At 35.7% G+C, this 129262-nt stretch overlaps 2 protein-coding genes across 14 annotated transcripts; one reads left to right on the top strand and one right to left on the bottom strand.

Moving 5' to 3' along the window:
• Positions 1 to 12862: 12862 nt before the first annotated feature.
• CDC40 (cell division cycle 40) lies at positions 12863 to 54720 on the bottom strand. 2 transcript variants are annotated; one of them, XM_019735041.2, is made up of 15 exons: positions 54482 to 54720; positions 46087 to 46173; positions 39558 to 39687; positions 33737 to 33820; positions 32727 to 32866; positions 31544 to 31640; positions 30091 to 30230; positions 29194 to 29268; positions 27152 to 27197; positions 24973 to 25074; positions 23859 to 23974; positions 23467 to 23600; positions 16254 to 16330; positions 14644 to 14788; positions 12863 to 13680 (listed from the first exon to the last, which is right to left on the bottom strand). In XM_019735041.2, exons 1-15 carry the CDS (start codon positions 54668 to 54670, stop codon positions 13503 to 13505), a joined length of 1740 nt encoding a protein of 579 aa, XP_019590600.1. In that variant the 5' UTR covers positions 54671 to 54720; the 3' UTR covers positions 12863 to 13502. The 2 variants fall into 2 exon arrangements, with proteins under 2 accessions (XP_019590600.1, XP_019590601.1); XM_019735042.2 differs by lacking the exon at positions 54482 to 54720 and adding an exon at positions 40236 to 40294.
• A 466-nt stretch (positions 54721 to 55186) lies between these two features.
• WASF1 (WASP family member 1) lies at positions 55187 to 104750 on the top strand. 12 transcript variants are annotated; one of them, XM_019735048.2, is made up of 11 exons: positions 55223 to 55670; positions 56385 to 56525; positions 57290 to 57371; positions 87032 to 87192; positions 91724 to 91858; positions 96141 to 96294; positions 97384 to 97501; positions 99065 to 99237; positions 100865 to 101044; positions 102400 to 103028; positions 103881 to 104750. In XM_019735048.2, exons 4-11 carry the CDS (start codon positions 87060 to 87062, stop codon positions 104036 to 104038), a joined length of 1680 nt encoding a protein of 559 aa, XP_019590607.1. In that variant the 5' UTR covers positions 55223 to 55670; positions 56385 to 56525; positions 57290 to 57371; positions 87032 to 87059; the 3' UTR covers positions 104039 to 104750. The 12 variants fall into 12 exon arrangements, with proteins under 12 accessions (XP_074189523.1, XP_019590603.1, XP_019590607.1 ...); XM_019735043.2 differs by having other exon boundaries at positions 97384 to 97528; XM_074333425.1 differs by lacking the exon at positions 55223 to 55670 and adding an exon at positions 55736 to 55948.
• The last annotated feature ends 24512 nt before the right edge of the window (positions 104751 to 129262 follow it).

Below are 129262 nucleotides of genomic sequence, written 5' to 3'. Positions count from 1 at the left end.
TGACTTCATCACACTATATATATCTGAAGCAAGAATGGGTGTACTGTTAAGAAAAAAGACAAGACAAGCTCAAAATAAACCACAAACACACCCACCCACATCCACCTACTAGGCAGCCTGTTCAATAGTTATTTGTACTTATTTTATGCTTATTTCTAAGACTGTCCTTCATTCCCTTCATGGAGAGTTTGAAATATATGATGCATTTTCTGACTGTTGCTATGGTTTCCTTGCCTCTAGAATTTATTAAGCTTATTGTATTGATCAGGGTTTCTTAAACTCAGCACTACTACCACTTCAGGCTGGATAATTCTTTGTTGGGGGAGGGAGGGCTGTTCTGTACATAGTAGGATGTTTAGCAGCATTCCTGGTCCTTCCTATCGGGAGCACCTTCCCTTCTCCCGCCTCAGTTGTGACAACCAGATTTGTCTCCAGAGAGTGTCAAATGTCCCCTCGTGGGCAGAATCATCCACTGTGGAGAACTCCTGGTGTAGGCCATGAGAAAGGGTCTAGGTTACCACAGCACTGGTGTCTGGGGAGATCCTGCTGGTGAAGCACCAGCAAAACAACCGCCATCACCAAAACTACTACAAAAGCAACACAAACAAAATGAAGAGCTACTATTTATTGTAGCTATTACTATATGCCCAGCAGTGTGCATACATCATTCCTAATTCTCCCAACAACTTACAAGGAACTGTAATTTTCCTGATGACATATACAGGTAAGGAAACTCTGAGAGGTTAGTTTATTCAGATCATCCAACTAGTAGATGGTGGGGCAGGAATCCACATGTACGTCTATCAGATTCCACAGCCCCTGTTGGTTCCTCCACAATGCTGCCTCAATAGCCTCTAACAAATATAAGATGCTACTTCCAAAGGATTTTTGCCTCCCTGTTAGTAAGTGGGGGGAAAAACTACAAATATACTAAGACCAGACCTGCAAATCTGTTAGAGTTGGGATCGTTGTTGTAGGACACAGGTTAAATTTAGAATTTACTTAATTAAACTCTGCCTGCCAAATGGAAGCTTACTGAAAAAATATGGGAACCAACAACTTCTCTATCAATATATTCAGGTTGCCAAAAAAGCTCTTGCAAGGCCTTGGAAGTAACTCTTGGCCCTGGCTCATCCCAATACTTGGCACTTTTCTCCTGCGTTTCAGAAAGGGCAAGGTCACTTGGAAGTGCGGTATGAGTTCTCTTTGCTTCAAACTAGTTTTTGACCCTTGATAAATGAGCTCAGATGCGAATATCTGTGACAAACATCTCTTAATTAACTGTTACCAAGCAATGCTCATAAATGAATCTGAAAATACAACTTTAATAGTGCTCTTATCAAATAATAATAAAAAAAAACCTGTTCTTTTTTTTTTAGGTGAAAATCATGAGGATATAAGAGATTCAGAGGTCACCTTTTAGCACAAACTTGGTGTCATAATTTGGGATGAAAGTCAAAGAAAAACAATTTTCCCTTTCCCTGTTTCTTAGAGTGATTTTATTTGATGCAATTCTAATAGGTTAGCATATAAATATTTGTAGCTATTTGACATGTTGAAATGAAGAGAGCCAGGGAGAACTAAACAAACTTCCGCTAGAATTGACTGAAAGTCCATTAATATTTACATCAGGGTAAAACAAATTCATGAATTTACAGTGTTCAGTCCAGATCAGCTATTCACGTAAGCATTTCTGCCTTGGCTGTAAGAGTTCAGTATATAGTAAATACAGTACTAGACTTGCATTTCCTAAGTATTACATGTTTGGATTTTGTGAAGCTTGAATTTATACCAGGAAGCCAGCCTCATCATCATATTTCACCAGATTAAAATGAAGGCCTTATTTAAAAAGATTATTATACTTGACAATACAACAGTACCTCCAAGCTCCATTAATATAATTGTTTTCTTCTGGAGATAAATTTATGTTTGCCTTTTAAGCAATAACATAATTCTTTTGTACTAGCCAATTGCTGATTCTTTGTGAATTCATAATACATTTAACCTTATGCTAAAATATCTTCCTTTTTCTTACATTGAAAGAGGTATTTGAACTTTACTTATCACATGAAATCATATTCCAAAAATTCAGTATATTCTTAAACTGCCTAAATTTAGAAATTATTGAAATTTAAAAAATAATGTTATTGTATTTCTGTCCTTAAGAAAAATAAATCAGGCAAGCTTAATATTGTCACACTTTATGTTTAGCACTGTATAGAAAAATGCTAGTTCTCAACACTCATTAAAACCAATGCTTTGTAAAACTAGCAATTTCGTTCTCATATAAAATATTTTGTTTTTCTTAGTGATTGGTTATGTGCAATAAGATTGTCTGAAACAATAAGGGATTTTGTTCCCTGTCAAATTTGAATTCTAATATAGATTATTTCAGTAGAGTAGCTCAGTATACATAGGACAGATGTGCAATCAATACGTACCAGTGAGCTATACAGTTGGTAAATGGCTGTGGTCCTGAGTCATTCTCCTCTACCGTAGTCCCTCCTACAGGACCCCCAGACCTCCCCAAGATCTAGCAATTAATAAACAGCACACCAGGCAGCTTCCAGGACCCTTCCCTAGCACAGTGGTTAGCTTCTATTCTAATTGCTGTGTGTCCTGTGTTACTGGTGATGGGATATTTTGATATCACCCCCGGGTGGGTATATACAGAGGGTACACACATTTAAGAAAGGAAAAAAAATGTATTAAAATTGTAGTACTCAATATATACAGATAACAAAAGATGAATACAAGTCATGTGTATACATGTTTTTGGCTAGCCTGGTCTAATGAGCAAAGGTCCAAGTGGGTTCTGTAACATTAATGAAACCATAATTACATCAATAAAAACAAGCTATTAATTATTTGTACAAGACAATATTATTCCTCAAGGATGGATGTCAGATCAAACATTGTTTCCTCAGAGAACCCTCCCCCCCCACACACCCACACCATTTTAGGCCCCCAGCTGTGTCCCTTTGATGCCCTCTGGTCTCCCTGTCTTCACACACCTTGTATTTTAATGTATCTGCTTGTCTAACAGCAGTCTTTCCCGGCAGACTGTAAGCTCCATGGAGGTTAAACCCTAGTGTCTGCTAGGTAAAAGGTGCTCAATAAATACTTGTTGAATATAAATAAAGGAAGCTATTTCACATAGGATTTTTCGGTGAAATTATTTCATCGGTGTTTGTTATCGAAGTTTTTTTCCTGGCATTAAAAATACCTTTGGAATTTAGATGTACTACTGTCTCTCATTTTGGTTAATTTAAATTTAGACACAATTTATCCTTTTTTCAAAAAAGTTTTTTATTAAAAATACAGCTAGCATACAATATTATATTAGTTTCAGGGGTTAGATAACCATAGTTATCCAACATTTATATATCTAAAGAAGTAATCACTATAAGTCCAGCAACCATCTGACACTGTACGGTGCTATCACAGTATTATTGACTATACTCCCCATGCTGTACATTACATTCCCATGACTAATTTGTTTTATACTTAAAAATTTGGACCTCTTATTCCCCTTCCCCTTTCCCCCTTTTCAAAATTTATCAATTACAATTGACATTCAATATTATTTTATATTAATTTCAGATATACAGCAGAGTAGTTAGACATTTATATAATTTAAGAAGTGATCCTCCTGACTAGTCTAGTACCCACCTAGCACTATGCGTAGTTATTACCATATCATTGACTATATTCCCTATGCTGTACTTTACATCCCCATGACTATTTTGTAACTACCAATTTGTATTTCTTAATCCCTTCCCTTTTTCACCCTGCCCCAACCCCCTCCCATCTATCACCCCAACAAATCTAGTACCCATCTGACACCATACATAGTTGTTACAATATTATTGACTATACTCCTTATGCTGTACCCTACGTCCCCATGACTACTGTGTAACAACCAATTTGTACTTTTTAATCCCTTCCCCCCTTTTAATCACTCCCAACTCCCTCCTATCTGGCAACCATCAGTGTGTTCTCTGTATGTGTGAATTTATTTCTGTTTTGTTTGTTTATTTTGTTATTTAGAATCCACATATAAGCGAAACCACATTGCATCTCTCTTTCTCTATCTGACACACCACTCAGCACAGTACCATCTAGGCCCATCCATGCCACCACAGGTGGAAAGAACCCATTCCAATCTTCCATACCCGAGCAATATTCCATTGTATATATGTACCACCTCCTCTTTATCCATGCTTCCATCGATGGACACCCAAGCTGCTTCCACATCTTGGCTGTTGTAAACAACGCTGCAATGAACATATGGGTGCACACATCCCCTCAAAGTAGCAATGGGTTTCTTCAGATGAATACCCTGGAGTGGGATTATTGGGTCCTTCTTTGTCTCGTTATAGCCTTTGTTTTAAAGTTTATTTTGTCTGATATAAGTATTGCTACCCCAGATTTTTTTGTTTTTTGTTTTTATTTGTTTCTATTTTCATGGAGTATCTTTTTTTATCCCTTTACTTTCTGTCTGTGTGTGTCTTTCAACCTGAAGTGATTCTCTTGGAGGCAGCATATGTAATGGTTTTGTTTTCTTACCCATTCAGCCCTCCTATATCTTTTGAGTGGAGCACTTAATCCATTTACATTGAAAGTAATTATTGATAGATATGTACCTATTGCCATTTTATTATTCATAATTTTATCTCTTTTTTACATCTTAAATAAGTCCCTCTAACATTCCTTGTAATACTTGTTTGGTGGTGATGAATTATTTTAGCTTTTTCTTTTTCTGTCCTTCTTTATCTGAGGCTCTTTATCTGTCCTTCAATTCTAAATGATAGCTTTGCTGGGTAGAGTAATCTCTGTTGCAGGTACTTGCTTTTCATCATGTTGAACATTTTGGGCCAATCCCTTCTGGCCTGCAAAGTTCCTGTTCAGAAATCAGGTGACAATCTTATGGGAGCTTTATTTCCTTACAAGTTACTAGTTGCTTTTCTCTTGCTGCTTTTAGGATTCCCTCTTTGTCTTTAACCTTTGCCATTCTAATTATAATGTGTTTTGGTGTGGGCCTGTTTGGGTTCATCTTATTTGGGACTCTGCATTCTGCTCTTCCTGGACTTGTATGTCTCTTTCCTTTGCCAGGCTAGTAAAGTTTTCAGTCATTATTTCTTCAAATAGTTTCTCAATTCCTTGCTTTCTCTCTTCGTCTGTAATCCCTATGATGTAAATGTTGTTATGCGTGATGTTGTCCCAGAGGTCTTTTAAACTATCCTCTTTTTTTTCTGTTCTTTTTCTTTTTGCTGTTCTAATTGGGTATTTTCCATTACCTTGTCTTCCAAATTGCTGAGTCAATCCTCTGATTCATCTAGTCTGCTGGTGATTCCTTCTAGTGCATTCTTCATTTCAGTTATTGTATTCTTCACTTCTGATGGTTTCTGTGTTCCTTTTTATGCTTTTATGCTCTTTGTTGAAGTTTTCACTAAGTTCCTTGAGCATCCTTATAACCATTATTTTGAACTGTCTCTGGTAGTTTGCTAGCATCCATTTCATTTAGTTCTTTTTCTAGCATTTTCTCCTGTTCTTTCATTTGGGACACATTTCTTTGTTTCTTCATTTTGGCTGCCTCTCTGTGTTTGTTTCTATGTATTAGATGTGCTAGGTCTCTCAGTCTAGGATGGGTGGCCTTATGTAGTAGGTGTCCTATGAGGCCCAGTGGCACAGTCTCCCTAGTAACCTGAGCTGGGTGCTCCAGGAGTGTCCCTGGTAGGTTTTGTGTATTCTCCTGTTATAGTTGAGCCTTGATTGTTATTGGCACATCAGTTGGTGAGATTGACCCTCAGGCTGATTGGCTGTGGGGTTTGGCTACATCACAGCTTATGGGCTACTTGTGGGAGGCTTACCCCACTGAATGGGATTTGCCCCAGCGGGCTCTGGTGCTTGTTAAGACCACTTTTTGTATGTGCCACCTGTGGGACTAATTGGGTGGTGATCTGCTGTGGTCTGAAGCCGATCTCCAAGTACGTTGGTTCTGGGGCCTCTTGGGAGGGGCTCTGATGAAGGCCCAGGTCAGCCACTGCCTGTTACTGGCCAGGGACTACCTGGTTGGAGCTACAAAGTAATCACCGTTGTTTGCTGCCTGTGCTAAACCTGGAATTATGTGGGAGAGGTCACACTGCGAACTGAGGACAGCTACTACCAGAACCAGGCCTGGGGTAACCCTGCAAAATGCCAGGACACCAGAGACCTGCTGCCACCTGCCAGCTCCTTTAAGGTTCAGCCACTGATAAAGCCTCGTGCACTATGAGAATTGAGTGAGGCAGGGCCTCAGGGAGTCACTAGAGTGGGAAGAGTTGTAGTTACCAGGTTAATGTGGCCTCTGGTTTGGTGCCAGTGCTGAGCCTGGAGAGACTCAGCAAGTCTCAGAGCACACTGAGGCCAGTTGCCGCTCACCTGGGGCCCATTGACTCTGATAGTTTTCCAAGAAAGTGTGCAGTGAGGGAGGGGATGGCTGCTCATGGAGAAAGTGCCTCTGGCAGTGCACGAATTGGGTGGTGCAGGTTCCCAGCTGAATCAGGAGAGTGGAGCAGTGGAACTCACCAGACCAATCAGATTCAGATTTGGCCTATGGGGGTGGGCTCAACACAGCAAAGATGGCGCCTGCCTGCCAGTTGCATGGAAGACCTCTCACCAGGAAAATGCTGACTGTCCTCCAGCCCTTCCCCCAAAGCCACATACCTCAGTCTGCCCCCCAGATTGTGTCTGAGGCCTCGCCCCCAGTCACCGTCCCTCCGCTGGAGCCCAAGGTGAGTGCCTGTGAGCGAGTGAGTGTATGCGCGTCAGTTTAAGTGGTCGTCTGCATTTCCTGCAGCCTTCCTTCCCCCACCTGAATGGTGGGAATCCCGTTTTTCACAGCCAGATGTTGTGGGGGCTCCTCTTCCTGGCATCAGTACCCTGGGCTGGGGAGTTTGGTGTAGGGGGGTCCATTCCTCCTATGAGTCTCAACATGGCTGCTTTATATTTTTAGTTATAGGATTTCTGTTCGGCTAGACTTTAGATGGTTCTCCAGGTTGATTTTTCTATAATTTAGTTGTAATTTTAATGTGTTCACAGAAGGACACAGGCACAGTGTTTATCTACTCTGCCATCTTGGATCTCTCTCTACCCTTTTCTTGACATGGTCGTTTATTGGCATGGTTGTTTTTGCTAAGCTGGAGATCTTTCTTGACCTTGGGGACTTGAGAACTATATAATAATTGAATTGAACAATAATAATTGAAGGCTCAACGTTTACTAGAAGATATCCTAGGATATTAAACATCAATCTTTGCTTCTCATCTCTCATTGTTCTTCCTTTGTACCATTTCCCAGAAAACAAACGTTTTAGTCATTGTGTAAAAACCATACTTCACAGAATATTTTTAAGAATATTTATGAGAGGAGGAAGATATGATGTGAAGCTATTTCTGCCGAAGATAGGGGTTGGTAGTTCTACAAAAATTATTAAAACAGTTGTTGTTCAAAAGTAAAAGCCAGAGAAAAGTTATTGTGTTCTCAAGACTATTTGGCTGAAGTATGACCAGGTAACACCCGTGTGAACAGTTATGAGGTGATGGGGCCCAACTCTAACAGAAGAGGCCATGAGAATGTCTTTAGCTATAGGTTGTTTTACTAAAGGATGAAATATACATGATCTAAATAGGTGTTTCTTTTAAATCACCTAACTCAGAGCAAGCTGGAAGCAACAAAGATTTCACCAACCTGACAGTTTAAAAATAGACAACTAAGTGGCATTATGTAGAGGAGGCAGGATAGTAGGATGAAAAGAGAAAGATTTTAATACTGCTGCTAACCAGCTGCACAATACCAAGCAAGTCATCACCTTTCTTGGCCTATTTCTTTACTTAGGTTGGAATATTAAATTTCTAAGGTTACTTTCTTCTAGATTGAAAATTTCATTGTTCTGAGATTTCATGATTAGAGAAGGCTTAGACAGTGGTAGTGCAATTTCTTGTTTTGTATGCTATTAAGGGAAGTCTTAGGATAAATTCAGAACCCAAATGATGTGCTTATTCGGAAAAAAAAAAGCTCAAAGATGAATCCATTATGATGGCTCTCTGTCATTAAGTGAAGTGCTCTCAGGAAAAATACCGTTTTGGATAACACATTTAAGCCCCCATGGTTCTAAAAACTGGAATGTTTCCAACTACACTAGTTGATACTTGTTTTCAGACTGTCCTAACAAAGTGACAATATCTGAATACACTAGATTAAGTAACTATATCTATGGTGATCCTTCTGTGTGTATTTGTGCATGAGAATATATATGTATGCAGACATATTTAGATACAAAGAGCTCAGAGAGAGCCTACAGGCAGAGGTAGAGCAGGAACCTCCATGCAGTAGTGCCAGGAATTCAGTGTGAGAGTGATGGCGAGAGGCCTGAATCCCTAGAGAGTAAAGGATTGGGACTGAGCCACCTGCAGCAGTGGGACCCTTGAAGGGCTACAATCTTAGTGGAAGAGGGTCCCTAAAAATCTACTCCCCCAGCAGAAGGTAGCCTATTCTTGATGTAGCTCTGGGAGAAAATAAGTTTTTCATGAGAATTTGAAACCTCTGGCCTGTTAAAGGACTTGAATTTACACTAATTGTGAGGAAAATCATATGCTGAGAAACTAAGATTAAAAAGCTGGTCCTAGTGGGTGATACCTCAGGGATACGTGGCAGAAGCAAATGTAAAACCATGGGGGTTAAACTCAGGCTACAAAGGATTTCCTCAAATAAAACAAGACCCACTTAAGATAAGTGGGTCCTAATAAAAAATTACAACTGAAAAGGAAATGGCCCACAATGAGGTAGAGGGAACAGATACGATAAACACTGGGATTTTCAGCCCAAGAATGTGAGATAACAGAATAGCGATCATAAAGAAAGTGTAATATAAATTATTTAAAATGCATGATAGAATATATACAAACCAGAAGAAAACAAGACATTTGAAGAACAGGTAGATATTAAAAACACAAATAAACCTTCCATAAAGGAAAATGTCATTGGAAGAAGTTTAATGAATTAAACAGATTAGACACAGATGAAGATAGTAAAGTGAACTGGAAGATAAACCTGAAGCAACTACCCAGAAAAATATAATCATTTATATTCTATACATGAGATATCTTACGAATTATTTGAACCTGAGCATACCTTTCAGAAGACAAAGCAGTAAAGTTGACTATCTGAGCTAATGTGTGTAAAAAGTCGTAGTAGAGCTTACATGCACTATGGCAGCTGTTAGTCACATATTGCTATTGAGCACTTAGAATGCGGTTAGAGTGACCGAGAGACTGAATTTTAAAATATATTTACTTTTAATTACTTTAAGTTTAAAAACTTCTATTTGATTCAATTATTAGAAAACTCTTAGGTATGTTGGGAACAACTCAGGCATGAAACTACATTCTTTGAAACAGATAAAAGTATTTGATGAAAATTTAGTGTCTGAATTGAAATGTGCTGTTAAGTGTAAAACATACACCAGATTTCAAACACTTAGTATGAGAAAAATAATAATTTTAAAAATAATTGAATGTTGAAATATTTTGGATGCATTATTATATAAAATATTAAGATCAATATCCCCTGGGTTTCTTAAAAATGTGGCCATTAGAAATTTAAAAATTACATATATGGCTCACATATTTCTATTAGACAGCACTATACTAGAACATATACTTAAACCCAAAATTTTTGAGACTTAAGTTAGTCCTTTAGATCTCAAATGCCAAAGGTTGGAGAGTTGGGAGGAGGAGCTAAATAATTCATTTGAAGACAGCTATTGCAATTATAGGAAGCTGAACATGCAAAGCAGTTATCTTTTTCTCTGTCACTAAAAATAAAACCATTCTAAGGACTCTGGCTGCAAGTCATGACTTCTTTTCCCTTAAGTTCCAGATAATGCATTTTGCAGTGTTCAGGTTGAGAAAGTTGTTCGTACAATTTATTAAAGTGACTATGAATATGCAAAGTATACATATACAGATGGTGCCAAAAAAATGTATCCACGTTTTAAGAAAGGAAAAAACTATATTAAAATTGTAATACTCAATATTTACTGATAACAAAAGATCAATCCAAGTCACAATTGACTTCTGCAATTACAAGAGGTGCTCAAAGTGGTTACCATCAGCCTTATTTTAATAGTTTTTTCCTTTCTTAAAACGTGGATACATTTTTTTGGCACCCTCTGTATATAAAATGTATATACATACATACATACATACATGCATACACACATACATGCATACACACACATGCATGCATGTGTATGTATTTTTAGTTAGCTAAATTTTGGAGTTTACATGTACTAAACAGTGTAGTTTCTGAAATACTCAAGATAAACTCAGACTCGACTAAACTGATTCTCATCCTTAGTGTGCCTATCATCTGAGGATATTGCTAGACCTGTTGAATTTAACCCAGTGAATGAATATGTTTTTAAAATTTCAGTCTTTTGTTAGTCCATTCATTTTATTTACCCATTGATCAAATAAAAATTGGTAACATGAATTTCGAGCCAACTGCTGTGACAGAACCTTCTTTCCATTGATTGGATCTTCTCTCCTCCTTCTTAGATCTTAGTACTTGCCTTGTTTGTACTATATTTAATCAATTATTTTATGATCTACTAAGAAGGAATGCTGTCACTTAAACTATGACGCAACACTGATTTGAAAATGTAGCTCCATTTAAAACGTACGGCAACTACGCATCTGTGATGCAATATCACAGTAACGTTCCGTAGGTCTTACTTTGAGACCCAAACTTTATACTACAGATGGTATCTTGACCCGGATGTCACTTCACACTTCTCTTCCCCATACCAGAATTCATTATGGGCCCCCCAAGTAACCTCTACTTTCTTCTGAATTCTCGATCTCAGGAAGCAACACCATCTCCAGGTGATTATGATGCAGGTGGTTCTCAGTCCACATGCTGAGAAACACTCTGCTCTTCAAAGAGAACCTCTGTGATTGCTGCTATTTCACTGCCAATGTTTTCTTTCAGGTAACTTACAAAATCTGTACATTTTTACAAACATCTGGGGACATCAACCAGCCTCACAATGCACCCTCAAGACTTACTCTATACTTTTCTACAGAAGTGTCTGTTTGATACTACTTCCTGTTCCTTATCTTAAAACTGTCTCCTTGTTTAAGACAAAATGTTCCCAGCTTGTGCTTCAGTATTTAAATATTCATTCAATTAAAATTTCACTAAAGCATCACTTTTAGTTTGACTTTTAGGAAGGAAATATGTCCTGGGTACGACAAAAAAGGTTGCAGTAAGGAAAAGGAGTCAGTTGGTAACCACTTAATTTCAGTAACATAATTGAGACTTGTTTATGCTGGAAAAGAACCCCACTCACTTGTGCACTCTAAAATGAGAGCAATCACGACACTGCCACCACTAAGTGAATAAATATGGAATGTGTTAAACTTAATCTGTATGCTCTGAGGGCTATATCCTATATTTTATTATTTAAGTAGAATAAGCCTATTAATATACCATAATTAATATACCACACCCACCTCTAAGGCCTCATTTCTCTCCATAAAATCTAAATGACCCATTTAAAATCTGTCAATGGTTTAATTTGGTGGCTCATCAGAATTAAGACTTAAAAGGAGACTAAGAATGAAAATTCTGATAACATTTTCTATAAAAAACACTTTATTTAAAAATATGATTTTTTTAAAAAAAGACTTTTATATACAGTTGCTTAGTTTAGAAACAGTCAAAAAACACAATAAAATAAACTCAGATTTAGAAATTATGATTTGTAGCATACAAAATACTGGTGCTGAACAAAACAGTTAAATATATGATTAATCCTTTCATTACTAACCAAATGTGATTAATTCACATTTGTTAAACCCAGTGGTTGGGACTAAAGGAAAGGTCTTATCTGAATTCTTTCCCCTTCAGGGAATGGCAGCCACCCTTTCTTGCAGGTACAGAAACAGCAGCAGCTAGGCAGTGTATTCTTATTTCTTTGAGTGCCTCTGTGTCCAAAAACATAGCTCTACCACTTATATTCTGTTTTTCTATTTTCTCCTTTGAAATTTATTTATATGTGGCTATAGCACCTGGTCATCTATGCCAGGCTTTTTTTTTTTTTTTTTTCAATTTTCTAAAATGGATGTTCTTAAGGACAAGAAGCATGAGCTGCTATTGATAGCATAGGACTCAGAGCTAATGCCCTTAGGATATGAACACTCAACATGATTTTTGGCTCCAAGTCAGCAGCTATGAGCCAATCTTTTGTAGCACGGTACTGACATATTTCACACCACATTCAAACATCTGATACAGATTTGCAATCAAACAGGAGAAATGGCTTGTCAAACTAAAGTGCTATTAGCTACTATGTTCAAGAGGCTATCTTGACTTCACAATCCAAAGTTTAAAAAAAGTTTTTTAAAAGTCACTGCTTCTCAAACTGGGGAACCCTAGTCATTTTCCTGGAATGTCAATTTTACTCAAAGATTTGGAAAGAAGTTTAAGTTTCTAGTAAATTCTGTCAAATACATTCACAAGCCAAATCAGAATTATAAAACATACAACTTCAAAGAAATTGCAAGTTAATATTTTGAACTATGCCCTCATACCCTATCTCCTATGAGGAGTATTTCAGTAGTAACATTTGTGAAGCAATGACCTAAGAGACCCTGATTTCTGAAAATGTAGTCAGGTCCTTACCGACAGTAAATACAAATAATACGCAAAGTCATGAGTTCTCTTGAGTTCCATCTTCAAAAATAACATAATTCTCTGATTACAAATAGTCCTGACTATACTGATCAGGAACAAAGTCAAGGAAAGAACTCTGGACTGATTTGTATTTTACATTGTTTAATAATTAGTGGAATGCTACAGTCAAAGATTGCTGGCTTACAACTAAAAATACACAACATGTGTCATAAAAAATAGTGGAACTCCTGAATCCAATAGATTAGAACTTGACCCACTGGAAATAATGAAAGCAGTAATTATGGGTGGTGTTACCCTTCTTTCAGAGTCACATTAAATTATATCATCCCTGTTCCTTACCTCTCTTTTTGTTGAAGAGGTCTAAGTACATGGTACCTTTCTGAGTTATTTGTCTTTAATTATATTACCTCCTTTAGAACCCCCAAATCCACTAGGGATTCTCTCGACTCCAGAGGGATCCTTTTAGTATGTCATGGGGGTAAGCCCAAACTGCCTGCCAATAGTAACTACTTGTCTAATAGGAAGTCGATGGTCATTCTCTGTATAAATAATATCTATAAAGAACAAAATAAAGTTGCCAATGAAATCATATGAGCCAAACTTACAGCTTTTTTTTTTTTTTTCAAAACAAGGTGTCAACTTTGTAAGGCCATGTAAGGAAATGATAATCTGTAAATCAAGTTGCCATCCAACACATTTAATAATTAAATAGTTAAATATGATAGTGGATCAAAACGATCCTAGTTTAAGGATTAATCTCATTAATCCCACAATTTAATGAGACCATCCCAACCACATGTTATGACTTTAGATGTTTCATGAGGATGCCACACGGCTCCTATACACACTTTTTCATGAGCTTTAAACCGACTGTAGAGTTTTGTGGTCTTCCAGTCCCAGATGTTTAATTTTCCATTTCCATCTCCTGAAATCACATAGCTAAAATGGGAAGAAAAATTCAAATTATTCATACACTTTACACTGAGGAAGCAGAGGAAGAACAGAGAAAAATCAGTGTGAATATATAACACTCAGAAGAACAAAGTAGAGCATGAAGCAGTCTGTAATTTAAACTTCTACCAAAAACTATCCCCATTGAGCACCAATCTAAGAGTGAAAAATTATTTTTAACTTGGAAGCCTGGGAGACCTAGGGGCCACATCACAATCGCTCTCTAGACAGTCAGAAACAGTGCAGGGGAACCAATTTCATACAGAGCCAGCAAACACATTTAGACCCTTTCTACTATATTAGACTCTACCACCTTCCTAATTACTTTTTGGCTCCAATATCTTTTGAATGCGTCTAAAACGACTCAGAAGAAGGAGTCTAGGGCCCAATTACCAGACCAAACATACAAGGTTACAGGGATTTCTGAATTACTTATACCTATATAGTTTAGCAAAGAATAGGGGGAATAGATGCAGAGTTTCGCTATTAGACTCTAGATTTCACAAATCTAGTGTGACCTAGAAATATTCAGAAGCTGGGTTTGAGATTTCAGCACAGAAAGGCTATAGTGAACTTGTTAACTTCAACAATGCAATACAGAATTAATTCTTCTGGGGCTCATTCAATTACAGCAATATAGTGGTTATACTCCTCTAAGCCTTGCTTAAAAAAGCAGAGAGAAAATAAGGCATTGCCTATGGAGACAGGGATTTGTATGTGGTGAAAGGGCACAGGACTAAGTAATATAAGGAGATGTACTAAAGAACTTAAAAAATGTCAAAGGTAGTTTTCATAACTTTTTATTGCCCTTTTATTTGGCATTTTGACAATCTGGGTAGTTCTCACGTAATTACATATGTGAAAGTGATATGTAAAGTGTTACTATTTGTACAATAGTAGTTTACATCATCATATTTAAATATGAGAGTACATGAGAAAATTTAAACTTACCTCATGTCTGGTGAAAAGTCCACCTGACAAGCATAGCCTGCAACCATATGGCCCTTAAAAATTTTTTTCTTATTTAATCTAAATCTGTTCTGTGCTCCAAAAATTAAGATTTGGTTGTCCATTGATTGGCATGCTAGCCATTTCCCTGTAAATTCAATAAAGGAGGTATTTTAGAAAAAGACAACATTTTAAAAAGACTTTTCATTTTAAATACATTCCATCATTAATATATTTTGTTCCCAACTACTTTGTAAGAGTAGGAAAGTAAATTTACCATACCACCTATAAAGTATTACAAATTTGTTGCTGGGAAAAGGTATTTATACATATGTAAAATTACATGAGCAAAATCTATTATTTTATCATTGAGCACTTTTCATATAAAAACATTTTGTTTAAATATAAGGATATACAGAAATTCTGAGTTTAATGTTAATAGAACTAAACTAAAATTTTATGAAATGAAATTAATATGTAGTATTATAGACAATAGAATAGGGAGAAAAGAGTTATCTATGTTAATTATGGAAAAAGGAAAGATCAACTTTAGGTTAAGAAAACCTAGGATTATTAACTAAAACTATACAAAAAAAATATGATTAAAAAAATTTCACTAACTGTTGTTGAAAGGCCACATTGGTTTTATCCACCCAGAATTCACCAAAATCCTTTGAGCCTAAACTAAACTGCAGTGTCTTCTTGTGTCCTATATACCTGTAGACATTAGCTAAGGGAATGATACTAACAAGTCTGAGTGGGTGAATGGCCTCGTTCAAGATGGGCACAATATTTGTAATGAATGGTTTAAAAATACAGTATACGAAATGTAGATGCTGTGACAAAGTATGCAACATGGTGATAATCAAAATAGACCCAGTTGGGTTGCTCCTCTCAAAAATCCTAGGGCATCTGACAAGATCACCGACTTGCCTATGGCAGATAGCCTGATGGAAGAGCAAACGACTTCTTCCCCTCCCTTCCTTGCCCTGCACTCCTAGTAGCATGTGTACTAACAGTGGCTTGGACGGCAGGGGTACCCAAACGTGAAATTCTCCACTTTAATTCTCTCATGCAGAGCTCCAATTATATTAGTGTGCTGTCAGTACCCCAGCAGTACAAATTACCTGTACTTGAAAGGCAATGCGTTACTGAACAGAAAACAGTATTAGACTTATCTTTCGTATGTTTGCCTGAGAAAATCTTTTATAGTGAATTGCTAAGGTGTTCTCATTATGGGGAAACAGACCAAAATTTTATGTACCCTGAAAGAAAAAGAGCTCACAATAAACCACTACATGAGGTGTTGAACAGGATTCTGTTGGAAGGAGAATTATTTTTAAAAACTTTCTCAGATGGAAATCCTTAGACGCTCAGTCAACATTAATTGCAAATTATTATTATTATTATTTTTTTTTTTTAAAAAACAAGAGACTGGGTGAGGATTCACCTATGAAAACCAATGATTATTTCTAATAGTGAAAAGATTTCCTTATACAAGTATGGCACTGTGACAGACTTCTCCTTGGAGGGAATGGCCAAGTTTCTTTTGAACAGAAATCACACCATGTCTTAGAAAGTAATTTAAAAACACATTCTGTCTACTAACTCACCATTTGGAGACAAAGTCACTGCAGGCATTGAGTGCATACTGGGTTCTGCTATATACTTGAAATCCACAGGGATATCCCTAAAAATTAAAAATAACATATCAGAATAAGTAACTTTAAAAAGTACCTTTAGAAGAATTGTCTCTGAAACAAAAGAGATACTCTTGAAATGATATAGTTAATAAACCTTTCATGAAACTTCCTGGGGGAAGGAAAATCACAAAATGACATTCTATTGCTTAATATAAATCTTTTAGTTCACAAATGATTTTGTGATAATTATAACAGTGTTAATGATTTACTTTTTTTAACTCTATTTGATTTAAACTTTGGTCTTTATGTTTAAAAAAATCTGTTACTAAATGTCCCTTAATAATGAGCTCATCTAAAAATGTACTATGGTAGGCAGAAGCAAGATGTCTGAAGAAAGCCTACAGGGAAACATTCTTATTCTACCTGCCAGTCAGCTTTAACTTTCCCTGCAAGCAGGTGAGGGTGCTAAGGCGCCTTCAGCAATGTTACTGAAGGGTAAGCAAAGCTCAATAGGGATCTGCAAGCAGGTCGAGCCCCTCCAGAAATGATGAGATTTCAGGAAAGGTAAGGGAGATTAAGTGCTTGGTATCTGGACAGCTTCTATTTTCAAAAGTTACAGGTAAAATACTCCAACAAATGTGTAGGTGCAAGAGAAAAAGCATTAAAAAAATTCTCTTATGATACACAGGATAAAACAAAAATCTAAAACCTAGTTGCCTAAATCTAGAATCATCAAAAGTTCAAAGTGCCTTTTCATTTTTAATGTTCTCTATGATAAAAAAGTCTTTAGTAATTTTGAAGGATTTGTCTTGTTGCTTTTCATGATACACCAAAAAATGTTTTTTACAGAGTGCGTGTAGGAAATGTAATCTGATGTTATCTCAGAATATAAAGCAGCAATTTCCATTTCAAACTATGGTTCAAGTTCCAAGACTTTGATTAAATGGAAAATATAATACCAACAATAATAACTTGCCTTTAAGTAAGGATTTTCTCTATTCATTTATCTATCCATCCAGAAGAAGAAAATGATTAGAAAAAAACTCTACCAGGGTCTTCGTAAGAGGAAAACATTTTAGGTTTAACCTGGGGAACAGTATCGTTGATCAAATCTCCAACCATTTACACATCTAAGGTAAAAAAACCTGACATTCGGAATGACCCAATTGTATTGAAAAGAGCCTCAATCTGAAAAAGGTTCAACTGTTTGTCCCTCCTCATACTTATTATTAGTGGCTAAGTGCATTTTCATAAGTGTGTTATTAAAAGTGCATTTTCTAAAGTAAATTACCCATAATCCAGTTTCATATCAATGAAAGTAAAAAAAATTTAAACAGATCCCTTATTTCAAGAACTCTTGGTACAATGAGCTCTAGAACAAGAGATGAATCTGAATACTTTGTGAACTTAATTATTATTAGTAAAAATGTCTACTAGACAGTTTTATTTAATAAACAACACTATTTTCTAATTATAACAGAAACTGTAATTCAGTATAATAAGCTGAATTTGTAACTTATATCTTACAAATAATCTTCAGTCTGGAAATGCAATCACTGAAAGTACTCTAATAAAAATCTGTGAAAATTTAAAGCTAAAAGATAAATAGTATCAACCTCTGTAAAATTTTCTTTTAAAAATACTTTAACAAAATAAATACTATTGGGAGAAAACATGTTAATGACATCTTATGAATTCAGTCAATTAGAATACTACAGGCTGCTCAATATCTAATTATAATCTCTTATTCGCCTTTAAAACTACTTAGTAATCCCGTGTTTTCCTGAAAGTAAGACCTAGCCGGACCATGAGATCTAATGCGTCTTTTGGAGCAAAAATTAATATAAGACCTGATGCTCTGGCTAGGTCTTATTTTCGGGGAAACACGGTCTTAGTTTGGATAGCATTCAGAAAACCAAGTTTCCTTTGGTTTGTTTTGTTGTATCATTGTGCTACTCTAAGCAGATCTAGTGTATAAAAGTTTGACAAATAACACTTGTCTGAAGGTCTCAGTGATAATTTTCCTACTGTTGGAGTCAGTTTTCACTTTGAGGTGGTCAGAGACTCCCCTTCTCTCCCAACCAAGGTGCCAGTATCACTAGTAATTGATCTCAGGGATGGCTGTATGTGGTGAAGACAGTTCCAGGGATCCTCAGGTAGTTTTGCTTCCTACTTGTCTTGATAGCAAGACTGATCCTCACATTTATTGCTTACTGACTAATTAATCAATCGAGATACAAGTTATCTTCTCTCCCCACCAGACCCTTCATTCATCTAATTAACCATCCACACGATTAAGAACTCAAGTTCTGGATGGTTAATGTAAGCGTCGTGGTGTCCACAAAGCAAAAACCTATAATAGAAACACAAAAGATAAAGAGACAGGAATCAAAGCATACAACTACAGAAAATCATCAAGTCACAAAAAGAGGAAGAAACAAAGGAACTATAAAACAACCAGAAAACAATTAACAAAATCTTAAGTCCATACCCATCAATAATTACTTTAAATGTAAATGGACTAAATTCTCCAAAAGACATAGAGTGGCTGAATGGATATAAAACAAGAACCAACTCTATGCTGCCTACGAGAGACTCACTTCAGTTTTAAGGACTCACATAGATTGAAAGTGAAGGGTCAAAGATACTTCATGTAAATGGAAACCAAAAGAAAGCAGGAATGACTATACTTATATCAAACAAGAGAAACTTTACCCAAAAACTGTAATAAGAGACAAAGAAGGTCATTATATAATGATAAATGGGTCAATTCATCAAAAGGATGTAACAGTTGTAAATATTTATGTACCCAACATCAAAGCATCTAAATATATAATGCAAATATTAATAGATCTGAAGGGAGAAATAAATAGCAATACAATAATAGTAAGGGACTTCAAGACCCCACTTTCAACAATGGATAGATCAGAAAATCAGTAAGAAAATCAATAAGGGAACATTGGACTTAAATGACATGTTAGACCAGATGGACCTAACTCTCATATATATACAACATTCCACCCAACAGCAGCACAAGACACATTACTCTCAAATATACAAGGGCATTCTCCAGGACAGGTCATATATTAGGTCACAAAATAAGAATAAGTAAATTTAAGAAGTTGAACTCATATCAAGCATCATTTCTGACCACAATGGTATGACACTAGAAACCAATTACGAGAAGAAAACAGGAAAATTCACAAATATGTGGAGGTTAAACAACATGCTACTGAACAAGAAATGGGTCAAAGAAGAAATCAAAAGGCAAATAAAAAAATTTTGAGACAAATGAAAACAGAAACACAACATACCAAAACTATGGGATGCAGCAAAAGCAATTCAAAGAGGGAAGCTTATAGTGATAAACACCTACATTAGAAGGGAAGATCTCAAATAAACAACCTAACTTTACACTTCAAGGAACTAGAAAAGGAAGACAAATAGCCTAAAGTTAGCAGAAGGAAGGAAGGAAAGATCAGAGAGCAAATAAATGAAACAGACTAAAAAGATAATAGAAAAGATCAATAAAACTAAGACCTTTTTAAAAAAAAGATAAACAAAATGGACAAAAATCTGGCTAGACTAACAAAAAAGGACAAACGACTTGAATAAATAAAATCAGAAATGAAAGAGACATTACAACTGATAATATAGAAACACTAAGGATCACAGGAATACTATGAACAATTTATATGCCAACACATTAAGTAACCTATAAGAAAAGGAAAATACGTAGAAATATACAACCTACCAAGACTGAATCATGAGAAACAGATTATCTGAGCAGATCAGTAATGACGAAGGAGACGGTCAAACTGATAAACTTTTCAACAAAAAAAAGTACAGGACTAGATGGCTTCACTAGTGAATTACACCAAACATTCATAAAATTAGTATCAATCCTTAAACTCTTCCAAAAAACAGAAGACGAAGGAATACTTCCAAAGTCATTTTTAAGAGGCCAGCATTACAAGCCAACATCCCTGATGACCACAGATGCAAAACATTCAACAAAATATTAGCTAACCAAATTCAACAGTACATTAATAGTATTATATACTCTGACCAAGTGGGATTTTCCTCTGGCATGCAAGGACACCTTTGAATATATGCAAATCAATATATGTGATACACCACAATAACAAAATGAAGGATAAAAATCATATGATCATGTGAATAAATGGAGAAAAAATAATGGACAAAATTCAACATCCTTTCATGATAAAAAGTCTCAACAAACTAGGTATAGAGGAAACATACCCATACGTGACAAGCCCACAGCTAACATCACACTCAGTAGTGAAAAGATGAAAGTTTTTCCTCTCAGATCGGGAAACAGACAATGTTATCCACTTTTACCACTTTTATTCAACATAGTATTGGAAGTCTTAGCCAGAACAGTAGGCAAGAAAAAAGAAATAAAAGGCATCTAAATCAAAAAGGATGAGATAAAATTGTCTCTGTTTGCAGATGACATGTTATATATAGAAAATCCTAAAGGGTCTGCCATAGAACTGTTAGAATTAATAAATAAATTCATTAAAGTTGCAGGATGCAAAATCAATATACAAAAATCATTTGCATTTCTATACACTAACAGTGAACCACTGGAAAGAAAAATTAAGAAAACAATCCCATTTACAAAAGCATAAAAACAATAAAATATCTAAGAATAAATTAAACCAAGGAGATGAAAAATCTGTACATTGAAAACTATAAGTTATCTGTTGATGGATGAATGGATAAAGTGTATTTATATATACAATGGAACATTATCCAGCCTTTAAAACAGGAAATCTTGCCATTTGTGACAACATGGATGAACCTGGAGAGCATTAGGCTAAGTGAAATAAGCTAGACAGAGAAAGATAAATAATGCTATTACTACAAAAAAAAAGACAAATTCATAGAAGCAGAAAATAGAATGGTGGCTGCCAGGGGCTGGGAGGATAGGGGAAAAACTAAGGCTAGTAAAAGGGTACAAACATTTAGTTGTAAGATAAATAAGGCCTGAGGATCTAATGTATAACATGGTGATTATGGTTGATTGGTTCATACTGTACTGTATGAAATTTTCTGAGAGTAGAACCTAAGTGCTCTCACCAAAAAAAAAAAAAAAAAAAAAAAAAAGGTAAATATGTGAGGTGAGGGATGTGTTAATGAACTTAGTGGGAATCCTTTCAAAATGTGTATATGTATATCAAATCATGTTATACATTTTAAACATATTATGCTTTTGTTTGTCAATTATACAGTAATAATCCTGAAAAAAAAAAGTACTCAAAGTCTGGAATCATTTTGATCTGATCCAAAATGCCTACTGTGCCTGGCACATAGTAAGGGCTCAATAAATGTAACATCATTAATAATTCTAATGATAATGATTTCCTTAGATATTGAGTGCCTACTATGTGCCAGGCGTGCTGGTGCTGGGGACAGATGAAGAGTAGACGCAGGTCTTTTTCTCATGGTTAAGACCTTGTCAGGGAAAAGGAACAAATAAGCAAGTGCTAAAAAGCAATGGGAAGCAAAGGGTTGTGTGGGACGAGAGAGAAGAGGCACCCATTGTCATGTGAGGATTGGTTAGGAAGATTCCAACACCAAGTGAGGACTCAACTGAAATGTAAAGAATGCCATCATTTATAAGGACACAGTGTTGACTCTTAGGAGTATTTCTTAGCTCTGAAAAGGAAAAATGACCCTGCTAACATCACCCCTTAATTTAATCAAAATACGCTGCTGGCCAATGCTCTAATTTAGAATACATACATGTGTTCTTAAAGCCCTGTAACTGGTATGTCACTGAAATATTTACCAATTTCTTGAATACCACTCCATATTTTAAAATGGAGCTAAAATACCATTTAAAGATAGCAACGTCTAAAAGTTCAAGTATAATCAAATTGCTAAAGTATATCAACTAAACAAGTATATGCATGTTTATTCTCCAGAGTATTGTGCAAATTGGTCTAAGGGGACTCAGATCTTAGTTATAAGGTAGGCTCAACTCATGGACCTTAAGGATGATGTGAAGACTACATATAATATATAGTCAACTCTTCCTTTATTGGGGGTAATTTGGAGGGGTGTTCTGGTGGTGAGTGTGGAGAAAAATGCAGTTAAATTAAATTTTCAATTACCCAAATTGCCCTGACAATGGTTAGGGACTTGCCCAGCTCCACAGAGGAATTCAGTTTCGGGAGGAAACTACTGGCTGTAGTTCAAGGCTTCCTACTTCTTGAAGCAGAACAAATTCTGGGGGTGGGAAGACATATTTTCTACTCCCTGCAAGGCTGTAATCACAACTGAACTGTGCTTCATAACTGACTATCAAGACAAGCTGGGTTCCATTCAAACATTCATTTTAACAAATTATGCATTTCTTTGGAAATAAATTATAAAACATCATCTATGACGCTAAGTGAAATTAGCTTTTAATATTTCTTGACTTTATAAAAGTAGTTTTCTTTTTCTTTAGGAAAGCAAAATTAACCAGTATATTCTGATTGTGTTCTACAAGTAAAAAAACATTTGTTTTCTCTCATATGCACTATAAGTGACAGGGCACAAGCGTGATGAAATGGGGTAATTTTCAATATTGAGGAGTCAAAATGTAGACACTGAAAAAATTAAGAGATTTTTCAGTATTTTCTTTGGGTTGGTTCTGAGGCCAGGATCTTATGCTCAAACTCTAGTGTAACCAATATAGTCATACATTCGTGGCCCCTACGTTGGTCATTTTGCAAAGATGAATAAGATACCTAATAAAGAATGTAAGATTGCACTATACAAACTTTTCCCCAGAAAAACGACTCAAAATACATACTGTGTTTCCCCGAAAATAAGACTGGGTCTTATATTAATTTTTGCTCCAAAAGACGCATTAAGGCTTATGTTCAGGTGATGGCATCCTGAAAAATCATGCTAGAGCTTATTTTCCGGTTAGGTCTTATTTTCGGGGAAACATGGTATCCTTTAGATAGATTATCCAAAGACTAAGAAAAATAGCATGTTTAAATTTTTATTTCCATATTCTGGATACTCCAATCGTTATTTGATGGGCAAAATCACAGTTGTGAAAATATTCAAATGGCTGCATGTTATTGGGCTTTGTCATTGGCCACAAACTTTTAAATTGCTTGCTTTATATAAATCAGATATTCTACTGATAGAAACTCACCATTCCCAAACTCTCAGGCTCTTGTCATCAGATGTGCTCACAAACCTCCTGTTCTCATCAACAAAAACAATGGTGTTGACAGCTCCCAAATGCCGATCATATTCTTGCACAATTTCTCCACTTCGAATATCCCACTGTATATCAAACAAGAGAAGAGGTAAAGACAGAAGTGGAGCAGATTTATGAAAACAAAGATTATAATTATGGAAAGTAGAGAGAGGAAAAGATTTCCAACATCATCTTTTTATGAATTTATTGTTTTCTACCGAGAATAGAACAGCAGCAGTCCCTAAAAGTAGCAAACATTACACAAGCTGATATTTCTTATTCCATTCCCTGATACAACACAAAGTTCATGAATCTTTAAAAATATTGTGAAAAGACTTACTTACTTGCACAATCTTTTTATCAGACATCCCAGCCACAAAGAGGTTTTGCTTATCTTCATCAGGATTAAATTTGACACAATAGGGTACTTTTCGGTTTGTAAATCTTGATATACACTGTCCTAAAACCAAAGACCCAAGTTAAACTAGGCAAAATAAATCTGACCACTTAAAGACAACTCAGGGATTAAGATCTAGAGATAATCAGCTTAATAAATTATGAGGAAAGGCAGCCTATTGCTTGCTCTTTATTGTAAACCACATTGTTCCTTTTCATGGGGATTTTATGATTAAAAATTTTTTCAAAAGTAAATCTGTAAAATCAATTGCAGAATAGATACAACTCTCCAGTTGATTATGACGTGCAGCCAGAGCTGAGGACCGACTGCTAAAGAATTTATGAGAAAGGGCTTTGGCATTAGAGACCTTGGTATGAACCACTGGGCCATTTACTAGCTGTGTAACCCTACAACACTTATCACTTTAAGCCTCAGTTTCCTCATCTATAACAATAACAGTACTTATCTCATAGGGATATTTTAAGGATTGAATAAGATACTGCATATAAGCACTTAGCATAATGCCTGGTAAACAGTAAGTGTTCAATAAATATTAGTTATAATCATTACTCTAAAAACTCAGCAAGATGAAAGATGGTTTTCTAATTACATAAAATTATACTAGCCAAAACATACTGATGCAATATATGTCTGTAAATATATAAAACCAACTGGACCTTGGAAGTTTAGACCTACATTTTAATCAGTTTGGGCAATTAAATTTAATTCTGTTCATCAGACATGTATTGTGCTTCTATTATGTGCAGTGCAATGTGCTAGGTGACTTAGGGGTACAAAAAGATCAATTAAACAGTCTAGAAGATTTCAAATTTCCTTATCTATCAATATGTCTGCTTTATCAATTGCATTTAGTGGAAACAAAGTTTCACAGTCAAAGAGCTATTCATATAGCTGAGTTTCAACTCTACAAACATTTTGTGATATAGGCTAATAGTCAAGCATACGAGAATTAGCAGTTAGAGAAGGTACCCTTTTGCACGTTTCATTTAAAAATGCAAATGTGTAAGATACATATGTATTAAGTATAAGTGAGCTCTTACCTGTCTCAGTGTCCCACAGCTTAAGATACCTGTCATAGGCTGCGCTGAGGAACTGCGTTCCTGCAGTATTAAAGCAGATGTCCCTAACAGCTTTACTGTGACCTAAAGGCAGAGACAATGGAAATGGAGTATCTTCTTGTAAAACACAAACACCATAAGGAAAACAGCATTAAACAAGTGTTTTTCAAGCCACACCGTGAGTCCAAATCACTGGAACCCAATCCCCTGAATTTACTGACTCAGAATAGGTTATGCGTGGGTGTGGGAATCTAGGTGGTTTCCACCCTGCTCCTCCTGCAAAAAGCTCCTCAGGTAATTCTGATGCATGACATTTAGGTAAGAACCAAGAGAAAAGATCTAACTTTTTTATTTTCAAGTCTGTTATGGCAATCTCTTAATATGTATAACTGATGACCAAAGAGCTAAGAATTTAAAGAAACAATAGGCCAATGAAAGAGAAACGACTGGTGACATTTTGGAGGTTCTCTCAGATTACTCACAAGCTTGAAGTAAAAACAGTGACCTACACCTAACATTCATGAAAACTGTTCATTAGTTGTGTTATTTGTGTGATCACATTACCAAATTACACAGAATCTCAGAGACAAAGCCTTTCTGAAAACAAATATTAACTTCTATTTTGTTTCAAGATGGCATTTTGACAAATTAACTTTAAGGTGCAAGTCTGAAATCAATCCTGCCAATCAACTCTTTTGAAAAGTACAGAGACAAATAAAACGTGGCTAAATAAAAGCAGAAACTTTCCTGTTTTTCACTCCACCATGACCAAGACTGCCAAAGTACAATTAATTGTGTGAAACATGCAGGGCACAAATGGTGAACCGTATACAGCCGCCCTGAGCCAGCACCACCCATCGACTCTAGGCAGGCACTATGTGCCGTGGCAATTAGGCCCTTATTCTATAGCAGGAGTCCTAGTCAGAGTTGCTATCATCTTCTTCAGGAGGAAATTTTCAGTTTTCCACTGAAAAACTGTCTGCCACTGCAGAGGAGACAAATGGGGACCAAATCCACTACATCTGCAGCAGACATGTTGTTTCCCTATGTGCTGCTGAGAGCCTTCCCATAAGTCTTTCCTTAGGCTGCTCCAGCATCTTGGGCAGTATTTATTTGTGCACTGAGGTCCTAAAATCATAAAACACTACAGAACAGACTCCCACTTTGATCTAAAAACAGAGGCACAAAGATTCACACAAATAGTGTTTCAACACAGTACAGTTAAATTTGGAAATGTAACTAGCTTTCACATGAAATCTGACGAAGACAATAAACTATTCTCTATGAAAAAGGCTAGATTAGCCCAAAGCAGTCCTTTCTGGTGCTCTTCTTTCCTTCAAGGAGTTCTATCAATCTCTTCCTTTCCTATGCTTTAGTTGCCAATTCCCAGCCTCTCTTTGAAGCTTAATATCTGGCTACCTAATTGCTTACTGGACATTTTCATCTCAATATCCGAAAGGCAGCTCAAATTCAACGAGTCTGAAACCTCACCATCCTCTTCTGTTCCCTCTCTTGGTGAATGACACCACCATTCATGCAGCCACCTGGAAGTCACCCTAGATTCCTCCTCACCCTTATCACTCTCATCCAGTTACCAAGACCCACTGATTTTAACTCTTGATTAATCCTTCCCCTCTATCTCTGTGGCCTTAGTTCAGGCTCTCACCATCTCTAACCCAGGCCAATGGAGTAACCTGGTAATTCATTCCTCTGCCTCCAGGCCTGCCCCATCAAACACCCACCACACTGTAGCTGTGATCTTTGTAAACTTCAAATCTGATCATGTTGCTTTTCTGCAAGAGCTGTTTAATGGTTACTTCCCAGCATCGTCAGGATAGAGTCTAAAGTCCTTTATTAATGGCACATAAGGGCCTCCATACTCTGATCCCCCTTCTATTGCTTTTCTTACTTTCACCTCTCACCATATCCCTCACACTGGCAGTTCTGGAATATATGTGGTTCCCGCAAAGCAGCATGCTTTCTCATACAACTTCTACCTTTGCTTCTGCTGCTCTCTCTTCCCCGTTCTCTTTTTTTATCTGTGACTAAAGCCAATGAGACTTTATTTCATATTAGTGTAGTAAAATTATGGTCAATGATGTTAAAAAGTTTAAAAAGTCTTTCCAAACAGATTTACAGTCAGGGAAAAAAGAAATATTACCAATAAATGTTCGCAGACAGCGCCTGTCTCCATAAACCTCCCATAGCTAGGGAAAAAACACATAGAAATATTAAATTTAATATAAGACTTTGATAAAATGACAACTTTCAATCAGTACCAACAGTCATAAGCTATGTGTATGCATACCTGTGTACAGGGGATTTAAGCAAAGGCATTACACGTCATTAAATATACTGCTTGGCACTGCTAGTCTGTGTTGCACTATTTGGGCTCATGGACGGATGGATACACACACGGACACACACACACACACACACACACACACACACACATACACACACACACACTTTAAAGCTAAACTTTGAAACCTGATACTGAAAGATACATCAAAATATCACTAGGACTTAGAGCTAATACAGGTGATTTTTATTTTCTTCTTGTTCTTTTCTGTATTTAACACATTTTCTATGATAAAAGTTTCTACTTAAAGAATACTGTGAACTACTTTTAAAAGAATTAAATACTATTAAAAATGCCATGGTTATAACATTTTGGTACTGCAAGTTTTTTGTGTTTTTTTTTTTAACTTTTCTAAAGTAACAAGTATTATAGAAGCTGTATTATGAAAATGAGGATCTAGACTACATGTAACAGGCTCATTATTCTCATCCTATCTAAAGTGAATTAAGACGACAGCTTTAAAACTACCTTTATTCTTGCCAGCCTCACATCTAATCCTCAACAGTGTTGCTAGTCCTCTAAAATAGAAAGCATTTCCTGGCCACCCCGCATCAACGAGATCATCTCAGTTCCCACAGCACACCAGGCACGGACTTCTGGGTGCTGGTCCTTTTCCTGTGATTGTAGTAGTTCTTTTGTGTCTCAGATGTTAGACTCCAGCCACCGTAAAACTTGTAGTTTCAGCACACACCATGCTAATTAATGTACTCACTCTTCTCAGACATACGCTACTCTCTAAGCCCCTTTACCCAGTTACCTTCCTAGTGAGGTATACTTCCTCTTTGAAACCAGAACACCTGCCTCCATAACCATCATTCACATCATAATGAAAATGCTAATTAAGGGACAGTGCCTTAATAATTTTTTTATTCTCAGCCCCTTGAACATAACAGATACCTGACAAATGTTTATAGAAGTGAACTAAACTGAATTCTATGCTTTTTTTAATTGGTCAAAGAGACCTTAATCTCAATTAACATAGTATGTATAAAGTAAAAGTTAAAGGAAATAAGGACTTTTACTCCAAACTGTTGGCCTGTCATCTTAAGCTAGTACTAAGTACAAATGCCTAAATGACTGTTCTCATAAAAAAAGAAAAAAGAGGTCTTTATATATTGTTAATATCCATGAATTAATTTACAAAGGATAAAATCTTAACGATTCAACTTTCCAAGCCCCAAGAACACTATAGGGTTGCTATTTATTGACCATCATAATGATCAAGAGATATGAAACACAAAACAGAAAAGAACTATTATTTCAGATTTAAGGTTTTTTAAAAGGCTTTCCCCGTATTTAAGTTGACGTGCATTGGCAACTGAAATTTTCCTACCACATACTCTACAGCTGAACATCACCTAGAGGTGAAGCTTCCTGAGATTATAAAACATGGGAGAAGAGTCTGGGAGCATTCCTGCCACTTGGTGTCTACTAGCATTTATAAGGAAAAGGATGAATTACATTATCTACCCTCTAAAAGTCGTACCTCTATGTGTCCTCTCTACCTCATAAGGTTCTGAGAAATGAATGAAATTTACATATACAAAAGCCTCAAAAATTCATTGTTAATGAGTAAACATTTACGTATCTAAAGCCAAAGTGATTGATTACATTCTAATCAGTTATCTAAGCTCACTAAAGAGCCTCGCCAACTGGACCATAGAGCCATATTTGAAACAACTGGTTTGGAAGCAGTTCCTAAATTGTTGCATTCACAGGGCCTAAGAGAAAACAATTAGCCTCTAATTACCTAACAAACCCAAATTTATTTATAATTAACCAAACAGACTTAACCAAAGCACTAGCTTTGTAGCACTCTGACTCTATTACTGCACACTCACCTTAATTTTACAGTCCATGGAACAAGACAGCAATAAATGGCCAGAGAGGGGAAACAATCTGACTGCACTGACGCCCTATAAAAAGGTATTACAGTTATCAATCAGAAGCACTCTAAAACCAGCTAAAATTAAACATAAGGAAAGGACAGTATATTTTTAAGCAACCTAATTTACTATTTTTCCTCATTCCAAAAATCATGCCTCAGAATGATCTTCATTAGTATTCCAAGAGCAGCCCTACTGACACTTAGCTTCTGAAGATTTTTTAACCTTTAATATTGACTTCCTCACCCAAGGGAATCCTTAGTCAATCAGGCTGCGAACGCCCCATTCCTCTCCCTTCTTTCACTCAGTCCCTTTGTTCTTTGCTAAGAGCTAGACACTGTCAGTTGGACTAGTGCAGATGACAATGATTATTAACATCAAACGTTCTCAATATCTTGTCTCTGCATTACTTTAAATACTATCATAGTTTATAAACCAGGGAATATCTAATCTTTGAAGAGTTATAACCTCAAGGGCTAAGGCAAAATTACTGAAGCTCTGGTGCCAGTACAAGCACATTACTCACTGACTTGGTGCCCACAAGGAAGCAGGTTGTGGCAGGAACTTAGAGGGAAAGGCCAGGGCTACCATAAGGGGATAGGACACCAAATCCTAAATTCTTATGACATTGCCAATCCAGGGGACCTTGAAGACCAGGTCATCACTTGTGACTAATAGGTGTGGGTACCTCCAAAGCCTATCTCAGGTTTATCTTCAGTTCACCTTCTCTGCTCTATCCTGACTTCCCTACACCTTTACCTGAAATAGTAAATGTTGCACATCAATAGCTGAAACTTTATGTTAGCTACATTATTCTACATCACAACAAACAAAAACCATGGGCTTGCTTACCTTTGTGTGTCCGGACCACACATGGATTTGCTTTTTGGGAAGATAACACTTCTCAGGTGGCACAGTTGACCTCAGGTTAACACCAACATCCTGAGGTATGTGAAGATAGGACCTGCCTTGATAGTCATACATTTCTTTAACTGAAACAAGAAGGCAAAGGAAAGCAATGAATACAAGCCATAGTCATGAAACCTATAGCGTTAAAATGACAACAAACATTTGTTCATAGAGGTATTATTCCACGTTAAGATTTAGGAAATAACACTCTGATGCTAAGATCAAGACTGGCTAAAATTTAGTTGCCTGAAATCATTGCTATTGTTACAATCAGAGGTAGTGTTTTTGAATTCCTAAATACCCAGAGAATATTAGACCTCTGGATAAGATCTATACTTCTTTTACCCAGTTACAGATTTTACTGATTATAAGACTTTACTGTAGTATAATTACAGTGAGGGAAGAAAAAGAAATACTTGGGCCTTGTAAGTCACAGGTAAAGAATCAGAAGCAAAACAGCATAAGAAGGAAGTTAAAATAAAACAAAAAACATCAGCTATTCTTTTTCCCTGCTTTCCTCTTTTATGCCCTTCTGGGCTCCTTTTCCATTCTCCTTCCCACTGATTTTACAATCAAGTCACTTGTGGGAACTAAATGACATAGTGTAAATAAAGCATTTAGTAGCATGCCTGGCACAGAGTACTAAATAAATGTTGGCTGTTTATTGTTATTATGGCTGCAAACACCACAGTACTAAATGGACTCCTTGGAGATAGAACTGGAGCTTGAGAAACCAAGTAGAGCTTCATCAAACCTAAATATTTGATATGTGATATAACATTAGAATAATCAATACTATCAGTACTGAATTATTCTTTGTAGTTTCAGATAATCACTACATAACTTCCTAAACATAACTAATTATTAATGAACCACGTGCATTCTAGAATATTTATAATTTATTTTGGTATATATGCATTTCCTTCCATAAATCAAAATAAACATGAGTCTTAATGTCCAATTTATTCACATGGAAAACAAAGTTTATTCTTTTAAAGTATAATCCAGTAACTGTAAGGAAAACTGGAGAATATTTGATTTGGGTTAAAAAAAAAGGTTAAAATGACTTGGGTAGTATTGACACACCAAAAAGGGTCAACTCTGTCTTAGGAAATAGCATGTCGAACATTCAGATTTCTTTTTTATCATTTTTAAAAACTCATCAACACCAAAAAAATTATCTGTGGCTATTACTAATCATGCTAATTTTTCTCCCTTATTAGAACATAGAAGAGTTTGTTGTAATTTCTTAGAGATGTAAATTGTCCAATACGATTCTTAATACAATTAATTGTAGCAGCTGATTAATAAGGGCAATCAATATTATATGAACAGAGAACAGAGTAAATATCTTTAAGTTTATCGTAAAAATGAAGAATCATAAAAAATATATTACCATGTAAGATTGTCTTTTCCTCCCCAGGTTTCTCTTCTTCCTGTTTGCCTTTTTTCTGCCTCTTTGCTGTGATTTCATCTAATTCTTTTTGTTCCTCCTAAGGAAAGTAAGGCGTGAACTTTGAAATGCATGCTCTAGAACCCCATCACAGCCAAGTTGGTTATAAACACTTTATAAATGAGGTCCACTTTTTGGTGAAGCAATAGCTTCAAGTACGTCTCCCAGGATAACGTTCTCAATGCTTCAACTGATTACAAAATAATAATAAACACATAATGGGTACTAGTTAATACTTTTAAACTCCTTTTATACAAAACCCATCCTTTGAAACATGGAGAAATATATTTAACATATTATGCTAATTACACAAGTGAAAGGACAAAGCAATTAGAAAATCTAGTACCAGAAGGAAACTGAGTTTCAGCACACAATGTTGTTCTTCAGTAAATAGCTTTTACACAGTCAGAAGGATATAAGCAATGACAATAGATTTGTGAACAACTTTTATAGGAGGAGCAGTGGAAGGGAGGTGGGATAGTAGCAAATCTTTGTAATAATGAATAAGTCAACAGATGATGTCTAAAATAAATAAATAGCATATATATTATTGAGATATATGGATGTAAGATACAGCTAGAATATAAGCTTCATGAGGATAGAATTCTCTTGATCTAGTCCATTACTGTATCCCGAAGATCTGGAACAGTGACTGGCTCATGAAACAGTGGGATTAGGAGGTGGGGAGGATCAGGGTAGGGGTCTGTAGTCTTACTTTATAAATTTCATAGGTTAATTAAAAAAACAACACACAATATAGATATATTACTTTAAAAATTTTAAATAAATTAATAAATAAATAAAACCTATATCATTTCTACAATCATAGTAAAGCTGATTCTTTAGGTACTAACTGAACATCTGATATCGGAAGAGCAGCTACCATGGCAGCCTTTTATGAAAAACTGTTCAATATTGAACTGTAATGAGAAAGTATGGAAGAAAATAAATACAAGTAAAAATATTCCAAAGGAAAACAAAGAAACTATTTTCTCAATTAATCAAGGCAGAGAAATTTTGATGAGTCATTTGGTTCTCTAAGGAAATCTAAAGTTTATTAATATAGATATCCTTCATAAAGATATAGCATATATCTGAACTGACAATGAAAGACATCAAAGCTTACTTCTGAAGGTTTGGCCACATCTTTTTCATCCACATATTTTGCCCAAGGTCCCAAGAAACCATCAATATTAGATGCATCATTTTCTTTGAACTTTTTCCTCTTTTCTATTTTCTTTTGACCAGTTTCAAACACAGTTAAACCTATATTTAAAAAAAAAAAGACATCTCAGACACGGATCTTTATCTAATGAAATAGCAGCATATCTATAATTTTACTTTATATGGTTAAAAAGGTGATTGCTCATGTGACTAAAGATTTACTTAAAAATACAAAATAAAATCTGTATGCCTATGCCAGATACAACTCATGTTATACAAAAAGGGATTCAACCTTCTAGACAAAGTGTTCCACCACTATTATATTTTGCAAATTCTAATACATGTAAAGAAAAGACCCAATAGGCCAATGAGCTTTGTGACAAGATAGCATTTAGATATAAGACTTTGCCTAATAATAATAAACACAAAATGAGTATGAACACAAACATGTATTTTGAAACATATTCAAAAACTCAGCCTTCCAAGCAAACCTTGGAAGACAATCTCCACAGACATGAATGACATTTTTCTGCTGTTAAAATGTAGCTTTACATTCGTGTTGAGAAATAAATTGCTAAAAATAGCTACACATTAATAATTTACTTAATGATTTCTACAGGGTTGGCACTGTGCCAAATACTTGTAACAATTCCCCCAAATAAGTACAATTGTCTTCCCTACAAGGTTGTAAACCTAATAAGTGGCAAAAGCAAGCTGTAAAACTAATAGTTCTAAACTATATTGTTCTAAACTGTATCACTATTGGGAGCATTTGAGATCTTGCTTCCTGGCCTGTTGTCAGTGTGGGCTCAAATAAACTTTTATAAAAACAAATAAATAAACAAAGAATCACTGTTGTCTCAACTTAAAAAAAAAAATCAAGGCTAAATAGAATATTAGTTTTTTCCTATTGTCTAAAGTCACTTTTCAAGATAGTAATTATAGGTATATATGCCATTTCAAATAAATTACCTTGATTTTTTTCAGCTTCTTCTACAGAACCTATATACTTAGTAGCCATTTGATGAGTATCTAATGAAGGGTCCAATGCATAACCTGAAAGGAAAGAAGCACAAATTACTGACTCCATTTTTTCCCATTTACAATTCATTTTAATTCTATACATACTCCTTTCATCCCAAGGTGTTGAAAATAGTCCCTAACTTAGGACAAATCCTTCTTTCCTGAGCTATATTTCTCTTTAGCACAATTAACGCAAATCTCAGGCTACACCATGAATGACTTAGCAGAATAAGAAGTATGCTAATGACTTTAGCATACTGACATTATAGTACTAAAAGCCTCTCTGGCCAAGCTATCACATGGCTGTCTTAAACTTTGTAAGAGCTTAAAAATATACGTATACCATACATTCAGAAGTTCAGAAACTCTTTCTTTTTAGTGACAAATAATACATGGCTTAGTTTATCAAATTATATAAACTCCTACTGTGTTTCCCCCAAAATAAGACTTAGCTGGACCGTCAGCTCTAATGAGTCTTTTGGAGCAAAAATTAATATAAGACCCGGTCTTATTTTAGTATATATATAATATAAAACCGGGTCTTATATTAATTTTTGCTCCAAAAAACTCATTATAGCTGATGGTCCAGCTAGGTCTTATTTTCGGGGAAACACGGTAATTAATTAAAAAATAAGAAGAATCACATAAAATCTAGCTGTTATTTTGAAAATCCCATTCCCAGTAAAGACAGTCTGCCCTTCCAGTTTTGAAATAATATATTTCTACTTTATAAATCATTATTTATATTGCCATGGTAATAAAAGTAAGTAGGGATATCTACTAGCATATAAATATACTCCTTCAACTAGCGTATGTAGTTACATGTAAACGTGGTCTCTAGTGGTCTATGGAAACTTAAGGAAAATCTGTATTAAATCAGTTTTTTCTCAAGTGGGGGTGCTAACACGATAAATGCTTGGTAAAATCAGTTTGAATAATAATCTAGCGTATTCACAAAAAGAACTAGACCGTTAATCAGTGTATGGTCTACAACTCACGTGAACAACCACGGAATACATAAAAGTATGGGCCTGTTTTCTGTTTTAAGGGCACATCTTAGTGGATGCTATTAACATTTTAATTTTCCAGCTAAAGATTAAAAGGAACTGCTTTGGGGAAACAGAAAACAGTTTGTCATCAAACATAATTTTGAAACAAGCTAAGGATGTAAGTGCCCAACTCACCCTCATGATATGCTTAGAACCAACAACCTGGCTACTAACTCATTTGCATATAGTATTTTTCAATATTTAAAACATGTTCTTAGCCAGAGAAGAGAGGCTGACAGCAGAACAACATCTTTGGAATAGAATCTCTGAAATCATAGGTTCAAACCCCATGAGTCATTTTATCTTTCATCTTTTTGATGTACAGAACAGTGTTCTGTAAATGATATTTTTAAAAAATGAGACTATATAAGGCTCATATAAAATTCAGACAACATACCATAATTAAAAATCCCCATCTCAACCATAATGTATCTAGAATATAATTCTATCTTGAAGGAGATTTATGTCTATATAAATGACACTACATCACATGTTTGGAGGGATGGAGTAGGAGGCAGAGAGGGAAGGGAGATCCCTGGCCCTTCCTGTTAACTGTATAAGCACCAATCCCCAAACTCTCTGGCCACAGTCTTGTTTCTGAGAGGAACTTTTTCTCATCTCCTTTCCACATCCTCTGTGGTAAAATCTTTACTGGTACTATCACCATTACCACCACTGCCTCCCATCCTAGGTAATTAGGGCATAATATTATTTCCTTTTATGAATAAGAGAAGTTAAAATATTTAGCTCTACGTCTTACTAGAAGTCCGCCAGTGACAGAATAAGATATGACTCTAACATTACAAAACTTCAGTCCAATCCGTTTTCTACTATCCTAAGTCTCAAATAAATGGATATACCTGTATTTCAGTTCTGAAATATTCTCATTCATCTTTCTGAACCTATTTTCCATTTTATCTTGTTAATGGAGTTAATGTTTACTTTCTTCATTTGTAGTCTTATTTGAAATGGCTATCAATTTTATTTTTTTTATCCTTAAGATTATTAATACTAATATCCAAATAGGTGAATCGGAAGAGATTATAAACAATTTGCAAAAGAATGGTCACAAATACAGGCATACCTTGAAGATAGTATAGGTTTGGTTCCGGACCACCGAAATAAAGTGAGTTGTAATCTTTTTGCTGATGGAGGGTCTTGCCTTTAATTTGTAAAAAATGCAACATTTATGAAGCGCAATAAAGTGAAGCGCAATAAATGAGGTATGCCTTTATATAGGTTGAAAAACCTTCAACCTCACTAGTAATCCAAAAGAATAAAATTTAAACAAAGATAAATAATATTTTGTTTATGAAATAAAGGAAAAACAAAGATAAATAATATTTTGTTTATGAAATAAAGGAAAAAACAATCATGGGTCTTAGGTAAGGAGAAATAAGACTTTCATACATAGTGGTGACAGTAGAAGTTGGGAGAATTCTTTTGGAAAGCAATTTCACAACACATAACAAAAGATTAAAAAATTTTATATTCTTAGACCTACTTCTGGGAATTCATCTTAAGAAAATAATGAAAAGCACTCAAAGTTTTATGCACAGATATTCAGCACATTACAAAAAGCATTTTACTGCAGTTTAATATATACATCATCACATTTTTAACAGTGAAAACTGGAACCAACTTGAAATCTAAATGATACAAGGAACTTTTACATAAATTATGATATCTTCATTCAGAGTACTAAAATCATTTAAAAAGGTTAATAAAGAGTTTCTAATATTGAAGTAACTTAGTTACTAGGAACTATAGTGAAACTAAAAGTATTTACTTTAAATTCTATTCCATAGACTGGTGTAGAGAAAATTCTGGGTGAAAGGAGAACAAAGAGAGGAAATCTCATTGAGAAGCCCCAAATAAGACCAGCAAGGGAGCAAGCAGGCCAGGAATCTCAGAGAAAAAGGGAGGAAAACAGGACAAAAGGATTCACACAAACCACTGAAAGACTGAGAAGTCAAGAGAAATACCATAAATGGGCGCTAAGAGCAAAACTGTGTAAGTAAAATGGGACGATACAACAAATGAGACTGAGACCATCTTCACCGATAAGGAGTCTACAGGTGGGTTCTGTGATACACTAAATGTAGTATACAATAGAAACTTCCAGAAATAATATACTTTGATTATAACATTGCTACAACTATTTAAAAATGGGGAGGGAGGGATAGTAGGATTAATATTTGTTCTATATCCCAGCAGAGTTATAGTGATAAATATGAGACTTAGGTAAACTGAATTCATGTGCCATCTCCTTTATGTCTCGTAGATAACACCAGTGTAAGACTGAAGGTTTGCTCCCTGGTACTTTGCAAATGAGGGAAGGTAACACAGAGTTCTCATAGCCTGACATTCCATGTACCTGAGTGAAAGAAAACTCTTTCTCATTATCTGAACGGAATCACTTTCTGAAGTTAGACAAGAACTTTCTATGAGAAAATTATAAAACTTTTAAATTAACAAGCTATACTTGCTTAATACTTGGGGGTGAAAAAAAGAGAGACTGCTAAAACTGAAGTTGATTAACTAGTTTATTAATTTAAGTTCAAACAAATTGCTCTCAGTTCTAAGATTATTATAAGGGAGACAGACCACAATTTTCTTAGTTTTGCAACTGGCCACTCCCTCTATTCCAGGTTGCCTAATATAGCATAGCCCGGCACTCATTTTTTTGTCTTTAATTCACAAAATACTTTCAACCTGTATTCTAACCCATCCACCCTCCTAATGGGAGAGGCAAAAAACACAAGTTATTAAAAAAACAAAAGAAGTCCATTTCTGAACCCAGGTCTAAAACCAACTGAATAATTTTAAATGCTTATTCTTTTCTGTAGGATAATTTAAGAAGGAAAGTAGGTACCAGCATAAGCTTAATCGGACTTTTTCCCCCTTTTGTTTTAAAGGAGATTTAAGCTATCTAAATTATTGCTTAAGGCCCTTCTAAAGTCTAAGAAAACAAGCAAAGTCTTTAAATCTGTTTTATTGTAAGCTAAAATATAATAAATTCATGATGCAATAAAGTTGACTGATTTTAATGTGCTCCATATATATTTACATGGGATCCCTTATACAATTAATGGGTTCAATGCACTTACAACCTTTTTATTTCAGTGAAGTCTTTTAGGTGATTTTAGAGGTGTAGTCTTAGTTGTGATGTTTTGCACACAATGATAACCTTGCAGAGGTGAAATAATTATCTAATAAATGACAATCGTTTTATAACTAGTTTCTAAGAATATATTGTGATAAATAATTAAACCTCTAAAGTAATTTTTACAGTAAGTCTGTTTGCATTGCTCACTAAACATTACAAGAGTAGCCTTCCAACATGAGAATAATATAAATTATGATACAACCAATCAATAGATATTACATAGCTTTCAAAACTGTTAAGCTTTGAGACTATACTGAAAAACGCTTATGATAAAATATTGAATAAAAAAGTGAGATGCAAAATTTTCAATTTAGAAAGATTAAGCTCTGTAATACAAACATGAATAGGAAAGAAGACTTGGAGGGATAAAGACCACAATGCTGAGAGTAGACATTTTAGTTTAGTGGGATTGTAGGTAAACTTTTTCTTCTCTTTCCTAAATGTTTAAAATTTGTTTATATTACTTTTTAATGAAAATAACTGTTACTAAAAAGCATCAGTGAAAACATAATATTGTCTTAACTTTTTTTGTCTAATGGTTAATGGTTAATGGAAGTTAATGGTTAATAGGACAGAAAAATTTGTTTAGAACTTTAAAAAAATTCTACCATAAGAAATAAAAGAAGGAGGTATTAGAATTCTAACTGCAAAAAAAATTTAAAAAGAGACAATATTGCTGATGTCTAAAATGATTATTAAATCTATTGTAAAAATAATTCAGTTTTCTTTTTCAATTATTCTTTTGGGAAAGAAACATCAGCACAAGTGATTAATTCATAAAGACGATGACTACTACCACAGGCATTAAAAACATTCTCATTTACTTTGCTCATCCACCCCTACCAAAAAAACTCTTTAAAGCAGATGATCAGTGTGTCTGTCAATTTATATAGATTATAGGAAAAGAAAAGATTATAGGAAAGGCACTACCAAACATGGACAAATCTGATAAAAGTGACAGGGACCTATGATCTGTGGAACTTTCAACAAGGGCATTACAAAGACCATATTCTTTTAGAGGGGATTCTCAGCCTTGCATATACATTTTCTTATGTCCTGCTATTGATAGGACGTAATTATTTTACACAATAAATTTGTGGCCATTCTATTTCCTGATGCCCTTCGGTGATTAATAGAATACTTTTCAGTGGTACGATCTAAGAAACAGAGTAAGGTCAACAAGTGTATACAATAAAAAAAAATGCAACCTCTTAATCTATCCTGTTATTTACTAACTTCAATGGAAATCTGTGTATAATGGATATTTAGTAATAAATGTTCATTATCAAGTACAACAGAGAGAATATTCTATTTTTAAGACCACAGAATATTTTTAGTACTCAGAAATCATAACAGATTTAGAATGACAGCTAAAAATTATTTACCTTCCCATTTATATATTTATAGATGTGTATAAGAAAACACACTACCCTTTTTAAAGGAACCCAGATTAACAAATTTAAAAAGTTAGATGATACAATAGATTATCTCACATACACACAAACACTTCTAACAAAGCCAAACCTGAAACTGTTAAGTCTAATCATCTTACCATATGTGGCAAAAGTTCTTCTTTGCTGTTCAAACATAAAATCATTGATATGAGCTGGTTCAGCATATCCAGAAAGCATATTTCTAGGGGCAGCCATTTGCTGTGTCCTAAAGGGATTTTCTGGTCCAAACTGCAGTGTTGTAAGAAAAAAAAGAGGGGGGGGGGGAGAAAAACTTAAAATTCTGAATGTGTAAGGCTAAAATTACTAGAATAATATACAACATACAATATATTTTCAACTCTAAATCATCAGGGTCTATTGACCTATTTGGGAACACACTCACTTCACTTAGCTCAGTACAATTGGATGATGGCTGATTAGGACTGCTTATCAGCCCCTAGGACAGAAGGAGGGGAATGTATAATAGCTCACCCCAGTCTACAGGTGGTTATTTAAATTTAAGTTTATCTAAATATTCAGTTCTTCAGTCACATTAACCACATTTCAAGAGCTCAATAACCACCTATGGTTATTGGCTACTATACTGCCATCATGGGAGGAAGCGCTACTTGACAGTGTTGCTCTAGATAATTGAGACTTACTATAGTTTGGTCTAAACAATGATTTGGGGAATTTTGGGTGACTTATACTGATAATGGTACCATGATGTAATTAAAAAATATATATTTTTCCTCTACTTTCTTCAAAGGTGGAGACCTAGAATCCTCAATACTTACCATAGTGCCTGGCATATAGAAAGCAGTAAGCAGTATTGAAGAAAAGATTAATCAGAATCCTATGGGGGGCAAAAGATAGTAAAATAGACAATAAAAGTAAAGTGCTTGAAAAAGTCCGTAGGAAAAGACATTATAAATGTAAATAAAATTTCTCCACTCTGAAATGTCACACTGTAAGTCCTACACAAAATAGCACCATTATTATCTATTGTTTACTATGCTTTGAGCTTCTAGAATGGCTTTCCAAATGTTATTGCATTTGTACAAAAATCCTGGAAAGTTAAAAAAGAGAGGTATTTATTTTCTTTCATGTGCTAGAAATGAAGAAAAAAGCCGAAGATGAGGTATTTTACCTGCTTTAGAGTCAATAGTTTTATTAACTTGTAGAATCAAGGCTAGAATAAATCCTAATCTAGCATTCTATTACGTAATATTCCTTAAATTATACAGTCATAGACTCTAACTTTTAAAAAAATTGGGTAAAAAAGCACCTAGAATATATTCTGTCAAGTGCTATTAACTTAATGCTTTTATTAAAAGTATTGGGAAAATCCAACTCCTTTCTTTTTTGTTTTAAAATAAAAAATAAAATGAACTTCTCACTTTGGAAATAGTGGAATTAGACTGAATATTTTTATTTGAACTCTGGAAGGTCTGCTGTCATGATGAAACATTTTGACATTAGAACATCTTATGTCACTACCATTAGAAACCACCTTTTCTATGATAGGTTTCCAGAGCCTAAATATAAATTATTGATCTTCTCTTAACCAGAATGTTGCCATCTCTAAATATCTACATTATATTATGCACTAAAATCTGAATTTAAATTATGTTAGATTTACCTTAAAGTTTTTTCTGCTTTAGAAGAAAATAAATTACAAAATTTCTTTTTTTTGAGAGCTTCCATTTCTATCTTTTAAATAAATTCAATCTTAAAAAATCTGATTTATATATAAGGCTTTTATTACTATTTATTCTAAATTATAATAAAGGATAGTACAAGACTTTGCAGCCCATATTAGTTCTTCCTTTGCTGATGGGTGGAAACAAAGGGGAAAAATCTAGTTTGCTGAATGCTGGAATTTACAGTTAACTTCATTCAGTCATCAAATTTATTACAAAACGAGAAACACCTATAAAATTAAAGATAATAAAATGATGTAAAAGTTTCCTAGATGCTCTGCCTGCTATAGTCAGCTACCATTGGCAAAGCAGCATGTGATTATTTCTGGGGAGAAAAAAAAATCCAAAATGATAAAAATCCCCATTGTTCTCATTGTTACTCCTATCATGTCTAATAAATTACCAATTGTGCTTTTAATTTCCAATTTAAAAAAGGAAAACACAATCTCCATCGTCTTGTCTTATTAAGATTTTACAAAAAGAGAACAATTCTCCAATAGGCCACACATATCAAACTGGCTCCATCTTTTAAAGAAAAATTCTCAGTGTTAAAGAACTTTGATTTCTATATAAATACAGATCCATATATTACAGTTAAGTATATGTCACATGTGTTGCTATTCTTAACTCAGTCTAAAAATTTAAATATGCTTATGTTGTATACATATTTAAGCTGAGACAACAGAAAAAAATCTCCTAATGATATAGGAAGCTGCCTGGGGGAGGATCCATCTGTATGTCTGGCTCACCTAACTGCCTGCTTACTGGCAGTTATCGAAGCTGACCTTAAAGACATTATGAAATGTCAACAGACAAAGGCAGAGAATGTGATTTAGTAGGACTCAGCTCTTCCCAATTGCCCAAAAAGTGTCTCCCAGATGTTTCTGGTCTCTGTGAATATGCACCTCTTTTAATTCTGGGTTAACCATTAAAAACAAAACAAAGCATATAAAAAACACACAAAACTAATTTCTAAATACTCTTTTCAACTTCTGGTAGTTAACTAAGTTCAAGCATAAATTTGTATTCAAATGATTAAAAAATATATATTCAAGTTAATTAGGTATGAGTATTTAACAGTTTTTAGCTAAGACAATATTAAAGTACAATTACAATTGTAATCTTTCATATAAAAATATACACATTTAAGTATTAATTCAAATCACTACACCCAAAAGAATACATGATTTTCCTGGGAGAGGTATCTTTAAATCTTTCACTTGAGTGAAGTAAAGATTTTATTAGAGTTGGAAGAAAAGTATTTTTAATTTGTGAAGGCACTGGTTGATAAATCTAAGAGATCTGCATATTATGAGGCAGTGATTCTCTAAATTCTTCAGTAGGTACAATATTTGAGGATCAATGTCTTAGCAGTATATCATAGCATTACAGGAATTAAGAAAATTTATACTAGTGAAAACTGATGAGTATATGAAATCATAATCGTAAGTTCTCATAGAAAAATAAAACCCAAGTTAATTGAACTAATAATCACACTTAAGATTGTTGTTAAATTTTTCATTAATTTTTATTGCAGTCATCAATGTTTAAAATATTCATAAACAAATTTTAAGGTGAGAAGAGTCTGTTGATTAACTGTTTTCTACAAATTTAGAAAAGATCACCACAATGCAATTTTACTGATTGAATACCTCAATCTTGTAAGACATAAGCACAATTTAAATATTATTAGTATAAGAATATTTTATTAGGGCTGGTTCTATAAGCTTGGGCTTTAGCTCCCTCATCTATAAAATAAAAGAGCTGAGCAATATGATTTTTAAAGTTCATTCTAACATTTACAGGCACCCACACAGCCAAATTTTTAACAGTAACTGTCATTTTTTTCCCTATTAAATAACTTTTACATTTTTTCTGTTCCTAAAAGTACTATTATTTTAAGTCTGAAAATTTCCCTGAAGCTTATGGGTTTAATATGAGTCTAGAGAAGCTAATAAATGCACTTTTCTCTAAGTAGATAAAAAAAAGGATTGAGTGAAATGAAGAAAATGATTAGACTAAAACAATGGCTACTGTCTTCAAGTTCTATCTATAAATTTGAGAAAGCTTATCTAGATAACTAGGTAGGTACTTTAGGAAAAGTCCATGTAAGGGAGAAGCGGTATTTTATAAAATAAAGCCAATTCAGTTAATTTACTGACCTAGCAGAATCAAAGGCATAGGGGTATACCCTGCAAACCCCACAATGGCCTTCAAACTGGTCTTCCAGTTACAGAGCAATTGTTAAGTGATCAGGACTCAAATCTGCAAATCTGCGTATGTCACTTGCTGGTTGTATAATCTGAGACTTGGTTTCCTTGCTATAAAACAGGGATTAGGTTCATAGGGTTGTAGTGAAGACTAAAGGAGGTAAGTTATATGAATATATAAATCCCTCAGCATGGTACCTGGTATAAAGTAATAAATGGTAGTTTTATCTCATTAGCTTCTATCCCTGTTCTTTTCCATCATGCAAACCCTTACCAAATGAACCCTTCCACAAGTTCAGCTTTAATTATGCCACTTCATTAAAAAATCTTAGAACTCTATTTATCATCTATTAAATTAAGACAAACTCTTACCTTGGCCCCCTGAGAGCGCTGTGCAGTATTACATAAACTATCATTCTAGTCTTATGTCCCTGTTCTCCCCTACTGATAACGATTAAAACACTCCTGTTCTTTAGATCTTTTATGATTTGGCTCATGCGGTTCTCTTCTGCCTGGAATCTTTCCTCATAAAAGCTTCCCTAGCCATCAATGCTAATAATAGTAATATAAATAACTATTTATTAAATGCTTACTCTGTGCCAGTTTCCTAAGCATATCATACATTATCTCATTTATCCATATAACTCAGTCAAGTAGAAACTATCTTCATTTTACCTGTGAGAAACTTAAGATAATCCAAAATCACACAAGACGTAAAAAGAGGTCTCTTTAATTCTAAATCTCAGGTTCTTAACCTGGATTGTATTGCTTACTTTAAATACCATTTCTTTCATGGAACTTTTTCTAATCTTTACAATCAGATGCAATCTCTCCTTAAATCTGAATAGTACTTTAGAAGCACTATTGGAAATAGTCTGCTTTCTTTTTAAAAAATATACGTAGCATATCATCTCTGATAAACACTAGCTTGAGGAGAGGGGTTATCTTGTTTCTAACAGTGGATTCTCAAATATTGGAAGTTGAATTTCATCTAGCAAAGTTCCTCATGACACCTTTCCAGACTTTGCCCAGTTATACAGACCCTAGTCATAAAATTCAAAGTTAACAATATGTTATGTCACAGACAATTCATTTGGCAACCAGGAAAAATTGTAATTTTTCACTTTTCAGTCTCATCATACTTTTCTTAAAATTGTTGATGAGCATTGAGGTGTTTCTAACATAAACTAATGTGTGTATTTAATGTGACACTTCCTAACATGAAAAAAGCCTAGAATATTAAAGGATTGATAATTCCACAAAGAGAACAGGCCTACTGCCTTGTCATATCACCACAAAAAAATCTTGACATTTTAAATTTTCTTGGATTTTTGAAAACTAATTACATAACAGTATTATTAGTTACACATAGGACCTAAAAATTTAAGAAAAACAAACTTTATAGAAAATACATACACTGACATAGGAATGTTACACACATTACTTCCAAATCTTCTCATTTTCTGAATTCAGTGGCCCTATTTCATTGAAGTACTTTTCATTTAAAAAAATCATAAAGCATATATGTAATACGTAACCTCTCTTCAATGTGCTGGCTAAAATGGTGCCAAAGAATACAGGGCTGCCTGTAGTTCAACAGAATAGAAGGATTTAAGAAATAATGAAATAAAATGTAAAATGTACCACATTTCGGAGCATAAGAATGAGATTTTTCTTACACCTAGAGAATGGCTAGGGCACTGTCTAAATACTAGCACTGACATCGTTGGCTGTGTTACACATTTCAATTGCCATATTTTAAGTGACTACAGAATTCTAAGTAGGCAAATTATGTGAAACAGCTTTATGACTCTGCTTTATCAAAAAAACCCAAAAAAACAAAAAACAAAACAAAACTCAATGACTATACACTAAGAAATAAAAAAGATTAAAAAGTACCTCTTTCTCCACCAAGATGCAGTAAGATTTGGTTCCTCACCTCTATCTTTAAAGTGCTTCTTAAAGATCCAGCTACTAAAGGCCTTTTTTTGTTTTATAGTTGACCATTTTCTGACATCTCTATTTTGTCAATCAAGCATTCTTTTTGCTTTTTAAAAGGCAAAATATCTAGAAATTTAATCTTTTCTACAAATGTTCTTAAATGGACTATTTTCACTGTTAATGTGTTTTTTTTATTTTTTCATTCCTCACCTTCTTTAATGCTTTCATTACCATTTATCATTACCATCATGTGGAAAAAAGAATCCATCAGATATCTTACTCAGAGCAGGCAGTAAACACTGTGACTACTTCCCAGCAGTGACTCAGTCTGGCAGCATTTGTAGCCAGATGTTTTGTAATATACTGTGCATTGATGATGTTAACACACCAAATTCTTTTTCCCTTATGGTTAATTTGTAATACTCTCATCAATACTGAGAGGAAGATGTTACCTAAGTTCACATCTCAGAATCAGATATTTTGAGATTTCCTTTTTCAAAAGACATAATTCTGTGCTATCAGGTTAAGTTGTATGTTGGTAGATAAAAATCAGTGGATTTTTAAAAGTATTCGCACAAAAGCATACACACTATTTAAACTTTTGGAGAACAGAAGGACATGTTTTCTTTTTCTTTCTCGATTGAGATACAGTTGATAGATACTAGTATATATTTTCTAAAAGTTTAAATAGTATACTTTCGTGAGAAAACTGAACAATTCACCGTTTACCTCCCTATGTGTAATTTAAAGACTTGAGCAAAAGGTAGCTTGTTAAATATAGTAAGTTTTCTCACCTCAGGAGCAAACATTGTCTCATAGGTAGGATTATACTGAACCTCTTTGACAGCAGGGTCAAGGTGAACGCCCGTCTCCAAATCTTCCTAAAAGAAAACCAAATGAACATTAAAGATCTGACAAGTAACTGTTTTATTTTAAAATTACATTAAGGTCACACTAGCCATGTTAACACCAATTTTATGGTTATTACATTAGTGCCATAATTAATAATTCTAATAATCAAAGACTAAGAAAAGTAATGTATATAGATAGAGAGATCAGAACGCATAACAATTTTTTCCTTTCAAAATACTGACTGTATCCCTTCTGAACAAATTTAAAATTTCTAAGTAAGTTAATATTACTCAAAGGCTTAAATTAAGGGAGTCCAGCCCCTCTTTTTTTCTTAACTCAAAAGACCTAATCTGGTTCCAAATTCAGGAGAAGCACGCTTTCTTTATTCAGCAAACCTTATTAGATGTATACCCCACGGCACTGCTTAGGGACTGCAGAGGAACAGGAAGTGGCAGGGCCCGTCGTCTACAGCCTCACTCCACACAGGAGCCAGTGTGACTCTTAAAATATTCGTCAGATTGTGTTACTCCTTTGCTCTACACCTTCCCGTAGCTTCTCCACTTAGCATAAAAGCCTAACAAAGGCTCACAAGACTCATTATAAGTTCTAAGGGAGTATGGTGTTCCCATTTTTTGTCTTTCTGTACAAAACATGTTTTCATACAGGTTTAATTTCCATATTTAACATGTTATAAATATCTTCAATTCAATGAAGACATTCAAGTTATAGTTTGAAATTTATAAGGAAGTTACACATGATCTCTGAATTATGTTTCAGTCAAACTGGAATCACAAAATCACTGTTATAAAATGAGGTATTCGAATCTAAGTGCTTGAGAATTTACCCTCCACGATGCCCGTCCTCCCATCCGCTCCACCCCGGCTTCTGTCTTCATCGAGCCATGTGTCTGTGCTCACTTCACTCCAGCCTCACTGGCTCATTGCATTTCACCAAAGGACATTCCTGCCTCAGGACTTGGGACTTACTGTTCCCTCTTCTTGGATTGTTCTTTTTTTCCTGAATAGCCACAGAATTGTTCTTTCAGGTCTCTGCTCATTTTTCCGACTCTCTCCTTACCTTCCTTTCATTACCTCCCTTATACGAGTATTTACCATCATCTGACATACATATTTATTGTCTACCTCCCTCCACTAAAATATAAGCTACACGAGTTGGATTTTGTATACACAGAGGTGTCCTCAATTGCTAGAACTATCCCTATCATATCACCATCTTTATTCTGTTGGCCTCTTGTTGATGGTAGGATACATCTGTCAACACAATGCAAAGTAATATTGCAAAATTTGCAAAGCAGGTGGGATATCATGATGTTGAAGAAACAATGCCATTGACAAATGATCTGGTAGAGTTAGACCAGCTAATGACCCAAGATTAGAAAACTGACAAGAAAAATAATACAACAGGCACACAGTTATTGTTCCAAAATTTTACGTCTTTTAAAACACCCTTCACAAAACAGGCAACTTCTCTATTTCTCAAAGATAAGAGTTCTTCAGGTATGACTCCCTTAAACTTCCTTCCTAACTAGTTTCAAAATTGTCCGTATCTTTACCTTATCTCATCGTGACTTCTATTTCCACCCCAAATTTTTATCTGCAGCCTTGACCACGCTCCGGGCCTCTGGATCCATACATCTAACTGCCCACTGAATTTTATTAATGGATGTTCCACCGTGTGACTCTTTGCTATGTCCACAGAAGGTATCATTCTCCATGACTCCACGACTTCACTCACTAACAAATCAGGCACCAAGTCTTACTGATTCTACCTCTGAACTATTTTCTCCAGTGACTCCACTCCCACCCTCCCTTCTCTCCATCCGGGTCACCACTATCCTAGTTCAGCGTGTCCTCGTATCCTGCCTGGTTGATTATAATACCTTCTTATCTGGTTTACTGTATCTCCACTTTTGCCATATTAGACTAATTGCTGATTTTTAAAACTATCAAGCACTTTCATGCCTTCTGTGCTGCTGGCAATGTTACTATCTTGTTCCTTATGCATTTCCTTTTATTATCTGATAATATGTCATCTTCTTACTTCCCCTGATATCTTCCCCCCTCCTGGCTCAGGCAAACTGTTTTTTTATCCATAGTCCTCAGAAATGTTTTACATAACTCCTTACAGCACTTGGGATATTATATTATTTGTTGCACATGACCTTTACTTACATTTTATATCTTTACTGCCTAGCAGACTGCAGGGCACTCAGCACATGTTCAACAAACATTTGTTAAATTAAATTGCAGAAAAATCAAATCCATAGAGAAATTAAATAGAATGCAGTCTGACCAAAATCACTGAATTTGGTAATTATGTCACAAAAAAGCCTTTGCCAGAACAATTTTGGTTGTGGGGTGGAGTATGGGAAGCCAGTTGCAAAGGACAGCGGTATAAACTAAGGATTTAGGAAAACAAGACAGTAATAATTTTTACTCTTTCTAGATATTTGGTGATAAAGAAAAGAAGAAGAGATGTGGTGCCAGACTGTAGGATTTTCAGGGTGAAATTCAGTTTGCTTTTTTTCCCATCTGGAAGAAAAGACGAGGTCCAAGATTTAGTCACTCATCATAGGCTAAAGGAAAGGAGCTAGTAGGGAGAAACACGTGAAAAGGACGGCATAATCAAAGGTATGGTTATCCTGGAAGAGAGGGGAGGGGAGAACCCTGCACACAGTTGGAAGATGAGCCTTTGAAAAGAGAAAGAGCTCTTCTCTGAGACGAAATAAAGATGACAAAGATAAGACCAGGTGATGGGTGACAGGCCTGTGGGAGATGTTGGGATCACACTTATAACCGATCATTTTCTTTTCTTTGTGTAGTTAGGGGCACAGTCATCTTCACAAAGCAAGTGTGGTAACTATAGATTCATTTGTTCAATCAGTAAATACTGATTGTGTGCCTACTATGTGCCAGGCACTGGTTCTAGGCCTACAGACATAGACAAAGGTCCCTGCCCTTGTGGAGCTTATATTCTAGTGGGGGAGACAGACAATAACTAATATAACAAATAAGTGAATTATACAGTTTGCTAGAAGAAGGCAAGTACTATAAAAAAAAGTACTTAACAGCATTAGTGCTGGGACCAAGGTAAACATGTTATTTCATCTAATCCTTACGATACTTCTGTGAGGTATTAGCAAGATTAAGTCACTTACCCAAGGTACTGATAGAATAAATGAGAAGGAAAAGAATTTAAAGTAACCACAATGAACTATGTTACAGAAACCCAATTAACAACAACCAAGAAAACAGCTGACAGAGAATCAGTCAGGGTTCTTAGTTGCAAGCAACTGAACCCCTCATGGGCTGATTAAACAGTATCCAATCCTTCTGAGTTTCTCCTACCATTGCCAAGAAGGGTGGAGGATCAGCTTAGGGAGATAGGCAGAAATAAAGGTTGAGTACCCAGGTGGCATCACAACTCTAAATCAATCATATCACAGAACAGTGCAGTGAGGACAACCGTTCACCATTCCTGAAAGCCACTGCTAAACTGCTAAGGCTGCTGCCACTGGATGCTGCTGTTGAAACGACCAGCATTAGGAACTAGATAATGTTGATCGCCACTGCCACTTAAAAACATTTCCTTGCTTCTTTGTGGATTAGCTTTAGATTAGAATTTAGGTGGATGCATTTGTCTGGATGAGCCCAAGCTACAGTCCTACGCCTTATCTCAAGGGAGCTCGGGGAATGAGAATCTGGGTTTTCAGCTTCTGAAGGTAGGAGTTAGGGAGGGATGTTCTTGACATTAAGACTCGTAAGAAAGAGGGTTCAAATGCTGGGCCACCTAAAAGATGACACATAGATATTACCCTAGTATGCATACTAGAATCTTCATTGATCAGAGATAGTATCTTGCCTAGGGCTCAGTAACAAAACCCAGTACTATAAAGTTAAAAGGTTATATACAAATTGCTTAAACTGCATAAAACTAAATCAAATGCTTTATCTCTTAATATTCAACTCCTAGTGATAAACTGCTTAAAATACCAAGAGGCTTAGACACATTCATATCCCCCAATGGATTGTACAGAATACAGTTGCTAGAACCACTTTATAACATGGTTTACCAGATCTTTCCAATAAGGGTATTCTAAATTTGAATTGTTTTGAACAGAGTACCATGAGATGCCAAGTTTTAAATTCAAAGTACAATTTAAAAAGAATTACTCTTTATATAAGCAACAGTGGCAACTAATAAAAAAATAGCTAGTCCCAGTCTCTGGCTACTGCTAACATAACAGAACCAGTTGAACAACCCTCCAGAAAATAAAGGGTTATTAATTTTACATTTAATTAGAAAAGCTTGGACAACACCACAATCTCGTTTTAATACCCATGAGGAGTTCAATAACAATTAGGCGCGCAATTGAAATTACCGCAAAATTACAAAGTTTTAATTATCCATATAAATTAAAGTGCAGTAAGTGACGGGCATGATATGGGTCAAATAAGTTTTAAAAGTTTATCTTCTGTTGATTCAAAGAAATTTGAGAACAAAACTAAGTATTTACTTTCTAGTCCTTTTCACATTTCTTACTGTGTACAAATAAGTAAACAGATGTGGAAGCACCTTATAAACTATAAAGCAGAACACAAATATTAATCATTATTATAAACTACTTATCAATTTATGGTACATTTTAAAGGGTGGTGGAAGGAAGGAAGGAAGGAAGGAAAGAAGGAAGGGAGGAAGGGAGGGACAGAAGAGGGAAAGAGGATGGAGGGAAGCAGGGAGAAAAAAAGATGTGACAGACTATATGTGGCCAGCACAGCTTAAAATATTTACTATCTGGTCTGTACTGGTTTGCCAATCCCTACCCAAGTATATGGTCAATTAAAAAAACACGTTTTATTAGTGCTTGAAAAAAATATTATGCATTGAGTATTATGTTTTTATACCCTTTAGTTTGCTAATTTTGTTGTTTAGATTTTCTGTGTCATTATTGGTATGTATTGCTTTTTTCTAAATCAATTATTGAGAGAGATACATTAAAATCTCCCACTGTAATTGTAGATTTGTCAACTTCTCTTTGTAGTTCTATCAATTTTTGCTTAAATATTTTGAACTTACTTTAGGTTCATACGAATTTAAAATTGCTATATACCTCTTTGTGAATTGAACCTTGTATTTGAGGAAATGATTAAAAACATTGCATGAGCTGCCAGAATCTTATTAGTCACAATACAATTAGTCAAATACAGATGAATGTATTTGCATGCTTCACACATCTCCCTTGGTCATTTTTCTATCGTTACATTTACTATGTGTAAGTTTTTTTTGCATATAAGGAGGAATTGGTTCACAAACTAGCAATGATCAATGTCCCTTACTCTATTATCATAGAGCCTAGATCACTGAGAGGGTCTAGCCCCAGCTCTGCTTCCAACGGACCTCTGGGACCTAATGTAACCTCTCCTAGATTTTCTTGAAGTGATTAAACTAAGTGAGTTCTAGAGACATCCCCCTCACCCCTACCCAATCAATATACATCAATTCTCACCGTACATGCTTTTCTTAAGATCATCTTTTTGACCTACTCTTTCACTCATTTTCTCACCAAATATATTTCCCTTAATCTTCTGTAATAGGCATTGGAGACATGAAAGAGAGCAGATGCAACAATCTCTGGTTCCCAGGGCCTCACAACAGTCCAGGGAAAAGAAAAAGGTTAACACATTACAGCAATGTGGTAAGTGCTATAATTGAGGTATGAAAAGGTGCTAAGGTGGACAGAGGAGGAAACGTGCATGAGACTGAAGAACAGCAGAGTTTGGTTGGGGAGGCGGAGAAGGAAGGCACGAAGCAAGCGATTTCCAGGCAGAGAGACAAGTTTGGGCAAAATCTTAAGAAAAACGAAAATAAGGCTTTTCAGCCTTTGCAGAGATTTCAGCGTGGGAGAATGGGCAGGCATCATATGTTACACAAGGAACTGAGAAATTACCCAAAAGGCAACATGGTGTCTTTGGGCAGGGAAGTGATATGATAACATTGGATTTTAGAAAGATCACTCTGAGTGCACTGTGAAGGAAAGAATGGGCTATGGAACTGGGAGACGAGAGCAGGTAGAAAGACTAGTTAGAAGGTTATCATCATTGTCCCGAAGAGAAATGATAAGAATCTGAGCTAAAAGGTGACAGCAGAAGAGCAAAGAGATTTGATTAACATCATGGCACCATGATGGGCAGGACCCACTACCCAAAAGTAGTGGTGTTGAGAGAAAGTCAAGAATGACTCCTGGGAGAAGTAAGGAAGGTATGAAGCCTGCGTCAGTGAAAATGAAGAGGAAGGAATTGATTTGAGAGAAATGAATGAAGCAGAAATGTTAGAACCAGCTGAATGACTAGCTTCAGGGGCTGAGGAAGAAGGAAGAGAAAAGGAAGACCCCTCTATTCTTGGCTTAGACTAATGGATGGGATCATTAATCAAAATGGGAAAAACGGGTGAAGTAGATTTTGAGAGAAAGAAAATGCATTAATTTTTCAGCACATTGGACTGGAGGTGCCTGAGAGCCATTCTGAGAGAAGTTTAATTGTTGTGGAGCTAGCAAGGAGTTTACAATTGGAAATAATGATAGTGATACTTTACATGATTTATGACGTCTTATGACTCCAAGAGTTTTCCCAAGAAAACTAGGTTGCTTTGGGTTAAGGAAAACATGTAGTGAAGCGGGAGAGCTCCAAAAAGCTGAGCAGTGAAAAGAATGAAGACTCCGGAGGTTGCGGAAGGGGTTTAAGTTTGGGGAGTTTGTTTTGTTATAAAGATAGGCGGATTCTAAGCATTCTTACCAGCTGTCCATTAGTAAAAACGTGAAATTTACAAGTAGCTCATTAAACAGGGGTAAAAGACTTAAGTTATTAACACTAGACTTGGGACCATCTTAACTACACAGGAATGTTTGCACACTGCCTCCACTCACTACATCTTGAGCTTCTGCTCACCCTCATTAGGTTCTATGGGGCCTATACTATCAGTTGGTGGGTGCTCTCCTTAGGCTCTAGACACTAATCTTCCCTCAGTTCTGCAAACACAGGAAACCCTGCTATCTGAAGGCTTGCTGTCTCCTTTGTCTGGAAACTCATGCCTTCGCTTGCACATGGCTGGCTTCTCGTTTTTCAAAGCTGCTTTTTCAGAGAGGACTTCCCTGATCAACTTCTCAAAGTCGTACTCCTACCTTATTCTCTATCACAGCGCTCTATGTGTTTCCTTCACAGTACTCAATCCAATTTGTAACCACTTTAATTGCTCACATTTCACTGGCTGCCTCTTCTTTCACTAGAATGTATGTATCATGATGGCAAAGATGTCTGGCTTGTTGGTTTCTATGTCTTCAGACCTTAGAACAGTTCCTGGTAAATAACATGTGTTCAAAGAAATATTTGTTAAATGAATTATATAACCCAATTTCTCCCTCTATCACCTTTCTTGGTTGGGATCATGCAGCACACTGGTTCTTAAATCCAAGGCCTTTTCTCACTGTGGACATATCAGGGGTGCCAAAAAATGTATACAAGTGGATATTTTGGTCAACGATGTTCAAGCAGTACCTAGTTAGTAATCAGAAGCATCTGGATGCTGATGGTAACCACTTTGAGCACCTGTTGTAATTGCAAAAGTCAAACGTGACTTGTATTCATCTTTTGTTATTGGTATGTATTATTACAATTTTAATAGATTTTTCCTTTCTTACAATGTGTATACATTTTTTTAGTACCCTTGATATACAATCAAAAGAGCTAACATGTATTGCACTTTTAGTAGATACCAGGCTCCATGCTATAAGCTTTATTTGCATTTCACTTCATTTTCACAATAATCCTCTTATATAGATAGGTGCTTTTAAAAAATCTCCATTGTACAGGTGAGGAAACAGGGGAGGTTGTATAACTTGGCCAAGTTCACATAAGTGGTGGAGCTGGGATCAAAATCTAGTTCTGACTTCAAAAAGCAAAGCCCGGCCACTACTCACTTCAAGTGAGGGCGCATACCCTAGTTTGAGAAATCCTGGGTTAGCTTTTCTTATGTTGTGAGAGTACACACACTCTATCCAGGCCACATCCTAATCCATAAATTCAAATTTCACTCCCTGTTCCCACTTGGTTTCTGATGGCGGGAGCGGGGAGCAGTGGAGGGCTGCCTTGAGCTTCCAGCTCCCGGCTTCTCCCAAGGAAGATGCATGTGGGAAGAAGAGATCCAAGAGTTAGTGCCTTATCTCTCAGCACGGAGGAAGAGGTAACCCGGGGCCTAAAAGCGACTGTCAGATTTTGGAGCAGAAGCCAATTCCCGAACCGCATCAGAGGCAAAAGCGCTTACCTTAACTGCCACCTCCGGAGCCGAGTCCACCGCCACTGCCAGAGACGGTTTGGCGGAAGGCGATTTAGTCAAGTGCATGAGGGAGTCGGCCGCTGGCAGCGGACACCGTCCACTCTCACTGTCCGAGTCCGATTCGGACCCTGAACCCGAACCATAGGAAGCTGCCAGAGCCGCAATCGCAGCCGACATGACGGCAACACAACTTCGGCGGAGACCAGGCCCCGGCGGAAGAAGAAGCGGCTCCCAGGTCCTGACAGATTGCCATGGCACACATTATTTACTTCCTTTGCTACGATCATTTATGACATTTTAAAAAAATTAATAATATTATAATAAGTACAACATAACTGAGAATTTGGAAACATTTCTCTAAGGACATAGAGAGAATTATAATAGCTTGTAACTTTCAGGACCTTCTGACTAAATTAAAGACTACGAGTTCCTATGTACCTTGCGGCCTCGAGGTCCTACACTCCTCGCGAGCAGCACGACGGGAAGTGGGAGAGGCACAATGGGAAATGTAGTTTGGAGCGAGGGGGCGGGGCGGGCAGGCATCTCTTTGACCCCGCCCCTGAATTGATGGTTCATTCAATTGGCTACCATCTTCCCTCATTCCCTGGTTTAGCACAGTTCTCTCTGTCCCCCTCCCCCAAACTGAGGATTGGGCCATACCATAAAAACCTCAGGAAAGGGGGAGAAGATTGATATTCATACCCGCAGATGAGTAAGTGGGCGGAGGCTGAGTTTTCCACCACCGCTGAACCTAGGCACTGGGGTCTGAAGAGGAAAGCGAGGATCTTAAGTGGGAAGACCCCGACTGGGGCGGTTATAGCTCCTGGTGGGAAGGATGGGAGGTTAGCTGGCGAGTCTAGCGGTCCCCCCTGCTTCAGGCGCGGGTCCCCGCGCCCAGTTGTGGAGGAGCGCAAGGGGAGGGGGCGGGTGGGGGGCGGCGGCGGCGGCTCGCGGTGTTGTTCGCTCGCGCGTCGAGCATACTGTGGGTCCGGCGACCGGCGGGCGCCGTAGGCGGCGTTCCCCGTGGCCCCATCCCCCGGCCACTGCTCGGAGAAGGTTCCACCCGGGAGCTTACTCTCTAGGAGGCTCTAGGTGGAGTCCCGGGAGCTGAGAGGGACCGGCGGCTGCCGCCGAAGCATGAAAAAGGGATAAGGCAGGAGCCCCCCAAGATTTCACGGTGAGCGCGAGTCTCTCAGGAATTGTTTTTTGGGGGGAGAGGGTGCTGGGGAGGAACTCTTTCTCACTGGCCAGAATGGAGAGTGGTGGTGTGGTGCTCTAGCCCGGCAAAGGTTACGGGGATGGGCGCGCCTCCCCCGCGATGGCCCCCACCCCCATTCGCGGGTTCCAGAGCTCCCGCCGCCCACCCGCCAGCCGGGCTGCGTGCCGAGGGCGACCGACAGCGGCCGGCGGGCGCGCAGGGGTCTCGGTTGCAGGGACCGCCTGAGGCTGCTCTAGGTGGGGAGACTGCAGGGCTCACCTGAGGTGCCACCGCCTGAGCGCCCGTGCCCTGCACCCATGGTGCACCCCCGTGCCTCCTCGCTGTCGGGGAGGCTGCAGCACGGGGTGGCGGAGAAGCCCCTTCTCGCGCTACGTGCCCGGGCTCTGTAAAGCAAGCTTATGCGTTTGCGTGTTTGCGCCGCGCTTCTGTGTCTAAACACATAACGGTAAAGCGAGTACGGGGAACCCTTTCTTCGCCTGAAGAGGAAGCGAAGCGGGGCGGTCGCCTCTGATGCCTGTTAATGGGGGGGCGGGGGGGTGCCTCGGGCAGAGTTAGGGAGCCGCTCCCTGGGCTCCAGTGTCGGTCGGACTCGCCCATTGTGCCACCCAGATAATTATTCAACTATGCAGCATCCATTGCACCTTTCCCATTTTTCTTTTCCCCTTGCTACAGCGTGCCCCCTAGCTTCGGTACTCTGACGCCTTCTCTTGCACTTGCGGATGAGGAACTGGAGTAGTGATGAAAAGAAAGCACCCTGACCTGAACATTCACAACCTGCTCTATAGCCGATTAGTTAATCCCCAGCTAGACTAGGTACATTAAAACGACTTGGTCTAATGCTGTCCTTTTTTGTATAAGGCGTGTCTTCGATTATATTTTAAGTTTTTTCTTTGGTGTTGGATTCACGTATTAGCTAAGTCTTATTTCTGTCCAGTAATTTGTGTAATTGATTTATTGGTTATTCAGCCCGTCTAATGTTCTTAAAATTAATTTGTATGGTAGGTAACTTTCATTTTTCTAACGTTGATAGCACTATATCATAATTACAAATGCAGTTTCAGTCTTTGAACTCTCAGGAACAGTTTTTCTCATGCTCTAAGTTTGTTAGGAAAAGTATTTTTATTTATGTCGACTATTTGAATAAAGTACATGATATAAAATTTTTCAAGCTTTGAATAAGAAAAGTTTTGTGTTTATTTTCAGTAACGATATTTGATTGCTAATCATAGCCTTCAGTTGAATGAAAGGAAGCATTTAATATTTAAGATGGGGTTTAACTACCATAATGTGCATTCCCTAATTTATCTAAATTTTATTTTTTATTCAGTTCTTTTCTTTGCAATATCATGTATTTAGTTATTTGTTACAGACTTTTTTAAAATCATTTTTCTAACTTCTACAGGATGGGTATTTTTACATGATCCACCTGAAAGATGAAATATTTTTTGAAAATGGAAGAAACAACTGTTGGTTACTTGCTCTTATGTTAAAAACTTTACATCTCATTATTTTAAAATAAATGATTCACTACCAAATATAAGTGTTTTCTTTTTGTTTTTGTAATTCTCCCTTTCCAGCTCTTCTTGCTTAAGCTGGTTGCCATAACCCTCTTGATAAAACGGAATTGCACATAGGCATTGCAGAGGCAGTTGTTTTAAGGTACGGTAACTGTTTCATGGCACTTGGAAGTGGCGCACATATAATATAATTTGATGGTGTAAGATCAGTTGCTTGGTTAGAAAATGACCTTGCAGTTTACAAAATGGACACCTTTGTGCCTTGGTTTCCTTATATGTAAAGAGATAAAAATACCCATTTATTCGATAAGTAGTATGCGTAAATTCAGTAAAGATGTTTGCATAATGCTTTTAAAGAAAATTGAAATGTTTTAGCTGATGAATGATGACAAATATTTCGGTGTAAAATAAAATGAAAAAATGGCATTGGGATTTTCCGTGACATGTTAGAATGGCTGATTTATCAACATTGGATTTTGCTTTGGAAAGGTATGGCCTTAAATTGAAGATTGTTTCCCATCCATTAAGGATTTTTAATAATTGCAAATTCAATAGGTTTTATAGTTAATATGTACTTATAAATGTAGGTATAGTTAACATTGATGAAAAAAGTTATGTGACGTGGTAATAAGCAAGTAGAATATTGAATTAAGTTTGCGAAAAATAAAATCTCCAGAAAATATTAAGGCCTTTTTCACCAAAAAACTTATAGCTGACACAACCCAAAATACATAGTTGTGCTCATTTGTAGGTATGACATGGAGCTACTTTATTTTTCAGGTTTGTAAATAACCATGTATTCAGAGACAATGTCTGACTATTGTGTGATACTATACTTACACATTTTGCTTTATTTTTATAATACTCAGGTCTATCATTTCCAAGTACTTGCTTTTCATTATCACAGCTTTTGATTTCTTTATTGAAGGATTAACTCAGTTAATTTTCATAGCAAAAACTTAAAATGTTAATATTAGAACTTTTACCAAAAACAGTGCTTTTGGTTACTTTGTGGGGACACTTCATATAGATAAACTATTCAAAATCTTTAAAATTACTATTGGATGGTTCCTTTTGAGAATTAATGTGGTTACATTTTAAATGTTTTCTTAAGTGACCAACCAAAATTCAACTGTCATTGTTAACTTGGGTAAATACAGTTAACTCAAGATTTTTCTAAGCTATTTAGGGACAGAGACTGACTTAATGTTTACTGTCATAAATCTAAAGATGTTAGCATAGTGTTTAGCAAATAGTAGAGGCTTGTTTTTTTGTTGTTGTTGGACAAATAAAATGAATGAGTAAAAAGTATCCATTCATTTAATGTACCGAGTAGAAATTTAAAAAAAGATTTAAAAAAAGAGCCTTTGAATTTTAATTCATGAAACATTTAGCTTTATCTCAAGAGAAAAGACAAAAATATATTTTGAGAGCCTTTGAATTTCATTTACCTGTTCAGATATAATTCCTTTACCCGTACTTTTTTTTGAACTAGCACTAGCTATTGCATTAGGTATGCATTGTTAAGCTTCCGTTTGTGAAATAGTAATTTTCTTCTTACCTGTTACAGTTCACTTCACTTCATGAAAATGTACGTTAAAGATAGTCTTTGTTTTTCCTAAATTAGATAGAAATATGTTTGATTCTTTTTGACTTTGGTTTTCCAGTGACATATTAATAAAAAGATGTATGTAAATTATATCCTGTGCTAAACGTGCCAAAATACCTAACTTTAAAAATGGCTCCTGAGGTGGAGCTTTTTATAAAATGAAGCTTTTTATGAAATGTGTTTTTAGTTAACACATTTAGCTTCTAATTTTGAGCTTTGTGTATTGTGACTTACTAACTAAAATGAGATTGATTATACTTTAAAACTTATAAAATGGTTTACAACTTGGAACTTACTTTCTCAGAAACAAGATGGTTAGTGGTTGGATTCACAGACAGCCCACCAAATTTAACATAATTTACTTGAATTAGAGGATTAGGCTAATAATACTAGAGAATTTTTAAATTATATTAATAATAATTGTTATAAACATATTGAAAGTATCTGTTATACAGTGTACAACAATATTTCTATGGGAAAGTCCATTTAAATCTGCCTTGAAAATCTAGAAATATGTTTCTCTTTGTGTTAGACATGACAACATTATTAGGAGCTTGTCCTCCGGAACCCACTAGACAGGGAGAAGAGGATCTTCCATGAGTGGTGCAGCCTGCCAGCATCGGGGGCAAAGGTCAGAATGAGAGAAACTGGAAGGAGCTAGGCTCTTCTTTGTGACGTTGGACAAGTCATTTTACCTCTCACACAAGGGCTTTGCTTTTCTCAATGGGAATGTAGATAACCTCTGTGGTTCCTTTCACTTACAAATGAAATTCAAAGGCACTTAGAAGCTCAGTGTGACTTTTTCTGAGAGTTCATTTTCCCTTTCTAGTATAACTGTTTATATACTTCCTGTAAGGATATTTCTCCTTTCTGGATCTACCTCTGAAAAGATTACAGTCTTAATCTTCTCACTTGCCTATTCTTAGAAGCTAGACTTTTTAGGTTTTTAAAGGAGTGTTTTTGTTGTGGTGGTGGTTTTTATCTCTCTCTTTTTTAATTCCCAGCACCACCAAGAAACGGAATTAAGACGGTTTCTTTTGTTTTCCTCTTTTGAATTACCAACAACCTATAAGTAAAGTCAAGGTAGATTTTATTTATACTTTAGAGAAAGTTCGTATCCACGGAATCTCCAGAGATTTTTTTATAAGGAAAATTATTGGACCTATAGTTGTGCAGTGGGTGTATGAAGGTAAAGAGATGGAATATGGCCTTGGGAGGATTGTCAGATAATACTAGGTTGGTGTAAAAGTAATTGTGGTTTTTGCAATTATTTTTAACCTTTTAAACCACAATTACTTTTGCATTGACCTAATATATGGGGTATCTTGTATTTTTATTTGCTAAATCAGGCAGCCTTACCTTGGGTGCTATAGAACTTTGGGCTTGGCAGGAGTATGGGTGCTGTGGGGTTGGAGGCAGAGTGAGAAAGTGAGTTTATGAATTCCTTGAGGACAGGGACAGTTTTGTTGTTTTGGTTGGTTGGTTGGTTTTGCTTTGCTTCATTTTTGTGTTTCCAGTATTTCTTTAAGTAAAATGGGTAGTTGAGTGGATACAATTGCTATGGAATAGTAGGTAAGTAATTTTTAGGAAGGTGGGAAGATCAGGATGCTGTGAGAAAAGGGGTGATGAAACAAACACAGCTATGTTTGTCATACACATCGGCATATTTTGTAGGTTTTCTTTCTTTTTTTTTAAAGAAGAGTACATGAATTTAGTGCATAGACTGTGCTTCTACTTTGCCTGGAATCTTAAGGTTATGGTGTAAATCTTAAGTGTTTCTGCACAATGCAGCACATTTGTGTTTGAATTTGTTGCATAACATAGGAACCAAAAGTATGGTTACCATCACATCATCTAAAGATTTTTATGCTACTTCTGGGGTTGAAAGGCAGGCTGAAAGATGAGGTGTAGATCACAAAATCTTGGAATTTTTGCAACCGAATGGTTTAAAAGAACAGTAATCAAAATTAGAATTGTTCTGGAAAATTTGGAAAGCAGATTGCTTTAAAATAACACTTTACCCAAGATGTGCTACACAGTCCCCTGGAGAAGCAGAAAGGCTTCCCACATGGCTGTACTGCTCCTGCCTTCATAGTGGCACCAGTAATAATCCTAATAAAGCACCATTTTTTGAGCTCCTGTTATGTGCTGGGCACTGTACTAGGCGTGTGAGGTTTAATCCTCACAACAGTGAGGCAGTATCATTCTCATATTTATGAGGTGGAAACTTAGCTTTAAGCACTGACTGCTGCAGAATCTTTCCCAGTGCCAGCGAGAATTGAATTGCCCAGTCTCGTGATCACTCCTGACTCAGGCTTCTTCTCGATATAGGGAAAAAATGGAATTATTTTGATTTACTTGTTAGGTAGCAAAACTGGAGGCACGTGTTGGGGACTGGTGCCAGAGTTCATGTGCAGATAAGAATAGTGTCCCAGATTACCATCCATGGAGTTGAGTGAAGGGGCTATATCATATCTTTTCACGGAGCATTCAGTTATTTTGCCAGCAATTTGCATACAATCAAAAGTTTACTGAATTGATTAGTAGAGAAACCATTACTTTGCTTTAATTTAAACATCTCAAATCCTGATTTGTTGTTCCTACTAGTTCAGAGAATGGATAAATTTTCTTTTGGGGGAGAATGGGGAGTCTTGGATGATGAATTTGATTTTGGATGTTTTGAATTTGGGTTAATGAGACCTTGTGTTTTGTTGTCTGGCAGTCTGGTAGTAGGGTTATTTGTGTAAGTAATTTAGAGGCGATAGTTCAAGATTCTGGAACTAGATGGATTTAAGAAGAGAAGAGAATAAGAAAGAACTGGGATATAACAAAGCTGTTGACTCCTGACAATACTTACAGAGTGAGAATTAAACAGAGAGCCAGATGAGCAGAAGGTGTGGTCAGAGAAGATGCAGTGCTGCCTTCTGCTGTGACTGTTTTGTTGGGACCAGGAGGTAAGGCCTCGTGGTCCGGGGCAGTTCTCCTTTGAAGAGGAAGGTGAAATGCTAGTGAAGCAGAAGGGAAACAAAGCCAAAAGTATGCTGAGAGTTTTGAAAATAGAGGAGAGTGAAAGGGTAACAGGAGTGTGGTAAGGACAAATACATTTTATAATGAGGAACTGGATTGGTAGGATAGAATATTAGGTCTGAAAGGGACATTTCAGAGATGGAGTTCTTAGAGGTGGAACTTTTTGAGTCTGTTCAGATACTTGATGTGCCCAGTAGTAGAAGTGAAGGTGCTATCAGGTATCATAAAACTCACAATTTTCATTGTCAGTCTAGTCTTGGAAATGAATGAAATAAAGCATGTCTCTTAATGGATGCGTATGTAAAGGACTTAGTTTCGTTCATTAGCATTAAAAAGAAAATGTAAATTTCTTTTTTGTAATGTTACACTAAGTACAGAAAGATGACATTAATGACCTGTCATCAGTTGAATATGAATTTTAAAATATATTTCTTGTAGTAGGGATGGATTTAGGAATTCTCCAACTACTTTTAAATTCATTAAATTTTCTCATTAAAAGTCTGTTATGTGAGAGGTCATAAAACTGCTGGTTAAAACAGTATTTTCTGTAATATCCTTATGGAGTCTTTTTTAGGTTAAAATGAGATAATTGCTATAAAGAGGCTTTTGAATCAAGTCTATACTAATGTAAGATATTACTGTTACAGTCCCATGGGATCAGGACCATAGTTAAGGCCCTGATTTACATTTTAATGAAACATTTAGTGTGGTATTTAAATATTTCTAATGTAATAAATGAATAGAATAAATATTAAGTATTTGTCTTGGTATTCATCAATTTAGCTTTATTATTTTTAATTTTTAAGTGACTCCCTATACCAGGAATATTGAACTTAAACTAAAGAAAGATGGTGATGGTCTATTGAAAATTTTCACGTATCTTTTTAACATTTTTGTTTCTGTTTGAATCTGTTTTTCATCTGCAGCTGCCTCCCCCAAATAAAGGTAGAATTATCTATAATTGACTTTATTTGAGAATGACAGTGAACCATACAAGTTCTTTAAGTTAGATAGATATAGGTGTATATCTTTAAGAAAATTAACATGAAATCACTAGTGAAGTGAATATGGATAAAAATAAGAAAAAAGGTCCAAGCACTAAGTCTTAGAGTACTCTAAAATGTAGATATATAGAGATGAAAAGGAGAAAGGAGGAAAGCCAGGAATTTGAGGTCTTCTGAAAGCCAAATTAAGAAAATGGTTTCAAGAAATGAACAACTATCAGATACTATTCAGAGGTTGAGAGAAGAGGCCTGAGAATTAACTACCAGATATAGCAGATAACTGACCTTGGTGAGATGGTTTGGTATAGTGCTGGAAATGAAAGCCTGAATGGGACAGACTTATGTGAGAATTCGAGGAGAGAAATCAGAGAACTCATTCAAGGAATTTTGCTATAAATGAGAACGGAGAAATCAGGGTGTATGTGTGTGGGGGGGAGGTGGTAGGTGGAGTGGCTGGAGGGAGAAGTGGGACCAACAGAGGTTTGTTTTTGTTGATGTTTTGTTTTTTAAGATGGATAAAATTATAGCATGTGTCTATGCTGATGGCAGTGATCCAGTAGGGGAAAACAGTGATGCAGAAGAAAGAAAGGATAATTAATCTCTACTGCTTAAATAGGGTTTGGGAACTGGTTTGGAACTTTGCCACCATGTAAAGTGCTTTCTGTGGAGAATTTTTTGACTCTGACATAGGCAAATTACAAATGCCTAGTAACCAGTTCATCTACAGTTTTATAGTTGTAGATTATTTTTTGGTGATGGGATGGGAATTGTTAAAGCCACACAGCAGTTTTCCATTGTAATAACTGCATTTATTTTCAAGTCAAGAATAGGACTGTAATATGTTGACAGAAGATAGCAAAGCTCACTGATCTACCTGAGTTTGTTGGCATTCATCCATTAGTCTAAGATTTTTTTGCTTACATATTTCTAGAAATGTTTCTGAAAAACCTACCCTCTTGCACATTGAAGTTTATGTCTAATATTAATATAAATTTAAATCATGTGTGTCTAATATTACTATCATAAATTTAAATCATGTATAGCTGGTAGAAAATAATAAGCATTTTATTGCATGATATGAGTATTGGAATAGTTAATGCTATTTGATTAGATGGATTTGTGACAGCTTTATTTGATTATAATTGGCAAACAGTAAATTGTACAACTGTGTAAGTTTTGACTTACAGATGTGTTCCTAAAACCATCATGACAATCAAGATAATGACCCCCTAATCCCGCCCCAAATTTCCTAGTCTTCTTTGTATTGCCTGTATCTTCCTACTCCTACCAACACCAACCCCTATTCTTGGCAACCACTAATCCTATTTTCTGTCACTATATGTTAGTTTGCATTTTCTAGAACTTTATAAGGAATCATACAGAATATACTATCTTTGTTTTGCTTCTTTCACTCAGCATAATTTTAATTCATCCATGTTGTCACATCCATCATTAGTTCATTTTATTGCCGAATACTCTTCCGTTGTATGAATACTATTCCAATGGATAGCAGTTTGTTATTCGTTCATCTGTTGGTGGACGGACATTTGGGTTGTTTGCCAGTTTTAGCTATTAACAAACACAGCTGCTATCAGCATTCCTTGTACAAGTCATTGTTTGGACATATGCTTTCATTTCTTCTAAGTATTTAGAAGTGGAATGGCTGGGTCATACAGTGGGTATATATTTAGGAGAAAGTGCCACAGTGTTTTTCAGAGTGCTTATTTTACATTTCTACTAGCAAGGTATGAGTTCAGTTGTTCAACATCCTCGCCATTCTGATTTCAGCCATTCTAAAAGGTGTATGGTGTATCTCATTGTGGCTTTAATTTGCATCTATCTAAAGACTAATGAATGGTGTTGATCATCTGTTCATAATGTCATTTGTATATTTTGTGAAGTACCTGTTCAGAACATTGGCCATTATCTATTGGGTTGTTTTCTAATTGAATTTTAAGGGTTCTTTATTCTGCATACATATGCTTTATCATATATGTGATTTGCAAATATTTTCTCTCAACCTGTGGATTCTTTTCATTCCCTTAAAGTGTCTTTCAAACAAACAGAAGTTCTTAATTTTGTTGAATTCCAATTTAACTATTTTTTCTTTTATGGATTGTGCTTTTGGTATTATATCTAAGAAATTTTTGCCTAACCCAAGGTCGCAAAGATTTTTCTGTTTTTTTTCCTGGAAGTTTTATAGTTTTACATTCTACATTTAGTTCTATGACCCATTTGTACATTGTGTTAGTTAGGTAAGGATCAAAGTTTTTGTATTTTTTTAAATATAGATATGCAGTTGTTATAGCACCATTAAAAATAGTGTCCTTTTTCTATTTAATTGCCTTTGCACCTGTGTCAAAAAGCAACTTGACCACATTTGTGTGGGATGACTTCCATTCTGTTCCATTGACTATTTGCACACCAATGCTACACTACCTTGAATAATGCAGCTTTATAATGAGTACCGAAGTCAGATAGTATAAATTCGCCAATATTGCTTTTCTTTTTCAGAGGGTTATGTATTTCTTCTTGAGTAGTTGAATCTTTCAAGTAATTTATTCATTTCATTCATATTTAATTTATTGGTATAAATTTTTTAAATAATATTTCTTAACCTTTTAATATCTTTGGAATCTATAGTGATATCACTCCTCTCATTCCCAAATATTGCCAATTTGTGTCTCCCCCACCCCGCATTAGCCTGGCTAATCAGTTGATCAGTTTTATTGATGTTCTCATAGAACTAGCTTTTGGTTTCATTGACTTTTTTTTCTCTATTATTTTTCTGTTTTCTATCCCATTGATTTCTGCTCTCATCTTTACTGTTTCCTCTCTTTTGCTTACTTCAAGTTAAATTTGCTCTATTTTTTCTAGTTTCTTGAGATGAAAGTAATTGAGACTATTCATTTGAGATCTTTCTTTTCTAATAGAGACATTTTATTGTCATGTTTCCCTCTGTGTACCTTTTGCTGCTTCCCTCAAATTTTGATTTTTTTGTAATTTCCATTTTTTCATTTTCATAAATTAACTTCTAATTTTTTTGTTTTTGTTCTTTGACTTGGGGCTATTTAGAAATATGTTTTCTGGTTTTCAGATACATGAAAATTGCCAGATATCGTTCTGTTATTTATTTCTAATTATATTGTGGTCAGAAAACATACATCTATAGGACTTGAATCGTTTCAAATTTATTCTAACTTGCTTTATGGCACAGAATAAGGTCTTTTTTGGTAAACAATACTTGTACACTTGAAAAGATGTGTATTCTGCTGTTTGGGGATAGGATTTTCTATGAAATTCAATTAGGTCAAGTTGGTTAATAGTGTTCTTCAAGACCTCTATATGCTTATTGATTTTCTGCCTACTTCTATCAATTATTGAAAGAGAGATGGTGAAATTTCTGACTATAGCTGTGGACTTTTCTGTTTTTCCTTGAAATTCTGTTAGTTGTGACTTTTTTTTTTGAAGCTCTATTTATAAGGTGCATAAACATTTTAGATTGTTATATCTTGATGAATTGACTCCTTTATTATGAATAATCCTCTTTATCTATAGTAATATTCTTTTATCTAAAATCTGCTTTGATTAATTAATATAGTCACTCAACTTTTTTTCCCTTAGCATGATATATCTTTTTCCATCCTTTTAACTAATCTATATTTTTATATTTAAAGCAGATTTCTTGTAGGCAGCATGTGGGTGGGTCTCGTTTTCTTTAATCCAGTCTCATAACCTCTGCCTTTTAATTGGCATGTTCAGATCATTTATAGTTAATGTGATTATTGATATTGTATTGATAATGTGATTATTGATTATTGATATGGTAGGGTTTATATCTACCATTTTGCTATTTGTTTTCTTTTTGGCTTAATATTCATCAATACCTTTTATCTCCTTTTTTGTCTTTTAGATTTAGTAGTTTTTTTAATGCTTCCATTTTGTCTCCTTTGTTAGCTTAATAGCTATAACTCCTTGTGAAATTTTAGTGTTTGCTTTAGAGTATATTTCAATTATTCCAATGTTAATGTGTTAGATTTAAGTAATCTAATTAATTCACAGATTAATTTGTTCAGATTTCAGATTAAGGGCTTAATATTACGTCACTTTGGGCTCATACTTACTTGCGCTTTGGAGTAATGGCCACGTGGATTTAAATCCCAGCCATGCTACTTATGCAGTGTTTGATTGCTTACACTTTCTGTCCCCAAATCTTCTCATTTATAAAATGGAATTAAACTCTTCATTGTTTTGTTGTGAGATATAAAGCATTTAGAATGGTAACTGACAGACAGTAAGCACTATAATTGGTAACTATTTTTATTAAAAATTATTTTGATGAAAATGTCTTATGGATTTTACCTATCTTGACATCTTTTTGCTTACTTTTTTGACCATCTTTTAAAGTACTTATTACTTCTTTAGATTAGTTACTGGCCTTCTACTCTTCAGCTTTCCCAATTTGAATCAATCCTCCTGTCAACTTAATCTTTTTCCAATGTAACATCAATCATATCACATCATTTCTGTGTTCAAAACTACTTCCACCCACTGCTCACTTCCAGAATTAAGGACAAACTCTTCTTCCTGACAAGCATCATAGCCCCTTGTATCTGTCTTCAACTTGTTTTCCATTCTTTTCTTTCACCACATTTCTACTTTTCTACTTTTACTCTATATAGTCCAGTTAAACTGCACTTGTTTTTTCCCCCCACATATATAATATAGTTTTCCTGTCTCTGAATTTGTTTTTTATGTCTGTGAAAAATTTTTAGTGCAAATTACCTGTTGTACTGGTGTTCACCTTATATAACGCTAGTCTTGTATTATTTTGGGTTATACAGGTCCAAAATTTCTTATCTGTAGTTCTAAAGCAGAATAATGTCCTCCAAAGATGTCCATTTCTCAATCCCTGGAACCTGTGAATATGTTACCATACTTGGCAAAACAGATTTTTGCAAAGGTGATTAAATTAAGAATCTTGAGATGGGGAGATTAGCCTGGATTATCCAGATGGGCTCAGTGTAATCACAAGGGTCCTTATAAGGGAAAGAGGGAGGCAAGAGAGTCAGAGATGTGAGGGCAGAAGCAGAGGTCAGAGTGATGGGATTGCTGGCTCTGAAAATGAAAGAAGGCCAGGAGCCAAGGAATGCGGGCAGCCTGTAGAAGCCGGAAAATGAAAAGAACAGATTCCCCCATAGGTTCTCTAGAAAGAGCCCAGCTGTGCAGCAACCTTAGCTTTAGCCCAGTAAGTCTTCTGACTTACAGAACCGTAAGATGAATTTATATTGTGTAAGCCACCAAGTTTGTGATAATTTGTTACAGCAATAGTTGGAAACTAATACAGTAATAAAACCTGACCTGAACTGATGTGAGGGTATTTATAGTCTTAATTATGTCAATAAGTATAAATATTCATACATTTCACTGTAGAAATCATGTTGATTATAGAATGCTGTCCTAGATCTTGTGGAATGGTTAGTAAGTATACTAAGTATATATACTGTACTATCTTTCTAAAAATCTTAGAAATTCTAAATTCTGAGACATATTTGTATACTGTGGTATCAATACAAGGGTTTATGAACCTAGAGTCATTTACATTAAATAATGTTTCTTTCCTGCTAAAAGATTATAAATTACATGAGGGCACAAATTGAGACTTACTACTCACCTCTGTGTCTCCTAGCTTAATGACTTACAGGTCATTAATTGACCTTAAGTTTCTGTATACATTGTGGGAGTATAAACTTGTGGGAGACTTGGAAACTACCCACATCATCTCAGATCCTAATGAGGGAGATAAGACATGTATTGGCTCATGAGGCACTATAATGTAAGTGACATACAAATAGTACAAGAGAAGGACTGAAGTAATCTGAAAGTTCCACTAACGAGGAGACTTCCTACTAATAACAATGACCACCATTTGTATAGCACTTACTGTAGTAGGCTCTTAATGTGCAGTGTTAAATCCCCACAAAGATCTTATAAAATAGATACTAAGAGATTTTAAATAATTCTCAATCCTAAAGGTAAGTAGATTGAGATTGGGTTGATTCTTTCGAGAGAATGGCATGAACCAGAAGTCTGTGATTGGACAGCAGGTACATAATATGTTCAGAGAATTAGATTCTTTTTAAGAGTGTATCTATATAATGCTGTAGTATATCTAAAATATAGTTATTTATTGAATAAAATGTTAACTGTTAGTCTCTCTGGTTTCTGGGATTTGGAATGATTTTTATTCTTATGTAAGTTGCTATTTTCCAAATATTATTCAAGAAACATATATTGATTATGTAGCCGGCAGCAATAAATGTTATTTCACCATATTAAAAGATGTGGTTATTTCACCACATCACTATGTGTTGTTTCTGAATATAGTTGGGAAAACACTTTATTTGATGCTAACTGTTCAATGTAATTTTTAAAAATTAGTGCACTACCTAAATTTACTTCATTGTACTAATTTACATGCCATATGGACATGTTATTTCACTTTAAAATAACTGACCTTAGGAATTCCTTCCCTCTTTTCAGTTGTCTGCAGACAACCATTATTAAAAAATCCGTTTCAACAGTTACTGCTTTTATGCCAGAAACAGTGTAGTTCTGTCTTTGGAACTATACTGTGTTTGGAAATTAGTGTATACATTGCATTTCTGTATATTTCAACAATGTGGCATTTAACCTGAGAAGTGCTCCTGTAGAGAAATAGAAGAGGTGGGAAAAGCCTCTTGTGAAAAGTCACACTGGCAGTGATACGATTATCCCTGTTTCCAAGTAGCAAACTACTAATCCTAGATACTCCAGGCACATAGGACCTAGGTTTTATTTGTTGGACAATTAATAATCTAAGGTGATGGTAACAGATACTTATTTTTAGGTAATAAATTTTATTTTCATGTTGAATATTGACCCTAGAGACATTTTCATTTTCATTCTCTGCTGCTGTTAGAGAATAAGCCAATATGGTGCCATACAAAAAGTAGACATTGATTATTTTGAAAAGTATTTTTTGAACACTTTCTATGTAGTAAGCAGTATGCTAAGTATGGGACAGTAATGAGTGAAAAACTTTTCACTTTCATGGAACTTAATAGCCTAATAAGAAAGATACAACAATAGACAGACAAGTAAATATGCACTTATAAATTGAAAACACACTATGAAGGAAACAAATAGGACAGTATAATGGGATAACAAGGGGATCTATTTAAGAGGTGTTAGAAGGCCTTTCTGAGCCTTGAGAAATGAAAAGGAGCCAGTGATGCCAAGAGGAAACAGTGTACAACGAACGTCCCTGCAGTGGAAAAGAGCTGGTGTGACAGGAAAGAGGGTAGTGTGACGAGCACCAGAGAAGGTAAGGATGGAAAGGTAAGGAGGGCCTTACAAGCTACAGTGAACGGATTACATTTAGAATATGGAAGCTACTGTGAAGGGTTTTACACAGGAGAAAGAACATGATCATGTTTAAATTTTAAGAATATCACTGGCTCCTCTAAAAGCAAGAATGGACACAGGGAGATAAGTGAGTGTCAGTTATAGTCTGAGCCAGAGATGATGGTGGCTCGATCCAAGGTAGTGTGAGTGGAGGTGGAGAGTAGTGGACGGACTAGATACATGTTTTGAAGATAGGATCAACCAAGTGGAATGAAAGCTGTGGGTGCTGAGTAAAGGGAGGAGTCAAGAATGACTGACAGGCTTCTGACTCTAGTAATTAAATGCATATTTGTGAATATCTTTTCCAGGTGACTTCATTTGTTGACTTTTATATTATTAGCTCTTGGAAGGTTTCTAAAAAGGAATGTACAGCTTTTAAAATAGTAGATCCCAGGAATTTTAAGGAGGCCATCTTAATATGGGAGAAAACTTTTTAATTAAGTTTATGAGAGCAGATTATCTTGCTGTATCTTCAATATTTAGTACAGTGACTGGCATAAGCAACAGGCTTTTGGTAGAAATTTGTTGAATGAATTCTTCTCTTTGAAAGAAAAATAAAGTTCCTAGAATCAAACTGAAACAAGATGACTCCTGTGCCGTGTAAACTGCTTTTTTAAGTTGACCACAAGTGAATTGTTAGGCTACATAGACTGTGCCAAAATAAGCAAGTAAAACATCTGAAGTTATAACATAAAATATTGTTTTGTATGTGACATTATTTAGATGCTACTTTGTGGAAATGCTATAGAACCACTAGGATCTTGTAATCGATTTCTAGACAACGTAGGATGATACAGTGGAAAAAAACATTGAACTAGGTAGGAGCTAGAAAACCTGATTTGCAACTTCGACTCTGCTATGTATAAGTAATAGTATTTTAGACTAGTTACTAGCCTCCCTAAACTTGAATTTTCCCGCATATAAAATAGGAATAGTCTATCTCCTGAGGACTTTTTTGTAATGATTTAATGTAATGATTAAATATATAAAAACATCGACATCTACATGTATATAGCATTTAGCCAAGTGCCTAGCACTTAGTAGGAGTTATATTTCCCTAAAAGACTAATGCAATATCTAATGTATTGATCTATGGTAGTTTGCAAAACTTACTACAATAAGCCCCTCCTTGACTTAGCTCCTCCCTCCTTTAAGTCCTGGCTTGAATAATAAACTCAGTGAAAGTAATGTTTTATGAGTTCTGAGCCTGGGCCTTAGGAGATCTTGCATGTTTCCACATGTAATCAAGTCTAGGCGAGGCAGATAGATGATGAAAGATCAATTGGAATAAAGATAAGCCATCCCAGCCAAGCCATCTTAGGCCAGCCAGTCCCGACTCCCTGGCAGCTGTCCTTAGGCGCATGACTGAGCATGGCAGCCACGGTCAGCACAGCTGCCCAGCTGAGCCTGCCCTAAATTGCTGACTCAGAATTGGTGGTTATTTTAAGCTACTAATTTTTGATGTGGTTTGTTACATAAGAAAAGCCAACTAATAAGATCAATGTGTTTAATAATCTTACTAAATTATGGAAAAATAGAATTTATTATAATGATTTACCAGATATTCAAAACAGTATTTGAATGCTTTTGATACTCAATCCATTTACATATAATTCTCTTATTTCTAATCCTTAAAATAACTCTTAATGATCGCACAATTAGTTTGATTGAACTTAGGTCTCCCTGACCCTACGTCTGCTCTGTCCACTATGCCATGTTGCTTCTCAAATGAGATTATTTAGAAATGTTTTATAAATGTTTAAAAACCACTTAAAGTGTAACTATAGATGAAGTTGTTAATGCAACATACTGGTAGTAGGTCTTTTCAGATTGCAGAGAAACTAATAAAAAAATAAATTAAGAAAAGGTTCAGGTTTCCTTAGGCCATGGAGGTTTGCTCCAAAGTAGGTCTCCAGAGTAGGGAAGTAACGAGGCTGAGTGGATACACAGCCCCCCGGGTCCTAGTATTTATAGGATAAGGATTTACATCAGATTATTCAGGATGCAATAGCAGCTCTAGCGACCAGGTTTTCAGTGTTTGTTGTGCATTCATATTACCTAATAAAGAATTTCAGTTTCTCACTGTCTTCCCTGACATTATGCATTGGGGCAGTATTTTGTGACATGTCCCTTTATAGGAGATAGACCTTTTCTATGTCTTGTCATATGTGGCTGCTTTTAGATCCAGTCCAGTAGTTGTAATCAGATTAGCAAGTTGATTTAATTGAAGGCAAAATAGTACAGCTCATTAGTTTTACGTTATGCAAAAATAATTTCATTTCTTTAGAAGAGGGTTTGTGCTGTATCTTACCTCTCACAGGAGAATACACCACCCCAAATCTTAGTGACTTAAAGCAACCATTTTATTTGTTCTTGATTCTGTAGGCCAAGCAGTTTGGGCTGGGATCAGCTGAGCAATCCATCTTGTCAAGGTCACTCCATGGCTGCAGTCAGTTACCTGATGGCTCAGCTGCAGTTGGATAGTCTATGAGGACCTCACTCACGTGTCTGGCAGTTTGTTCTGGGTGTTGGCTGGCCCATGTCTCTTCTGGAGTTGATCTGAGCTAGTCTGTGGAAGAGTTCTAAGAGCAATTGAAGGAGCTGTGAGGGCTCTTGAGGCCTAGACTTGGAAGTCACACCGTGTCACTTCCACCACATGATACTGTCAAAGCACACCACAGGGCCGACCCATATTCAAAGAGTGTGGAGATCAGGTATTAAAAAATTGCAAAGAAAAATTATGGTCATTTTAAATCTATAGGTCCTGAGGCACTTAAGGTTGTCTAACCTGGACAATACTTGTAACAATGCACAATTATTAAAAAATTACCACACAAAATGGGCTTGGGTTATTTGGTAGAAGTAAGGAAGTCATAGCCCTGGAGGAATGTGAGAGGTGATAAAAGGATGGAGACTAAGGTTTTTACTTTCCTTAAATGGCCTGGAATAGCCCAGAGAAGTGTTGTGTGTAAGGAGGGATCCTCACAGAAGAATAGTTTCGCAGTTTGTATCTTTTTTAGAAGATAGATTGCATGTAAGTGAACTTTTTAGAACTCTGAAAACTGGATCTCTTTTTTTCTGTCCTTCATCCTGTGGTATAAAAAGGAGGTGGAAGTATACCACTGCTTAAGTCTCTAAGGCAATTTAATGGAATGTACTTTTAGACTATTAGGAGTGTAGACACAAAGATAAGTCTGCATTTTCATTACAGAATTGCTTCTTGTGATACTGTGATCTAATAAGAAACATATAGTTGGTCTTTGTCCCTGATTCCTGGTACAAAGCTCCTAAAACCTTGAATCTGGGTTTCTGAGTCTTAAAAACTAACATTCAGATTTGATTATTGATTATAACCAAGACAGTCCATCTGAAGATTCAACAAAGCACTTTCCTACAAGCATATGCATAATGGATCTGTGGTCATGCAAAATAATAGTTCCTAGAAGAGAAGGTGGCTGAAATCCAGACTATTACTATTTCCTTTCATTCAAATACTGTCCTTTAAAATGAAAGAAAGTAATTGCAATAATATTAAGATAAGTGTAGTCCTTTACCCTTGGAAGATTCCTTTACAAGAGATATTTTGAAAATTTTTTCACGCAAATAGTAGTAAGCACTTTTGAGTTCTTACTTGCTATGTACCAGGCTTATGCTAACCACTCTCATTTAATTCTCATAAACAACCAACTGAAGTAGGTAGTACTCGCCCCAGTAGAGAGAGTAAGTCCTCAGCACAGTTTGTAAGTGGTAGAGCCAATTTCAAACCCATCTCCTCTGTGGTCAGACTACTCCTACCCACTTTTGGAACTGCCTTTTAAATTTACAGATTAAGTAACCTAGCAATATTTTTGCCAAAGGACAAAATAAAAATGTTTTATCCAGATAGAATATTAAATACCAATATTAGTTTATTATTTTAATGTATATGACACTAAAACTGAAAGAAGTTTTATCTCATGTTGGCTTTCTGGTGTCTGGTTATTCTTTGAGCCTTGCTTTCCACAAAATGAGGAAGCTAATATTCTCATTGTATTCTGGATATTCTCTGTAAAGACTTTACTTTTGGTGTATAAATGCAATCTGAGAATGATACTGGTATTTCAAAAGAACATTATACTCTTAAATCCATTCAGGGTGAAAGGGTTAAGAAATATTTTGGTCAAAATGAGAATTCAGAATAGGAGAATTATTGTAGGGCATTATTTTTTTCTCATTAGTAAACCCTCTTTATAGTCTTTCTCCCTAGTTTCCTGGTCCATCAGTTTCTTTTCGTAAGCATGAATCTGCTTTCCCAGCCCCCTTAGTCCCTGATATTGGCTTACCCCATTTTGACTTGGTATTTCACCAGTTTTTCTCATGACTGTTTCTCTTTTCCCAGCGACACCCTTTGATACCCTTTTAACTTTTATTTTACACTGCTACCGTGTTTCCCCGAAAATAAGACCTAGTCGGACAATCAGCTCTAAAGAGTCTTTTGGAACAAAAATTAATGTAAGACCCGGTCTTATAGTATAGTAAAATAAGACCGGGTCTTACAGCAATTTTTGTTCCAAAAGTTGCAGTAGAGCTGATTGTCCGGCTAGGTCTTATTTTTGGGGAAACACGGTATATACCTACCCATCTCCTTTTGTAAAAACTTGGCCTGTCCATTTGACATGTGTTGTATCTTGCTTCCTTTATCACTAGAGTTCATGACTCTTGCTAGGAACCCAAAAGAGGAGGTAGGATGTACAAGAGCTAAGTCTTCTAGAAACACTGTACTCAAACTTCATTGTGTATTCTGATTTCCTGGGGATCTTGTTAAGCTGATTCTGATCAGAAGTTCTGGGGTGGGACTAAAAATCTGCAGTTTTTCCAAGTTCCCAGGTGATGCTAATGCTGCTGATGCCGGTGTAGGACCACACTCTGAGCCAGCACCACCATAGAAGGTCTAAGCCAGAAGGAAGTGCAGCGGGTCCTTGAATGATGTCATTTCAACATTGAAGAGATGCTATAGGCACCTCACTCTTGATTGTATCAGTTAGTCTATGGTAAAATTGCTATCATTGCGTATTGTTTTGCTAAAAGTTTCTAGAACCTATTGACAATGTTAAGTGACAATGTATATATAGTTAGAAAAAAATATTGCCTTAAAGGAAACTCTTAAGTGATGATATTATAATAGCTCCCTAGCCCCTTCCTCCCATGTGAGGACACAGTGAGAAGACAGCCATCTACGAAGTGGGCCTTCACCAGATATCTTGATCTTGTACTGCCTTGATCTGCCCTAATCTTAAGCTTGCCAGCCTTCAGAACTGTCTGAGAAATAAATTTTTGTTGTTTATAAGCCACCCAGTCTATGTCGTTCTGTAATAACAGCCTGAACAGACTAAGACACTAGCTGGAGCAGGAAGAAGTGGACAGTAGACAGACATCTGAAGAGAATGCCTTTGGAGTTCGTAATATTGCTAGACCCCTCTTAGGATTTTTTGAAAATGGTGGTAAAATATACATAACATAATATTTACCATTTTAACCATTTTCAAAGTATACAGTTTTGTGGCATTAAATACAGTCACATCTTTTATGACTTTTTAAATAGATTTTATTTTTTATAGCAGTTTTAGGTTCACAGCAAAATTGAACAAAAAGTACAGAGAGTTCCCACATACCCCTCACCCCACAAATGTACAACCTCCCCTTCACCATAGTGGTGCATTTGTTACCTTCAGTGAACCAACACTGACATATCATTACCACTCAAAGTCCATAGTTTATATTAGTGTTCACTTTTGGTGTTACATGTACTGGAAATTTTGACAAATGTATGATGACATGTATCTACCATTTTAGTCTCATGCAGAATACCCAAAAAATCCTCTGTGCTCTGCCTGTTCATCTCTCCCTCCCCCAACCTCCTCTGTCAACCACTATTTTTTACTGTCTCCATAGTTTTACGTTTTCCAGAATGTCATATACTTGGAATCATACAGTGTGTAGCCTTTTCAGATTGGCTTCTTTTTCTTAGTAATATACATTTAAAGTTCCTCCATGTCTTTTCATGGCTTGATGGCTCATTTCTTTTTAGCACAGAATAATATTCCATTGTTTGGATGGACCATGCTTTATTCACCTATTCACCTGCTGAAGAACGTCTTGGTTGCTTCCGAGCTTTGGCAGTTGTGAATAAAGCTGCTCTAAACATCCATGTGCAGGCTAGTGTATGGACATAGGGTTCCAATTCATTGGGTAAATACCAAGGAATATGAGTGCTAGATCATATTAAAAGGGGTTTTTTTTAGTTTTTTAAACTGCCAAACTGTCTTCCAAAGTGGCTGCTCCCACCAGCAATGAAGGAGAGTTTCTGTTGCTCCCCATCCTCACCAGCACTTGGTGGTGTCAGTTTTCTGGATTTTGGTCATTCTAATAGATTTGTAGCAGTATCTCATTATTTAAGTTACAATCTCTGGTTACATTTGATGTTGAGCATCTTTTCATCTGTTTATTTGCCATCTCTACATGTTTTTTGGTGAAGTGTCTGTTTCGATCTTTTGCCCAATATGTAATCAGGTTCGTTTTCTTACTGTTCAGTTCTTTGTATATTTTGGATAAAAGTCCTTTTTCAGTCTTTTGCAAATAATATTTTCCCAGTCTATGGTTTTTTTCTTTTTCTCTTGACAGTGTCTTTTGCAAAGCAGAAGTTTTTAATAAAGTCCAGCTAATCAATTGTGTTTTCATAAATCTGGTGTTATATCTGAAGTTATTGCCAAACCCAAGTTCATCAGGATTTTCTACATTATCTTTTAGGAATTTTATAGTTTTGCACTTTATATTTAGATCTATGATCCATTTCGAGTTAAGTTTTGTGAAGGGTGTAAGGTCTGGGTGTATATTCATTATTTTGCATGCGGATGTCTAGTTGTTCCAGCACCCTGTTTTTTAAAAAGATTGTCTAGATTATCTTTATTGTATTGCCCTTGCTTCTTTGTCAAATATCAGTTGACTGTATTTATGTGGCTCTGTTTCTAGGCTCTGTATTCTGTTCCACTGGTCTGTTTGTCTCTACTTTTGCCACTACCACGCTGTCTTGATTATTTTAGCTTGAAGTTGGATAATGTCAGGCCTCCAACGTTGTTCTTCCCCTACAGTATTGCATTGGCTATTCTGGGTCCATACAAAGTTCACATCAGTTTGTTGATATCAACAAAATAACTTGCTGGGCATTGATTAGGTTTGCTTTGAATCTATAGATCAAATTGGGAAGAGCTGACATTTTGACAGGGTTGAATCTTCCTATCGGTGAACATGAAATACCTCTCCGTTTAGTTCGTTGATTTTGTTCAATCAGAGGTTTGTAGTTTTCTTCATATAGACCTTCTCTATGTATTTCGTTAGATTTATAACTAAGTATTTTGTTATTGGGGGATGTTAATGTAAATGATGTGTGTTAAACTTCAAATTCCAATTGTTTATTGCTGGTATATAGAAAAACAGTTGTGTTTTACGTATTAACTTTGTATCCTGAAACCTTGCTTTGTTAATTAGTTCCAAGAGGTTTTTTGTCTAGTGTTTGTGATTTTCTACATAGATAATCATATCATCTATGAATAAAAACAATTTTATTTCTTCCTTGTCAATCTGTAGGTTGTGGACCCAGAAGTGGAATTGCTGGGTCCTTCTTTGTCTCTTGTTATAATCTTTGTTTTGAAGTCTATTTTGTCTGGTGTGTTACTACCCCAGCTTTGTTTGTTTGTTTGTTTGTTTGTTCCCATTTTCATGAAATATATTTTCCATCCCTTCAGTCTGTGTGTGTCTTTCAATCTGAAGTGAGTCTCTTTTGGCAGCATATGTAAGGGTCTTCTTTTCTTACGCATTCAGCCATGCTGTGTCTTTTGATTAGAACATTTAAACCATTTACATTTAAAGTAATTGTTGATAGATATGTAGTTATTGCCATTTTATTCATATTTTTGATCTTTTTCTTCTTCTTATAGAAGTCCCTGTAACATTTCTTATAATACTGGTTTGGTAGTGATAAACTCCTTTAGCTGTTTCTTCTCTGGGATATCGTTGGGCAATTTTTGTCTGTTATGATGGTATCTTTAGTTGTGACCTAAGAAAATAGATTAACAATTTTTTTAAAATTGCTTATTTTATGCTTTAGCATAAAATATAATTTACCTTTCTTGTTAAATAAAAGGGTTTCACCCTCAAATAGGCAAGTTCGGCAATGATAGATTAAAAGATGTAAAGTATATGCAATTCATTTTTATGCAATTTTTTATTTCTTTTAAAAAGAAAATGTATCATTTGTAGTATTTAAAAATTCTGATTTTATTTTTGCTTGCTAAATAAATTATAGCTTTTAGCATTGAGGATTTTTTTTCACTTGTTCCCTATCTGACAAAGGATTCTACATTATAGATGGTGTTGGGACCTCTATAAAACAATCAGAAATCAGGCAATTTTCTTAGGATTTAGGAGATGATGTCCGTAGGTTTTATTTTACTTTTTGCCACAAAGACTTTGATAGTTGAGTTAGATAAATTATCATTAGAATGATGAAGGAACAAGACAGATAAGAAAAAGAATCCAGCATTGAAATTGAAGTAAAAGGGAAGGCTGAGGAGAGTTTTTCCTCTCCAAAAAGCTTTTGTATTTTACCTAAAGGCACTATTTTAATCACAACAAAAGCCATTTTTCTTTTGAGTTTAGTATAATATTTTGAAACTATTTTGTATGCTGTGTAACATTCCTCTGATCAAAATTTGTGTGACTGCTGTACCCTGACACTGACGTAGTCCCTAAAGATGCAGAAATGAATAAGATATGATCCACGTTTGCTCTTGGGAGAGCGAAACAAGCAAGCCTGTGATTCCACAATACAAACAATAAGGTATCATTTTTCTCAAATGTATTCCTTTTCTATGCACATAGAAAAGAGTAGCTCCTTAGAATTATAATTAAATAGTTGCTTTAGTAAGGTGTGTGTTTGTGTGCGCGCATGTCCTCAGCACTCAATAACCTAAAGATTTTTTTTTTTTGCCTTCCTACAGTTTATTGTTTTGTTCTTTTCTCTTTTATCATCAAGTATTGAACATCTTCTGTTTTCTAGATCTTGGAAATGCAAGCTGAGTTAAGCACAATTTTTGCCTCCTAGGAGTGCTCATTTGAGCATAGACATCTACAATACAGAAGAGTGTAATTGTTAGTATTTAGGTAGATGCAGACACAGGTCAGAGTTGTGGGCACCAAAGAACAGATGTTTACATCTGCCTGGAAGATGCAGTAATGCTACAGTAAAGAGGTAATGTGTGAGTCTAGTCGTGAGCAATTAAATATTCTCTGTGAAGATAAGGAAGGGAAAGGCATTCTAGACAGAGAACAGCATGAGAAAAGGCAGGACTGGAAAACAAGGTGTGTTCAGCGTGATTAGAGGAAAAGGTGGAAGGAGTGTAGTAAGAAATGAGGCTAGGAGACGTGGCGGCGGGAGGGGGGCACTAAATCCTGAAGAACTTGGTATATTATGTTTAGACTTTATTCTCACAGCCGGGAATCATTGAAAGGTATGTTTTATTTTGTTTTTGTTTGTTTGTTTGTTTCAGGAGAATGACATTACCAGATTCAAAATTTTGATAATATTCTTAAAGCTGTGCTGTAGGATGGATTGGTGGGAATGGTAATATAGATAGAGTGGCAGGGAGAAGCTGCTAGAGGAAAGACAAAGTCTGGTCCAACCAAGTGAGAAATGACTGGGGTTTGAATTAAAGCAGTAGAAGTTAGAATAGAAAAAGAAGGGTAGAATATGAGAGATGTTAATGAGATAAAACTAGTAAGGATAATCTCCTATTGGATACAGGTAAGAACTGTCATGATGGGGCAGAATTGAAGATGATGCCTATATTTAAAGAGGAAATATAATGAGTTTAGTTTTGGACATACTGAACTTGAGGAATCTTACAGAACTTCCAAGTACAGATGTCCTGGAGACAGTTGCAAATATGCATCTGCAGCTTAGGGGACAGATTTGAGCTGGAATTACGAATTTTTTAGGTATTCAACAGATATATATTGAGCATATTTTTATGTGCCAGACATGTACCAGGCACCCAGCATACTATGAGGAACAAAACACACAATCCCTGCTTTATAACTAACACAGGAAAACATAAATCAATCACGAAGATATATAATTTAAAACTGAGACAAATGCTGTCAAGAAAAATCCTAAATTGCTATTTTAACAGAAGGAACTGATTTACTCTGGGACTAGAGATCAGGGGATGCTCTCATTTGAGCTGCAATCTGAAGAACAAGCCAGAGTAGGGAAGGGAGGCAATGTGGATAACAGGAGGGTAAGTATCCTGGGCAGAGGGAATGTCAGCATCATGCTAATGAAGTACTTAAAGATGATCAAACTGGACTATTGATGCAAAAATAGTAAATACATAACTATGTTATGAAGTGACATGTCTGAAACACAAGGATACAGCAAGGTTGAAAGGAAAAGGATGAGAAAAGCTAATCATGAGAATAAAAACTAAAAGAGAGTAGTGGGTATTGCTATATTAATTTCAAACAAAATAGACTTTTAAGCCAAAAACCACATTACTAGAAATGAAGTGGGAACTTTATGATTAGTTTACTTAATACCATAGTCTCAAAATATGTAAATCATATGGAGAAGTTGACAAATCTGTGATCATAGTGGGAGACCTTTGCACATATCCTCTGATAGAACCAGATGACAAAAAAATCAGTAAGTCTATAGAAGATTTGGGCACAATTAGCAAATCCAACTCATGGACATATACAGAACACTGCAACCAACAACAACAAAATATATGTTCTTTATGTGTAATTGACTATGCTGGGCAGTAAGTGAAATATAAATACATTTTGAAGGATTGAAATGATGCAGTGTATTCTTTGACCACAATGCCATTAAGCTAGATATTAGTTACAAAAAGATAATAGAAAATCTCCATATGTTTGTTAATTAAAATAATATACTTCCAAATAATCCGTGGATCAAATAAAAATCACAATGCAACTTTGAATGTATTTTGCAGTGAACAATAATCAAATGATATCAGAATATGAGGGACACAGTTAAATATATGTTTAGAGGGAAATTTATAGCTTTAAAACCACATGCTTGAAATGAAGCTGAATATCAATAAGCTAAGCATCTATATATGTATATTTTAAAATAACAGCGTATTAATCCCACAGAAGGCAGAAAAAAAGAAATAGTAAATCAGCAATAATGAAATAGCAAGCAAATATACAATAGTGAAATTCAATAAAGCCAAAAATTGGTTTTCTAAAAAGACTAGTAAAATTGATAAACACTTTCTGATATAGAAAAGAAAATAGAAGATGCAAAATTAATTATTGTAATAAAATGAAAAAGAATATAATCTTATAGGCAAATTATAAGATTAATTTGATGTCAATAAATTTGAAATTTTAGATGAAGTGGATAGATTCCTAGAAAAAGCAACTTATCAAAGTTCATAGAAGATATAGAGAATCTCAAAAATTCTATGACAATTAAAGAAAGATAATCCATAATTTTAAACCTTTCCCACAAAGAAAATTTGAGGCTAAATGGTTTCATAGGTAAACTATACCAAACTTAAGAAAAAAATGCATATTTTATACTAATTCTTCAAAATAGTGAAAGGGAATATATCCCAACTTGTTTTATTAGACCAACACAATTTTAATACAAAGCAAACAAAAAGCCTCTCATGGACATTACATGAAAAGGAAGATAATGTACAAATTTCTCTTATGAACATAAATGCAAAAATTACTAAGCGTAATAACAAACCAAAACCAAATCTAGCAATATATAAAAAAAGAAATTTCCCTATTTTGAGGTCAGCTGATTAGCAACCTTAATTACATCTGCTATCTTAATTTCCCTTTGCCATGTAATATGACATACTTAGAGATTCTGTGGACTAGAAAATGGATATTTTTTGAGGGCCATTATTCTGCCTACCACATATATCTCAACCAAGCTGGGTGTATTCCAAGATTGCAAAGTTGTTTAACATAAAAAGAAAACCAATGTAGCTAACCGGGTTAACAATAAGAGTTACCTGATCCTTATAACAGACGAAAATCATTTGATAAAATCAATGACTTGATAAAAACATTCATGATTTTAAAAATAGCAAACTAGAAATATATAGGAACTTCCTTAATTTGTTGAAAGGTGCCTATAAAACAAAGCAACAGTAACTGAACACCCTATAGCAGACATCTTGTGAAATGTTGAAGGCTTCCCCTTTGGTTCAGGAAAAAGACAAGAACGCTTGTTATCATTACCTTTATTTCACATTGTATTAAAGGTTCTAGCTAGTATGATGGGGCAAAAAAAAAAAAAAAAAAAGATTAGGAGGAGATAATCATTATTCACATATGATAGATTATGTACATTTAAAAAATCCAAAATAATTACGGATAAGTTAGTAGAGATTAGGAAAGTCTCTGGATGTAGATCAATGTTCAAAAAAATCTATTTCTGTATATGCAATAAAGAGAAAGTAAAACATGCCTTTCTAACATCAAAAAATTATCACATATATACCAATAAATTTAATAAAGGATGTATAAGACTTCTTAAAACCGTAAAACATTAAGGCATTTTTAAAAACCTGAAATAGTTGGAGGGATACATTATGTTCATGGATAGGAAGATACAGTGCTGTATACGTAGATATCAGTTCTCCCCACTGTAGATTAAGTACAGGTCCACTTAGATTCCCAATAGGGGTGTGTGTGTGTGTGTGTGTGTGTGTGTGTGTGTGTGTGTGTAATTTGATAATCTGATTCTAAAATTCATATGGAAATACAAAGGACCAAGAATGAATAGAACTTTTTTGAAGAACCAGGTAGAAGGGCTTGCCCTATTGGATATCAAGATTTGCTGTTAGGTTGGTGCAAAAGTAATTGCAGTTTAAAAGGTTAAAAATAATTGCAAAAACTGCAGTTACTTTTGCACCAACTTAATATAAAGCTCCATTAAGATAGTGTGTCATTAGCTCTAGGTAGACCAGTGGAATAATACAGAACCCCAAAATGGATATATATGTATGTATATATATTTCTCGATTTATGACAAAAGTGCCACTGTAGGTAGAGCAAAGGGGGAAAGACTGGTCTTTTCAATAAATGGTGCTGAAACATATTTTAAAAAGTGGACTGCTGCCTCACACCATTCACAAAAATTAATTCCACATTAAAGATTAAAAGTGCAAAATGTATTTTAAAACCTATACTTTCATATTTATCCTAAAAGGAAAAGATTGATAAATTCCACCATATTGAGTGGAATTTAAAAGACATCAAGAGAGTGAAGTAAAATAGCAAGTGACACAAGAGAAGGTATTTGCATAATACATAACTTCTGTTGGCTCATAGCCAGTGTTCCTACAAATCTGCCCTAATACAATAAATGATAAATGGAAAGTGGGTAACAGAATTGAATAGGCATTTCTCAAAAGAGAAAAATCCAGAAAATCAATAAACATATGAAAAGGTGCTTAAACTCATTAGTAACTTGGGGAAACACAATAATTTATCACAACATACCTATAAGAATAGCTAGAATTTAAAAGTGGGCAGTATCAAGTACAGAGGGTGCCAAAAAAAAATGTATACACATTTTAAGAAAGGAAAAAAGTATTAAAATTGTAATACTCAATATATACTGATAACAGAAGATGAATACAAGTCATGTGTATAGGTGTTTTGGGCACCCCTGGTATTAAGAATACAGAGCCACAGGAGCCAGTTACACAGCCAGAAGGCGTATGTGTTGGTACAGTCGCTTTTGGAACAGTTTGACATTCATAGTAGCCTCAAACTGAAAACAACTCACTTATATCAACATTAGAATGAGTAAATAAATTGTGTAATCATACAGTGGAATATAATACAGCAATAGAAATAAACATCTTACATCTACATAAAGCAACCTGAATGAATGGTACAATCAAATACAATGTTGAATGAAAAGGGTAAGACAAAATACTTATATGATTTCATTTACACAAACTTCAAAAAGCAATAAAAACTATAGTGTTTAGAGCACCTGCCTAAGTGTTATAATAAAAGTATAAAGAAAAACAAGGCAATGCTTATCAAAGTCAGAATAATGGTTATGTTTGGGGAGGAGGAAAGCAAGGGGTAATTGCAGAGGGAACCAAAGTGTGAGGTTTCTGGGTCCCAGGCGATGTTTTATTTCTTATGTGGTTTGCTTAAATCATTGAATTGTGCAATTTTGTATACTTTTTTTGTGTTTCATATTGTACAATTTTTAAAAGGTTTTAAAAATGTAGAGAATGCTGAACAAACAGGTTAGAGGAGACAAATTTCATGCAAAAGTTTGTTTTTAAAGAATGTTGGTAAGTAACATTTCAGTGCAATTAGATTTATCTAAAACTTTTCATTTGATAGTCTAAAGCTCAGTAAATAACAAATTACTTCCTTTAGTAAACATTGTTGCTAGTAGGAAAGTAGGCAGTCCTCACTTTGCATGATAGTGTGGGACCAAAAAAAATGACCATAGAAACTAAAACTGCAGAGACTATTTTGGTAATCAACAGGAAAAATTACAATGGTTCCGTGATCTTTAAAAAAAATCACCAAAACATGAAAAACTCCTATGTCAGTTATAAATGCATAGAGGAATGAAAAAAATAGTAAAACATTAATTTAGTATAGCATAATATAAAATATTAGAAACAGAATTAAAGTATTTTATTTCTTTGTAAAAACTTATCAAGAGTAGTTTGAACGTGCCTTGCCTTCTTGTATAACTTCTAATAGCACAGCTATCAGAGAGAGCATCTTTTCTGTACCATGGCAAATTGTCTTACTCCTTTCTACATTTTATTAGCTTTCACTTTTTAATGTGGTGAAATAGCTCTGAGTTCTTTTTAGTGTGAAGTTTTTTGCTGGCATCACTGCCTCTGGTACATCTTTTAGTCAGAACCACTTTCCTCAATTACGTCAATAAGTTTGCCTTCACTAATTCCTTTGACTGCATATCTATAGTCTCTCAAACAGTGGCAGTGGTAAACAGTCCCACAATCAGCTAGCTATTGCTTCTGTTACTCCACTTACATTCAATTTGAATTTCATTATCATTTTTTTAGCATTATTATTTTTTGTTTCTTTGCTACACTTTTACTTTGTTGACCAGTTCCCTTTTTCAGTTACCTATTTTGTAAAATTTCACATGCATTTATCACTGGAAGGTAAGAAGGTTACCTAGCTCTTTGCTTTGCTGTCTATATGCAGATTTAATCACAGATAAAGAGTGACCAATCACCAACCTACTTCAAAAAAAGTAACGTGATTGGTCACTGATCATATCAACATAGTGATGTGTGAACTGAAGTGCTAGCAAAAAAGTTTGCATTTACACAGTTACTGACAGTTAATATACTGTGGTGAGTGGAATTGGAACCACGTTGCTGGGGGACTAGTGTTACTTAACTGATAGTTGAAATTTGTGCCTGTGGGAAGCCTGAGAAATGAGGACTAATTCAAAGAAGGTTGAACTCTTTGATCAATTAAATAAGATTTGGTTTGTTTCTATGCGATTGAGGATATAGAGGTACTTGAAATACTTGATGTCTGAGCTATTGAACGTCTGATACATTTTATGTAGAAATGTAAATTTGATACTATTCCAGTTGCTTTAATCCTCTTAGGCACTTATTTAGAGAGGACCTTTCACACCAACTCTAGAACAAAACCCCTAGTTGTAGTACGTAAAAACAGTGGTTTCAGGAGAATAATAGTGATGGTGATCATAAAATCACCATGAAGCAGCTGACATTGAAAGTAAGGGTTTTGTTTTCAATGTTTTATATAGTATTGACATTATAATAGTTGAAGGTGAAAGAAAGTTAAATCAGTTTTCTTTTTCTGTCTGACTTGTTTCGCTCAGCATTACTCTCTCAAGATCCATCCATGATGTCACAAATGTTCCTATATCATCTTTTCTTACCGCCGAATAGTATTCCATTGTGTATATATACCACAACTTCTTTATCCATTCATCTATCGAAGGACATTTTGGTTGTTTCCATGTCTTGGCCACCGTAAACAAAGCTGCAATGAACATTGGAGCACACGTGTCTTTATCTATAAATGTTTTCAGATTTTTTGGGTAGATACCCAGGAGAGGGATTGCTGGGTCATATGGCAATTCTATTCGTAATTCTTTGAGGAACCTCCACACTGCCTTCCATAACCATGTGATTTCACTGATATGTGGTATATAAACCAAAAACAACAAAAGAACAAGACAAACAAATGAGAAACAGAAACTCGTAGACACAGACAATAGTTTAGTGGTTGCCAGAGGGTAACGGGGGCGGGGGGTGGGGGGTGGGAGATGAGGGTAAGGGGGATCAAATATATGGTGATGGAAGGAGAACTGACTCTGGGTGATAAACACACAATGGGATTTATAGATGATGTAATACAGAATTGTACACCTGAAATCTATGTAATTTTACTAACAATTGTCACCCCAATAAATTTAATAAAATAAAATTTAAAAAAAAATCAGTTTTGATTCATTTAGTCAGGTGATTCCATTTTCATTGTCTTATACTAGCAAATATTTTATTAAATGTGAAAGGTAAGTTCTCACTGTGTTGGTTGAGATTGAATAATGTTAATTTACTATTTGGTGTCCTGCAGGTGAACTGGCACAGAGGTTGAACTCAAGATGCCATTAGTGAAAAGAAACATCGATCCGAGGCACTTGTGCCACACAGCCCTGCCTAGAGGCATCAAGAATGAACTGGAATGTGTGACCAATATTTCTTTGGCAAATATAATTAGACAACTAAGTAGCCTAAGTAAGTATTTTTATCTCAATTGAAATTATTACTCCCAAACCAGAATGTTATGCTTTAGAATGGTAAGATGATGTTCTTGGTTATTAATATGGGGGTAGAGTGGGGAAGGGGGATATTTGGTGAGAATACAAAATTATTCCGAAAAATGTCATTTTAAGTAAAATTAATTAATGAATTTTAGAATCATTTCTTCTTCCCTTGCATGTTTCCTCTGGGAAAGGGAAATAAGGACAGAGTCTTAGGAACAGAATTACATGATGGATAAGAATTACTGAGATGGTTTTTAAAATAAGGTTTGATCTATGAGAGGTAGAGTCAGTGTTATACTTTTGCTTGCTTGTTATCGTTATTTACCTTTTAGAGGCTTTATTTGTATTTTGGGACACTAGTATCTCTCTTTCCATACATTTTATTAGCCTAGGGAAATATTTTTATCAAATATCTAAAAGTGAAAGGTGTGGGATAGTCACTAGTCAGGATGAGGTTAGTCAAAGGAGTTATCTGAAGGACATTAGGATGTCAGTGAAGAGTCTGATATACAGCCTGACGTGAAAGCAGCAAGTAAACCTGGCCTCTGATAGACAAAAGGCAAGCAGGTTGGCCAGGTAATAAATAAAAGGCAATGGAAGAGGCATGTAGGGGAGGAGGAGACAGGCCGTGTGTTCCCATTATGAAATTACAGAACAGAGCTGCTAAGTTAAGGAAGTAAATTTAGAATAATGGGAAATAATTTATTTAATGTTGAAAATTAAAAAAAAAATCCAGCCTATTGAACTGAAGGATTATCTTTTTAATAAGACATTTATATTTCATTTTAAAGAGAAAACAAGGTGTTTTTGGCCTAGATATATTCTCTAAATCATCTTAGATTTATCTTTTCCTTTTAACTTTTGTCCTTTCTTTTTATAATTGAGTACTTCACAAGATAAAGAGAGAGGTTGTTAATCTAATTTGTTTCAAGTTTGAGCATTTGGACATACACTTACATAGCTAGAGCAACATAAAAAGTTATATTTGAATGCTCGTGGTTAGAGCACTAAATTTCTACTTATTTCAAACTTATTTCAAATTGCCTGTGAAATAAGTTTAAGAATAAATGAAAAGGCAGTTTATTTGAATTTAAGTATATTCCATGTCCCTTTTGGTGATTATCTTTTTCACGTTAGTTATTGGCAATGAATGACTAACATATTATTGTTTACGTGTATCTTCCTTGGGAAAATCGATATAGAATATAGACAAGTCAAAAGAAGAGTCCTAGATATTGTATTAACATGTGATTAATTATATCATTTAAAGACATTTGCTAACTTTTTTGTGTGGTCTAGCACTAATTGAATCTAACATAACATGACTTTATATAGAATTTACATGTAATACATACCCAAATACATCAGCATGTAAATATTAAAATGCATGTGTTAAGGGTATAGAAATGACATTAATAAATTTGGTTAAAATATTTCTTAACATTAATGAATTTTGGAAAAATACTGGCATCTTGTTTTAGGTATATTCCCAATATATAATTGAGAACTAACAAAATAATTAAGGGTGTTAGTTTGCAGTACTAACTCATTTCTTACATAATCTAAAGATGAAAAGTTAATGAATTTTCAAGCTGGTTATAGTCCAGATAAGCAATACCTATCAGCAAGCACATCATCGTGTGGTAGTCAAACTCTGAAAATAAACTACATTGTAAATAACTAAGTTAGGTTTTGGGTGCTTCCGATTTGGTATCAGACTATATAGGCATTTTGTAAAGTTTGTAGAGATTCAAAACCAAAGAGCAAGGTGTAACAATAGTTTACCACCTTGGAATTAAGTTCTCTGGCAGCTTTCCCACTTGACAGTGGAGAACCTGGAATTAAATTTAAAAGGCCCCTAGTTGGCTAGAATAAACAAACCCATGCACTAAAGATGCACATAAAATAACCTGTTGATCCTCTCTCAGAACCTGTTGACTTTTGCTTTGATAGTTCATACAGGTTTGATGATCTGGTTTCCAAATATTTTTGCTTCAGAGCATTAAAGGGGGAAGTATGGGGTGGACAATAGAAGCAGGCCTACTGAAGCCAGCCAAAAAGAGGTAGTTTACAGCCAAGGAAGAACTTGTATAAGGGAAGGAACAACATAAACACTAGAAAGAGGCCATTTAATGTAAAAGAAAATATTCTTAGGCTAGAAGCCTAAGACCCTAATTAATTTTTGTAATCAGTTCATGACTATAAATCCTCAAGAAATGGTTAAATTATCTTCAATTTTGTATTCTGCTAAGACAAGGAAGCTTAGAATAGATTTTATATCCATTTCCATCAAAAATAGTCAAAATAATAAATGTATTAAATAATATCTGAATTTGAAAATTTGGCTCCAAAATGGCTCTAGGCAATTGAGATTTTCACTTTGGTACTATCGTTAGCATCAAAAGTAGTAGAGAACACAGCAGTGAAAGTCAGCGGAAAGGGTCAGCATGGCTTGGGGCTGAACTTCCTCCTGACCTCTTCCTCACAGAATTGTACGTCCAGTTGTTGTTTTTTTTCATAGTAGAACATATTTGTTTTATAATACATAATTACTAAAAACTGAGAATTCACTTTATATAAATTTCTTCTGTTATACCAAAATTCTTTCCTATTTTAGTGGTGTCTTACTTTAACAACCACTGGAACTCTTAACCACCCTGAGGGATCTTTTATCATTCTTTCTTCCCAAAGCCTTTCTCTTATTGAATTTTGTCAGTTCGTGCTGCAAAGTTGAGCTGATAGAGCCTACTTCTTGTTCTCAAACATAGGAAATTAGACAGATATCAAGGTAGATTGATAGAAGGATGGATAGATTGGCTCAATAAGACTAATTGGATGCAGAGATAGATAGTGGACAGATACTTTGTTGTGGGATAAAGCTATGTGGTTCTTGTCCGAAAAGAGCATACCCCATTTAGTTGAGTTAATATGATAAATACTGAAACCATTCTGAATCGTGTCATATACCGGCCTTTTCCTCCCCATGGGATGTTTCCCTTATCTGCCAGAGAAACTGTCTCTGGAAGTATCTCAACACCAGGTCACACCCAAAAGTTAGGTGCTTCTTTCTCTGAGCTCTGTGGCTCTTATTTCATATTATAGTAAGAGCCGCCTGTTGCTCTCCTACCCTGTTTCAGGTACTCTGCCGGCCCTTTGTTCACTCTGTCTCCTTTTCTTATAACTTCTTAAAGCAGATGTTTTTATCCCTATTTTATAGGTGAAGAAATTGATACCAAGGTCTCAAAGCAAATGGGGCAAAGATTTATTTATTAAATTGCTTTTTATGTGTTTAAATGTCTGCTCAAAACTCGTCAAGGAAGAAACCTAATCATTTCATATTTCCAGAGTCTGGTACAATGTCTGACGCATAAGACATTTTCAGTCAGTTCTGTTTAAAGAAGTGAATGAATATATACAAAAAATATATACAAAATTATCCTTTTTCTCTTAAGTTCTTTTTTTTTTTTTAATCTTCTAGGATAGGAATTTTATGTTTTACTTTTTGTTTACTTTTTTTATTTTATGTTTTACTTTTTGTATTTAGTAGGTACACCTACCTGGCACAGGGTGAGCCCTCAATAAATTTTTGTTGGTTTAACTGATAATATATTGAAATGCTTTGGAAAAAAAAATGCAGCGTTATTCAAATATAAACTGGTAAGATTAATGAATTCATTTAATAAGTATTTAGTACTTCTCTGTCATAGGAACTGTCTTAATAGAGCTTACTGTTGCTCTAGATTTAACCTAGATGGTATCCTTGGGTCTAAAATGTCTTAATTTATGAAGACCGTTGATCTTTTTGTAATTCAGAGGTATAGATAGTAATTGACTTGTCTTTATATTGTAAGTATTCCTTAGTTTATATGTTGTAAATGCAGTTGAATATTTTTTCACTGTAGGTCTTCTAAAACTCCTTTTAGAATAGGATTATTTTGGTTTAATCTTTTCAGTAATGAAAATTTACACGACTAGAGAAATACAATAATTTTAGATTTATGATTTTTTTTTTTTTTTAAGAAACTGGAACAAGAGAGAATTAAAATATCTCGCATAAATTTTCAGAATCTGTTTTGGGCGTACCTGAAACAAGTCATCTAGTAGCCTTATGAAGAATCTTGGATTTTGCCACTTGGCTTGAAATTCAGTTCTAGTGTAGAGTATTTATGAATGCTGATTTGGGATTAAAAGATGTATTATTTGCATGTACTTTCATATCATAATCTTCCCTAACCTTCAATAGGTAGATAGATGTAGATAAAGCTAGGTAACACAAGTTACCTAGCAGGAAGTGGTAGAGCTAGTATTCAAAACCAGATTTCCCAGGGTTTGTGTTATTTTCTGACTCTGTCATAATTGGGTTACTTAAGGCTAGAGTTTAAAGTTTAAATTAGTTTCAAAAAATGGCAAATTCATCAGGACAGCACTTTTAAATGTTAACTTGTCGGATATTTGTCTCTGATCACATTAAATTTTATGGTATATGTTTCATTTTTGCTTAGGTAAATATGCTGAAGATATATTTGGAGAATTATTCAATGAAGCACATAGTTTTTCCTTCAGAGTTAACTCATTACAAGAACGCGTGGACCGTTTATCTGTTAGTGTTACACAGCTTGACCCTAAAGAAGAAGAATGTAAGTTTATTCATATTATATTTTCTTTCAAATATGTATTTTAGGTTAGATGAGATGAGTGAAATATTTAAGAACAATATTAAACACAAATTTATTACAAGTCTTTTCTACCTATGACCATTACAGCCACATGCATGTTCTAATAGATCAGTGTATTATCTTTAAATGTCATTAGCATGATGCTCCTGGCTTTTCTTTACTCATTTTTTCTTTTTACCTCTTATTTCTGTATACTAAATGACTCTTAAGGTCTTGACATAAAAAATTTTTTATCCAGACTTTTCACTGTTCTCATTCTCTTTTCTCCCTTACAATTTACTTACGTACTTTTGTCTTAGAAATAAAAATTATTTGAAAATTACTTGAAATTCTTAGTAAGTTGAAATTGATTCTGTAAGAATGTAATTTTTAAAATACACTTTTGTGTGTGCATGTTAAATTGCGAACATCTGATCTAGTTATTTGAATGTTACTTCCCACTTTAAATGAACATTTCAAAAAAAAATTGAAATTCTCATTAGGGCAAAAATGTTTTATACTGAATATTAAACAAGGGATATCAGGTTAAAAAAACAAACAACAAAAAACCCACATCATAGGCTGAAATAATGGTAGAAACTTCAGTGGTAAAACAATATTCCATACTTTGATAGAGTATATTGAATATTAATGTTTCTCAAACTCCTGTCTGTTTTTTTTAAACAAAAAAATGGAACTATTAAGTATATAATTTTTACTCATCCTAGAGAATTATTTAATATGAATCTTTTATAACCCTTCAGAAAATATTTTTTGTTGAATAACATTTTTAGTATAAACGCAAGTTATATAATAGATATAAACTTGAACAATAAGTATATTAAAGGTTATCACTTCAAAAAAGCAAAAACTAGAATATAATGATAGATGTCTTAGTGTTTGAACCAACTTCTTTTGACATAACCTAATTTAATGCCTAAATAAGGAAGAGGCAAATACTTAACTATGCTAAGCTTCTACTGCTCGCAAAGATAAAAACTCAGGTCTGGTTGTGAAAAAAAAACAAACAGTACCTTTTTTAAAAGCAGTTTTATTGAGCTATATTTCATACACCCTACAATTAGCCCATCTAAAGTTAAATTGTACAATTCAGTGGATTTTAGCGTATTCACGGAGTACAACGATGACCACAGTCAATTTCAGAACATTGCGTTGTTGCAAAAGAAACCCTGTACCCATTAGCAGTCACTCTCCATCCCCACTTTTCCTTAACTTCTAGCAATCACTAATCTACTTTCTGTCTCTATGGATTAGCCTGTTCTGGGTATTTCATATGACTGGAATGATACACTATGTGGTCTTCTGTGGCTGGCTTCTTTCACTTAGCATAATGTTGTTAGTATTGGTTTATGTTGTACAATGTATTTGTATTTCTGTGATGACTTATGCTGAGCACCTTTTCATGACTTATAAGTCATTTAGAGACAGGTCACCCAGTAGGAAGTGGTAGAGAGTGGATTTAAAACCAGAAACTAAATGATTTATCAGCAATTTGTGTATCTTATTTGGAAAAATGTCTTTTCAGATCATTTTACCATTTTTAAATTGGTTTTTTATTTATTATTATTATTCTTGAGTTATAACAATTCTCTATTCTGGGTCTAAGTCCATTTTCAGATAATATGATTTGCAAATATTCTATTCTGTAGGTTTTTCTCAATGGTATCCCTTGAAGCATGTACATGTACATTAATCATACTTCTTGAAATTCTTAAAATCATTACAAGTAATGAAAAATATTTTATGGCCATACTTTCAAATACATCACTTATATCCAAAATTTCTTTTTTAAATAACTTAAACATTTAAGTTATAAATATGTGCCATCTAATAATACAGAAATACACAGGCAGTAGGCAGTTCTTATAGTAACTGAAATAAAAATTAACATTTAGTTTCAAAATACTGTTAAGTTTTAACAAATCTCTTAACATTCCCATTAAAATTGAAAATACAAATACCAGTAAATAAATTAAGATGTGTTTAAGTGTTTTTAAAAAGTCCTAGTATACTAACAACTATCAGAATTGTTTATAGTTCCCTTTAAAATTTGTAGAGCATTGGGTAAGAATTCAAAATCTAAAAGCTGAACTGTTTAATTTGAAATTGTTTTGGGGATGTTGGATACAAGGAATTTTCAAAGTTATTTAACCTAAACTTTTATATTCAGTGAGAGTTCAAACAAAATAACATTATGATTACAATACCAAATTATAGAGTGTAATGTCAATATTTTTGTTTTTTTTAATTGCCATTTAATAGTAAGTAATGGTGAGAACTACCAATATAATTTAAAAAGTATGTAAATGATGAGTTTTAAACAAAGGCCCGTACAATTATATTTAATTCAATTATGCTTATAAACATATTGTGCTAATTTACTGTCATATATAATACTGTTTAAATAATACCGAATGTCATTGTTGACAACTGGAATTGGCTTTGTCACAGTGGTCTGTTAACAAATAAGACAAGTGATAAATGAGAGGAGTTGAAGGTGAAAAAGTGCTTATATTTTACATGGTTTTTACATCCTAAAAAAGTTTTGAGAGAATGAACACTAGGTTCTATCTGGTTACATACTAAGATTAGTAAGTGGGATGGGAGAGTTGCAAGAATTGATCCATTTTGATTATAGTAAGCAGAGGCTACTTCTCACAGGAACCAGAGGAGCAGTGTGTGGTCTTGTGGCAAAAGGAGCAACTTCAAAGTCAGATAGATCTGAGTTTTCTGTTCTGACTTTACTGCTTATTAACCATGTTACCTTGAGCCAGTTATATAATACTGTCTAGACTTTGTATTATGTTTAAAAGTGGAATAATAATTCCTATCATTGAATTATAAAGGTTAACTAAAATAAAAACTAATGAAATCATATAGCACATATAGTATGTAACTCATTGAAGATCTCTCATACTACTTTTTAGTAATAGTAAGAAAAAAACTTTATGTCTTTGGATTTTATTTTGGTGTTTTTTAAGTGTGGAATTGCTAGGAACGCAGCCGTGGTGTGACCGTTGCATTGGCAGCCTCACTGCTTCACCTGTTCCATAGATCCAAGCGTTTATGTTGAGTGAATTTTACTTGTGAGGATGATAGAGATACTAGTCTAGGGAGAAGAATAATTTAAGAATTGTTATTATTGTTTAGTACTGACCTTGCTATGGTATAAAGCATTTATTTGTATACTTAAAGCCATATTAAATATGTAAGAAATCACCTAATTTTTTTTTAATTAAAGTTTATTGGGGTGACAATGGTTAGTCAAGTTACATAAGTTTCAAGTGTACAGGTCTGTAATATGTCATCTATATATCACATTGTGTTCACCACCCAGAGTCAGTTCTCCTTCCATCACCATATATTTGATCCCGTTTATCTTTATCTATCACCCCCCACCCCCTTCACCGTCTCGTAACCACTAAACTATTGTCTAAATCACCTAATTTTTTAATACCAGGAAATCACTCCAAGCATTAAAAATGTAGCATTTTGGTATATTTCTTATGTCGTCATGCTGCATATTGCAAAAGAAAATGAGTAAATGAAGTTATTTTAAATCATCATATATGTGATGGGGCTGTGCTAGTTACTGGAGGTGCTAATGTACAAGAAGTGAGTCTTCAAGAGCTTGTAGCTAAGTAGTAATCCTTATGGTACAAGACAAAAGATATGTGAAATAAAGAATAATATAGATTGCCTAGTACTTGAAAATATTTTCTTTACTGTAAAGTTTATTTTAACTTTATAGTATATTTATAATATTAGTAGTTAATACAGCATAGAGGTCAACAGCGTGTTTAGCCCAGAATGTCACTGATAGCTAAGTAATTCCTTCAGTGTTGTTGGCATAAGCTAAATAAAAGTAATAAAGGGCGATAGGGGAAAAGTGTATAGAAGAAAGGAAGAAGAGGATGTAGGTTGGTGGGGGCTGGGGATGGCAAGTAAGAAAAAGAAAAAGATGTATTTGGTGGAAAATACAGATGGGTTTCAGGTGTCATTGGAACCTTCTGATCCTTAGAAATCAAAGGCTGCATTAAAGCCCACCTGATTGGGAAAATTAGGTATAAAATGCTATGCGATATAGTGATAGAGCATTTAAAATACAGTTCCTGATTCATAAGCCACCACCGTCACAGCCTCCTGAGCAATGCTGACTTTTAAACAATACAGTGTATGAATTTGTTCTTATGTTAAGTCATCTTAATAAAATAAACAAAATACATTTTGATTTTTGTTTTAGTGTCTTTGCAAGATATAACAATGAGAAAAGCTTTCCGAAGTTCTACAATTCAAGATCAGCAGCTTTTTGACCGCAAGACTTTGCCTATTCCGTTGCAGGAGACATATGATGTTTGTGAACAGCCTCCACCTCTCAATATACTCACTCCTTATAGGTCAGTAGGCTAATAAGTAAGAAGGCTGGTTATTTATCTCACACTTCAAGTTCAAATAGGCAGCAGTCTACCTTTAAATGCTAAACCCCAAACATTCTTTATTTCACTGGGTTTTTGACCAACACAGAGAACCCTTCTTATCCACAACCTTTAGAAAACATTTGCTTTATCCACTAGGTGAGCTCCAAAAGCCCTGGAATACAAAAGACAAGGCTAATTCAAGGGAGTCGTTTGGACAAGTGTTAATAAGAAAAGCCAATGGCAAACTTATTACTACAAAGAGCCAAGGAGTTGTTATTGTCTTTTTAATTTAATTTCTAATCAGATGGAAAATAAAAAATAAAGAGCTCAAAATTCCACCACACTAACAAAAGTAAACATTGCTTTTGGTTGTTTTATCTACTCTTAATCTATATGCATTAAATTTACATAATGAATATGTAGTATCTGTTTTTAAAATGTTTTTTACCATTTAAAATAAAATCTGGAATTATTCAGGCTTTTTATGAAGTTCTTTCACATGATTTGTTAAACAGGTAATTTAAGATGCAGAACACATATCCTGAATAAAATGGTATTCAGTTAGTTATTTGAAACTATTTGTCAGTATGCAAGTCATTTAGATATAAGTAACTTACTGTAAGAATGACTATTAGGTGATATTTTGCAGGTTTGGTAAGATGATAGTAAGTAAATTAGAGTATTGGCAGAAACCTGGTACAGTGTCTGTATTCTAAATGATATTATTGTCCCTTCAGGCTTTTACCTTAGGCAGAACCATTTGTAATTATTGGAATTTCTCAAAGGACTTTTAGAAAACTTGGTATTCAGCAGAATTTAGGGATGAAAATTATCCACCTGTACTTTAAATTATTAACACCAATTCTGAAAACATCTAGTTTTCCATTTTCATTAGTTTACTGCCCAACTTGTGAGAAATGTTTTATTGGTCCAGTATTCTAATTAATTTTGCCATAATTTTTGCACATGCTATATTTTATTAATGTAAGAAAAACATTTCAGTAAAGCTTTCTATTCTGATTGCCTAAGTTTATTAATATATATTTTAATTGATACTTTATATTTCAGAGATGATGGTAAAGAAGGTTTGAAGTTTTATACCAACCCTTCATATTTCTTTGATCTATGGAAAGAAAAAATGTTGCAAGATACAGAGGATAAGAGGAAGGAAAAGAGGAAGCAGAAGGTATTGCAAGAGATTCAAAAGATTGAAGTTAGTTTTCATGTATTTGTTTTGTTGCATACATAGAACTTTATTAGTCCTGTACTTTGACAATTTTATTTTATTGGGTCCATATAATCAAATACTGAAGTCTTTATAATCGCACAGAAAGATCAAGTCTAATTTGAGCAGAGGAGCAATTATAATGTAGTGTGAGAAGTGCCATAACAGAGGTGTGCTTGGATGGTGTGAGTAGCACAAAATAACATTTGTTTAGAGGACAGGGTTGGCAAACACTTGCAGCAAAGCTTACAATGTATCTTGAATAGCAGATAGGAACTAAGTGGACCAGGGAAGAGAAAGGCATTCTGGTAAGAAGGAACAAAGGAATGTTGTGCAGATATTGGTAAAGCAAATTAAGCTAATATTTTCTAACTGCAGAGCATATCCGAAACATTTTGGAAAGGCTATTCTCAGTAAATTCCTGTTATCCGCTGTATTGTTTATTTGCCGCTTTCTGATAAAGTTCACTTGGATCTACTTTATTCCATGTTAATGATAAATAGAAATATAGAAGGAGGAAGCAATGTTGGATTTAGGTAGAGTTATGAAGGAGGGAATATCGGTCTTCATCACCCCTCTGTTTCTCCTGTAGCTATCTCTCCTTTCCCGCTTTCCCCATAATGCCCTTATTAGCTTAATTAGACAGTACCCCAGTGCTCTAGCTGGAGTTTGCAAACTGGCGACTGGCGGCCCAAACTACTCCTGCAAGCAGTGTTTTGTTTCCCAACCACAGTGGTCTTAAAATGTTTGAACTGGAATGCTTTAAAAGGACATGCCTGTCTAATTCACAGCCTTCCCCATCTTACACCCTACTCTCTTCGTTTATGAATGTCATCTGCTTGGCCTTTTTGGGCATTTCACTCTGTTGTACCTATTTGAGACCTTTCTATGCTTTTTCCCATGATTTAAGAATTGTTCCATTTTTATTATAGACAGCAGAGGCTACTTCTGACAGGAACCAGGGGAGTCATGTGTGGTTTTGTGCAATACCACTATTTGTTTTATTTTTCAAATACTCTGTTTTCTGCTGAGTAACACACTTAGTTATAATGGATTAATTAGACAAATGGATTTTTTTCTAATGCATTGGCCAGCTAATTGGTGACTTCTCAGATTACATAACCTTAGTAAATTTTCAGGTTTTGGTTCGAGGTAGACAGTGCCATTAATGGTAGAAATTTCACTAATAGCAAAAACTGAAAGATGTCCCAGAGTTGGTGAATCATTTTCCATCTGAAAGGACTTTCTGACCTCAAATTTTGTTACTTAGGCATACTATTTTTATCTGGTGCCTCAATTCCAATTAGAGATTAAAGAAACATGACAAGAAACTGGGATTACAAGCAAGCTAGCTAAGATTTAACTCTGAAAGTACAAATGAATTATGTCTGTGTTACTTTGATTATATTATGATTGCATTGTCTTTTTCAATATTGATGTTTGAATTTTAACTTGATTGTTATAACCTCCTTTTAAAAACCTAGCACTTCAGCATTTGGCTTTGTTTCAATGCATCTGTTACAGCAGAAAAATCTAGATCGTCCTCATGAACCTGAAAAAGTGCCAAGAGCACCACATGACAGGCGGAGAGAATGGCAGAAGCTGGCCCAAGGTCCAGAGCTGGCCGAAGATGATGCTAATCTCTTACATAAGCATATTGAAGTCGCTAATGGCCCAGCCTCTCATTTCGAAACAAGGTCTCTTTTTCTTTTGTTTGTTTTTTAACAAAATTGATGATAAAATACTGGCTTTATTTCCAATATCTACGCCTGTAAGTGTTAGGTCCTGAACTGTTGAACCGCACACCCTGTTGTGGGTATAGAGACGATTCTGCAGCCTTGAGCACGATAAGCCGACTGAAGTCTAATCCTGGGCAGATCACTGTCACACCTGGACTTGGCTCTGGTTGTTTTTAGAAAGAGCTGGTTGGAGTAGGTGACCTTCAGATGATCTTTCCTACACAGTCTCACCTCCCTCTCAGTATTTCAGGCAGTCTGCTAGACTCCCATGGTAGAGGAATGAGGTCTGGAAATTTTTTTTTTTAAGTATTATTGAATTATATATCACTATATGTAAAGTAGGAGTTGAGACAGGATTATATTTTGTTCCTTTTTCTTTCCCTTTCTATGCCATATCTATAACTTCCTTTCTCTGCCACATCTCCCACCTCAGATATATCAGGACTTTGAAACAAAATTACTCATCACCTTTTGCAAAAATATAGACTAGGTGCTTTTCCTTTCTCAGTAGCTAGGGGCCCTGTCTAAGTAACACGCTACCCTAACATCTCTCTGTGAAGAAATTTATTTTTGTATACTTGATTGGTTATGGTTATTATATATATAATAGTTACTGATTTTTGAATGGAAAAGAGCTTAAGGTTTTCTTTTGAATAGTACATGTAAATTATTGGGACATAAGTGTGAAATAGTTTGGCCTATTTTAGGAGTAATATACATCTAAGACACTATTTATGTGCATTACTGAAAAAAGAGACTGAAAGAATTGAGATTTTTTTTAATGAATAATCTATAGGCAAACATTTATTTCTACTACTGTTAAGTAATTGAAGTATTTAGCTGACCCAGTAGTGTAAATATATTATTTCTAACTTGCTTTGTGCACATTTTTTAAATCCACCTTTGTCCCCAGCATGCAGTACAATCAGTAAATACTTACGTCTTCACATGCTCAAGGTAACTAAAAGTTTGCTCTAAATCTGATCTTAAGTCCCATGTTGCTGTATTACTCCACATACTATTTTCTGAGTACCCTTGCACCTTTGAAAACACCAAAAAGATAAAAATGATGTAGTTAACCATCTCAGTGATGCTGGGAAGCCTTTCTCCCTGGGTACAAGGCGTTTGGAAGTCATTTAGATTTAAGAAAGCGACATGGTGGTAGAAAATTCCAGTTTTCATATTCTAGCTTTTTGTCATTGGCATCTTATTGTAAAGAAGATGAAACAGAGGAAGGTAGCTTTGAATGCAATTTACTAAAAGTTAATTCTTTTCTTGTTTATAAGATTATATATGTAATACTTTTCATCCTCGTAAATTGAATTAGTATTATATTATAAAATAACAAAATAACTGAACGTCATCATTAATGAACCTGAATCAGTAAGTTAAGTTTGCATTGTGGGCGGCATTTTTTGTTTTAAAAGCAGGATAAATGTAATAAATTCCTGAAAGAGGTTTTTTAAAAGTGGGTGAAATACTGACATTCGAAGGATAAACTTCAACTCTTTCACTTTACTCCAGTAGAACACTTTACTCCAACAATAATTCAAGAAAACTATACTGATATTGTGCATTTTTTTAGGCCTCAGACATATGTGGATCATATGGATGGATCTTACTCACTTTCTGCCTTGCCATTTAGTCAAATGAGTGAGCTTCTGACTAGAGCTGAGGAAAGGGTCTTAGTCAGACCACATGAACCACCTCCACCTCCACCAATGCATGGAGCAGGAGATGCAAAACCTATACCCACCTGTATCAGGTAAGTTGGGACAAGCACTTGATGCTTTATCTCAGGGGTTGGTAACCTTTTTCTTTAAAGGCGCAGATAGTATGTATTTCAGGCTTTGTGAGCATACGTTTCTGCCACAACTACTTAATTTTGCCATTGTTGCGTGAAAGCAACCATGGACTATGTACATGATTAAATGAATATATTTCTGTTGAAACAAAACTTCATTTACAAAAACAGGGAGTGGGTCAGATTTGGCCTGTGTGAGGTAATTTTCCAGCCTCTGATAGGAGCTGACACATTCTCTTGGGGAAATTTAACTAAGGAGAGTTTAAAGATTAAAGTGTGTTTCATTTTATTATAGCTTTGTTATGAGGAGCGGCATAGCAGGTCCTTGAATAGTGTTGTTTGTTCAGTGCCGTTTCATGTTGATGAGATGCTGTAGGAACTTAACTCTTGTTTGTAGCAATTAGCCTGTGGTAACATTGGTTTCATTGTACATCGTTTCACTTAAAGTTAGAACCTATTGACAGTTTTAAGTGAGGGCTTGTTGTATATTAATACAAAGTAAGAATTTTTATAATGTGGTAAGAGACTAAAAAATGGGAACCAAAGGTGTGATTATAAGTGTTAATTTGATATTAGGGGAAATACTCTAAAAATTTGAGAGAGAATAGTAGGCTCATAATTTTTAGGAAAGCTATTTTGAAGTTTTTGTCCATTGATACCCAAATTATAAAATTTGAGGGAGAATAGGATCATAATTTTCAGTAAAGCTATTTTGAAGTTTAATTTTGTCCATTGATACCCAAATTATAAATTTTTAAAGAGAAATAGAGATCAGCTTTACAATTTTCAGTTAAAAATATCAGCCTTCTGTCTCTGATTTATTTGATGTTTCATCCTCAGGAAGGAAGAGGGCTGTAAATTTCCTTTTGTGGTTTGTGATTAGTTGTCATTGATTTGACTGAAATGACATATGATGACTCTTCATATAATATAGCATTATAAATACATCATTGTGTTGGCCACAGGTATTGCTACAAATATTGTAATATGATAAATGTTGAGCCATTACAAAGAATTATATCACTGTATAAAATTGAGCATTTTACTTAATCAAAGTAAGCATAAAATGCTTGAGTGGATATGAAAGTTGCATGAGAGGATGAGACCATTTAGAATTTTACAAACCAAAGTACCACTTGTTCATTTTCTTGGTGTAGTTTTAGTTATTTCATTCTAAATACTGGTGAAAAAAAATTTAATTTCTATAGGAACATGTTAATGCATCTGCCTTGATATAATTACTGACAGTCGTTTATATTTTGTGTGCTTAATCTTTTCTCTTTTAATAACTTGCTAGGATCTCTCTATCATTTCAGTTCGGCTACAGGTTTGATAGAAAATCGCCCTCAGTCACCAGCTACAGGCAGGACACCGGTGTTTGTGAGCCCTACCCCCCCACCTCCTCCACCACCTCTTCCATCTGCTTTGTCAACTTCTTCATTAAGAGCTTCAATGACGTCAACTCCTCCCCCACCAGTGCCTCCCCCACCTCCACCTCCAGCCACTGCTTTGCAAGCTCCAGCAGTACCACCACCTCCGGCTCCTCTTCAGATCGCCCCTGGAGTTCTCCACCCAGCTCCCCCTCCCATCGCACCTCCTCTAGTACAGCCCTCTCCACCCATAGCTAGAGCTGCCCCCGTCTGTGAGACTGTACCCGTTCATCCGCTCCCACAAGGTGAAGTCCAGGGGCTGCCTCCGCCCCCACCACCGCCTCCTTTGCCTCCACCTGGCATTCGACCATCGTCACCTGTCACAGTTGCAGCTCTTGCTCATCCTCCCTCTGGGCTACATCCAACTCCATCTACTGCCCCAGGTCCCCATGTTCCATTAATGCCTCCATCTCCTCCATCACAAGTTATACCTGCTTCTGAGCCAAAGCGCCATCCGTCAACCCTACCTGTAATCAGTGATGCCAGGAGTGTACTTCTGGAAGCAATACGAAAAGGTAATTTTCTCAGGGCCACTAAAAGCATTCTATTGTAGCATTAGAAATTTTCTAAATATTTGAAACAATAAGGTTTTCCTCACTTACAACATTTTAAATGATCATGTTTTTACACAGATGGTATCTTTAGAAAATAAAGCTATGTTCAACTTATATTTTAAATAATTTCTAAGAAAATATGACATTATTACAGAAAATTAGTTAAAACTATATTATGTTTAGTATGTATGTTAACTCCTTAAAAAACCATATTTTCTTCAGAGTTAAGGCTGTCCATTTGGTGTCTCAGTGACACTTGCTCTAGCAGATACCTTTAAAAGATTAAGTTTCCTCCTTTTGTAGTTTAAAAAAACAAAACAAAACTTGACATATTTATTCATTTATTCAGCCAATACTTCCTAAGAACTTACTATATGCAAGGCACTAACAAGATAGAATGAATAAGAAGAGTGCTTTTTCCTCAAGTACTGGGGAAAATAAAGCCACAGAAAATATACTCAACAATGTTTATTTTATTTGATAATAATAGATGTAACAGAAGAAAAGTATCATCTGATTAACTTTTTAGGATCTGGTGAGTAGGGAGGCACAATAGATCATAATGGTTTAATAAACTGTAAATGTCCACTGAGGTGTCTGGTAAGTTTCACCAACTAATATCACAGGTGATAACGTAATGAAGAAATTACTGTCTCTCTAAACATGATTCCTTCACATTCTTTTTAATACATCTTGCTTTTTATTTTTCTATTAGTATTTCTTATGTGTATTTGATTTTACTCCAGAAAGATTAATAATATCTACTACTTAATATGTTGGTTTACAATGAATGGTTTGGATTTCCTATATCAGGTATTCAGCTACGAAAAGTAGAAGAGCAGCGTGAACAGGAAGCTAAACATGAACGCATTGAAAATGATGTTGCCACCATCCTGTCCCGCCGTATCGCTGTGGAATATAGTGATTCAGAAGATGATTCAGAATTTGATGAAGTAGATTGGCTGGAATAAGAGAAATGCATTGATAAATATTACAAAACTGAATGCAAATGTCCTTTGTGGTGCTTGTTCTTTGAAAATGTTTGGTCATTCCAGTGTTTTGCTTTCTTTTCCTTAAGATAAATAATCCTTTTTCCTCCATAATTTTTGATTTCTAAGAAAACTATTAGCATACATTTCAAACTAACTGTTTTACAGTGGCTTATCTTTTTTATTTTTCCCTGAAAAGACATAATTTGGTCAAATAAACCACTAAGTATTAAGCATGGACAGCTGTTGTTAGAGTAGCAGATTCTGTTTTTTGATATATCTTAATTGTGCACTTTGTGAATTTTAATTTAAAGAAAGCAACTAAGATTGAACTCTTGAGGGCAGCTGTATCTATTAATGAGCCTTATTCCATTTCTTGATGTTTTAAAAGAAGAAACACTGCCTTGATTATATGAATACACTCAGAAAGTACATTTAGCTTGTAGTATTGAATTCTCTTAAAGGAATGCTTGAATTTTTTTTTAATTATTGTTTTATTGTTTTTAAATATTTGCCTTATTTGAATGTTTAGCAGTACCCCCTTCCCACTTATATATTGTGTGGTATGATTTTGCTTGCCTATAAAAATTTAAAAGATTTCCATGTGAAATACTCTGACATAAACATACATGTAACTTACATAACTGTTAAGAATAACAGTCTGATTTAATAAATGGTTCATTTTAAAGGTTAATGGGTGTTGTTCTTTGAATAAAACTATTTCTGAAAGTTTATCAACAGTTTAGTTAATACGTAGATAGTAAACAAAGATTTTAAAAACCCCTTATGCTGTGTGATTTCCTCTTAATTGTACAGATTCATATTGTCCAGTGTGTAGGATAACTTTTATATCTTTTTTTTTTTTTTAAGTTTTTATTGGGGAAGAGGAACAGGACTTTATTGGGGAACAGTGTGTACTTCCAGGACTTTTTCCAAGTCAAGTTATTGTCCTTTCAATTTTAGTTGTGGAGGGTGCCGTTCAGCTTCAAGTTGTTGTCCTTTCAGTCTTAGTTGTGGAGGGTGCAGCTCAGCTCCAGGTCCAGCTGCCGTTGCTAGTTGCAGGGGGCGCAGCCCACCATCCCTTGCCGGAGTTGAAACCAGCAACCTTGTGGTTGAGAGCCCACTGGCCCATGTGGGAATCGAACCGGCAGCCTTTGGAGTTAGGAGCACGGAGCTCCAACCACCTGAGCCACCGGGCCGGCCCCATTTTTATATCATTTTTTTCCCTAAGGTCACAAGATCAATATTTTTCAACTCCTTATGCTCTTAAATTAAAATCTCAACTTGCTGTCTAATTTCAGCACATCTTGACTTCATTTTAACATCATTCTTGATACTATTTTTGCAATGATAAGATAGTTGCTAGTATTTGCACAGTCTAGATTCAGAGATGGAGGGGAAGCAGCATTAGTATCAGATTATTTAGTGTGAAGAAAAGACTAAATGATGTGTTGGTAGCTTGACTAAAAGTGACTGCAATCTTTATCCTTGCCTCTGTCCGCTCCTTTTGCAATGCAGTTTCCAGTTCCTTTCATCAAGAGGGGTTCTAATACAGCGCCTTGACTCTGAGACTTGTTTTGGCTAATAGCATATGGCAAAAGTAGGCTCAGGCTAGCCTGCTAGATCAGAAACCACACGCAGAGAGCTATCCCAGGTGAGGCCGTGTTAGACCAGCCAAGCGCAAGCTCATGTGCTGCCTGGCTCTACACAGATGAGCAAGCCTGGGAGCTAAGATTAGCCCAGCCCAGGAGAACTGTTCAGCTGACCCATAAACTCATGAGTAAAAATAAATGCTTATGGTCTGACACCTAAGTTCCGAGGCAGATCATTTCTCATAGTACTATTGTGGCAATAGATAGCTGATACATGTGGTCATTGGTAATTTGATAATTTGGTGGTTATGTAGGCAGATAAGTAATGACGTGTAATCCTTGTATAATAGGAATGATGAACTAAGTTCTATTGTAGCAATACAGTTTGGACATAAAAACATTTCCTGATGGCTCTAATAAGCAAAAAGATTTGCTTTGCTCTTTTGGTAGCTTTGCCTAGAACAAGAGATTGCACAGCCATTTGAGGTTTCTTTCCAACCTTAGTGTTGAATTCAACTCAAGAAAATATGGCACAGTTTAAAGTTTGTCTTTCTAAGTATGCTAATGGTCAATTGGCGGTACCTAGTAGATAGATTTTATAAAGCCTCGATTTTGTAGCTAGATACTAAACCTTAATGAGACTGGAATTGGAGCAGTTAAGGGTGATACAAAAGGAAGTGGTTGAAGATTTCTTAATAATAGAAGCAGACGTTTTTGTAAAGCCTGGCAGTATGTATCCTAGTTTATGATAGATTTTTGTTTGTTTATTTTTTACAACATTCCTGGAAGAAGAGAAAGTGCCCACAGACTGAAGAGACCACATATGTAGTATTTATTTTAAAATCAAAATAACCTTTCAGTGTAGATACTCAAGTTAACTTGTTGAGAGAATTTTTAAACAAATCATTCAGTGGTCAATTTTAATATCCTCGGAAGAATGAAAGTTACTGGGTAATGACTCTCTTTTTCTCATTGAATTATGTTACTATTCCACAAGGTCATGCATAAGCATAGAGTCAGAAAAAATGGATTGTGCATTGTGGGGAAATAATTGGCTTGACTGGTTTTGGTTGAAGTCACCCATTTACCACCATACTAACAAATCCAATGAACACTCTTTAGTCCCTAATTTATTTGATCTTTATTCTATGCATACTGTACCTCCTTGAAACTGTCAATCCCTCTGGCACGTGTATGTGTGTGTGTGTGTGTGACAGAGGGAGAGAGAGAGAGAGAGAGAGAGAGAGAGAGAGAGAGAGAGAGAGAGAGAGAGACTGCCTTCCCCTTCCCAATACTGGGACAGGAGAAGGGGAGGGAAATACCTAGCAGCAGTAGAGTTTGGGATGAAATTCAGTCATTGTGGAGGGAAAGGGAGTGTGTCTATAACTTTTCCTAAGTAAGGGATGTTTGTAAGCTGCAGATTTATGAGGCATTTTAAGCTATAATCACAGCTTTTTATGATTTATGATCTATTTGGGCAGATGAGATATGGCTTCTGAAGCATTTTCACCTTATAAATATTTACTCAAAGATAAATAAGAAAAATGTTCATTTGGGTTGTGTTCTGTAAATTATGAAACACCTCCCTTTATTTCCACTTTTAGAAAGTCCTGCCCTTCAATAATCATCGCACATTCATATTTTCATGAAGTCTCCGATCACCACAACAGGAGTTCAGATTCCTTTTCTATTTATCTAACTCTTTTATTATAAGCTTTCTTCAAGAGATACTTACATCATTTTGCATCACAGTTATTACCTGTTCGAGTTTGACAAATAGATTATTCACAAGACAGCCAGGACCTTGTCTTAAATTGGCAACTCACAATATCTCTTCTTAAAAACAGGTTCAGAAGTACCTCTTTTTATTCTGTCCAGTGGGGCTCTTAAAAGTTATATCTTCCTAGACACTGCTCCTGTTTAAAAAAAATTTTCCCCACTAATCTCAGTAACATAATTGACCTAAAACTAGTCCCAATTTCATCAAAACTCTGTGTGTGCGTGTGTGTGTGTGTGTGTGTGTGTGTGTGTGTGTGTGTGTGTGTAATTTAAGAATTGGCTTTTTTGGCCAAAAGGTGGAAGGTGTTAATATTTCTGAAGTCATTTTTTTTAAGACAGTAAAATTGATCAAGTTGTTCTAAGTTAATGGAAATTCTCATGAATTGCTTTCAAAACATAGCTTTATCTTTGCCCTTAGTAAACATACTACTGCTTTTTTATTTTTTTCATTTTCACTCTACATTTATCTTGACCCCAGCTTTTTAAAAAACTACCTCCCCAAACTGGAGCAGGTATAAAATAAATTATTTAAAGCTCCTAAATAGTTCAAGAAATTCCTCCTGAAACTCATGATTTCTGTATTATTTACTTAGTAAAATGATGTAAACGAATCAATGCAAGTTATTAATCATGCAATATTAGGATTTAAAGATCACCTTGCTGTGTTGAACTAATGAAAATGGTATTTCTAAATTGTGTCATATAACTGTAATTAATAGAAATCATTGTACTAAAGCCAAACAGAAGGCATAGGACCCTTGTAATACAAAGAATAAGTCTTTTCCTTGCTTTATTCATTGCTGTACTAAGAACAAGTTTATTTATGTACTCCATGACTTGGCTGTAGAATACATCAGTAATCTCTGTTGCTTTTCAAGCCTGACAACCAGGCTCTGAATAAAGAATGAATACCAGCCTTGAATGAACATTTCAGGCACTTTTTTTTTTAACAGACTAGTTATCAATACCTTTTTCTCATTATTGTAAGGCCAGCTGCTCTGACTTTTTTTTCTTCTTTAGAAAAAAAATTTAAACACAACTGAGCGTGTATTGAAGTCATCTTCCTCAGGGTATTTATCGTTTCTCCTCTTTCCTATAATAGACCATTTTTTTAGTGATAACAGTATTTTATCGTATATATAAATATGTTTCTGTGTATGTGTGTCTGTTATACCCAAAGATTTCTTGATATATCTCTATCCATCCTGCCTTTAGGCTACCTTTTCCGGTCTGCTATGCCTGATAAAGGGTATTGATGTCTTCAGGAGTAATAAAATTTCTCATCTACTTTTCTGGCCTGGAAACAATCTAGAAGACACAAGAGCCATCAAATCACAACTTGTCTTTTATTATAACAACTTCTAATGTTTTTTTCAGTTTATTTTTTTTAAGTTTTTATTAAAATATAGCTAACGTATAATATTATATTAGTTTCAGGGGTACATCATAATAATTTATTTATATACCTAAAGAAGTGATCACCATGATAAGTCCAGCAACCATCTGACACCTTACCATGCTATCACAATATTATTGACTGTATTCCCCATGCTGTACATTACATCCCCATGACTTACTTGTTTTATACCTGGAAATTTGAACCTCTTATTCCCCTCACCTTTCTTTCCCTTTTTTAATTTTTCAATTGCAGTTGACATTCCATATTTTATATTAATTTCAGGGGTACAGCATAGTGGTTAGACATTTATGTAATTTAAGAAATGATCCCCCCGACTAGCACCCACGTGGCACTTTACATAGCTATTACCATATTATGGACTATATTCACTGTGCTTTGCTTTACATCTCCATGACTATTTTGTAACTCCCAGTTTGTATTTCTTAATCCCTCCACCTTTTTCACCCCGTGCCCGAACCCCCCTTCCATCTACCACCTCAATAAATCTAATACCCATTTAACACCAAACATAGTTATTACAATATTATTGACTATATTCCTTATGCTATAACCTACATCCCCGTAACTCTTCGTAACAACCAATTTGTACTTCTTAATCCCTTCCCCCTTTTTCACCCTGCCCTCAGCCCCCTCCAGTCACTCCCAACAAATCTAGTGCCAATATGACACCATGCAGGTATTACAATATTACTATATTCCTAGTGCTATACCCTACATTACTGTGTAACAACAAATTAGTGTTGCTTAATCCCTTCCCCTTTTTCATTCACCCCTGACCCCCCCATCTGACAACCATCAATATGTTCTTTGTACATATGAGTTTGTTTCTGTTTTGTTTGTTTATTTTGTTACTTGGATTCACTATAAGCAAAATCACATTGCATCTGTCTTTCTCTCCACTCAGCACAACACCCTCCAGGTCCATCCATGCTTCCACACAAGGCAAGAACCCATTCCCTTCCCTGGCTGAGCAATATTCCTCTTTATCCATCAATAGACAGACACACAGGCTCCCTCCACATCTTGGCCATTGTAAGCAATGCTGCAATGGACATATGGATGCACATGTCTCGTCAAAGTAGCGTTTGGGTGTCTTCAGATAAATACCCTGAAGTGGGATTACTGGGTTCTTCTTTGTTTCTTGTTATAGCCTTTGTTTTAAAGTCTGTTTTGCCTGGTGTAAGTACTGCTACCCCAGCTTTTTTGTTTTGTTTTTGTTTCCATTTTCATGAAATACCTTTTTCAATCCTTTCTGTCTGTGTGTCTTTCAATCTGAAGTGATTCTCTTGTAGGCAGCAAATATTATAAGGGTTTTGTTTTCTTACCATTCAGTCCTCCTATGTCTTTTGAGTGGAGCATTTAATCCATTTACATTGAAAGTAATTATTGATAGGTATGTAGCTGTTGCCATTTTATTCATCATTTTGATTTTTTTTTTCCATCTTAAAGAATTCCCTCTGTCATTCTTTGTAATACTGGTTTGGTGGTGATGAACTCTGTAGCTTTTTCTTGTCTGGGAAGCTCTTTATCTGTCCTTTGATTATAAACAATAGCTTTGCTGGTAGAGTAATCTCAATTGTAGGTCCTTGCTTTTCATTGAATATTTTGTGCCAATCCCTTCTGGCCTGCAAAGTTTCTGTTAAGAAATCAGCTGACAATTTTATGGGAGCTTCCTTATAAGTTACCAGTTGCCTTTCTCTTGCTGCTTTTAGGATTCTGTCTTTGTCTTTAAACTTTGCCATTCTAATGTAATATAATGTGTTTTAGTGGGATTCTCTGCACTTCCTGGACTTGTGTGAGTATTTCCTTTGGAGGTTTGGAAAGTGTTCAATCATTATTTCTTCAAATAGGTTTTCAATCCCTTGCTTTCTCTCTTCTGATGTGAATGTTGTTACATTTGATGTCGTCCCAGAAGTCTCTTAAACTATCGTAATTTTTTTTTTAATTTTGCTTGCTGTTGTGATTGGGTGTTTTCTGCTACCTTGTCTTCCAAATTGCTGATTTGATCCTCTGCTTCATGTAGTCTACTGGTGATTCCTTCTAGTGCATTCTTTATTTCAATTATTGTATTCTTCATTTCTGACTGGTTCTTTTTAATGGTTTCTATGTCCTTTTTAGTGCTTGCTATCTCTTTGTTGAAGTTCTCGCTAAGTTCCTTGAGCTCTTGTTCAAAACAATATAACCATTGTTTTGAACTCTGTCTCTGGTAGGTTGCTTGCCTCCATTTCATTTAGTTCTTTTTCTGGAGTTTTTTTCATTTGGGGTGAATTTCTTTGTTTTCTCATTTTAACTGCCTTCCAGTGTTTGTTTCTATGTATTAGATAGATCTGCTACGTCTCCCAGTCTTGGTCAGGTGGCCTTATGTAGTAGGTGTCCTGTGGGGCCCAGTGGCACAGTCTCCCTGGTCACCTGCTCTGGGTGCTCCAGGAGTGTCCCTTGAATGGGTTGTGCATGCCCTCCTGTTATGGTTGAGCCCTGATTGCTATTGGCATGTCAGTGGGTGGAGTTGACCCTTGAGCTGACTGGCTGTGGGGTTTGGCCACGTCCACAGCTTACAGGCTGCTGTGCAGGAGGCTCACCCCACTGAGTGGGATTCGCCCCAGCAGGCTCTGCCTGTTGCGACCACCCTTGGGTGTGCCACCTGTGGGGCTAATTGGGTGGTGTTCTACTGTGGTCTGAAGTCAACCTCCAAATACCTTGATTCTGGAGCCCCTTGGGAGGGGCTCTGGTGCAGGCCCCGGTCACCCACTGCCTGTGATCAGACAGGGGAGCTACAAGACAATCCACAGTTATTTGCTGCCTGTGCCAACCCTGGAGGTGCATGGGAGCGGCCACACTCTGAACCAAGGATGTCTGTCATCAGTACCAGGCCTGGGGTATGTCACAAAATGCTAGGACACCCTGAGGCCTGCTGCCACTTACTGGCTCCTGTAAGGTTCAACCACTGATAAAGCCTCGTGAGGTATGTAAGGTGGGTAAGGCGGTATCTCTGGGAGTCACTAGCATCAGAAGCGTTGTGGTTACCAGATTAATGTAGACTGTGGTTTGGTGCCAGTGCTGAGTCTGGAGCTACTCAGCAAAAGTCGCAGAGCACACTGTGGCCAATTGCTTCCCACCTGGGTCCTGCAGACTGGGCCTGGGGCCCGGTTTGTTTCTTAGTTTTTTAAGAAAGTGCAATGCAGCCAGGGCTGGCTGCCGAGAGAACATGCCTCCAGCACTGGGGGAGTTGGGTGGGGTGGTTAACAGGGCAGAACCTGGAGCTCATCAAACCCATCAGATTCAGACTTGGCCGTAAGCGTAGGGGGCGGGCACATGCAGTTAAGATGGCGTCTACCTGTTGGCCACACAGGAGAAGGATGCCTCTCAGGGAAAGTGGTGACTGTCCTCCAGCCCTCTCATTGAAGCCACACACCTCAGTTTGCACACCCATATGACTCTGAGGCCTTCCAAGTTACTGTCCCTCCGCTGGAGCCCAAGGTGAGTGCCTGCATCCGAGTGAGTCTGTGCGTAGGCTGTTTAAGAGAACTCCTGCGTTTCCCACAGCCTTCCATCCCACCCAGATGGTCGGAATACTCACTGTTTTTCACAGCCAGATGTTGTGGGTGCTCTCTTCCCAGCACCAGTACTCGGCTGGGGAGGCTGGTGTGAGGCTGGGGTCCCTTGCTCCTCAGGGGAGCTGGGGTAGGGAGGGAACCTCCGTGTCCAAGATGCGTATCCATCTTGATTCTCAACCACCACACGGAGGTTTGGGGCCTGTTTTGCGTCTCCACCCTTCCTACCAGTCTCGATATGGCTTCTTTATATCCTTAGCTATAAAACTTCTGTTTAGCCAATCTGCAGATGGTTCTCCAGGTTGATTGTTCTCTAATTTAGTTGTAATTTTAATGTGTTCACAAGATGAGGCAAGCAGAGTGTTTACCTACTCTACCATCTTGGATCTGCCTCTAATATTGAAAGTACCTGTTTCTTACCTGTGAAACTCTGAAGTGTTGCACTTCTAAGTTTAAAGAAAATCTATAGGAACTATTTATCTAGACCATTCCAGGTAAAGGAGCACGTCTTTAATTACGAATGGTTAATTTTTGTATTTATTTTTACACATATCATTTCTTTTTATTTATTCAACAAAAAATTTTGTTGCCTGCAGAGTTAATCTGTTGGTACTGGGGCCATACCAGTGAAAAGACAGAGCCCTACTTTCTGAGCATACAGATAAACTAACAAAGAACAATGAATGTTATGTTAGGGACGCTCATAGCCTAGAGACCAAACAGTCTAGGAAGTCAAGAAAGGCCTCCAGAAGGAAATGACATTTAAAGTTTGAGGTGGACCTGGGCAGGCAAATGTTGAAGAGGGTGGACAGTCTCCTAAGGAAAAGGTGTGTGAATGTCTGGAATTGCTTGATGTAAAGTATGCAAGGCATGGAATAACTAGAAATAAATAAGAAAGGTAAGCAGGAGAAAATCATGAGAGGGCCTTAGGAACCATATTAAGGAGTTTGCATTTTATTCCATGGGCAATAAAACTGAGGAACTAACATCAGAACAGCATTTTGGAAAGGTTTTTTGGCAGCTACAAAGTGGTAAATAAATTAGAAGTAAACTTGGAGGTCAAGAGACCAGTTAGGCTGTTACAGTAGGTGACATAATAATTAGGGATGGTGGTAACAGAGGAGCTATGTAACAGGATAGATTCAAGACAGATTTAGGATGTGGAATCCACTGGACTTCATAATTGGAGAGGAAAGAGTGAAGAACAACTTCCAGAGTCCTGGCTTACTGATAAAAGGACCATTGGAGGAGCAGGACTGGGGGAGTGTGTGATACAGTTTGGGACATAGGCAGGGAAAGGATCACTGACGTGGTTGGATGGAGGGATTAATTTCGTATTTGTGCAAGGGAACGTCTTCCGCAGGAAGGAGAAAAGGGTGGCTAAGTAAGCAGATTTGGAGGTCTGGTGCCAAAAAGTTGTGAAAGTTTCCTTCTAATGGCATCCAGTATTTTCTCTCTGAAGTAGATGACACTGCTTCTCAGGGTGATTGGGGAGCAGAAGGATTGTCAACATTTTTAAGAAAAGTAAGGTTTGAAGGAGTCATTGTGAAAAATGGGAGAGCTTTCCAGGGAAATAGGAAATTGTCAAACAATCTTGAAAACATTGTTGAAATTGGTGACTGGATTTTACAGTGGGTGTCCAGTTTGCAATGTGTGATTTTTTTTTTCCCTAGCAGTCAGACGACAATTGCCAGAAAGATAGAGTTGGATTTTGACTGTATTATGGGATGGTAGGACTATCTCTAGGGAAGACTGTCAGATCTCCTTAGTGTCTTAGTCCCATGATTAAACTCACATGTTGAAGTTGTTCTCATCTACCGTATTTTGCTGTGTATAATGCACACTTTGTTACCCAAATTTGTGAGGGGAAAAATAAGGATGCGTGTTATACATGGGTAGTACTAATTCTGTATCTATATAAATGTTTTTAACTCTTATTTATGTGTAAGAGGTAAAAGTGTAACTCTAGAAATCTATAACGATATCCGTATGCAAAATAATATCCTGGAATGCGATATTTGGTTTTGTTGAACTTAACAGCGAACTTGCAACGATGAAGAGTTCTTGGCCTTCTATGATGCATAAATTTGTTACCGGTACAGAAAATTTCTTGTACCTTGTATCTGTTCTTGTGTTTTGTAATTATTTGTTACATAAAATTTCCTGTACCATAATATGTTAAAAAATATATGCTACAATTCCTTTATATTACAAAAAACAAGTACCTAAATGTAAACAAATACAAATTTGAATTGAAAAGTTAAAATGAAAGATTTTTTTTCCCCTGAAAGTTTGGGCCAAACACATGGGTGAACATTGTACACAGCAAAATATGGTAATTTTCCATAATGCTAGTTTGATCTCCTTTTCTCATTAAGTACACTCCAGTTGGCTCTCCTGGGTTGTCAAATCATGCAGATGAATCTTCTGTCTTTTTAAGACTACACGCCACCTCCCCTAGGCTCACATCATCTTGGTTTTCTTGCTACTTCAGTTTATTATGCAGTTCCTCCTTTTTATCCTGCTACACCTATAGAATATCTGCCATGTTCCCATTTTAACACGTTCAACTACCTTTATTCTGTTACCTTTCAGATCTAGAAATCTTCTGAGGATTCTGTCACAGTTAATTCTGCCACACGAAGGTTATCTAATTCGGAACAAAGGAGAAGCTAGGGGAGGCTCTTTGGGATTTGACTTTTTATCCCTTTCATGTCTAAGTTATCTCATCTGCCTCATTTACTTTGTTGGCAGGAATTCACTTTCTTTTGAAGACACTTCTCTCTGCTCAAAAAATAAATACTATGCTTGATTCTGTTAATTTTGTTTTTTAGAACGTATTAAAACGAGGCCAAATATTTAGATTTAATCCTGGATTTGTTAATTTTCCACAGCTCTTTTGGCAATAAACTGTTTCTTTACCTTTAGCCAACTCATCTCAGATGCCTGTGTCTGGCCAGGAGCCTCAGTAACGGCTTCTGGTTACTTCAACGTGAACTGCTCACCATTATGAACAAACTAAGTCAAAGAGACGGGCCTACTAACCAAGTACTAAGCCTTTCATCTGATATCAAAGACCAGTCCATTCCTTTTGTTTGGTTGTTTAATCTTTTTTATTATAAAACATGCATGCATAAAAGTGCATACAATTTTCAGCTCAGTAATCTACTACAGTGTGAATACCAATGTAACCACCATCCAGGCCAGGAAACAAAATATCCCTCCAGAAAGGCTCTCTCATGCCCCCTCCTAATGACCATTCAATTCCTTCCCTCAACTCCAACTCCAAGGGTGACCACTCTCCTAATTTATGATTATCACTTCCTTGCTTCCATCTAGACATTTTACTACCTAAGCATGTGTTTCTGAATATAGCAGTTTAATTTAAACTTTATGTTAATGGAATCTTTTGGTATGTACTGTCTTGTGTCTGACTTCTCAAAATTTTGTTAGTGAGATTCAACCATGCTGCTATATGTAAGCTGTGCTGTGTTTATTTTCGTTGCTTTATAGTTGTCTACAGTATAAATACACCACAATTTATCCGTTCTACTGTTGATGGATATTTCAGTTTGCAGTTTGGGGTTTTTACAAATAATACTGATGTGAACATTTTTTCATATGTTTCTTATCCATGTGTAGGTATTTCTGTGAAGTGTATACCAAGAAGTGAAATTACTAAATCATAGGATATGCATATTTTAGCGTTAGTAGATAATGTGAAACAGTTTTCCAAAGAAGTTGTACCAGCTGACACTTCTACCAGCAGTCTGAGAATTCCTGTTGCTCCACATCCTTGCCAGCCTCTGGTATTATTCTGTTAAATTTGAGCGATTCTAGCACATTTGTGGCAGTGTCTCATTGTGGTTTAAGTTTTCTTTTCCCTGGTTACTAATGCAGTTGAGCATCTTTTCATGTGTTTATAAGACATATCTTCTCCCTCTCTGTGGCTTGTCTTCTCACTTTAATGGTGTTCTTTGAAAATAAGTCACTAATTTTAATGTCGTCCATTTATCAATCTTTTTTTATGGTTAGTGCTTTTTGTGCCCTGTTTAAGAAATACGTCTCTATGCCAAGGTTGAAAATAATTCTTCTATATTGTCCTCTAGAGGCTTTGTTTTTTACCTTTCACAGTTAGATTTATAATCCATCTGGAATTGAATTTTGTGTGCTATATGAGGTCAGGGTTAAGTTTCATTTTGTTTTCATATGGGTATCCAATCAGTTAGCACTGTTTATTGAAGACTAACCTTTCCCCACTCCTCTGCAGGGCCAATTTATCAAAAATACATAAACATACACAAAAATAAGTATACATATGTATTTATGCTGATATATGATGATATGATATAACTGTATCATGATGACAGTACAGACACACACAAATACATGAGTCTATTTATATACTTTTTCCTGTTCCCTGGTCTATTTTTAACACCAGTATCACAGTTTTTAATGATTATAGCTTTATAGACAGTATTGATAATCCAAGAAAGCATGCGTGTCCACCATATTGATTTTTAAGACTATCTTTACTATTCTTGGCACTTTGCATTTCTATATTAAGTTTAGAATCATATTGGCTGCTAACAGATTGGACATTTAGAGGCAGCAGTAGCTAGATTGGGGAAGCCCATTACATCATCTTCATTTCTGCCCCTGTGCCCACTCTGTTTGTGCGCCCTCATGTAAGTTTGCCTGGCCTTAGCATAGCAGACCTCCATCAACTGAGCGTTTAAATGTCTCTAGAACTCTGTTCCTCTGATGAACGGATCTTTAGTGAGCGCTCAGTTGTATCTGCAATTCCACAGAAAGAAAGGCCCTTTTTGTAAGCGACCAAACTAAGCTCTCACCCAGAGACTTTAACTGCTTGTTAACAGCCCTCATGTTCTCATTATCCCTCTGCAAAGCATCATGGTAACTTGGCAATAACCAGCCAAACCCGCTGTCCTTTTAGGCATTGTTCTCTCCATTTCATTCAAGTGCCTGCATCATTACATGTGTTAGGGCAGTCACCTCCTCAGGATGTTTTTTCAGGTCACCACTGGTATAATCTTTAGCATTTTGCCCATGACCCTGTGCCAGAGACCATCCATGACCACACACCAATCAGCATGGCATTCCTTTTTGCCTACCAGGTCATAAAAATGCCCGTCCAAAACTCCATCCTATCACTTGTGTTCTGAGTCCAGTGCTGCCATCACGTGTGTTAGTGTAGGTCTTCTGAGATGCATATGCCAAGACAGCATTTATTGAGGGGAATACCTCTGAAGGAAAAAAGGGAGTGGGGCCAGAGAAAGCATGTGGAGAACATTTAGGTGGTGAATAGAGAGGAGAGAAAAAGGAGTATTGGTTGAGAAGTATCTTAGATTGCAGTGTTATTCTAAGAAAGTTTTGACCAGGCCTACGGGGAGTCCTCGTGCCAAAGTTGCCTGTTAGAGGAATGAGCCAGTATTGCTAACCCTGCTGTGCTTAATCATTGACCAGGGGCAGCATAAGGTAAGCTGGCCTTGGCGTGAACATAATAGTAGATCCAGAGGGCCAGCAGCGGGGACCTCAGTCAACTATGCTCCCCCCAGCAGGAGATCTGAATGGTGCATTTTTATAGCCAACATAGATTGCTTTGGTGCCTTTGTCAAAATCAAATGAATGTATGAGTGTGAGTCTATTTCTAGGCTCTCTATTCTACTGGTTTATTTGTCTGTCCTGTGCCAATACCCCACAGTTTTGATTACTGGTACCTTTTGTAAGTCTTGGGGTCAGGTACTGTAAACCCTTTAATTTGCTTTTTTTTCAAGATTGCTTAAGATATTCTAGGTTCTTTATATTCCCATGTGGATTTTAGAATAAGCTTGTCAATTTGTACAGAAAAATTGCAGGGGGGCGGTGGTGAATTTTATCTAGAATTGCATTGAATCTATAGCTCAATTTGGAGAATTGACAACTTAACAATATTTAGTCTTCCCATTAATGAGCATGGTCTGTCTCTCTAGGTCCTCTTGAATTATTCTCAGCAGCAGTTTGTAGTTTTCAGTACAGAGGTTTTGTATATTTTCTGTTAAATTTATTTTTAAAGTATTTTGTTTTTCACAATATTTAATTTTTTCACTTTCCAGTTGTGTGCTATGAGCATGCAGAAGTACAGTTGAGTTTTGTGTATTGACTTTGTGTCCTTCAAACTTGTTAAACTCACTTATTAGTTCTAATAGTTGTTTTGTAGAATCTGTAGAAATCTTTATGTTAACATATTATCTGTGGATAAAAACAATGTACCTTTTTAAAAATCTACATGCCTTTTGTTTATTTTTCTTGTTTTATTACCCTGGCTGAGACTTCAAGTGCAATGTTGAATATGAGTGGTAAGAGCAGACATCCTTGCTTTGATCCCATCTCTAGTGAGACAACATGTATTAAGTATAATGTTACCATTAAGTATGATGTTAGCTAACAGGGTTTTTGTAGATGCCTTTTATCAGTTGAAGTTCTCATCTAGTCCAAACTTGCTGAGAGTTTTTATCTTGATTTGGAGTTGCATCTTGTCAGATGCTATTTCTGTATCTGTTGAACTGGTGATATGATTTTTCTATCTTCTATTAATATGATGAATTACATGGATTGATTTTTCAAACATTAAATCAGCCTTCCTAAAATAAGTCTTTGCTTGATCATGATATTTTTTGTATATTGTTAAATTTGATCTGCTAATATTTTATTAAAGATTTTTGTATCACTGTTCAGGAAGGTTAATAGTTCTATTTTTTTGGAATGTCTTTGTCAGATTTTTCATATAGGAGAAGTGGCCTTGTAAAAGTGTTTCCTCTATTTTCTGAAAGAGTTTGTGAAGAATTGTATTTCTTTTTTAGATGTTTGATAAAATTCACCAATGAAACCATCTGGGCTCAAAGTTTTCTTTGTAGGGTGGTTTATAATAAGAGATTTAACTTCTTTAATAGATATTGGGTTATTCAGATTTTCAATTGTGTTCATTTCTTCTGTGTTATTGAATTTATTGGCATAAAGTTGTTCATAATATGTCTTTATTGTCCTTTTAATGTCTTTAAAATCTGTGGTGATATTTGAGTTTCTTTTTATCTTCCTTGGAATCCAAAGGACTTCTTTAATCTGTGGTTTGATATCATCCGTTTTGGAACATTCTCAGTCATGATTTCTATCAAAAGTTATTCTGGCTTAATTTTTTTCTTTTTATCCAGGACCACCAATTGCCTACATGTTAGACCTCATTGTCTCCTCTTTGTCTCAGTCTTTGTTCTTTATTTTCTATTCTTTGTCTGTGTTTAATTTGGATATTTCTCTTAACCTCTGTAGTAAGTCATGTAATCTGTGTTTAATCTACTTTTATACCCATTGAATGTGTTGCTAATTTCTGTTATTCTAGAATTTCCAATTTTTATAAGTTGCTAGTTCTCTGTCAGAAATTTTAATCTTGTTTTTTTATCTCCTTGAAAATAGCAATGATAGTTATTTTATAGTCTGTTTATCTATATATAATTCCAGTACCTAGAATTAATCTGGATACATCAAATAGCCTCTGTTTCTAATGTTGGTTATTTCTGTTGACTTTCTTTATGTTGTCTTCTCTCTTTACGCTAGTTATTTGTGATTATAGAAATAATTTGAAGGCTTTTAAAAAATGATATCTCCTTCCAGAGAGGATTTACTTCTGCTACTTCCTGGCCCAGTAATCAATATAGGATTACCTCAATCCAATTTCAGGAATGGAGATATTTCAGGGTTGAATTGCAGTCCTTTCAGAGGATGTTTACTTCTGATTCAAACTTACTCCTAGGGTGCAGCCCTTTAGGGTCCAAACCTAAAGAGCGGAGGTTCACCTGACCTCCTATTGGCAGTCACAGATTCTAGTTCCTATCCTTCTGGCACCATGAGGATGTCAGAAATTCTGCTTATGTTCCCGATAGCCCCCTCAGGAATCATTAAGCTCATCCAAGAGAAAGTAACTGGGCCATCAAATTCCCCAGATCTTGGCCTGGAAATTCTTTACTATCTTGTTATCTCTCAGATGCTTTCAAGCATATATTTTAGCTAGTAGTTATTATTATTTTGTCCAGTTTTCTGATTGTCCACAGCAAGAAGGTAGATCTAAATTGCCTGGTACCCCATTGCCAGAAGAGATTGACGCGCCCAATCTCTTTTTTTATTCCTTTATCAAAAAAAGGGAAATTAATGTAAAGGCCATTTTTGGTATTTATGAAAAGTAAAACTTAATAAACATTTTTTGTCTTGAGCATGAGTTACATAAAATGCAGTTTCTAAATTTTAACTGAGTTCTTTAAGCTCACAGTTAAATTGCTGTGAAACTGCATGCAGCTGGATTTAAAGACACATCAGAAGAAAAAAGAACTGTGAACAATCCATGTTATTTTTAACTAACAAAAGGAAGTGTTGAAAAGCATAGATACAGAGGCTTACATAAGTGGAGACGGTGCATCCCTGGAGTTTTCTGAAAAATGAGAAAAAGCAGGTGACAAACCTGTCGAATGGTTTCCCATTTACTGCTTTGGGACTTATAGGATGCTATTTGAAGTTATACAGCTTGTAAAAATGTCATCATAAATCAAAATCCTCTAGTGGCACCTTACTTTGAAGCATTTTTGCTTCAGAGAAGAATGTGTTCGTTTGAAGCATTTATTTATACTTCCAATTCTATGATAATTTTGGTGATTGTAGAATCTTTGTTGATTACAAATGGTGCCCTAACAAGGATTGCTGATAATACCTCTGCCAGAGGATAGAGACTGTCTTACTCATCCTTCTGCTCCCAGCTCTTGGTATAATACATGTTTGTTAAAATGAAACATTACTGATCTAGAATCCTTGAGAAATAGGTCATTCTGGATAAATCTCCTTTTCCGATAATTAAGGGTTAAAATTGTATGTAATATAAAGGAAGTATTACTATTACTACCATTACCACCACCACCACCACCATCCCACCAACCACCTGTTCTTTTTGTGCCAGACACTGTCCTAAGTAGTTTACATTCTTTATCTCATTTACTTCGCCTGACAACAGGATGAGATAGGAACTGGTATTATATCCATTTTTCAGAGGAAGGAGCTGAGGTTCAGAGAAATTGTGACTTGGCCCATGTCTCACAGCTCAGAAGGAAGAGTCAAGCCTGGATTTGAATCCAGTCTGTCTGACTTCAAAGCCCACGTCCTTAACCACTGTTATTACTGAGAGATACCATGAAATTTCCTACCTTTTTAAAAGGAATATTTTGGACATTCTTTCCATTAAAAAAAATGATACTAACATAGCACTTATCAGAATGAATTATAATTATTCAATTATTCGTTTATATTAATATCTCTTATATTAGACTGAGCATCTTGTTCATTTTTGTGTCCCCTGCCCTCAGTAGAGGCCCTAACCTCATAGGAGGCCTTCAGTAAACGTTTGTTAAAATAATGAAAGAATGAGTGAATCAGTACAGATGGAGATTGGTGCATAAAGTTAAAACGGTAGTGTTTCCCTCCTTGTACTTAGACTTCCTTCTTTTGAAAAGAGTTCCAGGTGTCATTTTTCTTTTTTGCTCATTTCTTTTATTCCACAAATATTTATTAATAGTTACTATGTGCCAGGCACATATGACTATTATGTGCTTGTAAAGAAAAAGACCACATAGATTTAAAGTAGCTTACAGTCACTTTCTCATAAAAGAGTGAAGCTAGTACAGCTGCACCTCTTACGAAGGGTAAGAAATACCCTTACCATAGAGAATTTTCTGGCTCTAAATAAAATCCTCTGCTTTACTGTTTTATTATGTTGACTTGTCAGCGTGATCGATGCCTCATTAACACAGTGAATAAGCAGATTACCTCTTGAAAGTTTCTATCCACTCTTCCAGTTCACTTGCATTATTAGTTCATGGAGTGAGGAAAAATTGCCTACCAGCTCCCCGGTGGTTATTAAACTTGGCTGATCATCAGGTTCATCTATGGAACTTTTACAAACTTCTCAGCCATTTTTTCATCGAATATTTATTCTACCCTCTTTTCTCTCATCTTCTTGGATTCCAATTGCATATACGCTTGATAATTTGATATTGTGTCACAGCTCTTGGATGCTCTGTTTTGATACCCACCCTCGCATAGCTTCTTTTCTTTGTGTTTCAGTTTGGGTAATTTCTGTTGCCTTATCTTTGAAGTTCACGATTCTTTCTTTGGCTTTGTTGAGTCTACTAATGTCAAAGCCTTCTACAGCTCTATTCCGAGGTTTTTTATTTCTAGCTTTTCCATGTCATTCTTTCTTATTATTTCCATCTCTTTGCTAAAATTTCCCTTCTATTCATGCATGTTAGCTATCTTTTTCATGAGAGCCTTTAACATAGTAATTATTGTTGTTTTAAAATTCCCTGTCTTTCCCACAAGAATTGGTGCTGTAGGTGGTGTATGTGATGCTTCTCGTCTTCTCGTTTTGTCATAACAGTTCTGAGATAACAGAAAAGTCCAAATCAACATCCTGTTTATAGTTAGATTATTAATAGATACCTTATAATCTTTTGTTATAGTGAAGGTATCCTTTTATTACATATTCTAAATGCTGATATTTTTCTTTTTCAAAATACTGGTACTTTTCGGGCAACCTTGCTGATCTTGCCTAATAATTCTAATAGTTATGAATCTCTTGGATTTTCTAGGCCAAGATTATAAATCATTGGGAACAGGCACACTGTCTTGTTAACCTGGTATCCCTGTCACAAACACAGTACAAGGACAAAGAAAGTGTCACTAACTGTTTTGTGGAATAGATAGAAGCCCTGTAGGATTAAAAAGTAAAATATTCTTGATTTAAAAAAAATAAAAACGTTGAGCATGAGAGTATCTCTGTACCTTTGAGATCTTGGGACCAGGAGAGAAGTTTTTGAGTAGTTGAGAAACTAAATTTGACTTGTTTCATTGTGAAACGGGAACCTTAAGTGAGATCTCAGATTCAAAGAAGGGGCAAGATGTAAATGGCTGCAACTAACATCTGGGACAAGAAAACACCTCAGAGGAAAGCAGTCCAAAGCAGGGCCAGTCACCAACTGCCATCCCACACAGGGCAAAAGGAAAGCTCAGAGAGGAGGCCGAGGGAAAGAAACAGACAATACAAGTAAGAGAGACGTTTCCCATCCATCTTGGGAGGTTCCAGCCTCCTTATTTGACAGGGAACTGCCCTCTGCCTCTACCCCTTCTACTTCTTAATCAAACATAAAAGCTTGACCGAGCTATACTTCCCTTCCCATCCGTTCCTATCTGCTATTTTCCTAAACAGTCCGTTCGTCGTTAGCTCCATCCTGAAAATGCTTGGGTTATGACTGCTGACCTGCCCTGCGCTACTCATTAGCTTTCTAACTATTACAGAGAAGGGACTCTGCTGGCAGACAGTCCTGCGTGACTCTTGTACTCCAGCAAGTCCCTGACCACTCTTTGTCTGGGCCATTTCTCAGGGTTGTTTTTGCGGTGAGCCACCTTGAGGGATGAGGTAATGTCTCCCTCCTGACCAAGATCCAACTTGCTCGCTTCCTGCTTTGAAACAGCAGGCACCACACGCTCAGCATTGCTCTCCTGTAACGTGACTTACTATGCTCCAGGTCCATCGACATCTAGACCCATTCACATCACCCCTGGGGCAGCTAGAGCTCAGGGACCATTGGGAACCTCTGACACTTTGACTACTGCTTTTGCTATGAATCATAAAGTGTTGTATTTCTTACCCAGTGTCTCATGTCTTCTGTCAGCATCCAGGAAAGCAGCTTCAAGTAGGATGAAATCTCAAACCCTTAACAGTTCTTGACAGACCGAACTCTAACCATTCAGCCAACCAGGTTGTTTGGGACTTGCCTGCAATGGGAACCATCAGAAATGATTAAATTTTTCCTCTTCGCTATCAGCCTCTCTACTTCATTGTGAGAATATTCAGAACCAAGGCTGGAAGAAACACTTTCTTCCCTGGAAATATGGCCATATATAATCTCCTGTAAATAATGAAAGATAACAGCCAATATCAGAAGTGGAACTTGTTACAGGGTCTAGGCCTCGGGACTCCTGTGTACTTGGCTGGAAACGTCACATCTGCCCCTTTTCCTCTTCTCTCCTCCGGCCCTCTCTCTCCCCTAAACTCCGAAATAGGGGATTTAAGAGTGTTTTTTTTTTTTTTTTTTTTTGTACTGTTTTATTTGGAAGTAATTTCAAACTTACGGAAAACTTGCAAGAATAAGGATAGTACGAAGAACACCCGACCAGATACCTTTTACCCAGACTTACTTGTTAGTAACATTTTACCTAATTTCCTTTATTATCGTGTGTGTGTGTGTGTGTGTGTGTGTGTTCATTCTTTTTTAATGAACCATTTGGGAGTAAGTTAAATACATTCGGCTATTTTGAAATAAGCTTACCTTTGAGGTCCACCTTTTCCCAAATTCCATTCCACCATGAGTAATGTTAACCGGAAGTTGCTAGGTACTCAGAATGCTTTTATTATCTTGAGAACTTAATAAGGAACGTGGTGATTGAGAGTTTGGGTACCTGGTAGTTCTCAAATAAAATGACTATTTTCACTTACAGGAATATTATGATACTTTATATCATAGTTCCACATGTATATATATATAATAATTTGTTGTCTTCAAAGCATGATTTTTAGAGGTACCATTAAATTTTTAAAATTTCATTCCCTCTTTAGGATAAGATATAATTTAAAGTTTCTTGGTTTCTACTGTTATTTGGAATGTATGATTTTTAAGTATTTACTTAATAATTTTCTCAACTATTTTATGTTTGTGACGTATGATTTGTATTAGAAAGCTACACCAAAAGAATTCTGACTATCTCAGATTGAAAACACTTTGCAAATGCTAACACTCCACAAATATTATTAATTATGGCTTGTAGTGACTGCACATGGTACCAGTCTTATATGTAGAAAAAAAGAAAAGTAGCTTAAAAAAAGGTACACGTGACCCAGTTAATAACAGATTTTTTAATTAGCTGGGCTTCTGTGCACATGGTATTGACACCACTTTCATCCCTGGTAAATAAGGCAGCAGATATTCTCTGAATATTTCAATGAAAAAATTCAAAAATTCAGGACTAATATTAATGGTGGTTATACTTCATTAAAATATGATTTTATTATTGGCCAATGGTGATTTATAATACTGGGACCTGAAGAGAGATGAGCAGAAATCATAGCCGGTTTGCTTATCCCAGTTTAGAAACTTCAGTGCCAGATCCACATTAATTCCACAGTTAGTTTTAAGAAAGAAAGTAGCTGGTTATAATTAGGATTGAAGTTTCCCACTGTGACTTGTGCTTGGAACAAGAGAGAGTGTCACATTAACTTAAAATGACAGAGGCTATCTTCCTAAGAAAATAGAACCGGCAACTTCTTACCAGAGTTTCACGTTGTGGGAAGGCAAATAATAAATGATTCTATCAAAATTTCAGCTACCTTTAATAAAGTTACATATATACATATATATATATATATATATATATATATATATATATATATATATATATATATTTGAACTACCTTGTTACAGCAAAAGCTGGAAGGCATTTTCTTTTTATATAATACATAAAAATTACAAAATACATAATAAACACCCACATACCCTCTATGTAGCTTAAGAAATATACAATAATCAAGGCAATTGAAGCTACTTGTGTTCTCCCTGCCAGTTGTAACTACTAACATGAATTTAGTATGTTTGTTATTTCCATGCATTTATTTAAATTTTTATTACTTATGTGTATATATATATATATGTGACTATATATACTTGTATTCATACTTATTTTTATGCATATATATGTATATGTAAGGATATCTCCCCCCAAAATATATGTGTGTGTGTGTGTGTAAATTCCTAAGAGCTATATAGCATTGTTGTGCATAGCTTTCAAACTTTGTATTCATGGTAGACTATGTTCTTCTGCAGCTTTCTTTTTTCTTCAACAATATGTTTGTGTGTTTCATCTAGTGTAATATACGTGACTCTAGCTCGTTCAGTCTCACTGCCAGAGTGTTCCAAGGTGGGAATAGAGTATAACTAATTTATTTTCCTGTTGATGACATTGACGAGGTTGAACCATACAACATTTCTGTTTTCCCAGGAAAAGAAGATTAGCTTTCTGACTTGCTAACGTGTACATGAATGATGTGACTCACGAAGGATGGCTTTCCCTGATATGCCTTAGCTATTCCAAGGACAGAGGCAGGGAATGCAGTGACAAGCAGGCTTTTCAGAGAAGATGTGGGTGTAGAAATACACTCCTGGGAACCAGAGTGAGGTCATTTTGAATAGAGGGAGAGGCTAGGGGCACTCAGCTCACTGCTGGAAGAACCCTGACATCAGGACAGGGGAGAATGAACATGAAGGCTGGCATGTGCCAATGGAGACGGTTGGCTCTGATTAGTACATTAGGTAAGGAGCTGGGGACCCAGGGCCAGGAGAAAAAGGCATGTTGGTAATTTTCTAGCAGGGCCCAGAAGACAGCAGGCACTTGGCCTAGAGAGCTAGGAAAGCAGGCCCAGGCAGGGAAATATCCTGCTCCTCAGAAACAAGGACAGCCTGTCTGAAAGGAGAAAACCTAGCATGGGGTTAAATAGCCCTCAAAGTAGGCAAACAACCCCTTCTTCTCACCCTTCCACCTCCAAGGGCTGAAAACTAGGAGAGGGACTCACAGGGTGGTCTGAACAAGACAATTTGATCTGTGTCAACCTTTTGAGTTACATAAGATTTACCTTGCACTGCAGTAAAGATTGCAGCCAACAATAATCATGCTAAGTCACAAGGAAGGGGGAAGGCATAGAGGTTCAGCTATGAAAGAACAGAGAAGAAAAATCTCATACGGGAGCAGACTGCTTAGGTGAAATTTACCTTGTCCCTGTTTTGGGGAGGTTGTGGGGAGAAGGGCTTCTGAATAGCAGGTGAAAGTAAACCAAAGCAAATGATTAGACCTTGACAAAAGGGCAAGAGTTTGGGGGAAAGGGAGGGCATGTCATGGGACTTAGGTTTTATCACAAGGGAAAAAAATACATTCAAGATAATCATAATTAAGGAAGGGAACATGTAATGCTTTTTAAAAATTATTATTAAAGTTTATTGGGGTGACAATTGTTAGTAAAGTTACATAGGTAATGCTTTTTTTTTTTTAGTTGAAGAAACATTAAGATTCTTAAAAATCTTATAGGCGAAATCCCAATTATGCAAGTATAAAAATATAGAACCCTTGGATGAAATTTGCCAAAACATCTCTAAGTCATGAAAGGCTCATATTTTTTTTACAGATAGTATGCTTTTTCTACGTAAAAACATTTATTTCAAAAGTGAGATTTATTTTTAAAAACTGTATTTTAGAGTTAAAAAAAAATCTACAGAAGACCACACTGATCCTTGGGTGAAAATCACCAGCTAGAGCCAGCTGTGTGTAGGGTGTGTGTGTGTGTGTGTGGGGGGAGAGAGAGAGAGAGAGAGAGAGAGAGAGAGTTTACTTTTGGTCCTGTCCATTCTCTCCTTCCAGAATAGATTTCCCACCTCACTCCCAAGGCAGCCTCCATCTCATCCCACCCCTTCCTTATTACCGCAGCTTTACCGCTTCCATGCTATGCTGTGCAATGCTGGCAATTCTGCAGCGCCCTGACCTCACTGTGTCCCACCCGTGAAGCTTCATCCTTCTCTCACCAACAGGATCTACCCGTCCTCTTCCATGTCCCCAGGGGGCTTAGACACTAGCAGTAAGCTAACAAGCTAATCACCAAAAAGATTTATCAACTAATCATTTATTTTATTACTGATAGGATCTTTAGCAGATGATATTAAAGAATGGAAAGGCTGAAACCAAAAGAATGATACTTTAACAGGTGATTTGGCAGTTTCAAGTAAGTTTTAGGCCAAGGTTTCCTGGATGCCTGTCAACTCACACCCAAGAGCTGTGGTTGTGGATTGATTACACAGCTTTATGTGTTTTGGTTATCTTGTGATTTTAACCCTGAGAGAGAGCCTGTAAATAGTATCTCAACAAACACAGCTGTAGAGGAAGGAACACGGTGCTTAATCCAGCTGTGGCCAGCTGGGCAATTTCAGCCCTACTGTTGCATGTTATGTGACCCTGAAGAACTATTTGTCTTTGGTAAAACTCACATTGTCCTAGATGTGGCCTTTTGAGATCTTTGGATAAATGAAATTGTGCCAGGTATCCCATTATCCGTATGAGATCTAGTCTTTCTAGACATAGGATAAAAGAACTATTAAAGATTAGGTAACAGAGAATTAGATAAGAAACACAGCCTTCTCTGCACTGGTTTAAAGGTAAAATACTCCAGTTTCTTGGAAAGTTGATTGAAGGAAGAAAATATATACTATGTATGTAAATTTATTTAATATATTCTCCCAACATGAGCTACCTTTCAGACATAGTTTATGTGCTTCTGTAATTCATCAACAAGATTTATTAGACCTCTAACATTGGTATTTGATTCAGCCTTATATTTTTAGCAGGAAATGATTTGTCTTCTCAAAGAAAATATGCAGTCTCTGGAGTTCTTTCAAGTATGCCCTATTTCCACACCTAAAAATAATGCTATCAAAGTGAATTTTTATCAACTGCCGTACAAACTGTCTTGAGTTTATATGTGGCTTTAATTTTGATGTTCGTTCACTAAGCTAAAAAGTGAAAGTACTAAACTTACTATGTTTCTTTACTGGGGTCCTGCTGAACTCCACAAAGATAGAAATTGTTCAAAACAATATGGAATACAAAATTTCCTCCTGTGGTATTTTAGAAAAAGCTACCTAATTAAATGCCAAAACACAGGATGTAGTATCTAAAT

The sequence above is a fragment of the Rhinolophus sinicus genome, linkage group LG05, assembly GCF_036562045.2.
Source record: "Rhinolophus sinicus isolate RSC01 linkage group LG05, ASM3656204v1, whole genome shotgun sequence".
In the NCBI taxonomy this organism is placed as follows: Eukaryota; Metazoa; Chordata; class Mammalia; order Chiroptera; family Rhinolophidae; genus Rhinolophus; species Rhinolophus sinicus.
This window is presented reverse-complemented; position numbering and strand designations above follow the sequence as displayed.

What these genes read in the sequence shown, in the direction of transcription:
- CDC40 (XM_019735041.2), bottom strand. Translation starts at nt 54,670, where the DNA reads ATGTCGGCTGCGATTGCGGCTCTGGCAGCTTCCTATGGTTCGGGTTCA. An exon ending in GGAAAAGACAATCTTACATG is followed by an intron (nt 30,231 to 31,543) that starts GTAATATATTTT and finishes TTCTTGTTTCAG; the next exon opens with TTAAAGAAATGTATGACTAT. An exon ending in GCTGTGGGACACTGAGACAG is followed by an intron (nt 23,975 to 24,972) that starts GTAAGAGCTCAC and finishes CTTTGGTTTTAG; the next exon opens with GACAGTGTATATCAAGATTT.
- WASF1 (XM_074333422.1), top strand. Translation starts at nt 87,060, where the DNA reads ATGCCATTAGTGAAAAGAAACATCGATCCGAGGCACTTGTGCCACACA. An exon ending in TAGACAACTAAGTAGCCTAA is followed by an intron (nt 87,193 to 91,723) that starts GTAAGTATTTTT and finishes ATTTTTGCTTAG; the next exon opens with GTAAATATGCTGAAGATATA. An exon ending in TGACCCTAAAGAAGAAGAAT is followed by an intron (nt 91,859 to 96,140) that starts GTAAGTTTATTC and finishes TTTTTGTTTTAG; the next exon opens with TGTCTTTGCAAGATATAACA.